The sequence below is a fragment of the Ovis canadensis genome, chromosome 13, assembly GCF_042477335.2.
Source record: "Ovis canadensis isolate MfBH-ARS-UI-01 breed Bighorn chromosome 13, ARS-UI_OviCan_v2, whole genome shotgun sequence".
In the NCBI taxonomy this organism is placed as follows: Eukaryota; Metazoa; Chordata; class Mammalia; order Artiodactyla; family Bovidae; genus Ovis; species Ovis canadensis.
The window spans coordinates 38,135,969-38,252,624 of NC_091257.1; the positions used below are offsets into that span (position 1 = coordinate 38,135,969).

A 116,656-nucleotide genomic window follows, 5' to 3' on the forward strand; every position below is an offset into this window, starting at 1 on the left:
TTGACTTTGCATTCCAGGATGTCTGACTCTAGGTGAGTGATCACACCATTGTGATTATCTGGGTCATGAAGATCTTTTTTGTACAGTTCTTCTGTGTATTCTTGCCACCTCTTCTTAATATCTTCTGCTTCTGTTAGGTCCATACCATTTCTGTCCTTTATCGAGCCCATCTTTGCATGAAATGTTCCCTTGGTATCTCTAACTTTCTTGAAGAGATCTCTAGTCTTTCTCATTCTGTTGTTTTCCTCTATTTCTTTGCATTGATCGCTGAGGAAGGCTTTCTTATCTCTCCTTGCCATTCTTTGGAACTCTGCATTCAGATGCTTATATCTTTCCTTTTCTCCTTTGTTTTTCACTTCCCTTCTTTTCACAACTATTTATAAGGCCTCCTCAGCCAGCCATTTTGCTTTTTTGCCTTTCTTTTCCATGGGGATGGTCTTGATCTCTGTCTCCTGTACAATGTCACAAACCTCCATCCATAGTTCATCAAGAACTCTGTCTATTCAATCTACTCCCTTAAATCTATTTCTCACTTCCACTGTATAGTCATAAGGGATTTTATTTAGGTCATACCTGAATGGTCTAGTGGTTTTCCCTACTTTCTTCAATTTAAGTTTGAATTTGGCAATAAGGAGTTCATGATCTGAGCCACATTCAACTCCCGGTCTTGTTTTTGCTGACTATATAGAGCTTCTCCATCTTTGTCTGCAAAGATATAACCAAAAGAAAAGCCAAAAGAAGATGAAACTATAATGAGACAAAGTAAATCAATGTTTGCCTGGAATCAGGTGTGAGGCAAGTATAATGACTGCAAAGGGGAAGATAGGAAATTGTTGGGATTATGCCAGTGTTCTGCTTATTGAGTATGGTTTGGTTTCATGACTGTGTACATTTGCTAAAACTGATTAAATTGTTCAATACCTTGGAGTCCTGAGTAGCTCAAATGGTAAAGAATCTGCCTGCATTGTGTGAGACCTGGATTCAATCCCTGGTTTGGGAATATCACCTAAAGAAGGGCATGGCAACCCACACCAGTATTCTTGCCTGGAGAATCCCCAAGGTCAGAGGAGCCTGACGGGCTACAGTCCCTGGGGTCGCAAAGAGTTGGAGATGATTGAGCGTCTCACACACACACAAACCTCAGAGTTGTAGAGTTCAAACCTCCATCCAAACTGTGTGTCCTCCATTCCATGGTAGGCAAGGGTTCTTTTTTTCTTATTGTTTTAAATTTACTTTATCTTCTCAATGCCTTAGGAAGCATGTGGCTTATGCAAAGATAGTTCAAGCAGAGCCAAAGGACAGTAACTCCCTGACAGTTGCCGTAACAACAATCAAGGTTTAGATCCTATAAACTTCAATATACTTTGAGAAGGCAGTGTAACATATATAACTTTATAGTGATCCTTACAGTTAAAATAAAAATAAATGAGAGGTGTTCCAGAGGAAAACATGAAGATGTCTTGACTTTGCTCCTGGACATTTTCTAGTGAGTTGCTAACAAAGGAAATAAATGGATCAAGAAAAACTAGGGTAAGAATCAGAGGAAAGAGAAGGAAGGCCCCATGAGGCCTTCTTAAGAGGGAGATGTTTAGAGGCTGGCTGAGCATAATGGACGCTGGCCTGGATTCTGAGATTCCTGGGAAGCCAAGAAATGAAGGGTAAGATAATTATTGTCATCAAGGTCTTTGCGGGTATCTTGACTGTTGCTATTAAAAGAGCTCTCTCAGATTCACTGTAAAGAAGTGGTAGGCAGCCCAGAAGGTTTTTATTTAATTTTCTAAGTAGGGGCTTACGTGCTTGGGGTCCTCAAATGGTTATATCATGTGCGCAACAGCTGTAAATCTGCATGGAAAAAATCTCTGTGCCAGTGAAAACAAAATTCAGAATTACAGAACTACAATGTTGGGTTATAATTGCATGCATGGAACACATGGTAAGGCTGGGCTCTGAATGCTTTGCACATACTTAAGCTCTGAACTCTTTTCAAGAGCCATATGAAAGAGATGCCATTATTCCTTCCATTATACATTTGAGAAAAATGAGACTTTGAGTGTAAGTCCAAGGTCATAGAACTAGAAGGTGGGAGAGGGATCTGAACCCAATTTCCTCTGACTCCATGCTCTATACTGCCTTCATTCATTCAATAAATATTCTTTACTATCTGTTATGTACCAGGTACTTGTCTAATAAAAGAACTCTTCTTATAAAAGGAGAGCAAAGTAAAAAATTTAAAAAGTAAAAAAGGTAAAGGTTTAAATTCCATAAGCTTCAGTATACTTTAAGAAGGCATTGTAACTTATTTATATAACCTTATAGTGATCCTTACAATTAAGATAAAAATAAAATTTTAAAGCAGAGTTATGAAAATCTCCCTATTTATCCAGAATATATCTCTGCATAAGTACTCCACAAAAGATTTTTTTAATATTCCTTTTCAATAAATCTTATTATCCTAATCAAGTATATTATTTGAAAAATTGGCATTCAACATGAAATCATGGACAAATTCTAATCCTAAATTTGCCATTTAAACTATTACATTTCCAAAATATTATTCATCTAATTATTCAGACATCCTGAAGGAAAGAAAAAAGAGTAACAATTTTTTTTTTCATTCAAAGAATGGTGCAATATTATTACACAGAGCAGCATTATCTACTCTTTGATTATTGTATTTAGCTGGAATGATCAAGTGATCACTTAAATTTTTTGCATAATGTAAAGCTATGCAGGAGATTGTGTTAACAGTTTAATGTAAAGGTTTTTTCTTTTTCCCCCTTTATCATTTTGGGAATTGTAACCAAGTCTTTCTGTTTACACAGTTTTCTAAAACTTTAATAAAATAAAGGGAAGCTAAGAGAAAAAGCTTAAAACAAACACAATTAACTTGTCTTTATACCATTTATACCAACAGACAGATAATTCAGGCATAAGTAAAGGCTTAAGTCTGTTACTTTATGACATAGGCTCCCTGCTACCTTGGATATTACTGGACAGGATGTTTGCTTGCAAAATGACTATTTTCCTACAGTCACTCTTGATTTTAATATAAGAGACTATCATTATGACTCACCTTGAAGATTAGTCACCATAGAATGTCATAGTTTCTACAAACAGTTGAATATTGATCATAGCAACTTTTAGAAACAGAACAACCAAAATGAAATATAAATGAATTAAAAAGTATTAGTTTGAAAATGCGTTTAGGTTTCTAAAAACACATTAATCATTGGTGAAAATGTCTCACAACTCTCTGTATTTTAAATTTTTATTAATATCCACCCTGTTATAAAAGTAATTTAAGGCAAACCTCAAAATTATAACATGCATAGTAAAATATTATTTTCCTTCTATTATAATTGGCATATGTAAAATCAATATTTCCACATACACTGTTAAAGAAAGAGTCCTTTGTAGAGTGAATACTCTCTATGTTCTTTATACAGAAATTTATAAAACAAAATGTGCATCTCCTTACTGATACCATTGGTCTTATAAAAAATTCTTTATTTCAATTCACAAATATTTTCATTCTATTAATATTTTAACAAAAACAAGTTTTGTTAACCCTCTGTCCATCACTTCTCACCTATATATTGTAGTTGGGCCTCATTAAAAATCTTCTATCACCTTCAGATTTTAAGAAAAGCATATGAAAATTCCGAGTTTCCTTAGGCCTCATTTGTCCATGTATTTCCATCGACATTATTATTCTTTGCCAAATTTCTCCTCATTTCTTGGTCTATAATTTATAGAACACTGTAAGTCAAATAAAACTTGCCAATTATCTGATTAATTTTGATTTAGAAAGCCGTTGCTCCAAATGATCCAGTCCTATTTACTTTAGCACAAAATAAAATGTTGAGTAATTACCCAGATACTAGTAACTCAGATCCAAGTTTCTAATAACATGGACTGAATTGACTGTACTAATACAATTCTCCCTTTTACCCTGTTGCCACTCATTATTTTCTTGATATTTTATGACATTAAAATGACTTTATAAATCTTGCTCCCCATTTATGGAAAGTTTCCATAAAACACAGGTTAGAATGCTTACACAAAGAAATGTAATTTTGAAAATAACACTTGAAAGAGTTAGGACAACTGTGGTTATGTTTTAGCCTTAGTAATCAAATGTTTAGGGAGAAAGAAATGGAAATTTTCACCTATTTCATAGGTCCTTGTTTTCACAACAGTCTATAAATTACTTTCTGAGCATTTACTATGGTGTAAAAATCAGTTATGTATCAACTCTTTAAAGTATTTTCTTACCAGAGGCAAAGAAAGAGGTTGGACAGGGATGAATGAAATTGGTGAGAGAAGAGTAAGAAGTACAACTTCCAGTTATAAAATAAATGAATCATCAGGATGTAATATATATTATAGAGAATACAGTAATCAATACTGTAATAACTTTGTATGGTATAATGACTTACCAAGATGATCATTTTATAATGTATAAAAATATCAAATCACTATGCTGTACATCTGAAACTGGTATAATATAGAAGTCAATTATACTTTAATTAAAAATAAATGAATAAAACAAAGCTTCAGAATATGCAATATATGCAAAAAACGTGAGAGAACTGAACATAATTATTCTAAGAATTTTAAAAAATATTTTTAGACTGAACTTCTTATAAACTTGTTTCAAGTCTATATTTTAGTTTGACAAGGGAAATAAAAATGTGTATTCTCTTGAAAATACCATTCAAAAAAACATAATTAAAATGTTAAATTCTTATCCAGTATTATTTAAAATAGCATATATCTTTCAAACTATTAAAACTCTTTCACTCAAGACATTTTTTTACAAAGTAATCTCTCTTAACATATTATTTTGGTTTAAGTGTTTATTTTAAATGAGTTATTAAAAGCATATTTTGTTCTTGTGTCTGCAATGTATTTAATTCGGATCACACATTCTTATATTATACACATAACTTCTGAAATAATTCATCTGATAAAAGATGGTCAGATCTTTCATTTTATAAGCAGTACAGATGATTGTTACCTGAATATAGTCTGCAAAATACTTCTTTTATTTATTGTTTCCTCTTTTTTAAAATGATACTCCTTTAAACAAAATAAGTATAATTTTTGTGTATTACTTAAATTTCAAATTTTAGTATACAAAAAGCACGATCTCAAAATACAAACTTTCCAAAAATACTGGCTTTACACAATAATATTCCTTTGAGTAAGTCCATTTGTTCCTTTTCTGTTGTTGCTGGAATTCATTGATCTGGTCAAAACTTCAGTTTCTGAGGTCTGAGAAAATACAGTGTTAGAACAGAGATTCCAAAACCAGGACCAGAAAGGAAGGGAATCTGTTAGATATTTTCTGTTGTTCTAGAGTAAGTATAAGCCATCTTAAAACTGGTTAGGTTCTGGACATGACAGATCTTTTGTTCCATTTTGAACATGACTGTGAGACTTAGTTGAATTCAGTGGAGCTAAGAGAATCTTGCTATAATGTACTGTGTCAGAGAAAAAAAGAGTAAATAAGTTTTCTGTGCCATTTCTTCTCAAGGGAAAAAAATTTCCTCCCTCCCTCCCTTTTTTCCTTTCTTCTTCCCTTCCTTCTTTTAAGAAATATTCAATCTCTCTCTCCCTCTCTCTTTAAAAGTACACTAACAATTTAAAGGACAGTCTGTATATATATGGAAGAATTAATCAGACATATTCATCAAAGTAAACTTGTTTCAACATGCCCATGCTTCACTTTCATTCAACTCTAGCTAACTCATGGGTCATTCTGGCTGATACCAGATCAATGAAGTAGGAAATCCAAGTGGTGATCTTTATAACTGAAGTTGGGAATAAAACCAACCTACTGCTGAGGGGGAAATTGTTTATTATCTAAACTATTTGACAGAGCTTATTGGATGATTGGCCAGCTTCTAATTTTCATATCACTTCACTAGTGAAGTAAATATAAATTATGTGACAAGGAGTAAACTTGCTTATTATAACCCACACAAAAAGATACTTTGTCATCATTTCAATCACTTACTGAATTTAAAAGTAAATAGTTTTTATCTGTCTGTGCACAGAAATTCTAAGACACATAATTCAACCTGCTCTTTTCTCATGAAATACACTGTGAACTATGATTGCCTTCCTTGTTTCTTATTTCCTTACCTTTAAATTAAATTTTGTCTGCATCCCTTGCCAAACAGCATTTTAAAATTTTCATTTCCTTTTAAAAACCCATTCCCCATTTCTTCTTAGCTGAAGATTTCATGATTTTAGTCAGTGAGAGTCAGATATTCCCATGTGACTTTAGTTGCTTGGCTTCAAAATAAGAGATTAAACTTCCTAACAGAAGCCCTGAAGAGTAGACATGACTTTTCCAATATGCAGAAAATCCTTTGAAACTTATAGACTGTTAAGATACAACGATTTAACATTAAGAATTATCATTTGATTATTATATACATTTCTTTAATATTATAGAATTACCTCATTCTGACTCAAGAAGCTAACAAAATCAAGGCAGGACACTCAAAGATAAGTCCCAAATTCTACTTTAGAAATTCAAGACTATTTTCCTTTTTAAACAATATCTTGACTATAGACTTTCCTATTTGCGAAGTTTAACAAAATCATAATTTCTTAATATCAAAAGAAATACTGATACTAATCTATTTAGGAAACTCAGTTTCTTAGTAGTATGATCATGTAACCCATCACAATTTAGATTTGAAATATTTAATTTTGATTACTGTTATATCACATTTTAAAGTTTGATATTTTCCTGAGGCAATTATCTGAAAAGTGAAAATTTTAAAATACCACTAAATGATTAAATTATTAAATAGAAATTGTACTAACTAGTCTAAATGTTTTGAATTACAGTTTAGGGGAGAAAATTCAAAATATTTGTACAAAACCATAAGCATGAACTTTATAAGCATTTTAGAGAATGCTGTAGCACTGATTTTCATTCCCATGGTTCCAATTTCTTTAATGTGACTAGCATTTCACTTGCCCTCAGATACTAAGGCACAAGCTCCATTGAAAGGAATTTGAGTTTTATGCTCCAGTCCTCAAATACAGGACAGGCTATATGATGTAAGGGAAGGAAAAGGTTGTATTTGCCTATATTAATTATTGTAGCAATGATCATTTATAAATTCTTAGACACTGGAATAAATATTTAATTTGAAAATTAAAGCTTTCTTGTCCCCTCTGAATGCTCGATGTGGTCTTTTGACATGTGCCACAAGACTAAATTTGAAATCACGGAACTCTGCTCTAATAAATGTGCAAAAACTTGATCATTTAAATTCCAAGACCCAATCTACACCTTGCCAAGTTAAGATATTTAATAAAAGAATGTGTGTAGATTTTATAAACTTGACTGAAATAATTTTGACTTACACTTTCATATACTATTTGCATCTCAATTAATCATTCCTCCCAAATGTCCATTTGTGGCTAAAATAACTTTAAAATAATAAATTGTTTTTATTAATATTTATCTCAAGGCTTTAAGATCACTAACCATCAAATAATCCATATGAGGGGGTAGAGACAGAAGATGGTTTCTTGTGTTTGTGTAATATTTAAGTATTTTTAACATCCTTCTTTCTGGAAAATGAGCAGATAGTCCATGGGTAGGGATAAAATAGAACCCCATTAGAACACAGTATGTATGCCAATAAAAACCTTTGGATGCATGAGGATTTAAGTATACTGGCTTTTTTTTTTTCTCCCTGTGGATGTTCAAGGAACTCTTTCATCTAACGGAATACTTTCCTTCAGTTTTCTCTGCACAAAAGCAAAAGTACTTATACAATCTAAAAATTAAATACTAGAAATTGTTTCCTGCATCTAACAAATATACCAAGGAGGCCTCTGGGAAAAGCTGACCACACAGATCCTATAAACGCCCCAACATGTTTAAATTGTACTCATGGTACAGAGGCCAACATTAAATTGGCTTCTAAAAAAAAAATTAACCAGCACAAAGGATACAATGTATTTTAAAACATTCTAAAACATTATTTAAAATGATACTTTCTAATTCTTTGTAGAGCCTCAAAAAGAAACCCAAATTTATCAGCATTGTCTATCTTAATATTTGCTGTGTAAAAGGAAAAATACATTATTAACATGATCTTTGAACATCTATTTTGCAATTTTCAGCTGCATATAATTGTTATTTTAAAAGGCTCTTTCAGGGCAAATTTAATCTATTGGCTTTAAGGCTGTAGAATTTTTTAAGTCTAGTGAAAGCTCCAATGCCATTTTCAGTGATCAAAGTAAAAATTGTAAATAGTTCCCCCCACACACACATTTTCAGAACGTGTTCATATATAGTTTTTTAACAACATAGAATATACTGATTTTATAACCACAATGAAGAGAACCTACATCTATGTAATCATGCCTTTTAATGATTATACTTCAATGTATTTCAATGGCTTCCTTGTTAAAGATACACATGTATGATCTACAAACAAATACTTAATCCTGTGCCGCCTTCAAAGGGAGTTGAAATAAATGTAGCTATAGGAGAAAAATTTTTCTAGTATCAGAAAACATTGTAGTGAAAGTTTTGGTGTGAGCTGGAAATGGACCCATCACTTAGGCCTAACACAGAAATACATATAGGCAGAGGAGGATAAATGCCTTGTAAAAAAGAAAGGGCTTACATATACACAAGAGACTAATGTGACAGTTATTACAGAAACAATTCTTGTGAATTTCCCATTTTTTATGCTCAGAAACTCACATTTAATTGTATTTACTTTCCTCTTTTTAAATAGCATTGAAAAAAATCTATGCTCAGCATTACTGCCTTTTTGACATCAAATTATGATTACAGTTATCAACTCAAATTCTTTTAGAGTATTAACAATCAATGTTACACAAGGTTATAAAATATTTGTGTAACAAACATAATGAGCTTGGGTGTTGTTAATACTGTTTAACTTTTACACAACTCTGCCCTGTAAAATATTCCTTATGCAAATCAGATATCTTGACATTTTTCAACTGATTTTTTACTACTGATGAGAAACAGGGAGTTTAGAAAGAAAAGAGAGATTGGAAGGAAAGATGAACATGATTAATAGGTGTTTGTTTCATAAAGGCTCAAGGGAGACTTTTAAATTCTTCACTGTTCCTATAGGCTGACCAAAGTGGAAAGCTAGTTCACATGCCTTTCAATGCTTTCAAAGGAGAACTGAGTAGTTACTCAATCTTCACTGATGCTAAATTATTCTATTTGCGTTCTGTTGTGAAATCAGGTGCTTTTTATCCATTGGTGCAAGGTTAAATGTTGACTGTATTCATTAGGAACTTGTTTTTCAAATAAGCACCTAAATTATGCCTTTGAAAGTGTTTCATGCTAAGTCTGTTTCAAATTATGCCTCCTGAAGACTAAAACATCTTCCTCCTTCCTTATCCCTCCTCTCCACCCAAAAGAATTTTAAATTCTTTTGATCAAAAAAACTCATAACCTACTTTGTTGTGCTTTTTTTTTTAAAAGAATCATTCTTGTTCTTCAACTTCGTAGAACTATAAAGGGGGAAGTTACTTTATACAATATTTGAAGTTTCAAAATTATGGGCATTCACTTCTAATACAGACTTTGCCATTCTTAACTGTATTGTACTAAGATAACTATCTGATATAAATATTTGAGGACTGCTTGACTAATTAAAACAGGACCCATAGATGTGAGCACAGTAGCATAAAATTTGTATCAGTTTCTTTTGGAAAGGTGTTTATTTGCAGCTGCATCTACTATTTTTTAATCATTTTGTCCAATGTGTTCGTAAATAAGGTACTATTCTCAGTCGTCGAAATACAGAACTTACACGCGCGCACTATATGAATGTATACGTGTTTACACCCACCCACCCCCACCCCGCCCCCCACGCAGAAAGGAATCAATTGCCGTATTCCAGAAATGACAATGAAAAAGGAGAAATAAGCAAGAATTATAATTAGACGTCTACAGTCTCATTCACAAAAGGGCAGTGCTGGGGGTTAAGCAGTTGAGTTTAAAAAAAAAGCTCAAAACCAAAAACCAACCAGTTGCCTTAGACTGGAGCTTCCCGCAGCTTCCGCGCTGAGCGGGGCGCGGGGAAGGAGTAGCTCTCGGGGCCGGTGGGGACCGGGATCCCGACACCGTCACCACCACCCGCGGAGTCTTTCGGGAGCGCTCCCGCGGGCCCCGAAGGAGCCGGTGACAGTCCTAGGTGAGCGCCGAGCGCGTCCACAAAGCGCTCGGGCCGCCCCTAGCGCTGAGGCGCGGCGGCGGCGGGAACAGAAGGAAGGACGAGACGGAAGCGGCGGCGGCTGGCGGGCGGCCGGGGACGCGGGCCGGGACGCGGGCGGGGAGGCCGCCGCGGAGGGCCCGGGCGGTGAGGCCCGCAGCCCGCGCCGCCGCCGCCGCCGCCGCCGCCGCCGCCGCCGCCCCAGCCGCGTGCGCGCGCGGCCGCATCAGCTGAGCGCGCGGCGCGTGTCACGTGGTGCGCGTGTCGAAGGTCACGGCGCGCTCACAATGGAGCTCTCGGAGTTTGTGCAGAAAGGCTTCCAGATGCTGGCCGATCCCGGCTCCTTCGACTCCAACACCTTCACGCTTCTCCTCCGGGCGGCTTTCCAGAGTCTGCTGGACGCCCAGGCGGACGAGGCCGTGTTAGGTAAGCCGCTCGGCTCTGAGCTGGATCGGCCTGGGTGGAGGGGCGCTCGGAGAAGAGGAGCGAGACCGAGCGAGAAGGGGAAAGCCCCGGGAAGAGGAAGTCTTCGGGCTTTGCCCTTCGCTCCGGACGGAGTGTGGGGATGTGGTTCTGCTAGAACCCACAGCGAACCCAGATCATTGTTCTCTCCTCACTTGGCACCTGCACACCGCAAGCTACACTTTCCTGGTCTGATTTTCCCCTCTCAGGCTCTTTGTTCTTTTGTAAAGCCGGTGTTCAAGTCTTGTTTGTGGCCTAAACGTCTCAGGTTTTCACCCTGGTCTTGGGCAGACTGTTTGACACTTGGACTTCATCAGGGCAGCTCCCTGCGACTCAAGCTTTCAGTACTAGGCTGGCGAAGGTTTTAAAGGGTCTGCTTCCAGAGTAATTACTCGGTCAAATAGTGTTGACATTTTCCAGCGTAGAGAATACCTCAAGTTCCTCTGATCATTCCAACACCCTAGTTCAACATGTTTTGCACAGGTTCCACGCCCAGACTCTTAAAATGTGGTATATAATGTTCTGTTCCGCATCAGTTATCAGGAAGCAAGTCTGTTTTAAATGGTCCGGTCACTGCGGAGTGCGGTGTCAGTATGGATGGAGGCATATTTAAAGATAGATCGCTTTTAAATGATTTTCTTAATTATAAATATCTCAACAATTCAAATTTTTGTGTTTTTTTCCCTATAGATTCACGAGCTAAACGTGTACAAAAAGTATGAAAGTGGAAGTTCTTTAAACGAAAATAGTAACCACCACCTGGGTTAATCTCCAAAAAAAAAAAAAAAGACTATCGAAGCTTGAAAATATTTCGAACTCTTTCCTTCTTCTCCACCTCCATGTATTAAAGTCCGTGGAACCAGTTACCTACACTAAAATTAATCTTTAGAAGGAAAGTTTATTAATTCTTAAATTTACACCATGTAAAATATTTATCTTATTTTCCTCTCAACTTACTCCATTCACTTTAGAATGACCACTGTATATTTTACAATAGGACTTTTTTTTTTTAAGTATTAAGGTAAAATAAAATGAAGGTAATTTGACCAGGTAACAGCAGGATTATTGATGTGTGCTCTTCATTGTTATGCCATTGACCATATTGCTCATCTCATTTACGTAAAATTTCTAGTCCTTATAGTTGAATTCTTGTTATCTTGTTAGAGTTCTTCACCAAATGAAAATACCTTTTTAGAAACAGGACTATAAAGAATTTATCACAGGCATCATTGGCAATTACTTTTATTATAGATCACCCAGACTTGAAACATATTGACCCAGTGGTTTTAAAACATTGTCATGCAGCAGCTGCAACTTACATACTGGAGGCTGGAAAGCAAAGAGCTGACAAATCAACTCTAAGGTACAGGATTTATTTAAATATCCATTTGTTTTAAAATAGTGCCTTTATGATTCAAATTTCAGTTTTTAAAATGGAGACTAAACTTTGGCTTTTTTTTTTTTTTTTAGCACTTATCTAGAAGACTGTAAATTTGACAGCGAGAGAATAGAATTGTTTTGGACGGAATATCAGGTTACTTAAATTTTTTAAACTTAACAATTACTATTTTCCTTCTACTCTGTTTGCAAAGACATGTTTTCTTTTTCTTTTTTTCCTACCAGAATAATAGGAATTCCCTAGAAATCCTACTGGGAAGGTAGGTACTGTATAAGGTGTCAAGCTGAGCCACTTTTCACTTGCAGGTATGAATGGAGAGTGCTGGTGTGAAACAAAATAGGACAAAAAACGGGGATCTAGACCAAAAGAAAAGGGGCCAAAGGGCAAGTGAAACAATTGAAGTTAAGCTAATGTTTTTAAAGATAAAGTTTATTGAGATAATTTTTTAAATGCTCTTTTACTATTCAGAACTTGAAATAAAGTTTAACTGTTTTAATTTCAGAATGGATTAAAATTGTGTGTGTGTGGTGCAGGTGGTAGACACCATTATTGGTAAAGAACAAATACTGAAAGTTTTTCTGTAGCTATTATGTACAAAATTATCATTATATCTTTCAGTATAGGCAGATCTCTCCCACATATAACTGATGTTTCTTGGCGGTTGGAATATCAGATAAAGGTAAAGTTTAACAGATATTCTCTAGGGTAATTTAGGGAACTTTAAAAAAAAAAGAGCTAAAGACTGAAATCTCTGTGTTGTGTTGTTTTAGACCAATCAACTTGATAAGATGTACAGACCTGCATATTTGGTGACCTTAAATGTAGAGGTATTTATACAGAAGCCCTGTCTAAAAATTTATGTGTAATGAAATTTTCAATTTCCTTGATTTAAATAAAACAGTACTTTTTTCTTCCCTAGAACACTGACTCCCGATCCCACCCAGAGATTAGTTTTAGTTGCAACATGGAACAATTACAGGTACAGTATTAGGATCTGTGAATATGCCTGTCTTCTTACAGATTTTTAATTTCGAATTATGCCCATGGAAAGTTCAAAAGAAAATTAACCATCTGTCAGTAGATAATGAAGGTTGGTTAAGGAATTGTTGGGAAGGGGGCTTCAAAAGCAATATTTTAAAATAGGCTTTTGAAATTAAGATGTTAATAGAGAACTGGTCTGGTTTGCTGTTCCCTTCAATTAAAATAAACTTGTAGTGTTGAGTGTAAATTCTATTTGTGATGTGTTTGAGCCAGTAAGACAAAGGAAAAGAAAGCTTGGCTTTGAAAAATGTCCTCTTTGCTTTCAGAAATTTAATTAAACTTTCAAAACATGATTTTTAAACAGTGGTTTTAAATAACTTTTTATAAAGGGGCAAGTTACAAAAATTCTGAAACTGTTTATATTGCCTGTGTAAGTCACTGGGGACATTCAAAATTACATTGATTAATGGACATGACAACGAATTTATTTCTTAGCATTTAAAAAAATGAAGAACATCTCTTGAAATTTTGATGAAATTGATTTTTTCCAAAGGAATCTCCTGCAGAGTCGTTTTAATGTAACCATTAATTGAACTTTAAACTTTCAAAAGATGTGAATATAGCATTATCCTTGTTAAATAACTTGAGAAATTTAATTTTGGTAAACATTGCGTGTTCAGAAGATTTAGTCAGAAACTGTATTTCACATCTGAGGGCAAGCATTTTGAAGATGAGATACTTTAGAGGAAAATTTTACTTTGATAGTGGTTTGTCAAAGGTTTAAAATCTTGAATTTTAAATTGTTTAGAAAGTGTCTCCCGACTTTTTTCTTACATCTTTCTCAAGCTTGGATACTTCTTTCTTGCGTTTTATCCTAAAAACGAGCCATGATATACATCTTTCAGGACTTAGTAGGAAAACTTAAAGATGCTTCGAAAAGCCTGGAAAGAGCAAGTCAGTTGTAACTTGGGAAAGTTAACGATCTGCCCGGATCTAGTGGAAGACCAGGAACGTCTTGCCGTCCGCTGAACTATCATTTCTGCGAGTTGGATGTCTTCCTTTTCAGAACAGATTTTTTTCTTTTGGATTTCTGTCCCTCATAAGTTTTGACACTTTATTTTTTTATACCTGTGGAAGGGTTAAGAGGGAATTTCTGCCTAAGTATTTGAATTTTTAGTATTATCCGTACATTTGATCCCATTTGATCTTTTCCACGTCTTCCAAAAGGAAGTAGACAGTATTACATTCTGAATAAATTAAGTTGTTCCCACAAAAAGAGTGGTGAGAGTTTCTGGATTTGAGTTTGTTAATTATTACTTTGAAGACATAGACACGATTGGCGTTAACTTTTAACGATCTCCTCTCCTCAGGATTAAAGTTAAACACACTGAAAAGGATGCGATCTCCGGGGTTGCTTGAAGACCCCAGCTTCGGGACGTGGGGAGCGGGCGCGGTCGCCCAGCGGCGGGAGTCCGTCCGTTCCGTTAACTGCGCCCGAAGGCTCGCCCGCTGCCCGACCCTCGCCCGCGGGGCTCCCGAGGCCCTGCAGGGCCGGCCCCGCGCAGAGCCCCTGCCCGGAGCGAGCGGCTGCCCGCGCGCGCCCCGCCTCGGCCACTGGCGGGCGGGAAAGGGGGCCGGCGCGGCCGCGGGAAGACTGGGGCGGGCGCTGTTGTTTCCGCGAGCCCAACTCGGGCGCAGGTTCCGCGACGCGGCGCCGGAGTCTGGGCCGCAGCCCGTGGGGCCGAGCGGGGGCTGTCGGCCGGCGGTCTCCTCGCGGACATGTGTGCCGCGGGCGGAGACGGACCACGGAAAGAAAGAAATAACGGGGGTTGGGGTGGGCTGAGCTGCGTGCGGGGCCGGAGCGATGCCCGCGCCGAGAGCAGGGTGGCGCGTGTGGCGCTGTGGAGAAATGTCTCCGCAGCCGCGCCAGCGCCGCCGCCGCGCCGAGCGAGGAGGAGGAGGGGGCCGGGTCGCGCTACTCCGAGGGGAGGGGGCGGCCGCGGGCCCGACTACACCGACACTAATTCCCAGGCCGCCCTTAAGGAATGAGGGGAGCACGTGACCCGGTGGGGGGGCAGCGGGGGGAGGGGGCGGGCGGACTCTGAGCCATTTTGGAGCCGGTGTCAGTTTCCACTCTGCCTTCAGCGGTGCATTTTTTTTTTCCACCCTCCCCTCCCCCGTCCTCAGCCTTCCTCCCCTCCCCCCGCCTCTCCGCACGCACACACACGGCGCCCCCCACCCGCCCTCCTCCCCCACAACGGCAACTATGAAATAATAATCGTAGTATTAAAGGCAGAGATCGGGGCGAGACAATGGGGATGTTGGCGAGGGAGCCCCGATCCGGATTAGAAACACCTCCTAGCCCCGCAGAATAATACTGATCGCGCCCCCTCCGCGCGCTCCCTCCCCCGAGTGCGGAGCGGGAGGAGGCGGCGGCGGCGGCCGAGGAGGAGGAGGAGGCCCAGGAGGAGGAGGCGTTGGAGGCCAAGGAGGAGGAGGAGGAGGCCGCGGAGGAGGAGGAGGCCGAGGCGGAGGAGGAGGAGGAGGAGGCCGGGCTCGGGAGGCAGCATGAGCCGAGCGCGGCGGCCGCCGCTCCTCTCGGCTGCGCTCGTTGCCCATTGACAGCGGCGTCTGCAGCTCGCTTCAAGATGGCCGCTTGGCTCACATTCATTTTCTGCTGAACGACTTTTAACTTTCATTGTCTTTTCCGCCCGCTTCGATCGCCTCTCGCCGGCTGCTTTTTCCGGGTACGTAGGAGGCGAGGCGCCTCCGGGACGGGGCCTGGGGGCGGCGGGGGCTGCGCGGGACTCAGGCCGGCCGCGGGTGGACGGGGAACGGCCCCCCCCCCCCACCGCGCCTCGCCCGCGCCGGCCGGGAGGGCGCTGACAGCGTGGGCGCCGAACCCCGCTCCGCCGCCCGCCGCCGCCCGCCGGCCCCGCGCGCCGCCCGGCCCCGCGCGCCGCCCGCGCCCGCGAGCGCGCGCCCGCCGCCGCCGCCCGCCGACTCCCGCGGCGCCGGGACCGACCCGCAGCCCGCGCCGCGCCGCCGCCGCCAGCCGGCCTCGGCGCCGCTCCAGCCGCCGCCCGCTCCAGCCCGGACGCGCCGCGCGCGGCCCCACGTTTTAGTTCCTTTCTCCCCCGAGCGCCCCTCTACACCCTCGCGACGCACATGGCCCCCGAGAAGAATACTTCTATTTGCAGCCTCTGCGGCTCTCCCGGCCACGGCGCCCTTTGTTGAGAGGTAGATTTTGATGAAACGGGGACGGGTGCCTGAAATCGGGAGCTGCTTGGGTCAAGTGGCTTCCCTCCTCTCCCGAAGAAAGGGCTTTGGAGGGGTTTAAACAGCCAGAGAACGCCCCCATTTTATAGGGACGGGTTGCTTGGGGGGCCGCGATCCCGCCAAGGTGGATGTTAGGCTGAAAGGAGCCCGAACAAAAATGTTATTAACTTAAGTTGGAGGGACACTTGGGTGAATTTAGATGGCTTGTAAGATGGCGGTTCCCAGTTGTTTCCAAGGTCTCCTGCGTTTGTGTTTAAAATGGTAAAGTTTTCAAGGTGTTATTTGTTGAGAGTTTCGGATAAGTTCTGCAAATATTACTTGGGAGGTGCTCAATGGGAAGTGGGCATTTCAAATTTGGAGCTTTTTTTGGAGTAATGATGGTGAGTGGACGTTAGTCTTGCAAGAGGTTTCCTCTTTTTCCTTTTTCTTTTTCCCCCCGTCTCAGAGACTACAGTTTTGTGTTGTTGTTTTTTTTTTTTCCTCTTTTTTCCACCTCTAGTATGGGATGCACTTAGAACCATGACTTAAGTCTACAACGTTTTATAGGTTTTACTAAATGTCAGCATAGGTCATGTGGTGAAGAGATGCTTTGGAGAAAGGAGCACTAAAAAGTTGATGGCATATGTTTATGCAGTCTTTTGGGTTTGACAGCCATGTAGCACGATCATTTTCCTAGAGATTTACAGTTAATAATTGGAAGTAAACAGGTATAGAGACTTTGATCATTCCCAATTGCAATAAAAGGATTTAGTGGGCTTAGTGGTCACGGTTCAGTATCTGAAATAGAAGCGTGTATTAATCCCTTCCCAGAAAGTAGGCAAAATCCTGGGCATATTTATTCAAATACAAATGCAGGTTGGTGATGCCTAGAATGTTATGTGTACTTCAACTTATGTTTTATAGGAACCTTAACCCCCATGTTCTGGAAACATAAGCCACACTATAGTCTAGAAGCTTAAGGATGCCAATTGTTAACAGCATATGCTAACTTAAGACTATATTAACATTTGAGTTTTTTTTAAGTAGATTCCTTTGAGGTTGATTTTATGAGCAAATTTATAAATTTTTAAATAATTAAGTTAATTTCCATACATCTGCACCAAAGTGCAGGTTTGAAATAACCTCCCTGTATAAGCTTACACCTAGTAACAGTATCTTTAAAGCCATTAAGCCGCTGTGTATGCGTGTGTGTGTTTGTATACACATACACACACGCTTCTGTAAGAAAATTGAGCATTTAGTTGTACTTAAGCCCATTAATGCTCTACCATTAAGTTTTTGGATGTGCATTCAGTGCCCCTAAAAGGTGAAATTCTCCCTAGGAGTCAGGTTAACCCCAACTTTACCCATACTTGTATTGGGCTGGGAGCCCCAACTGGGGTTATGGAGTTCATTTGCATTTCTTAGACTGCAATAGTCAAGCTGATTGTTAACATAAGAACTTGCTTCTGTTTTCCTTCATTTTGACATGACTGGTGTTAGGCCTCCAACTAAACTGACTGCCCCAACTAAACTGAGTGCCCCAACTAAGTATGTTATAATGGCAAGTTTTAACTATTGAGTATTTTTCCATAGTATGTTTGGTGCCTTTTTGCTTGCTTAACTGGCAGTTTCTGTGGTGGAACCTAGAAGGTTTTCCTTTCTAAGGTGCAAGAGATTGTTTCTGAAACTCTTATCAAACATGTCAGATGTTTTGGAAGTCTTTATTAGGCTGCCAGTGCTTTCAAGTGGTATAAAAAGATAAAGAACTGATTCTTACACAAGTAACAAAGTGATACTTACTAGCACTATAAATGGTTATAGGGTTGTGGCCAAATTCTTCTGAATTGAAGTAAAGGAGTTGTGTGAATTAAGACTTAAGATGAATTTGAAAGGGTTTTGGTCAAGTACGTGAGACTTAAATCTGACTGTTTTCTGTCTTAATATTTGTGTTCGTCTGGTGTTGGTTTTATATAGAGGAAAAATTAAGGCAGCTGTTTTTATTAATGCCCCTTGCTGAACTTCAGGGTTCTGTGGCATTAGCATGATGTGCTTTCACATGGAGACAGAAGTATCACCTTGCTAACTATATATCTTGGAAAGGTCCTGGTGTTTCACAAGGAGAGTTTTCTTTCAGAACCAAGAAGGCTTGTCTTTAATCACCAAGTACAATAGAATTAAATATTGCTACTCTTTAGGGACACTGCTCCATCCACAACTCCTCTGTAACCCCACTTAGATTTATAGTAACAATATGTTGACAATATTCCTCTAAACAAATCTTCCGAAGATAACTGAGGAGTCACACATGATGTTTTCTGGTTGAAGTCACTGGTTGCCACTGTGGTCACTTTTCATAAAAGAGGCTTTGTTTTATTTTTACCATTCCCCCCCGCCCCTTAGTACTCCAAAGCTTTTAATTTCAGCCATTGAGCTGTGTTGAGTAGTTTTTCCCTCTTCTGCATTGAAATTCCCTGAGAATTAAAACCTCAGATGCATCTTCAAGTTTCACCAGTTCCTAGATTTCTATTCAAGGCAGCTTTGAGAATGTGCTTCAGAGAAATCTGGAAGCTTGGTCTTATTTCAGATTCTGAAATGAATGAAGTGGGAGTAAGAAATGCATTTTTCGAGCATGCTGCACGAAGTAATTGGCTTCCCTTATTGTCCACTGGTGTATTGTTGCTGACAGTTCCCCCCGCCGCCCCCTCCCCCGTGACTTTTCTATAATATATGATATCTGTTGGGAATGTCATTTCATTGTGTGGAGGTTTGCTTGGAGGTTAGGCTGGTTTTTCTCCTATGGATGCTCAGGGCTGACAAGGTGTTGATTTAGCGTTGGGTATGGGCTGGTCACATGGTTCTTTAACTTATTGTCACCTTCGTCGATCCAAGTAGTTTCTCTTGTCTCCATCCAGCATAGTTCAGGTAAAACACAAGGCTTTGTACTCGCCTCCTCTGCGGTAAAACAGATTTCAGTTTTAAGCCTTTCCAAAACTTTCTATCGCTCGTCTCATCTGCAGAAGTACTTCCTACTAGGGAAGAAAGCATTAAAGAGGTTCATTTCAATAAACATCTCTGCAGTTTGAGCCCTGATGGTTTCGGGCTAAGTGCACAGTTGGCAATTCTCAAAAGATCCCTTCGTGAAAATTTTGACCTAGTGATTGCTAATTGGAGAGACCGAGTCAAGATCTGAAAGAGGCTCTTCGCGCCGAGTCCACATGGAAACAGGCCCCCAAGAATGTCCGAAATGGCCGAGAGTGCGGTTTGCATTTTCCTTTACCACTTCACGCTCCAGGGTCCCCCGGGCTGCCTACCGGGTCGCCCAGCTCGGGATCCTGCTCCCCAGCGTCAAGGGGCCTCGTGGGGCCGCCCCACCCCCGCGCCGCGCGCCCGCACCCCACCCCGCCCCCGCGCCGGCCCCGCCCCCCGCGCCGCGCCGGCCCCTCCCCCGTGCCCGCCGCCGCCGCCGCCCGGCAGCCCCGCACGCCCGCCGAAGCTCCGGGCTCGGCCCGGCTCCGCGAGCGGAGTTGCAGCGGTGGCCGGATGCCAAGTGTAAGTGTAAGTTGCTATGGAAACCCCGACAGAGGCAAGTTCCGAATCCGGAGCGAGACGGAGCCCCGGGCGCCGCCGGATCCGCCCCTCGCATCCCGGCCCCCGGGCGTCCGCGCGCTCAGGCCCCAGCCCGAGGCCGACTCGAGGTGCTTCTCCTGCGGCCCGAGCACCCAGCTCCGGAAATGCCAGGGATGCAGATAGAGCAGAATTTGCTTTCCCTTTGTATCACGTCAAAACGTGCCAGGTTCTGGTGGCTGGAACCGCCTAAAACAACCGGAACCCTTGGGAAGCGGGGGCATGCTCCAGGATTTTCGATCGAAGAGCCATAAGGAAGTTTTACGATAAATTTGGAGTCCTGGAACAACCCCTCGCGGTTGGTAAATATCTGCGGGGAGTGTGTGGCGTCTGCAGCAGCCGTGGGGCTGCTGGGCTGGAAGACAAATGGAAGAAAGCGACCCGAATACTCTCAGCTCCCAGCCCCCACCTCAGACCTTTTCTTCTCCCTCCTGGAATGACCTGAGGGACCAGATATTACTTTTCTTGGATTCTTTTTCACCTTTTCAGTAGAATTGATCGAGGTCTGATCTGTGAATTCCTCATGTAGAAGACGTTGGGACAATCCTCCTGTACAGTGTTAAAAATGCATTTTATGAACACCTCCAACATTTCAGAGCGTATGGTTCCTGGGAGTTGGAGATAATCTCGATTCTCTTTCTGTGAATTATAGCCAGTATTACTTTGTCTTGCAGGATCTTTTATCAAGCAGAAATGCATCGAACAACCAGAATCAAGATCACTGAGCTAAATCCCCACCTAATGTGTGTGCTTTGTGGAGGGTACTTCATTGATGCCACAACCATAATAGAATGTCTACATTCCTGTGAGTACCAAGTTTTAGACCTTTTTATGTCGTGCATATTTAACATCTTGTCCTGAAATTTGAAAACTAACAATTCTGGCTCTCCTTAAGAATGTTGGTGCAAAGTGAAGAAGTTGTTTTCTTCTCTTGTATTTAATGACTTTTTTGTTAATGCGTATAATAAAATATTATTGTGTAAGTATTCTCACGCTATCAACTGAGTTTGTTTAATTATAAATACCTTTTGGCAGTTAGCATTTTGTTACTACTAGTTCCCTGTTTCTGACACTGATTTTATTGTTTAGCATCTAATTCCTGAACTGTAAAAAATGTATGTTTTTACTTCTAGTCTGTAAAACGTGTATTGTGCGTTACCTGGAGACCAGCAAGTATTGTCCTATCTGTGATGTCCAAGTTCACAAAACCAGACCACTACTGAATATAAGGTAATAGAATGTTTAAAAATCATTGTTTGTAATTTTTATTGGAATTGTAGTACTTAATAAATTATAAATCTATACATAAATATTCAATAAATTGTTGAATTTATTGTTTATTTCTTCACACAAAATTTACTCTTCAGTCCCCATCTGATATACATGTTTTGTACAGGATAGCCCCCTTCATTTCTTGGCCATTTTAATAATGACTAAACAGATTTTGAGTTTTTTTAACCATCTTTTAGAATCGAATTCGTTTTCCATTTTTGCATTGCTTTATTGACCTTGTGACAGGCAAGAGTGAATGTGTTTAAACTGCTTCCATTCTGTCTTCTTTATTCTCTTTCATATTAGCTAGTTTGGTCATTTGAAAAGCACACTTCTCTTAGTGAAATGTGAAGAATTTATTAGTGAATATAAAATGAAATATTCTTCTACTAATTTAAGACAGTGCTACCACATAAAGAACTTTTATCCGCATAATTATGTTGATGTAGTTATAGACAGTGTCACAATCAAGTTAAATACTATAACACAAAGGAAACAAAGAATGTGTTGCAATGTATGAACATTATAGTTTTTGCTATATTGAAAATTTATTTTCTAATTTATTCTCTCAGGTCAGATAAAACTCTTCAAGATATTGTATACAAATTAGTTCCAGGGCTTTTCAAAAGTGAGTAACTTGCTTAAAAATAAACATTTTAAAAGTATTTACCAGTTTTACCTGCTATACCAAATATTTGTCTGTTTATTCTCTTTAGATGAAATGAAGAGAAGAAGGGATTTTTATGCCGCTCATCCTTCAGCTGATGGTAAACTCTTTGGAATGGGAAAGACATTTTGTTTGGAGGGAGAACTTATTCAGTAATTTATTAAAACTAAGTTTAAAGTAGAGTTCCATGCTTCTATGTATGTAATATTTCATTTAAATGTTTAATTGTTAAAAATTGAATTTTAAAATGTCTTTATAGCTGCCAATGGCTCTAATGAAGATAGAGGAGAAGTTGCTGACGAAGATAAGAGAATTATAACTGATGATGAGATAATAAGTTTATCCATTGAATTCTTTGACCAGAACAGGTAAATTCTTTAGGAAATATGTTTTATGCTAATATATTTATTAGATACATTGTTTGCTTAATAAATTATTTGTTTTTTAGATTGGATCGGAAAATAAACAAGGACAAAGAGAAATCTAAAGAGGAGGTATGTTCCATGGACAAAAACACATTGTTTCGATTCTCAACTTTATGAGAGTGTATGTTCCCCTTTCGAATATCCTGGGGTCGGATGATGCTATCAAATAGAAGAAAATCATCATAGAAGAAAATCATCATATTTGATGTTTTAGAGTTGATCTATATCTGATAGTTAATAGGTGGAATTTATATATGATTATTATGCTTACAGAATATTTTCAGTAATATTTAATACTTTGATATACTGAAGGAATCTGTTCATCTAGTATTTATAATAATTGCACATTCAAACTATAGTTGAGAACAGTCTAATCTCAGCTTTGGTGTTAGTACCTTTTATCATACTCAGACATCTATCTAATTGACTTAAAAAAAAAGTTGGGAATTTTAAAAATTAACTTTTCTTAAATATGCTTTTAGGTGAATGATAAAAGATATTTACGATGCCCAGCAGCAATGACTGTAATGCACCTAAGAAAGTTTCTCAGAAGTAAAATGGATATACCTAATACTTTCCAGGTATCTACTTTATGGTTTTCATGCATTTGATGTAAATGCTTTTTTAAAAAATTCAGTGACCTTTTTCTTTTTGCATTCTAAACCCAAAAAAGCAACATTTTTTTTTTTAACTTGGTATTTTATTTGAAACTAGCTCTTTAAATGTTTGGTATGGATCCTGTTTTATGCTATGAAAGCAAATCCCTTAATGATTTCAAGAAGTTTTTCCTCATTTGAAGTTCCAAGAGGGATTCTTGCTTTGTCCAAATGTTTGGAGAAAGTGTTTTTTAAAAGTGTTTTTGGTTTTTTTAATCATTTTTGGATTATATTTAGATGATCAGAAAATCTATATTCACCATAATTGTTTGTGATGCTTAATAATTGAAGTGTTGTTTATCAACAGATTGATGTCATGTATGAAGAGGAACCTTTAAAAGATTACTATACACTAATGGATATTGCCTACATTTATACCTGGAGAAGGGTAAGTAAGCATACCTGATGCTCATAGATTATTTTGGTAAGCTGTATATTAAGATCTAAGACTGATTTTTTTCCCCCCCTCTTAACTTTGTAGAATGGCCCACTTCCTTTGAAATACAGAGTTCGACCTACTTGTAAAAGAATGAAGATCAGTCATCAGAGAGATGGACTGACAAACACTGGAGAACTGGAAAGTGACTCTGGGAGTGACAAGGCCAACAGCCCAGCAGGAGGTATCCCCTCCACCTCTTCCTGTTTGCCCAGTCCCAGCACTCCAGTCCAGTCTCCTCATCCTCAGTTTCCTCACATTTCCAGTACTATGAATGGAACCAGCAGCAGCCCCAGCGGTAACCACCAATCTTCGTTTGCCAATAGACCTCGAAAATCATCAGTAAATGGGTCGTCAGCAACTTCATCTGGTTGATACCTGAGACTGTTGAGGGAAAAAAAATTTTAAACCCTTGATTTATATAGATATCTTCATGCCATTACAGCTTTATAGATGCTAATACATGTGACTGTCGTCCAATTTGCTTTCTTTTGTAGTGAAGTTAAATTTGACTATGAAAGATGGACTAGATGTGATATTCATATGGACGTTAATGGAAAAGAAAGATCATTTCTCGAAAGAATTAGTTTCAGAGAAAGCAGGCAAGATGTTTTTCTGTGTTAGGACCGATGTGAAATGGTTTCTGTCACCATTGTTTGGATTTGAAAATCTTCTGCAGTGGATATAAACATTGGGCCGTAGTTTGTTAATCTCAACTAACGAAACCTCCATTACATCCTCCTTGATTGTTCTTGTTATTATGCTGTTTTGTGAACCTGTAGAAAACAAGTGCTTTTTATCTTGAAATTCAACAAATGGAAAGAATATGCATAGAATAATGCATTCTATGTAGCCATGTCACTGTGAATAACAATTTCTCGCATATTTAGCCATTTTGATTCCTGTTCGATTTTTTACTTCTCTGTTGCTACGCAAAACCGATCAAAGGAAAGTAACTTCAGTTTTACAATCTGTATGCCTAAAAGCGGGTACTACCGTTTATTTTACTGACTTGTTTAAATGATTCGCTTTTGTAAGAATCAGATGGCATTATGCTTGTTGTACAATGCCACATTGGTATATGACATAACAGGAAACAGTATTGTATGATATATTTATAAATACTATAAAGAAAATATTGTGTTTCATGCATTCAGAGATGGTTGTTAAAATTCTCCCAACTGGTTCGACCTTTGCAGATACCTACGTTTGAGCCTTATCAGCATAGAATATTTTTAACGTGGATATCTAATTCTAACTTCTGTTCCATTGGAAGCAATTGGCATTATTGTCATATGGATTTTTCTCTAGTAATACCTTTTACTTTTAAATTTAATTGCTGCATTAAAGGAAAACTTTTCACTAAGGGATTTGGAAATGCTGTCGTCATTTCCTGTTGCTTACGATGGTAATTAATGTGTTTTTAACATGTATATTGATCACTGTAATTCTAAGACCGATTTTTAAATAAGCCAGGTTGCTGGAGAAAGAAAATTTTTATCTAAAATTATTTTAATATGTGGCATAGTGGAAATCTCAAATTTAAGAATTGCTTTTACAATTATAAACAGTGGAATATACCCTCTCTGTAACGTCTGGAAATAGAAGCAATTTATTGTGAGCTTCTACAGGTAGTTTTGAAATAGAGTGAGCATGTTGAATTTAAAATATGAATATGTCCCCCCAAATTTTCAGATTGTGTTTTGCTTTGGTCGAACTTGGTGTGTGTTCATCACCCATCAGTTATTTGTGAGGGTGTTTATTCTCTATGAATATTGTTTCATGTTTGTATGGGAAAATTGTAGCTAAACATTTCATTGTCCCCCGTCTGCAAAAGAAGCACAATTCTATTGCTCTGTCTTGCTTATAGTCATTAAATCATTACTTTTACATATATTGCTGTTACTTCTGCTTTCTTTAAAGATACAGTAAAGTTTTATGAAACCACAAAATACATATATTTTTATTTTGACCTAAATTTGTACAGTCCCATTGTAAGTGTTGTTTCTAATTATAGATGTAAATTTAAATTTCATTTGTAATTGGAAAAAATCCAATAAAAAGGATATTCATTTAGAAAATTGCTAAGGCTTTAATAAAAATTTGATATGAAAAGCACAATGTGCAGAAGTTTTGGAAACCCTGTTGTAGATTACACCAGGTAAAGGCTAAAGAACATCCATTGCTGTCTTAGTGATGTTGCTGAGAGTACATGCTTTGTTGTATAATTGCTTGAAAGCCCAATGGAAAGATGTATCTGTTTATTTACTTTATAATCTTTGAAGTAAAAGTTACTCATGTTTGCCAATTTTGGTGAATTTAACTTATTTTTCTAGGCTTTTCTTCTCAAGTGTTTCATGATGTTATCTAAGACGAAAAAAAGTTAATGAAAGTTTCAAGTGATGTTTTTACTTTGGATATGACCATGAATATAAAAAATGAAAAAATATTTTCAAAGGCTAAAAACTTCAAGTGCTAGTGGACTGTCATTTGACTTAACACAAAACCAAGTTGTAGGACCAACACAGAACTCAAAGACTATGTCTCAACTTTTTATGGATTTATTTTTGAATTTACTTAATAAAATATCAGATACTGCATTTATAGCTCACCTAACACTATTTTCTCATCCTTGAAACCATGTCCATTTATTTTGTTTGAAAGAGGAATTTTCCCCCAGTCAATGTGAAAATTGCTTAAGCTTTAAAGGCTATTTCAGCTAAAATTTGTCTTTAAATAGAACAGAAGAAAGATTACAATGTTTTTTATTCTCTGTAACCAGCCATCACACTTGACAATTAGGCTTTAAAACTTTTGCTAAACTACCACTTAAAATTTCAACCTTACAAAAACCCATAGCTGCTAACTTTAACTTAGTAGTCAATGCAGGAAACATGAAAAGTAGGCTGTAAGTTTGGCTGTTGGTTCTGAAAAGTATTCTGGGATTCTATACCACAAAGTTAGAGCTAAAAATATTCCACAGAAAACACCTAAATTGATTTCACAGATTTTAGCTTAAATGCAAAAAAAGAATGAGGCTGGTTCCTGTTGTGTAAATAGTGATCTATCTTGCTTTACACGTGCATACCCCTTTACAAGTACTTTTTGCTTTTAAAATTGCCGGCCGTTAATTGCTTTGAGTTGAAAAAAAAACGTTGCCCTTCAGTTGACTTCACCTACCAACCCATAGTGCTTCGTTTCCATATTTGTATGTGCAAATGTTAGGACCTCTGGAGGTACAATGCAACCGGGAGAGTAAGCTATTAGGGCTTTTCCTTCATCCTTTCCTCTTATTCTTTTCCCAGTATTAGAGTTGCAGCTCACTTGTGGTCTTTTGGTACACTCACTGTATAGGCCTATTAAAAAGTTTTGGTATGAAAAATTAATAGGAACGTAAAAAGATCCCATGTGAAGTCCTACTTGCACTGGCCAAGGAGAAATGAAAATGTTTGTTGTTTTTTTTTTTTAAATAACTTATGTTCACTAACCTTTAGAGGAGATAGGATTTTAATTTTAGAAACAATCTGCACATTGAAATCTACTCTCCTTTAGAACCCTGAGGTGAAGGAAGTGTTATTTTTGTCCATTTCTCTTTATACTTTAAAAGTTTTAAAAATACATCTTTTTCTTCTGGGTATTCCATTGCCCTGGAATGACAGTTGGAAATTCTGATTTAGTTTAGTGCTCCATGAAATGGAGGCTCCATGTTATTTTGAAATACAATGTTTCCTCCATACAATTTTCCTCCCGTGTTATCCAAAACAAAAGGTCTTGATGAAATGACATTTTAAGGGGCCATTAAGAGAAAAAAAAAAAAAAAAAAGTTTGAGTCTTGTAAGATGTAAAGAGCACAGAACGCAGCTCCAAGGTAAGGCTCTTGGGTTAGATGAAGTCATTTCTTGCGGATGGTTCTTCAAGCATAAAATGAACAGTACAACAGGTGATTATTTCTAAGGTTGCTTTAAAAAAAAATCCTGATTCATCCAAAATAAACTGGGACCACAGAATTCAGATAGATGGGTCCTTTACAAGGAAGAGAAAGTATCACATAATAGAACCTCCCAGTAGATCAGACGTGGGAAATACCCCGCGAAGCCTTTCCATCGCCTTAAAAATCTCAAGATCGCCCAGTTTTGATTATGAAAGTCTCCGAAAATGTTTACACAGTCGAGTGTTTCCTGTTTCCGCAGTTAATTTTTTTTAACGTTTTTTTCTTCATTTGGTTCTTGAAACGGATTTCCTTTATTTGCACCAGTTTCTTTTTCTGAGTGTGCAATTTCTAGAGGTCTCACATGAAGACTTCACCACCAACTTTATGTCTTCATCAAGTCGACGACATCAAAAGTCATTTATCACTGGAAAGGCTATTCCAGGATCGTTGGGAGTTTTCTCAAGAAGTTCCAGAGCATGTGGAAAACTCACGCGAAGTCTCATTTAACCCTCTAGAGGAATAGTAAGCACTCAATACAACTTCCAATGAACGAGTTAAATTACTTCCATTCTTCTGACTCTTGTCTTAAAATACCCTTTCCAGAGGCTATTAGAAGGGACTTCCTCAAAATAGCAAATGATGTTCCCTCAGACTCACCTACATTTCAATGATTTTAAAAAAGTTACTTCTTGCTCTGTTAGGTCGTCATAAACCCCAAACTTCAAAGTGATCCTGATTTCAAATTCGGTGCAGATTCGGCGCTCTCCAACCCTGTCCTTCTAAGTTAGCTGGAACCCAACTGACCCTCGGACGGCTGCGGACCAGGGTACTCCCGAGACGCGTAGAAAATTGGGATGGGCGGAATGAGAAAATTACAGAGACGGATATAGAGGTGACTGGAGTCGGCGATGTCGATCTAGGGGCTCCAGTCTTCTTAGGTCTAAGTGCCCCCAGGAGTGGAAATATTCAAAGAAAGCCGAAGAGAGGAGCGCACGAAGCGGCTTGGAACATAAAGCGGGGGCGAGGGTAATTAGGCTGGAAAGAGCAATTGCTTTAAAAAAGAAAGAAAAGGAAAGAAAAAGGATTCTTCTGTTCAGGTATCGGGTGGAAAGGGCACAGGACGCCCGCCTGGAGAAAATGACCTTCCTTTCCCGGTAAATGACCTGCCTTCCCAATTAGGGAGCATTCACCGAAAGGACGGGTTAAAGAGGAAACGACCCTTCTCCCCGCTTCATTTTTTAACTAGCAGCACTCTGAGGACTGCAGAGAGCTGCAGCCCAGCCCTCCGCCTGGGATCACGCCGTGGGGTTCGGCCCTGCTCGGCTCGCGAGCCCAGGCCGCGGGGCACAGGGAGGCCATTTTGCGCGTGCGCCGCTCGCCTCGCGCCGCCCGCAGCTCGGCGGACTCCGCTCCCGCCAATTTTGAAAGCTAGATTCTCAGGCCCTAGCAGGCTGGGGAGAAGGGGAAACGAAGTCCTTTCTCCAAGTCCGGACCCCGTGGCGAGCTGCGGCGACACCCGGGTGCGTGCGACCTCACAAGGCGGCCCCCGTCCGGCCGAAGCTTTTCCACTGAGCGGGATACCGAGGCGCGGCAACTGGCCCCCTGTCCTATGTCCCCAGGAGGCGGCGGCTTCGCGTGCAAAGCCCTCAGAAGCGCATCCTTACGGGGGCCATTCCAGATCATTGTCTCGCTTTGCCCCTCTCCCTGTGGCTGCTTCAATCCCTATCCTCTTGCCCCTTCAATAACAAGGTGTCCTTGGAGTTTGGGGTTTTGTTGGAAAAAAATTGTAAGCCAAATTATTAATCAATATAAAACTGCCATCCTGGGGGTTCCTAAAGGCTGAGCTTCATGGACTGGAAAGGCCGATGGGAGAGTCCTTAACCCTCTTAACAGGCCGAACTTGTCTAAAAGGTGGAACGGGCTTTAATACCCTGGGAAGGAAACTTGACCAGGTGATAGTGTCGAGGAAGTGAGTGGCCGCGCGACAGGAATCTCAAGATCTGTGCGAAGGACCACACTTCGGGACCCAAAGGCAACGCCTAGGTCTCCGGCCAGGGCAAAACTGGAAGGTCCGGCGGCCAGGAAACCCCCGCGGGGCAGAGGATCTGGCGGTCGGAGGTTGGGACGTCGCCTCTGACAGCCACCAGGACGCAGCGGTTTCCTGCAGAGTCCGCGCCTGCCTGATTCCCTGGGGGCAGAAACGCTTTTCTGGCCCAGGACTCCCACGTGCGCCCAAAAACCGGGAGAGAGAGGGACGGCTTGGGGAGAGGGGTATGGGTAACTGCAGAGAAGTGAAAGCGGCCTAAAATGGGCGACACCCGGCGAGTCCTCTTTATCGGCGCAGACTGCAGGGGCCGCCATTTGGTGGCGAATTTCGGTATTTCTGTAGCACGTTGTGCTTAACTTCACAACTGGCTGGTCTACGTGGCACGGTTGTTTCGGAACCGCAGTTCTTAAAGATGCAAATTTCCCCTGCCCACCTCCCGCCCCCCGCCAGTCTCCAGGGATCCACTTCCCTCCCCCACCTCTGGTGGAGGGCGCGGCGGCTCCGCTCTCCCTCGACCCCGGGCGGGGACCTTTCCTCCGGCTCCACTGGCCTCCACGAACGCCCGAGAGCTAGTGTGATGAGGGGTGGCGCCCAGCGTAGGACTAACGAGTGTTTTCCTCCCCGATTTCCCCGAGATTGCGAGCCCGAAGCTTTCTCCCCCGAGGAGAATCTCATTTCCTTGGCGGGGCGGTGATGGGCATTGTCTTTTTTGCAGGGACCGCATCCCAGCTCTGGGCTCTCCGCCTCACACCTCTCGGAAGCAAGGAAGAGAAAGGCGGGCCAGGCCTGGCGGGAAGGGACGCACCCGACGAGAGGCGGCTCCTCCCTAAGTGTCGGGTTAGCCTCCCGGACTCGCGATTCCAGCTCGGCCCGGCGCCCTCCAGAGACCCGGGGGAGGTAAACACCTCTCGGGAGTCTCAGGACCTCGGCGGGCGTCACCCTGGGCCACCCTGTCTTCGAGGGTCACCGTAAAAAGCCCCCGAACCGCGAGGTGCCTATCGAGTGGAGAACAAAGGGCCGAGGGGCGAGCGCGAGGCGAGTCCGCGCGCGGTTGCCTTTGGCTGGGTCCAGCTCGGAGGCGGGGGGCACCGGCAGTGCGGACTCCGAGGACTGAAGGGAGCCGGCGGGCGCCCTGGGAAGTCCGCGGCCCCCGCCTACCCCGGCCGACTGGAAGAGCCCCCAGTCTTCGAGCCAGAGCTGCCATGTTGCATTCGCGGAGGACACCAGTGATTTGACGCTCCCGAGGCAGAGACACCCCCGACCCAAGAGCCCTTTAGGGGAGCCCTACTAGCGTCACAGCCCGAAGGGATGGCGGGGCGCTGGAGGGAACCCGATCCCCGCGAGATGCGGAGCCGGCACGGCCGCGGCGCCGCCGCTTCCCCTTGCCACCTTCCTTCCAGGGGCTGCGGGGCTGCGCGCTCGGCAGAGGCTCGGTTGCCAGTAGCAACCACACGACGGCGATTTGCAGCCAAGGCTGCAGCCGCCAATACAGCCGCCGCCGCCTCGTACATCTCGGTGTCTAGCATTCAGAACCCTGGGGGTTGCCCTCGCTGACATCTCCCGCCCCCGCCCCGGGGTCCTCATCCTCCGGGACCCACAGCTCCGCTCGAAAGCAAGCTCCCCCGGCTCGGCCCTGCCCCCACGCAGACAATAGACAAATAGGCTCGGAGCACACTGCAGCTCGGTGCTGAGCCGGCACCTGAGCCCCCGGGATCCTGGCGCTCGGCTTGGTCCCAGCCCCAGGTGCCCTTGTCTCCAACTTGAGCCGAAATTCTGTCAGTGGCCAGTCCATTAAGAAGCTTTTCTCGACATCATCAGTAAGGATAGTGGTAAAGAAAGAAGTCAAGACAAGACGCCCACTCCCTTTTTAGTAACATCGACACAAAGAGCTAAGGGTTGTGTTTGGTCTTGGTAGCGATGGCTTCCCTCTGGGTTAGAGCCACAGGCAAACCGTACCGTCTTCCCTCTTCTTTGTCTACCACGAATATTTTGCATGTAATTCATAATATAACTTTCCAACATTACCTCCATATACTTGTCTTTTACAGAAGTGGATGGAGCACTTTTTTTCTCCTTCATTTCATTTGATGAACCACACCAGCCTTGGTAATGAGGACTGAGTGGTCTGATGCTTAAAGAAAATAATTGACATTAACCCTTAGGAATCTTTCTGCCTTTTCTAATATCTGTGGCTCTAGGACATTGATTTAATTTTTTAAAGAACTCTTGTTAATGTTTTAAAGAGGTTTTTATTGAAGAAATATCTTCAGAGTATCCAGCACAATCTCTTGATTAAGCTAGTAGGATAACCCAGGAAACAGGTGCGTTGCCAAATTTCATCGTTCTTACCAAATGTCCCAGTTTTCAAAAGCCATTAAGTTGGAGTGTTCTTCCTAGATTGACATTTAATGTAAGTCACAGATGTGCTGAAATTAAGTTTAAAGCTCCTCCAGGACAAGCACCTATCCTGTTTATCTTTGCATGCTCCAGGGTCCTTTTAACATAACTCAACAAATATTTACTGAATTTCCAGAGGATTCCTGAAGTTCAACAACCCTTATGAGAAATAAAACTTAACAGCTACTATAAAGCTTGGATGCCTTTCATGGACTCAATGAAAAAGTGAACATTTTCCAATGAAAAGGTAAACATTTTCCAAGCTAGTGGTACTAATCAGATATCCTCACTCATGCATATTTTTTACTTAATTATATTTCAAATGTGGTGATTGTATTAGAAAATATCTGACAGATATTTCCAGAATTCTAAGAATGACAAGAACTTGTAACTTTGCTATTTTCCCACCAAAGGTGTCTGGAAATTGGTTAAATAGGCATAAGAGGATATTTTAAAGTGACTTTCATATGGGACAGGCATGGCATTAACTGTCTTCACAGTTCATCAGGAACTCTTAAGGGGCTAGTATTGGATACTGCAAATCTATTAAGACAATGCACAGTGAAATAGCCTATTTAACTTAATCTTTAAAACGTACTGCAAATAGTTAATATGTTTTAATCATACCTAATGGTAAACTCAAATCTCCTAAAATGCCTCTTAGGTATGTTATCAGAGGTTCACCTTTAAGCTTCAGAAAATGTCAAGTTTATGATATCAGACAGTTTACTTCAAAGAAAGTTAACACTACTTGATTCCTAGAGGCAACATAATGACCTGTAGCTTGCCCAAACACCCCCACCACCACCTGAAAAATAGGAAAGCAAGGCTTTAGTGAAAAGTTCCTTTCTACGGTCTTTCAAGAAAGAAAAGCTCCAACAACTTGCTTTGGACCAAGTTAAAGAGATTATCTCCTTTTTTCATTATGACTGTGTCTTTCAAAGAATTGAAGGATAAGATCAAAGTGCATTCATATTCATGTGAATTATCGCTATTGACTTGAATAATGATGGATTTCATTGTTTTATTTAAACTGAAACCAGAAATGCTGCTGCTTTTGAGTCTACACCCCCTAAGGCTGTAGAATTTCTTCTGAGGACTCAAAAGCCAAGCAATTAGGTCTGACAACCACGTCATTTCCATAATGTACTTCTGTACAGAGGACTTTTTATTGGAATTGGTTACATTTCTATAGAATCCTACCATGCAATTTTTGACTCCTCTTCAGCCTTCTGAACAAAACTCCTAAGTTCAATAAACACTCATCCAAAATACTTAAGTATAAAATGGTACTGGGGAAATTGAGTGATGTTTAGAAAACATCTAGCTGTTCCTGAATCAGAAAATTAATGTTATCAGTAATTAACTCAGGAGAGTGCTTCCCTTTGAACATGATTTATTACAGTTTGTTTTCTAGTGTAACTGAAGAAGTTAGAGTAAGCTTGGGAAAATGTGTTTTCCAGCTGTTTCTTTCTAAATATGCCTCATGACAGTTATCTTAAAATATTTTCATTTGGGTTCTCTTTAAACTATCCCATCATTTTCTAATGAGAAAGAGGCTACCAGACCCAAGGGACCCCACTCCCTTTTACCAAATAATCATTCTCCTTAAGTTAGTCACCAATTAAAATGATCACTTTGGAGAACACTTCTCCAAAAGGAAATTCTAAGGAAATTCATTAGAATAAAGTAAGTTTACAACAGAATAATACAGGCAACCTTTAAAATAGGCTTAAGGAAATGCTTTTTCATGAACTTTAATACACACAATTTGTATAGGCTCTCTAAACTTAAAGACAGACCTTAGTGCAACCAATTCTATTATGATGATCTGCAGTGGGTTCTGAGAATACCCTTTCCAAGAAAGAAAATTGATATCAATTGGTACCACTGTTAAATGTTTGCCATACAGTTAAAGCAAATGCATAAGCATCACTTAAAAAAATCAGTGTTTTTTTTAATCCAGTTGTGCTACAAGAAATCTCCATCTTAATTTGTCTCCATTTGGTGTCCTTAGTATTGTAAAGCATTCTTTAAGACAAAAGTGTCTTAGTAAATTTGATTCTTTGGAATTTGACCATAAATACACGGACGTTACAAACTTTGTAAACTTCCAAGACCTTCACCCTTCACTTAAAATCAAAATGATAGGCAATTATTATTATTTCACGGCGGGGGGGGGGGAATCACTTCTTGAGTAAAGAGTCTTTCTTTACAATTCATTTCCTGTCTTACTAAGGGGAAAAGCATTACCATTTTCTTTATATAGGTAGTCATTAATTTTTTCTTATGTTGTCCATATAAGAACCTTTATTCTTCGCTTTAAAAAATAAATATGAGGTAACACTGAAATAGGAGGTAAAGTAATTCAGCTTTAGCCATATTCAGGTGTTTCCTCTGAAATGTTTTTTTTAAAAAGATGGCAGGAGTTGCATAGCTTGCTTGGACTAAGGAGGATGCAAATCATAGCGCAAGTATTTCCACTTAAAAAATGGGAAGCTGTGCCACTGAGACTTCCAAGTCTAGCCTACATTTTAGCGGAGCTACCTCTCGGCTCTGATAATATGTGGGGAAGAACCGAAGAACAGGGTGGATAGACAGCCTGTGCTATTTTGCGAAAGCAGAAACCTTGAACACCTTCTCTTTGTACTTTTGCACTATTTCTTAGGAAGCAGAGCATACAGTTATTTTTCTGAGTAATCAATGAGCAGGAAATTTTGGCTTGGGATTTGATGTAGCGAAATGACGTCAAAAATTTTTTTAAAGGCTTGCACATGCGCGGTAAGTCGCTCTTTTTTTTTTTTTTTTTAAAGTAAGCTTTGGGCTCTTCACCCCGCCTTCGGGATCCGGCCCGCGCCGCGGGGTCTAGGAAGCTGGCCGATTTAGGGCGGTGTAGGATTCCCACACTCCACTCGAGGCAAAGAGAGTCGGATCCCCACCTCTCCAGCCAACCGGGCTCTCTTTTTAAAGTCCCGGCAGGAGAAAGTCAAGGGGAAGCAGGGCAGACCTGAGCGGCCGCCAAGAGCTTTTCTGGCCGCGCAGCGCTGCGGGGCCTCTGCTCCCGGGGTTCCAGCCTCCGCCCGCACCGGGCTAGCCCCTGTGAGTTGGCTGCACCACTCCGGGGCCCACGGGTCAGCCGCGCCGTGGGGAGGCTCTGGCCGGGACCCCGCCGCGAGAGCCCGCGCAGCGCTGCGGTGCTTGCTGGATGCCTGGCCCGGGGAAGCAAAGCGAAAGGACTCGGGCCTTCATCTTGCAACCCGCCCCCAGCAGACGCCGGCGGCGGCATCTACGGCCCTTCTCCCTCCGGATCCCTCCCCAGGCCACCGGCCTGCGGGGCCCCGAGTCAGTCGGAACAGGGGACCTGCCCGCTAGCTCGCCCCCGTAGGCCCCGCGGAAGGGGCGCCGCCGGTGCGGAGCCTGCGCGGGGTTTCGCACTCGAGCCCTGGGGCCGGGCGCCCCCGCCCTTTCCACGCAAAGCTTCTCCCGGCCCTGCCGCCCCCACACCGCGTTTTCGGCCCATCCCAGCAACCCACGGCAGGGACCTGGCGGGTTTCTGATTCAGACGACGGCCTGACCCCAACCGATTCACGCGCCCCCTCCCCGGTTTAGAATCGCGCGGAGTCCGCGAAGATGCCCGTTGGGAGTTTGAGAAACTTCGGCCTAAAGGAAAAGCCGAGGACATCTGTGGAGCATCGCCGTCATCTCTTCCCCTGAGGCCCCGACACCCCACTGTCCACACTGAACGCAGTCGCCTGCCAGGGCCAGCGCCGTCGAGCCGGGCACCCCGCGCCCATTGCGCGCGGACACCCGCCAGCGCCCAGCCTTGCGGCGTCGGTCCAGAACCTTCCCCGGGCCTGACAGGACCGCACCTGAGGGATGCGTGAGCTGCGTCTCTTGGGTCTTGGCCCAGACGGGGTCTTGGTGAGGCTCCAGGGTGTTTTTTTTTTTTTTTTTTCCCCCTTTGTGGCATCTTCCATCTTTTATCTCTGGAGTCCTGTACTAATAAAAAGATGGAAAAGGAATAGTACCGACCTTGCTTGAGTGAGTCCAACAAGACCAAGATTTTCAAGGGGTAGGGGGTCTGGGGAATGCTGAAGAGTGGCCGACAGACAATAAGGAAAGGCGCCTAGAGGGTATCTGGTGGTGCCCGGCTTGGGTACAATCTTAAAGGAAAACCCACATAAGTCTTTAAAAAGAAGATATTCACATAACACACACACACATCAAGCAGCAATGATTTGTCTTTTGTGCGGTGTCTCATTGCCTTTGAAAGTGCTACGCTGTATTTCAGATTTATTAGTCATCAATTAAATCACTTTGTGCTATATGGTGATTTTGGAGGTGAACTTATTCGTGTGTGGAATTTCCTCCTAATGATGTTTACTTTGGTAGTGGAAAAGCTGAGTTCAATCTCAGCATCCACTGAATTACTAGAAAAGGAAGCCATTACAGGCATATCTTTAGAACTTTGGGGCCAGCACAATCTATCAAACATTTAAACATTTTATTGGCCTTAATACAAAGAAACGTGAAAACTTGAAAGTTTAAAATATAAGGAGTTGCCTTTAAAAGGCTTCGAAAGCAAATGATAGGAAACGAGACACCACCGCAACACCTTCATAGAAATGTTAATCTTCCCATCTTGGATGGAAGTGTCCGAGTCTCTTCTGCTTTTGCTGACCAACTTGATGGCACAACTGGTTGGTCTGCTGAAATCCAAACGTAAACCCCTGAGGTTTTTTCTCAAAAGAGGAGCAGAGCAACATTTAAGATGTCATATGTTTGCTTTCATCATTACAGATAATATTTTGAGAAAACTAACTTGGTTATGGGGTATGTAATACCTTTATTTTTCATTCAAGTATGTATATATGGAGTTATTAATTTTAGATTTTACATGGCAAAATGATTGTTGTATTCTTATAACTTGAAAAATTACATGCAGTTGCTAAATGAATGCATATTAAGTACTGCCATTGTGTTTTTAATTTCTGGGTTGTGGGGAAGGAGGAAAGGAGATTTCATACCTAAAAGTCAGCTAATTTTTTTTAAAAACAAGACACCTTTTATTAAAGTGATATTTTAGATATTCTCACCTCTTCCCCTATGTCACCCTAAATCCCTCTTGTTTCCAAAGCACTTACAGCACTGAGTGCAATTATAGTCCTAAAACGAGGCAGGCTGCAGTATATGCTTATTTAATGAATTAAACTTTCTTCAGATGTCTTTATTTCCCACTAGATTTCATGTCCTAGAAGACAGGTACATTCTGTTATCTGTAGTGTGTGGCACACACTGATATTTAATGTTTTTGGCTTGGGAGGGAAATATATATATACACTTGATTTATCTAGAAGCAGTTTACAAAATGTGGATATTATATCAAATTAACATCTAATTAGTATATATAAAGTTTAACTTTTAAAATTCATCTAGAAACTAAGAAAAGAACATGTCTGTTAAAATTAGTAAAATTTCTTCTAGCCATGTGTAGAATATATTCCCATGATAATGGGTTTTTCTGAATTCCCAAGGCAGATTTTTAAAGAGGAACAACAGGATTTTTAAACTGGCTTTAGAATGTTGTCTTTTTTGAATCTCATTTTCATAAAAAGAGAAACTACATGCAAAAATGATTTTGAAATTACATGTGATTAGCTTTATACAAAAGGGGTCAAAGTTTTCCACACAAATCTTTCATGGAAACATTTTTGCAAGTTAATTCAGATAATATGTTTCATTCTCAATCAAACATATAGTTTACTGTGTCAAGTACATTGTAGATCTGTATTTAAAGTCACCTGTTACTTTTAGAAGAGTAATCTTAATAGCACCTTTTCTTTTTTAAAAATCGAAATATCCCTTTGAATAGTTTTCTTTCTCACTACTTAACTGTTAGAAGTGTGTATGTCATCTTGGGGCATACAATTAACATTGTAAAACAATGGTATTTTATTTTAAAGTTAGTAAGTTCAAAAGTGGGTCAGAAATTATACTCCTGTCAGTAAAAGTAATCTTCCACTTTTGCCATATTTTACATTTGAATTACTAACAATTCTTTTCAGTTTTATGATTAATCTATGTTACATTTCTCCATTTAATTTTAAAGACTTCTAAAAAGAAAGCTAAAGAGCAAAGATCTAGCTTCTTTAGTTTGTCCAATTTCAGATATAAAGTAAGAATTCTATATTGTGTTTTATCAGGAACAATACAGTTTTATCAGGAACAACACAGACACTGTTAATGACAAATACTCAGAATTTATAGTTAAAAATAATTTATATTCCATTTAACTTAAGTTTTCAAACTTTGAGGTGTTCCATAAGTAGACTGTCATGTTTACAGGTTTAGACTTTTTTTTCACTATTGGGCTCTTATCTCAACGCTTTTAAAGTGGAAAATACACAGTAAAAACAATTCCTAAAAATGGCAGCTGTAGTCGCTTAGGAGTTCGAGTTGCTAAAGGACTGAAACCAAACATAGAACCTTTTAGTTTTAAGGGGAATTTTTTTTTCATAATGCAACAAGGAACTGAAAATAAAATTACAATGAAGGTTTGTTTGCCATTTTATTTGTCCAATCTGTCCCCCTCCCATCTCTAAATTAGTACACACCAAAACTTTAATTTTAAAAGATCTGTTTCCTTAGGGAAACATGAGAATCACTATTAGACTTGATATCTCAGGGTTAAGTAAAGGGATTGTGGGTATTACTGGCTTCTGAACTTCGAAGCAAAAGACATGCACCTGTTCTGAGGGTAGCAGGGATCCCGCTGAACATACTTATTCTTCTGATTGCTGGTCCATTCCACAACTGTTTGGGGCTTCAGAAAACACCAAGACTTCATCAGAGAGCTCAAGTCAGAGTGAGATTTCAAAGATTATTATATAGGACTTATCCCAAATATGAGAACCAGCTAAATTTGCATGTTTCCTTCTATTAAAGAAGACACATCAAGAAGTTTCCTGTCTTGGCACTACTCAGCAGCAGCTGTGACTATCCCCTTGACATCTGGCGAAATTGTAGTTTCTGATGGAGGAACATTTAAAGTTGACACCTGTCATTGAAACATTTGGTATACAGTTTTCAGACCAGCTAGAAACCAGTGATAGACTACCTAACTTTTGTTAAAAGAAACTGGGTAAGAAAGTTATTGCAACTAGAGAAGTCTGATTATGATAGTTTGAATCAAGACTTTCCAGGTAAAGATTCTCTCTCCTTTTGGAAACGTCCTTCAGCGACAAATGAAGTCTACATTTAAAAGACAAAAACAAATTTTTTTTTTTAAAATCTCATAAAAATAAGGAAGCAGCAAAGTTGGTCGTAATTTGGAAAAGTCATGGAAGATAAGACGTTTATGATATTGTTTCCTTGTCTGCTTTTCTCAATGAATCTTTAGGACTGCTAATTACATGCTTTCAATACATTATAATTAGGTGTATGAACAGAGGTATCCTGACCCTCTAAGAATCCTCAAACCTGAAATGACCAGTATATAAAAGCTGGACTAAAGGGGAAAATATTTGACTTGAAGGCAGCACTGACAGTAATGTATTTATCAGATAACACAGTGTTATATGTGAGATTTCTCTCGACTGTCGAATCCCAGGAGACTCCACCGCGGCAGTTTGCTTGTCTCGCCGCACTAGGCTCGAGTTCCCTTGGCTCGTGAGGCTCCCTCCCGCCCCGCCGCAGTCAAGTCTGGGTTCGGTTTGTGAAGTTCTCTGACCTCCTGGAGGACGCCTGTGCCCAGAAGGTGTGACCCTCGACGGCGCACGGCTCCCGCGGCTGCCGGGAGAGCGCCGCGAGTCCGGGGTGCCGCGCAGGCGGAGCTCCCCACCTGAGGCAGCCGACCGCGCTGGGCGCCCAGGCACCGCGCCGTGACGTCACGCAGGGGACTGCGGTTGCCGCGAGACGGCCGCGTTCCGGTTCCGGTCGGTTGCCCGGGAGACGCGGGTACATAGAGAGAGTCTCTGCCGTCGGAGGCCGAGCTGTAGCCGCGGTTGCCCGCTCCATAGACTCGCAGGCCTGGCGCTGTCGAGTCAGGCACTGAGGAGCCGGTGACGGGCGCAGAGACGAGGGCGCCATGAGTCAGAGGCAGGTGCTGCAAGGTAGGCCCGGGCGCCCCGACGGGGGAGGGAGGACGGCGGAGCCCGCGGGCCGCGCGAGGCGCTCTCCAGCCTGTGTCTCTCCCCGCAGTGTTCGAGCAGTACCAGAAAGCCCGGACCCAGTTCGTCCAGATGGTGGCGGAGCTGGCGACCAGACCCCAAAACATTGAGACGCTGCAGAACGCGGGTGAGCCCTCAGCCTGCACCCGCGTCGCTCCGCACCCCTGGCCTCGCCTCGCCCGTCGCGCGTCAACCGGGTCCTGCCTCCCTTGCAGCCCCGTTCTCTCCCCAAATCTCCATTCCTGGTTGCCCCAGGCCCTCCTCTCAGCCTCGCCCTTCACCGCATATTCCTAGGCCCTTCGTCGCCCAGTGTCCCCTGGCCTCGCCTCAAGTCCCCGTCTCCCCGCTCCCCTGCTGGCTGGGCTGTCAGGGAGCTGAGAGGTGGGGACGGAGGATGGCGTCCCTAAATTGCCCCAATCCCCCGCGGAGGCGGTAGAAGTGTTCCGTCTCTTTCGCGGCTCTTTGCGGGTCAAGTTTCCAGATGGATATGAGAGAGGCCAGGCATTCCTATTTCCATCTTTATCGCAACTAGGAAAGTGTCAGATTGAAAGTCAAGACAGTACGAATTGCCTGGAAGTCATTTTATGTGAACGTGAACCTACCCTAATCAGCCCCATTTTTCCGGATGCCCTGCGTTTGATCACCTTCGACTTGACTTTCTCACACCAAAGGAATTCCAGAGCGGTTGATACGTTATTTCTCGCCTAGTGTTGGTGAAAGAGCAAAGATATGCTTGAATACTTTTCCAAGAGATTCCAAGTAGGCAGAGACCTACCTTTGAGAAATCTCTAGTGGTGCTCTTATCCCACGTCTTGATCCGAACTTAACGTAGATTCTACAGGCAGAGGAGGAATGTGTGTGCTATGTGTGTGTGATTTTCTCCTTACCTTTTCACATAATGGTGGTCCCTTCTCTCTCTCTCTCTCTCTTTCTCTCTCTCTCTCTCTCTCTCTCTCTCAATCCTCTGTGTCTGATTAAGGATGATTCCGCCACTACCTGAAGGTAGCATTTTATTGCTGCTGTCATCAGAAACCTCCAATTTATGGGTTATGATCTTTAAAACTCATTTAAATTAACATGGAATTAGAAGAGAATTAACATATTTCCAGGGCAAGAATTTTAGACACACTGTTTACTCTGGGTTTCTTTGAGGGGAATTAGTACTACGCTAGGTGGAAATTTCTATTGCCACTGGGAGGGATTCTGTGCTTATTCATTGTATGCTTTTATTGGGGGGTGGGAAGGAGTGTAGTTAGAATAGGGAAGGTGTATTTTATAATCACTTTAAAAAGCTATTAATTTTGAGGTAAGTGTACATCCACATGCAGTGGTAAGAAACAATACAGAGAATTCAGGTGCCTCAACACTGTAGTGTGATCCAGGATATTGACATTGATAACAATCCATCATGTTTTTTTTTTTTTAATTTTCCCTAGTTTTCTTTGTACTAGTGTGTGTATGTGTGTGTTTAGGTCTATATAATTTTATACTGTGTGTATCCATCACCATTATAGTCAGAGATTATCACCACAGGATCTCTTGTCATGCCTTTTTATAATCACACCTACCTCTCTCTTTTCCCTAACTTTGGGCAACCACTCATCCCTTCTCCATTTGAAATTTTCAAAGCTGATAATCTTTTGTTCTACAGTTGTTTCACATGGATTCATTTCCTTTCTTCTGCATGTGTATGTGTGTGCTTGTGTGCATGCGCATATATTCTCAAAGTATCCAGCACAGTGCTGGGACATACAGTGTTTCATTTACACTGACTATGTTAATTTTATTAGAGCCTGGTACATTTTTTGAATGCACTTTTTTGAGGGATTGTTTTCCTTCCAGTCCTACTCTTGCTATTTACGAGTATTTGATTTTTTGGACAGTATATATACAGCTAAACAAAAGTGTGATTTCTTAAAAAGGGAAAATGATTGACATTATTTTAGAAATTTGATAGCTGAAATATAGATTGTACAGATAACTATTAAGATACAGAATATCATGTTTAATGTAAGAGTGACAGATTATCTCTTCCCCTAAGAATACACTGTAGAATATATAATGGAATTTAATCAATACAAACAGGCTAAGTCATCACCAAAGTATAAGTGACTTAGATATGACATTCTTAAATAGCCACCTTACAGTGGCTATTTCACTTACAGTCTGACTTAGAAAAGAATGGAATACAAAAGTAATATAGCATAAAGTTTGAAATTATCTCCACTTGGTGAGAGCCTGAGATGGTTAATTTTATGTCAACTTGACTGGACCTTGAGATCTCCAGACAGTTGGCTAAACAGTATTTCTAGGAGTGTCCAGGATGTCTAGGATGGAATGGTAAGATTTTTCTTTCCCCTGAGGAACTTATTTTAACATACTTCATGTTATCTAAATTCAACTTAAGCACCCCTTTAATAACTTTAAATAGAGACAGATATTGAATATTCCAATAGATTTATCCTTTTAATATTAAAAAACCCTGTAAGCTTTGTTATGAAAACTGCTCTTATTAGTCAATTAAACATTTAAGTGATTTCCTTTTCAAAAATCACTATGGATTTAAGATGCGTCTGAATGAGCCACAGTATGTGTACATAAATTACATATTTTGATCAATTTTTTTCCAGTCAAGTGTATTCATTTTGGTAACATAAGATACTAGTACATTTTATTCCTGACTTTGATATACTGTCTTTATACCTGGGAGAGTTTTGTTTTCTCACTTTTCTCCCGTAATAAACTGTTTAAATAAACATGTATCATGGGTCCAAAATAGTGGGAAAAAAGTTTCCATATAGACATCATGATAAATTACTGGTTCACTTGTTAAGAATTTTTAAATTCATTGACTATGAAAGGAACCTTAAAGGTGAAAATTATCGATGAAGTTTTATTTCATTTTAAAAAATCTCTGATCTTTTTCATTGTGTTTTTGATGTATCAGTGAGATAATTTGCTCTATTAATTATGTCCAAAGTAATTTTAAAACACAGTGTTGCAAGATATCTTCAGAGTATTTGGACAAAAATAGGTTTGACTTACTAGAAAAACTGTGTACAGTGTGTCTATAACCTGGATTTTTTTTCCTCATTGAGATTTTGTTCTTTCTAAATCAAAAGAACATACATGAAAACATTAAAAAGTTTGTTATAAAATCTCATTATGCAGCCTCAAACCCTATATGTCTGAGCCATTAAATCTTACAGGTATTTAAAAATGAATTTGAATACTTCCCCTCTTTGAATAATTAGTAATACTTGACTGCAGTGCTAGAGATAATACATAGTAACTTGGTGATGGACAGGGAGGCCTGGAGTGCTGTGATTCATGGGGTTGCAAAGAGTCAGACACGACTGAGCAACTGAACTGAACTGAACTGAACTGAACTTGTACCAATTGTAGAATTTCAGCATTTGGAAGTGGTTGTTTAATTATAAAATATAAGAAAGATGTTTTATGGTATACTGGAGTGCCAGGCCACTCTTTGGTTGTTTAGAAGGTCTTTTAGAATAAGCTAATAAAAGCCCTAAGAACTTGATTTTTAAACTGCTAAGCCATGTTAAATAAACTTTTTCTGAAGCAGCTACTTATATAAGAAAAGTAGGGGTAAAGTTTAAAATAATACTTTGTAATATTTTGCTTATAACCTATACCCAAGCAGTAAACATGGCAAATCAAAAGTTATGCATATTTTCAAAAGAGTAGGAATAGAAAAGTTTGCCTAACACTTTAAATATGCACCTGTATGAAGCGAATTTACAAATTGAGTCAGTTTATTTGGTTCATAATTCAAGAAAATAAGTAATGCATGTAGACATAAAATGCTTTTAAATTACATGTGTCTGGCACAGGGTGAAAATCTTCAGATATGATCTAGCACTTTGGTTTCCATGAGAAGGAAAAGCCTGTGGTAAGCATTTATGATGTATTGAAAACACATCCTGGGAGGTACATGAAGCATGATTCTCCTACAAAAACTACTTTTCTAAAGGAATTTAGAACTGAAAAAATAATTAATAAAGCAACTTCAAAAAACTTAATGAGTTATGCTCTTTAAATTTGATGTTTTTCCAGTATAAAAGGAATCTTATAGTTCTGAATGTATGATAATTACAGCACTTTTTTTTAGTGACGGGGGAGTGTTTTTCTATTTTTAAGGATAGAGATAGAGTTGTTTTTTTTTTTTTAGGATAGTGATAGAGGTTTTTTCTTTTTTCTTTTTACATATTACTTAAGTGGAAAATATAAAAGTTTTGAACTTGTATGCACCTAGTATGTCCTATAAACAAGATTTTTCAGAGTTTTATTGTGTGTCCCAAATCATTGTTCCTATGTGGACATTTCCTGTTTTGATATCTAAGCATTGGTACATAAGTAGAAAATAATACAACCAGGACTAGGATTTCACTGTTTTCCTAGGAAAAGCTGGATGATTAAAAAAAAAAAAATCCAAGCAGTACATGAAGCTGAAAGAGTAGGTTCTTGAAATGGCACATTGTGTGGGTTAAATTTTAATGTCACAGATTAAATGGCTTTGAAAAGTTATTTCAGTGTTTTCTAAAAAAACTTCACATTTGAATGTTTTTTCAAGGCCTTTGCTCCTCAGACTAGCACCTTTTCGTATACTTTTTTGCCCAATTAATTCCTACTCATTCTTTATAGCTCTATTTAGATGTTGATTCCTCAGGGAGATCTTCCTGGAGCCCTTTCAGTGAGTTGTCTCTTATGTTTCCCTGATTGTAACATTTCTCTTTCATAGTCCTTATCACAATTGTAATAGTTTAATTTCTCCTTTCTCTACTAACTGTAAGTTCTATGCTTAACATAATGCTTAGCATAGAGCAGATGTTCAGCATGTTTAAAGAGGATGAAGGAAGGAGTAATTATTTTTCTAAGTGTTTTCATATCTCTTAGATTAGATTCTTATAACAGCTCAGGTGAATAGAGTAGGTATCATCTTCACTGTGGTTAAATCTCAAAGAAGACTGGATAATTGCCCTCATCTCTGAGTGAGTTAGTTGCCGAACTGGAACTAGGACCTGTTTCTGTATTACTAGCTGACTTTGTGCTCTTCCTGTGTTACCTGAGATATCAGGAAACCATTCATAGATGTTCTAAGAGTTTCAAATAAACTTCAGTGTTAACTTTTTTTTTTGGCTGAGCCACGTGGCTTGTGGGATCCTAATTCCCAGACCAGGGACTGAATCCTGGTCATCAGCAGTGACTGTGTGGAGGCCTACCCACTGGACTGCCAGGGAATTTCCACTCAGGGTTAGCTTTTAAAATACGTCATCTGTTCAGGCCTTTGGACACCAACGACTGTTCAGTAATTGTGTGTAATGACTTCTGAGGTCTCCTCGAGGACCACTGTGGGGCCTTGAGTGGAGGCCCACATGCCAGAGAGTAACTTTAATTGATAAATACCTGGAGATTTGAGGAAATGGAAGTTGCATTTAGCACTTAAACTGGCCTCAGAGTTCTAGAAGACGTTTTGGCTTCCTCTTAACTTCTAATGAAAGCTTTATCAAACTAGAGGCTCTTTCAAATTACCCAGAGAAAGTGTCTAATCCCCGGGAAGTTGAGCACCAAGAGAGAGTACTTGAGAGAGTTGTTGGACTGACACCTGCCATCGTCAAGAAGAGCACCTGGGAGACCTCACCCAGAGAGGCCAGCTGCCCTCTGACTGACCGCCTGCCCTCCTGGGCTTTTTGAGAACATGTCAAGTAAAGCTCAGTGAAGAAGGAGGTCCTTGATATTTGTTGGTTGATTGATGTGAGCGAATACTTAGCACTTTCTTTTGTTCTTTATTTAATCATACTTTGTGTGAAGCACTTTTCTTCCACGTTCACGGGGAGCAAAACTTTGGGATTTCTGTTAAGTAGATGTACTGGTCCTAGGAGAAATCCAGGGCTGTACCTTGAGAAAAAAATTGTCCTTGCTTTGTAGTTGGCCTATCTGAACACAAGTCAGACTTACCTAATTTTCAAAGTGAAGTATTAGTTTTACCAGACACCCCAGGCTCATAAGGGCAGCTCAATTTAGAATTTATTTTTTAATCAAGTTCTGTTAAAAATCTAGGTGAAAACTAGTGATATTTATGCTTGAGTATGTGTGCCTGTGTTTCCAAAGGAAATTATCTCTGTTCACTTTTCTATATAGTTTAAGTTTTATCTCACTGTCGAGTTAGAATCACTGTTTAATTGTATACAAATGCTAGATTACATTAGTTTTCCATGGTCTTTGTAGATTTAGTCTAATAATATTCCCTCTTTTTTTTTTTTGAGGGCGTGTTTAAAAATAGCTACTTAGACTTTCCCATGACTTTTAAAATCTATCATTGAAGACATTGTGCATTTTGCTGTTATTTTTAAAATATAAAATTATTTTAAAAGATTTTTTTATATGGACCATTTTTAAAGTCTTTATTGAATTTATTACAATGTTGTTTCTGTTTTATGTTTTTTGGCCCTGAGGCAGGTGGGATCTTAGCTTCCAAGACAGGGATCGAACCTCCATGACGTGCAGTGGAAGGTGAAATCTTGACAGACTAGACCACCAGGGAAGTCCCCAAGTTATACTCTTTCATTCAATTGATCTTTTACTATTTATCTAAATATTATGTTCCAAGCTAGCCCTATGATTTCAGGAAAAAAATTGTTCCTGCTTCCTTTTATTTCGCAGAATGGTTCTCTTTTTACTTTTGCTGCCACGAAACTCAAGTTTTATGCCCAGAGTTCAGTTGTAGAAACTATTACCTAAACTATGTTTCTGATTTAAAAACAAAACAAAACAAAACACCCAGCCCCCCTCTCCACTCCATCACTGTTAATTATTATCTTTGTATCCATATCTTTTAGAGTGAACTATCTCAAAACAATGTAGGCAGAGTATGAGTAAAACCAAAAATTTCATCTGAAGATAGATTTTTAAAAATTAATTTATTTATTTTAATTACAATATTGTGGTGGGTTTTGCCATACATTGACAAAATTCAGCCACAGATATACATGTGAAGATAGATTTTTGAACTGATTGCCTTTCAAAAGTTTCCTTTTCAGATATTACCAATGAAACCTCTGGGAGCAGGCAGTCCTTTTAGCAATGTCTTCTCTTTTCCCTGTGCTAGCCTCATTCCAACATTCTAGACTTCTCCAGGCAGATGGGTGTAGCAGGTATATATGTAAAAGAGAAAACAACAGACTCATTATTTGCTCAGAAGAATTGAAAGCAGGGACTCAAATGGATATCTGAACATCTAAGTTTACAGCAGCATTATTCACAAACCTGAAGGTGGAAACAACCCAAGTGTTCATTAACACATGAATAGACAAACAAAATGCATGTACACACAATGGAATATTGTTGTTGTTTAGTCACTAAGTTGTTTCCAACTCTTCTGCAACCCCTGGACTGTAGCCCACCAGGCTCCTTCTATCCATGGGATTTCCAAGGCAATAATACTGGAGTGGGTTGCCATTTCCTTCTCTAGGGGATCTTCCTGATCCAGAGAGCGAACCTGTGTTGATAAGGAGGCAGGCAGATTTTTTTTTCCCTGTTTTTTTTTTGTTTTTTGGCAGGCAGATTCTTTACCACTATTATTCAGTCTTAAAAAGTAATGAAATTGTGATATGTGCTACAATATGGACAAACCTTAAAAACATTTTGCTAAGTGAAAGAAGCCAGACAAAAAAGGACAATATTGTATGATTCCATTTATATGAAGTATCTATAATAGGCAAAATCATGGATACAGAAAATAGAGTAGAAACTACCACAGGCTGAGAGTGGTGGATATGGGGAGCTATGGTTTAATTGGTATACAGTGTCGTTAGGAATGATGAATAGGTTCTGGAAATGATAGTGGTGATGGTGGCACAACATTACAACTGTGCTTAATGCCACTGAATTGTGCACTTAAAGTGGTTAAAATGGTCAATTTAATGTTAGGTATATTTTACTACAATTTTAAAAAGAAAAAACAAAGAAGATAAGTCACCAGGGCAGCCAGAAATCTTTACTGTGACTTCAGTGAATCCAAAGGCCTGGTTTGCAGAGACTTGCTTTCAATAGAACAAAGTTGAGCTGTGTTTATCCAGCACCTCAAATTGAAGTAATGTGTATAGAAATTATACACATGTAATATGAGACTGAGTTATATTTTTTGTCTTTAGAAATGTTTGACCTTTTTTTCCCTGGCTTATATATTCAATTGGCCAGCAAAATTCAAGTGATAGGCCTGCTGCTGCTGCTGCTAAGTCACTTCAGTCGTGTCTGACTCTGTGCGACCCTAGAGATGGCAGCCCACCAGGCTCCCCCGTCCCTGGGATTCTCCAGGCAAGAACATTGGAGTGGGTTGCCATTTCCTTCTCCATGCATGAAAGTGAAAAGGGAAAGTGAAGTCGCTTAGTCGTGTCCGACTCTTAGCGACCCCATGGACTTTAAAAGGAATTAAGGGAAAGGTTGGTTGAGGCTATTCTATAATTTCCTCCAATACTTTTTTGAGAGCATGAGCTGCCTTTACTCATCTGTGAGGTCCCTATTTCTTGCCACTTGGTAAGCCTTGATCTATTTTTTGAATGAATAATTGTGGGCAGGATCCATGAGGTTTTTATTTTTGTAAAACTAGATAACAATGTAAGTATTATTAATAGAAGCACTGTCTCCAGTATGGCACTGGAACAAGAAACACAGAAAAGAAACTCAAAGCTATAAAGTTGGAGGTGGGGAAGATTGTAAAGATTTAGACTATAGGTTAAATTTCATAAACATTTTCACACCATTTAACGAATTTATATAGGGAAGACAAAATTGTCTTATAGATATCAGAGTATAATATATGAATGACTTTTACTATTAGATATAATATTAGATAGTACTTGTTGGTTCCTTCAGTGGAGACCCCAGTGAGTTCATTAGCTGCTCACTGAGGACCTTGTCTTATTAGATATTATAGCAGTTATTCAGACTGCTGTAACCTATGGACTCTATATTTTCATGCATTCACTCACCAAGGATTAATCACCATGGATTCCTAATGGACAGTCAGGTAAGGAAATATTTCTTTTACGTTATATATGCTCCTCTCTTTCCTCCTCCCCTCGCTCCCTCCCTCCCTTCCTTTCCTCAGTTCCTCTTGTAGCATTATCTATATTTTTAGGACAAACCTGAAATTAGAATAACAAAGTATACTTAGCCTGTGTAGGAGATAAAAACATGTTCCTGGAGATTGAAGACTATGAAGCACTAAGAGGCAATTCAAGGACTAGAAATTTGGGCAATATTTTCTCTAGTAAAAATGACCTCATTCAGATATTTTAAATGGAAACTTTAGCTTTTACAAATTTTTTAAAATTCTCATTGTCTGAACAAGGGCATATGACAGAGCATCTGCATGAAAGCCTAACTTTGATATTGAATATAGGAATAGAAACGAAAGGAATCATGTGTCATTTTATTGACCTGATATTTGCTGGGCCAAATGAAGTGGAAAAAGGGAGGAGAAAATATATAAAGCAGCAAAATTCCTTTGAGTATGTGGACAAGTGAAATATATTTTTTGGGGTAGAACATCTTATTGCTAAAACAGCAAACTGAAGATATCCAACACTGGGAGACTTGTGGTATACTAGCTAAATATAGTAACTAATAATAGATAATTAATTGTGCTTATTGTGCTTAGTCGCTCACTCATGTACAACTCTTTGAGACCCCCATGGACTGTAGCCCGCCAGGCTTCTCTGTCCATGGGGATTCTCTAGGCAAGAAAATGGGAGTGGGTTGCCATGCCCTCCTCCAGGGGATCTTCCTAATCCAGGGGTTGAACCAGGGTCTCATGAATTTCAGACGGATTCTTTCCCAGCTGAGCTACCTGGGAAGCATAAGAAGTATAAACTCAGATAGATTAATTCATTCTTCAAATTCATAACCATGAATTTGATAAAATTTTGATAAAGTTTGGTATATAAATTACACACATGTAATATGAGAATAAATTATTTTGTCTTTAGAAATGTTTGACCTTTTTTCCTCTGGCTTATATATGCAATTGGCGTGCAAAATTCAAGTGATAGATGTATGTTGTATTAAAAGGAAATAAGGGAAAGGTTGATTGAGGCTATTCTATAATTTCTCCCACCACTTTTTATGAAAGTTGTAATAGAACTTTGTAATAGAACTTTCAGAGTTTTTGAGATTTAATTAAAACTTTTAGGTTAATAACCCAATATGGATTAATTTTCTATATATATTTCAAAAGACAGTTCTATCAAGTGAAGAAAAAAGAGAATACCAGAATCATCAGGAAAAAATAGCATAAAACAAGTTTATGATTCTTTTAAAACTATTCTAAGCATATTTTCACTTTATATTTTTTGCCTCATTAATATATTTATTATAAAACTTTAAATATATCTTAAGAAATTTAGCTTTTCTTTTTTAGAGTTTTGACCTGTTTTACTTAAAATGGTACATGTTCATTATTAAAAAAATCAAGTTATACTGAAGAACAAAACAACAAAAAACCCCAACTCAATTAAAAAATGGGCAAAGGACTTAAATAGGCACTTCAACAAAGAAGATGCACAAATGTTCAATAAATACATTCACCATCATTAGTGAGAGGGAAATAAAAATGAATCCACAAGGAGATACCACTTCATAGCTACTAGGACGGGTTATTCTAAAAAAAAAATAAAATGCAAGCATTGGTGAGGATGGGGAGAAATTTAAACCCTTATACTTTGCTGGTGGGAGTTTAAAATTATGTAGGCTCAGTGTAGTGGAAAGTGGTTTAACAGTTCCTAGATACTGGTAATGATTACACACCATTGTAAATGTGTTTCATGCCACTGAATTATACTACTGTTAAAAAACTTGAATCAAGTAATAAGCAACCACAAAGAAGAGATCAACAAATGGTTGGTTTTAGATCCAGCTTTCTAGAAGGAATCATGTTAACGTTTGGTAGTCATCCTAATACCTTATTTTGCACATTGAACTGTTTGTTGTGAGATACTTCAGAAATTATCTCTGTAAAAAGTATAGAGAATAATATAAGCAACACTTAAGGACATGGACGTGCTGAATTGTTTAACATGAGCTGTGGCCTAGGCCTGAGAAGGGGGGCTGTGTGCCTGCAAAGTTAACCAGCCCAAGCAGGATGCAAACTTGCAGCAGTGGCCTTCTGTAAAAGGATCTAACCAAGTCAAATTAGACAGAAAAAGGATCACCGAAGAAAACTGGGAACCGAGAAAAGCCAGAGGTCACATCATTAAATGTTTCTGTGATAAGCATCCTTATTCTCTGTTTATGTTATTTGATAGTACTGTTTATCTTATTTTGGTCTAATTCTAAAGGTTGTTGTGTTTTCCTTTTATTTCTATTTCACGTGTTTCTGGATATAACATTACAAAAGAATATTGGTAATATGTATCTGCTTTTATAGGTCACAGTGGTATTTTTTAACAAAAGATGTAATAACATGCAAGTTGAACAGCCCACTGTAAATTAAGTTTAAAAGTCAAGGGGCACTTTGTTCTAGTTTGAACTCCGTCATCACCTTTTTTTGTAGTATTAGACTATAACACCTTAATTAAGGGGTTGCTTCCAAGATGGCACAGGGGTAAAGAATTTGCTTGCCCATTCTAAAGAAAGTCTCCTGGAGTAGGAAATGGCAACCCACTCTGGTACTCTTGCCTGGAAAATTCCATGGACCTGGAGATCTACAGTCCATGGGGTCACAAAGCGTTGGACACAACTGAGCACACAGCACAGCAGAGTTAATGTAGAGTTGGAATATTGAATAAAATGATCCAAATGAAATAATTTACCCCACCTCGTCAATTTTCCATATTATTTCCATCCAGTTTTACGTATTCTTTAGTAAGTATGAATAAAGAATGTCTGAATTTGTAACCTGGCTCCTGCATTTTAGCTGTGTGATTTCCCTAATTTTTCTCAGCCTTCATTTCCACATCTGTAAAACAGACATGATAATAGGACCTACTTCATACATTTGTTATGAGAATTCAGTGAATTGATACAGAAAATAAGTTCTTAACAAAATAATATATAAGCTACTTTTATTATTGTGCTGTGATGATGGTATTCCTACTATGTATTCAACCCTAGAATGAATATTAATGAGAGCTAGTAATGTGACATACTTCCTTATCTTAAAGAATTTATTTATTCAGAGACAATGTCAGAAAGCTGAATTTACAGGCCTTTATGAATGGGAAGCCCTAGTCAAATGGCCCTTCTAACTCACCTGGCCCTGAAATAGATCCTCATAAAATTTCTGTAATAGACTCTAAGTTGGTTGGAATCAGAGAAAAAAACACCAGAAGACTTGAGAGGAAAGAACTGAACTGAGCCCTGAAAGAGATAGGGTTTGCAAAGGCTGTTGTGGGGAGGCGAGGGTGGGGTGGGGTGGGGGGGGCACGTGGGGTTGAGGGCAGAGGAACACAGCTCCTCAATACCTTCCCCTCCACCCTCCACCCCCCATAATCCTGCTAGGAAGGCTTTCTAGCCTCTGTGTGCTTTATAGCCTCTCTCTGCATTCCTCGTGACATCACACGGCTAGAGTTTGCCAAATCAGGGATTTAAACTCTGGTTCTCCAAAGCCGTTCTTAGTTCCATACTAGGCTGCTGCTTTGATAATTGCAGGTTATATTATTCTATACTTTGTCCAGTTGGCTGCTGCTTAATATCCTATTAGGTTTTAGTGGATGATTTTTGTTTGCTTGTTTTTAATGATATTTCCTTTTGCATTTTCCTATCTGCATATATGCTGAATGGTATGTTTGCTTTTTAATTTAAAATTTGCTGATTTCTTATTTCTTGTAACTTAGGCGTAATGGCTTTGCTGAGGCCTCTTCTTCTGGATGTGGTCCCAACAATTCAACAGACTGCTGCTTTGGCTCTGGGGAGACTGGCTAATTATAATGATGACCTGGCAGAAGCAGTCGTGAAGGGTGATATTCTTCCACAGCTTGTTTATTCACTGGCAGAACAAAATGTAAGAATTTTTTAAAACCACAGTTATATGATTTTTGTTTTGGATTTTAAAAAAATTGATAGTTTGGGTACAATTGCAAGTGTGTAGGCATAGAATTATTAGGATATTAATACAACCTTCAATTCTTTGAACTACACACAATAATACCTTTAGGGTGTTTTACTTTGGGGATAATAGACAGCTTTTCTGCATTACTGTTAGTATAGGAGAAAACATATTAAAGTTTTTAATGGAATTATACACATAGCAGTGCTTTTATATATGGTCTTATTCAAGTTATAGGATCAGTCTTCGAAAGATGTATGGCACCCTGGGCAGATAAGTTATATACAGTAGTGTTGTGTTATTTGCTCAGTCCTACTCTTTGCCACCTCATGGACTGTAGACTGCCAGGCTCCTCTGTCCATGGGATTCTCCAGGCAAGAATACTGGAGTGGGTTGCCATTTCCTCCTCTAGGGGATCTTCCCAACCCAGGGATCGAAACCAGGTCTCCTGGGTTGAAGGCAGATTCTTTACTGTCTGAATCTAGTTAATAGGCAATGGAAGAGATAGCTTTGAAGCAAGGAGGAAGAGAAGCATTTGAAAGCAAGGAGAATGCATGTAAGGGAAAGTTTGACAAAGCATTTTTTGCCAAGCATGCAAGCATGTCAGGCCTTTTAAAGGTCATCTAAGAGTGCTTCCATTTTTTCCCCATCCTGTCTGATTCCCTTTATGTTCCTAACAATAGTTAAGGATCTTCCTCTAGGTAGGGTCTTTGCCTATTTGTTCCATCCTGCTGATTTATCATAACCTAGGGATGTATCTTTCTTGACATGTCTTTAAGATTAAATTATCTTTCTTACACATGTGTAACCAGAGGACAAACAATTCAATCAAAAAACGGACAAAAGACTCACACAGACATTTATCCAAAGAAAATGTACTAAGAGCCAAGATGAAAAAGTACTCAATGGCATTAGTCATTAGGAGATGAAAATCAAAACTGTGAAGAGCCAGCATTCTACCTACCAGGATGGCCATAACAAATAAAAGAAAGAAAAAAAAAAGGAAAATAGCAAGTGTTATTGAAGATGTGGAGAAGTTGTGTACAGTGGCACAGCTGCTATGGAAAACAATTTGGCAGTTCCTCAGTAAGATAAACATAATTACTATATGACCCAGCAGGTCTACTCCTGGTTATATTTCCAAAGGAATTGAAAACAGGTGTTCAAGCAAAACCTGAACACAAATGTTCATAGCAGCATTATTTACAATAGCCAAAAGAATGACTAGATAAAGTAAATGTTATATATCCATACAATGGAGTATTATCAGTTATAAAAAGGAGTGAAGTACTGGTACATTCTACGACATGGATGAACCTTGAAAAATTTATATTAAGAGGAAGAAACCAGACAAGGCTACATATCGTATGATTCCATTTATATATATATCCAGAAAATGCAAATCCATAGAGATGGACACAGATTAATGATTGCCAGGAGCTGGGGGAAGAGGGGAGTGAGAAGTGGCTACTTAATGTAGGGGATTTCTTGTTGGAGGAATGAAAATATTCTGGAACTGGATAGGTATGGTTGCACAACATTGTGAACGCACTAAATGTCACTGAATTGTACACTTTAAAATCGCCAATTTTTTTTTTTACAAAATGAAATAAAATTCTAATTGCTTTTTTTAATGTATTTTATTTATTTTTATTTTTTTTAATTTTAGTTTTTTATTTTTTAAATTTTAAAATCTTTAATTCTTACATGCATTCCCAAACATGAACCCCCCTCCCACCTCCCTCCCCATAACATCTAATTGCTTTAAAATGTGCCTTTTTTTTTGTTTCAAGATTGGAGAGTCATTTGCTAATGACTTTTATCTCTAGGAGGAGTTAAAGAAATTGTATTTTTCTTGTAGGCGTTCTTTCTATCATCAAATGCTTGGACTCTTAGCTAGCTCCTCTGAGGGCAAGGTCTGTGTTTGATATCTCACATAGAAGGTTCTCTAAGGTTTTCTAAGTGTGAATGAGTGGCCATTAGTTAAAGCAACAGGGCACATGTGAGGAGAAAGTGAGAATGGGAAGCATCTTCACAGGCTTCTGTCTCCTTCCCCTTCCAGGCCTTTAACCCATTTCTCACATGAGATTTAATCTCTTCTCTATGTGTACAAAGTCCTCTGGTTTGGTTTTTCCTCCCTTTTCCCTCCAGGTTTTCTTTCGTTCCTTCCTTCCATCCTTTCTTCTTTCTCTTCTCTTCTTTTCTGGCAGTTCTTTTGGTGAGGCATTCCAGGAGAGAAGAGAGTTACAGATTTGGAGAAGCAGAAGTTAAGAGGAAGGGGGAGTGAGATAGAAGAGTATGAATTCTAGGCACTGTAGTTAATGCTAACTGTTGGTGCTCAGTAAAGTGTGAATTTGAAAATTCTGCAATAAACATTCAAATCAGCTTATGGTAATGACAAGAAATGTATCACTATTATTTTTCCACAATCATGAGAAAATAATCTATGGAAAGCTACTTTAAAACTCTTCTAATTTTTGTAATGATTTAGTAGATATTTGGTTACGGACTTGTAAAATTAGACTTTGTAACAAATATTTTAATGTCTATATATGTTGATATTTAAGAAACTAAAGAAATATATCAAATCAAAACATTGTTACTAACAGTAGATTCCTTGTCTTTTCAACATATCCTAATTTTAAGATATAATCTGTTAAAATATAACTTTTGTATTTTCTCTCTCATATAATTTTTTATTGATTTTTAGTATTTTAGCCTATGTAAATAGAATGCTTTCAAAACAGTTGCTGTAGTCACCTAGTTGCTTTTTTTGTATACACTGTGAAGAAATAGAAACTTTATCTGATGATTGCTAAGTGCACCTCAGAGCATAGTTGTTATTTCAGGATAACACGGGACACCAGAAAGGTTAGTTGAGGTCATGCTTAGAGACTGAGGGCAAGTAAAGGAAATGAATTTGTCAGGTGACAGTTTAGTTGCACGTGCTAACAATCTAGGAGTTCCCACAGGACAAACAATACCTTTCACTGTAATGCACAAACATAAACTCCCATTATTTTATGAGTCTGTAGGAAATACAATGCTTACATTTTATTTTATGCAGTTTCCAAATGCATGTTTCAGAGTAAAACATTTGAAATGAAATTAAAGATGTACACCGTTTCAGTTCAGTTAATGAACAAAAGCAATGGGGAAGCCTCAAAAAATCAAAATGATTTTGCAAGATGTTTTTCATCTTTTGTATTTAAAAAACTGCAGAGCTTTTTTTTTTATTTTAAATATCAGTGTCATTTTTTTATGTTTGTTGTGGTCTATTTTAACTTTTAGCTTGATTCACATTGAGTTTTGTCTATTTACCCTTGTAGCGTTTTTACAAGAAAGCAGCTGCCTTTGTGTTACGAGCCGTTGGTAAACATTCTCCCCAACTAGCTCAGGCAATAGTTGATTGTGGAGCACTGGACACACTGGTGATTTGCTTGGAAGATTTTGACCCTGGAGTCAAAGAGGCTGCAGCCTGGGCACTTGGCTATATTGCAAGACATAATGCAGGTAATGACCCTTATTATAAAATAGGATTATTAAAGTTTACATTAATTAGGTAAACCTGGTTTTGCTTACTAATAAACCATAGATATGAGGTCTTCATGATGTGTCCATACATTATGGGAGATAAGTTTTGAATGAAGGCCAAATTGTTTGGATCACAAATTCATAAAAAAAAAAACCAAAAACCCTATACATGTCAGTCTTTATCTTAGTTAGCAAAAGAGACATTTGAAGACAGAGTGTGAAGCAGGGGAACATGGGGAGAATGAGATATTGATTGATTTAAAGACCTTGGTAAATTGGTTCTGTTACAAAATTATTAGTTTGTTACTCTCCAGGGGACATTGGGTCTTCACTCTCACTTATGGTAGGGTGTTCCTAGGTAGCCGAGAGCCATGTTGTATGAGTGAATAATGTTGAAAAGATGTGGGCATGGTAGCTTTCTAGAATATATTTGTATTCAGCCCAAGATTGGCAGGAAGACGGAGAAAGAGAAGGAGCGCCTTTTCTTACAAACTGAGCTCAGTGAGGCCATCAAGAAGGGACCTGGGCCTCTTGTGTGAAGGTTGTGCCAATACACTTGATTGGTAAAAAAGACACAGTGAACAGAATTGCCCCCACCACTTTACAGAAGTTGCTAAATAATATGCAAATAACACAATAAGAGAATAACAGTTTTTTAAACATGTAAAAATGAAAACTTTGCGAGTAATCCAAGAACTGCATAATAAAACATCAGTGAAAGTAAAGCAGAAAAAAACCCAAGTGGTTAAGAGCACTGTGGCCTTAGCTAGAATCTGAGTTTGAGTCCAAGTTCCAGTCATTAGTTGCTGTGTTACCTTGGACATGGCTTTTAAACTGTCTGCAGCTTAACTTCCTCATCTGAAAGAAAGGTTGTACTACTTCCACATTTGTTGTGAGATTGATGAGATAGACCAGGACATGGTAAATATTCAATACATTTAATATTATTAAGACTGAAGATTTAAGAGGGCACGATGATGTTTCTATTGACAAAGGCACTAGAAATTGTATGAACTTGTAGAAAGCCATGCAAATTTAAGCCATAAAAGAGTTTATGGTTACTATAGAAAGCCTGCTTTGAGAATTCATCCTAAGGATAGAATCCCACAGAGTGAAGAAGCTGCATTTATGCAAATTTGTAACATCAAAGCCCCTCAAATATTTGGTAGAAATTTAGGGGTTAAATTATAGAAGTTTACTTAATGGAATCTCATTCAACAGTTATGAATCCTGCATGATAACATGAAAAAGTGATTATAATGTGAAAAATTAGAAAATTATATATTACAATTATGTGTATGTGTGAAAGTCACTCAGTCGTGTCCCACTCTTTGTGATCCCATGGACTGTACAGTCCATGGAATTCTCCAGGCCAGGATACTGGAGTGGCTAGCCTTTCCCTTCTCCAGGGGATCTTACCACCCCAGGAATCGAACCCAGGTCTGCGGCCTTGCAGACAGATTCTTTACCAGCTGAGCCATAATGATATAAAAAGAAAATAAAATCTTATATGGATATAAATTACAAGCGAGTACATATTTGTGTTACTAGGGTTATAGAATGAAGAATATTTTAAATTCATTTTCTAGATTTTTCAATGTGCATGCATGTATAAAATAATGACTACTGTTTATTGAGTAATTACTATGTGCCTGGCTCTGTGCAGTATGCATCAGGATATTATCTCATTTTGGCTGCGGGTATACTTAGGGCAGGTATTACTCTCCCTGTTAAACAGAGGAGGAGAGTGGAAATGTAGAGGATGCCTGAAGTTACGTTAATGGTTGAGCCAAAATTGAAATCTAAATCTGTCTGACTCCAAAGCCATATGTTAACCCTGTACCATACAGTTTGACTGTGTACTTCTTGAAAGAGTATTGAAGAAGAAATTCAAAACAGAAACAGGAAGTGGCTGTCCCATAGTTATGTTTAATTTGGTTTTTAAATGATGACACTGCTGGAGACAATAAAATAATGTAAAAATAAATCAAGAGAGAAAACTATTTGTCATGCTTAGAATGATTCAGAATTGGTACAATAAAATTATTTCCTTAATATCTGAATTTTGGTTTTCCAAGTAGGTTCACCTTAGGACTATTGCTTAATACATGTTGATTAGGAAAACTAAGGCAGTGTTTTAAATTAGAAGCTGGTTATCATGGGGAAACTACATGAGTATATTTAGTCTTTTTTTTTTAATGTCAGAGGACTTTACAGATTGTAACATGAGTATTTTAAAGGGTGATGCAAAAGAACTTTGAGGACAATTGTGCAGATACTCTGTCAGGCGGGTGCCCATAGATAACCTTTCCATATCTCCCTTTTGTTGAATCTGAGGCTAAATGATTATAGTTTATAAATAGGCTCTTTCTAAGGGATTCCATTCCAATTTCTTGCTATAATCTGGCTCCCACATGGAATTCCCAGTGTAATTTCAATATTTCACAGTCATTAGGGGCTTGGGACCCAGAAGCTCCCAGAAGGGATTACTGAATAGATTTCTCAGAAGGAAAGGGAATTGTTATCTAGTAAGCAGTAAGTCATAATTCACATCCTGAATATCAGTGAAAAGAGAAGATTTACCTTCAAATGACCTGATTTCTTTCTTGATGATCTCCTAAAAATGGAATATATTGAGATGGAAAGGATTCATTCAGCGTTTTCTTCTGGGAATTAGTGGTAAATTGTTTGATTAGGTAGTTTAAGAAATATAAACCTTAAAGGAGATACAAAAGAAATGACCTTTAAGGGCAATAGAAAGAAAACGTTTTGCGTGTAGGAAACAAAAATAAAGTAAACACACAATTATTAGAAGAGGAAATCAGTGGGCATCATCTGATGTTTCCTTATTTGAAAAATACAATTTCTAAAAGCTACTTGTACATATAGATTTTAAGGCATTGTACAGATAACCAAAGGTAACTGGAGGCTAACCATCAGAAATGGTGGTCGTAAACTCTATCATGGAAATTTAATGAGACGATTTGTAACTCTGAGCAAATCGGCTCATTAAATTTCCATGATAGAGTCACCAGTTACTGAATACACACCTCTTTGAAGAAAAATAAACTACCTCTTTCTGTTTGGGGTTCCTTAAGAAAGGCTCAGACTGATTGTCGCTCTTCCTCTAACGTGCTACAGTCTCCCCCTCAGCAGAGTTATTCTGGTTGCGTATTTACCTAACTAGTGTCCAATCTCTCATTATTTTCAAGAACTAGTCTTGCTTTTGGAACTACAAGGGATGAGGCCAGAGGAACGGTGGGCTCTGCTGCCTTTGTGCTCCCACTGGGAGGGCCCAGGCCTTCCTTCCTCCCCACTCTGCCTGGCGGCCTGGCTCTAGCCTTGCACCAGTGGGTGACACAGAAGCTCCGTGGAGAAGTGCTGCCGGTGACCTGGGTGGAGTGTGTGGCAGCCGTCACAGTACTAGGGGACTGAGGTGGGAGCAGTGGCCTGGCGGCAGCCTGAGGAAAAAAAAAAAACCACGTAGGTGTTTTGGAGGAATGCTCTTCCATGTTTCGGCTAACAAGAATTAAGTTTTAAGTGTTTGTTTAGGAGCTTTAGCTAAAAACACTGTCTCTTGTAAACTTTGTTTCCTATAAACCTTTGCTGTCTCTGAGTAAACCTTGGCAAGTTCTCAGTACTGGCAAAGTGGAATAGGTTGGATTAAGTGTCCTAAAACACTTTAATTATTAACACAATCACCCTATTACAGATGAGGAAGATGAGGAAACTGAAATAGAGAGGTTAAAGGATTTATTCTGGTCAGACGGCAGTTTATGGCAGAGCTGTTTGGCCATTACTCAGAAGCCTTCAGAGATTCTTCCTTTTTATAATGTGAGAAAGGCAAGTGTATGAAAGCTCATCACTCTTCTTCTTAAGCTCCTTGCAGTATCTGCAAGTCTCGCCAGATACTTCTGTTCTTAATTCCCAATGACTGGTTCCACATGTGTGACTATGCTGTCTCCCTGGGACCTGATTTATCTCCTTAGGACCTAAATCAAAAGAGAGACTTCCCTCCCTGCTTGGTAGTGGTCAGGAAAGGGGATGGCTGCAGCCCCAGATGAGCAGTGCTTAGCGGGCTCAGCTGATTAGGATTCCACAGCAACAGTGAGTCGACTGTGTCTTGTTCACCAAGTAGATAACGTAAGGGAGGAATCCAGACAGAGCTGGATGGCCTGATTCTTTTCTGTGTCATTTAGAATGATGAAATGATAAAAAGAAAAAATAATTTTAAAAATCAGAGTTTTTACATATATTCTTCTTGTGCCACTCATGCCACCCATATATAAATACCAGTAGTCTATATCGTGTGGAACAGGCTTAGGTTGCAGTAATTAATTTTTTAAAAATCTACATGTTAGTGACAAATATCTGAGATAATTAGGAATTCTGTACTGTAGGTATTAGAGTAAGGAAGGAGGGGAAGAAGGGGACAAAAGGATGGCAATTCTCTGTTAAAAGCCTTAAAGACTTTAGTGATACCTGTAGATAATAAGTTGGTTTCTGTGCCATCTTTTTATAACTTATTTTATCTTGGAGGGGTTGAGGAACACATAAGCATAGAGGAAAATGATGTATATGAGATTATATGTATTATATATTATACCAATTTTGACACTAACATTTATTTCTACCAATACTTTTCTCCTTATTTAGGTGTCGGTAAAAAAAGATGAAAGTGAAAATAAACGTCTCTTCTATGTTCTTTGGGCATAGACACCAAATGTGTTAAAGTAACATTTAAAAAAAATAAATTTATTTATTTATTTATGATTTACTTTATTTTTGGCTATGCTGGATCTTTATTGTAGCACGGGCTTTTCCCTAGTTGTGGAGAGCAGAAGCTATTCTCTAGCTGCAGTGTGTGGAGAAGGCAATGGCACCCCACTCCAGTTCTCTTGCCTGGAAAATCCCATGGAGGGAGGAGCCTGGTAGGCTGCAGTCCATGGGGTCGTGAAGAGTCAGACATGACTGAGCGACTTCACTTTGACTTTTCACTTTCATGCATTGGAGAAGGAAATGGCAACCCACTCCAGTGTTCTTGCCTGGAGAATCCCAGGGATGGGGGAGCCTGGTGGGCTGCCGTCTCTGGGGTCACACAGAGTCGGACATGACTGAAGTGACTTAGCAGCAGCAGCAGCTGCAGTGTGTGGGTGTCTCATTGTGGTGGTTTCTCTCATTGTGGAGCACAAGCTTCAGCAGTTGCAGCTCCTAGACTCCAGAGCACAGGCTCAATAGTTGTGATGCACAAGCTTAGTTGCTTGGCAGCATGTGGGATCTTCCTGTACCAGGGATTGAACCGTGTCTCCTGCTTTGGCAAGTGGATTCTTCACCATTGAGCCATCAGGGAAGCCCTAAAATAACATTTTTAATTGTAACTTTTACTCAGTGGTAACCTAATTTGTTAGTCTCTTTTAGGGTTAGTTTGTATGCTGGTAAAAAATTATATGTGAGTTTTTCTGTATTTTTATTTCTTGTGATTTTTAAAGTACAGACTTCTGATTAATAAAATCTTCCAAGCTTTCTTTGCATTTTTTTTGGAATTCAGAATATGGAACAATAAAATATAATTCTGTAATCTCAGATCCCCAAGTCACTGAGAACTACAACTTTATATAAAGGCTAGCAAGTAATTTCTTTATCTCCATCATCATCATCATTGTAATTATCAAAAAGTATTTGAGGCATTTATGTGTATGTTACCATGTCTTTTGTTACTGTACAAGGTAAAATAAGTTGGCTAACATCTCACCTCTAAGATTTTATAATCTAAGATGGAAGAATTGAAACAATGAGCATAAAAGTCATCCAGAGAGCTGACCAAATATTGAACAGAAAGGTACAATATTATCTTAAGAATATGAATAATACATTGGGTGATTTTACTTTGGCTCAAGTGAAAGACAAATTGTGAGTTATGTTTTTTTTACTGTGCTAGAAAGGGGAATCTTTACTTTGTTCTTAAAAATTTTGTTATATCCAGATAACTTCTGAACTCTGTTGGGCATAGATATAAAAGGAAAGTGACATTGATAATGATAAATACACACACCTACAATCAATTAATCTTTGACAAAGGAGGCAAGGATATACAATGAGAAAAAGTCTCTTCAGCAAATGGTGTTAGGAAAGTTGGGACAACCACATGTAAATCAGTGAAGTTAGAATATACCCTCTCACCATACACAAAAATAAACTCAAAATGGCTTAAAGACAAACATTAAGACATGACACCATGACACTCCTAGAAGAGATCATAGGCAAACATGCTCTAATATAACTTGCACCAATGTTTTCTTCACTCAGTCTCCCGAGGCAATAGAAATAAAAGCAAAAACAAACAAATGGGACCTAATCAAACTTACAGGCTTTCACACAGCAAAGGAAACCACAGACCAAATGAAAAGACAGCTTATAGAATGGAAGAAAATATTTGCAAACAATGTGACTCACAAGGGCTTAATTTCCAAAACATACAAACAGCTCATACAACTATAACTCAACAACAGCAGAAACAACCAATCAAAACATGGGCAGAAGACCTCAGTGTCTTCTTTCTGCAGAGAAGAAATACAAATGTCTAATAGGCACATAAAAAAGATGCTCAATATCACTAATTTTTAGAGAAATGCAAGACAAAATGACAATGATGTGAGGTACTACCTCACATCAGTCAGAATGGCAATTATCAAAAAGTCACAAATAACAAAATGCTTGAGAGGGTATGGAGAAGAGGGAACCCTCCTATACTGCTGGTATGAATGTAATTTGGTATAGCCACTATGGGAAACAGTATGGAGGTTCCTCAGAAAGCTAAAAATAGAGTTGCTGAATGATCCAGCAATTCTCTTCCTGGACATATATCCAGACAGAACTCTTATTCAGAATGATACATGTACCCCTCCATTCACAGCAGCATTATTCACAATAGCCAAGACATGGAAACAAATGTCCATAGACAGATGAATTGATAAAGAAGATGCAGTACATGTATATAATGGAATACTACTCAGCCATAAAAATGAATGAAATAATGCCATTTGCAATAACATGATGGACCTAGAGATTATTAAGTGAAGTAAGTTAGAAAAAGAAAGACAACTACCATAGAATATCACTTATATGTGGAATCTAAAATATGACACAAATGAAACTCTTAGATCATAGGCAAAACACCTGTCTATGAAATAGATAAATTCACCTATCTATGGAATAGAAACAGATTCAGGGACAAGGAGAACAGACTTATGGTTGCTAAGAGGGAGGAGGTTGGGAAAGGGATGGAGTGGGAATTTGGGGTTAGCAGATATAAGCTAATGTATATGGAATGGATAAACAAGTTCCTGGTAATTAGGAAAATTTTAGGCATGACTGGGACAACGTTCATATGTGAATCTACTTTTTCAACTGTAAACTTTTTGGACTCTAAATACTGTAGATCGAGCATTTCCAATAAAAATTTAGCAGCTAAATTGAGACAGGCTGTAAGTGCAAAATATACACTGGATATCCAAGACTTGATGTGAAGAAAAAAGTGTAAAGTATCTCATTAAAACTTTTAAATATTGATTACATGTTGAAATTATAGTATTTTGGATATATTGTGTTAAACAATTGATTATTTAAAATTTTTATTTTAAATTTATTTTTAAATTAGAGGATAACTGCTTTACAATGTTTTATTAGTTTCTGCTGTACAACAATGTGAATCAGCTATGAGTATACTTATATGCAGGCTTCCCAGGTGTCTCGGTGGTAAAGAATCTTCCTGCCAATGCAGGAGATGCAGATTTGATCCCTGGGTCAGGAAGATCCCGTGGAAAAGGAAATAGCAACCCACTGCAGTATTCTTGCCTGGGAAATCCCATGGACAGAGAAGCCTGGTCGGCTATACTCCATGGGGTCGCAAAGAGTTGAATAGGACTTAGCAACTATACAACAAAAACAATGCATATATCCCCTACCTCTTGAGTCTCCCTCCCATCACCCACCCATCCCACCCCTCTAGGTCATCACAGACACCAAGCTGAGCTTCCTGTTCTATACAGCAGCTTCCCACTAGCTATCTGTTTCACACATGATAGTGTATATATGTCAATGCTACACTCTCAATTAGTCCCATGTGCTCCTTCCCCCCACCCCCGCCCATGTCCACAAATCTGTTCTCTACATCTCCGTCTCTATCCCATGATTAAAATTAATCTCACCTATTTTTACTTTTTAAGTGTGGCTACTAGAAAATTTTAAATATGTGGCTCATGTTCCCATCTGACAGTACTGACTTAGAATTCCTGTGCTGTGCTATGTGTTTTTCTGTTAAAAGGCAATGAAGTGGTGATGGTGTGGCCTCAAAAAGTCACTTAATATGCTGAAATTAATCAGTATAGCTGAATGGTGATATGTAGTAAGTTAAGGAATATGGAACTAAATGTACTATTTGGAGAGAAATAAATGATGAGTCAACTTCAAGCAACCACTTACTAATGTAAGGGCTGAAATATACTCTATAAGTGGCCAAACTATCAGACTTGCACATTGTCAGTGGGGCCCCATATTGATAATCCCCTTTGGAAAACAGTATTGCAGTGCTTATTACCTTGACCTATATGAGATTACCTATATTTGATTGGTCTTGACTTAACAAAAACAGCAGTTTCTGTGGCTTAATCTAAAAATATCAAGAACCTCTGAAGCAGGGCAGCTGAAGCCTGTGCTCTGGACAACCTAGAGGGATAGGGTGGGAAGGGAGGTGGGAGGGGGCATTCAGGATTGGGGGGGACACATGTATACCTATGGCCTGTTCATGTTATGTATGGCAAAAACCATCACAATATTGTATAATAATTATCCTCCAGTTAAAATAATTAATTTGAAAAAGCCACCACTCTTCTCAGGACCACCTCCTCAGAGCATCTGTCTTAAGTAAATACACGCATGCATGCACACACATACGAATGTGTATGTTTGTCTAACGTGTGGAATATGTATGTATGAATATAGGACCCATGGTAGCTAGACTCCAAGAATCCCTCAAATGTCCCACATTCTGGCATTCTCACCCTGGTACAGTCCCTCCCATATCACACCAGGATTGATCTGTGTTACCACTAGACTGCAGCAGAAACAATGGTCTGCCACTTCTGAGCATGGGTGACCAGCTTTACAAGCCTTTACAATGATTCTGTTTTGGGGGTCTCTCATCACTTTGCTGGAGGGAAGCCACTGCTATGACATGAGGACCCTCAGGTAGCCCAAGGAAAGGCCTGTGTTGTAAGGTCTTTGACAGCCAGCAAGAAATGGAGCTTTCTAGAACTATGTGGGTGAGCTTGGAAGCAGATACTACCCCAATTGTGCCTTCAGAGATGACTGCAGCCCCCACAGACAGTGTAGTAGCAATTTCACGAGAAATTCCAAGCCTGAACCACCCAGCTAGACTGCTCATGGATTTCTGACCCACAGAAAGTATGAGAGAGAAAATGATGCTTTAAGTCGCTGAGTTTGGATCAGTTGGTACGTAGCAGTGCTTAAATGGGCTTCCCTGGTGGCTCAGCGGTTAGAGCGTCTGCCTCCAATGCTTGAGACCCAGATTTGATCCCTGGGTCGGGAAGATCCCCTGGAGAAGGAAATGGTAACCCACTCCAGTATTCTTGCCTGGAGAATCCCATGGACAGAGGAGCCTGGCCGGCTACATAATCTTAAAGCACTGTACTTAATAATGCAAAACCCCAAACCCACAAAACAATTAAGTGTCCTGAGTTGGGGGGATGGTTAAGTAAACTATAGCATATTTGCTCAGTGGGATATTATGCAATTATTAACACTGTTGGGGCAGCTCATCCTCAGGAATAAAAGTGGACAGTGGAGGCCCAAGGGTAACTTCAAGGAACCACTCAAAAGGAGTCATACCAAGAACTGCTGGCCAGGGAGCCTTTGTATGAAAACGTCCTGTACACTTTCTAACCATCTAGTATTTCGTTTCTGTTTCCTCTCTCCTTTGTGTGTTCTCATAGAGAATTCCGCTAGGGCACAGCTGACCCTTTACTGTTTAGCCTCCTCTGTTAGCCTGAGCTCCTAGGGGCCTGAAGCAAATAACAAATGCCAATGAAGTTTGAAGGTTCAAAGTTTAATAAAATCTTTTTAAAAATCTTAAAATCCACTTAAGATTGTTTTGTTTTGTTTTTGCAGATTGTAGGTAGAGTGAAACTACAGTTGTGGTTGCAATATTATATAAAGCAAGTGGAAATGTATTTTTTGTTTGGGTGTTTTTTTTGTGGGGGGTGCTGTGCCACACGGCATGTGGAATTTTAGTTCCCTGACCAGGGATTGAATCCACATCCCCTGTGTTGGAAACACGGAGTCTTAAACTTAACCTGGATTGCCAGGGAAGTCCCTAAAGCAAGTGGAAATGAATGGAAACATTTCTAGATACAAAAAGCATATTTTATAAAAAGCTGATTCCAAGTAATTTATTGTTTCATCCCAAGAGCCCTCCAGACCCTCTCTGTAGGTCTGCCTTCTTTCATTCAGCCTAGTCTCAGCTGTTGAGTAGTTATAAGTGTGAAACTGAAAGTCACTAAAATTGGGGTTTTAAAAATTGCTTTATATCTTATGCTACTGATTATCTTCCAAGGCCATACCAAAGTCTTTGTTTTTTCCCCACCTTCTCTTTTCTCTCATCTCCACTTCTTGACTTTTCCTTTCCGTATTTTGAAGCTTTTTTTTTTTTTTATGCTTGAGCCTTGTATAAGTGTGCCATCTTTCCAGCTGATTGTAATTTTTTACTAAGGCCCCATTAACTCCAGATCAATGGCTTATTTGACTCACTTGACTTTTTTTTTTTTTTTTTTTGTCTAAAAGACAATTCACTGTACACATTTTATTTACAGTTTTGTACACTGTCTCAATATGAATGGGACCGCTTTTCTACTTGAGCCAATTTTTTAACCAAAGCAAAATAACCTAAGTAATACAAAGTGTTAAAATACAGCATAAAGATACAAAAACAGACATACTAATTCTAATTAGGAATGTAATTATGATGTTACATTTTTTATAATCCACAATTAAGTTTAGGAAATCACACAAACATAGATCACTGATTTGAATGAAATGCATAAATTTGTAGCAAAGCATTGTAGTTTTAAGTTAAAAAAAAATTACCAAAGAATGCACAAAATTAATGTTTATTCCACCTTTGTGTCATATTCCTGGATCCTTCACCAATGTTACATGAGAAAGAAAAACTAAAGCAAAACAAATGAAAAACTGAAATCAGAATCACTAATGTTATCAAATAGGGAAACAAATAAATTAAAATCTAGCAGCCATCAGCAAGAAGTACAGCACAGATAATGCTGTAAAAAGAATCAAAGAAAATTGCCAGAAAACTGTATGCATCATACTCTTTCAAACCAGCAAAATATGCTCCTGCATACAATGGAACGTAAACAAAATCATTCTCTTGTAAGGTACAGAAATGCAAGTTCTTTTTTTTTAATATTGTAGATGGGTCAAATGTGTTTGTAATGGTTATTTCTATTAAGCTATTACAGACTGGGCCAGGAACACATTTATGGATTCTGGGGATGATGTGTACTGTAATTCTTTGATTGAGATAATGGACACTCTAGCCAAAAAAAAAAAAAAAGAAAATATGAACACAGAAGTACAAGACAAAGGCGAATGAGACTTCTCTTATATCTTAGCAACATTTAGATGGAAATCAAATTTAAATGCAGTCCACTCTGCTTTTGAAGAGGCTTTGGTTCAGCTCCCAAATCTCGATTGCTTGACGCAGTCTCCTATGAGAATACTCAGAAGGTGTCTTCTTAAACAACAAACCTATTTTTAGTGGTGGAGCCGCTCTTAGTAGCTGTGTCTGCATGGGACTGATAACCAATCACTATCTTTGGAGGAAGTCCTAACCTTTCCTTGTATACCCTCCCTATATGTGTAACAGCTTCTCTGTTTTCACATTCAGTAGTCCATATTGCTATTTTATCACCTTTAGCTCTAACATTAACAACAGCTCCACATACATCATCACTGTAGTCATCAAAAGATTCTCCAATAAGGCACAGCAGTGTCTCTAGCCAAAAACGATCGAGGTCACTTCGTCTCTGCTGTTTGTTCAGTGTAATTAGCCATCGTCCTCCTCGTTTGTTTTTCTCATCTTCCCACATAGGCTCAATACCATCCTTAAAAAGTGAGTAGTCACAGCCAGGCATTAAATTACTAGACAACTGGATATGGTTGTACAGAGCCCAAAAGTCTTCAACAGTATCAAACTTAGAGATCAATCGAAGGTTTGCTTGCCAAGTTTTGCTTTTATCATTTTTAAAAAACCAGAGTGCCCATCTGTTCTGTAAAGGATGTTTAATATAGTGTTCTGGGTTAGCAACCTCCTGATTAGATTCTGTTTTCTCCTCTTCTGTAGGCGGGGGATTTGGAGTAGGGGTGGTTTCCGGTTCCACAGTCGCCATCTTAGATCGATCTCTCACTTGACTTTTTAAAGGAGCTAGAATTATTTAACCTTCAAAGCATATGTATGTATTTATGTATGGATGGATGTACATTAACCTTTAATCTCTCAAACACTCAACCCATGTGTAAGGGTTAGATGGATGGTTCTGAAGATTGGGTGGAGAGAAATGGTATGGAAATGATGAGCAGGAAAAACGGCATTTGTGAGGGTGGGGGATAAATAAAAGTCATAGATTAGATTTTTTTCATAATAATATGCAAATTCCTTCTACTTTTTCACACTCCCACCTGCAATTGGAGATGTCGACTTCTCAACTCAGAATTATAGCTCTAGTTAACTGTAAACTACAGGAGAATGTTGCCTCTCTCAGATGTATTGGTGTAGATAAAGGTTTCTTGCTAGCTGGGTTCCATGTCTGCCTCCTCCTCTTTACATCCCTGTGTAATCTGCTTCCACGTTGCACCAAAGATATATAGCAGAAGTGATGGTATGTGCCTTCTGAGCTTAGATTATGAAAGACTACAGCTTTTGTCTTGGGTTCTCTCCTTTGGATCTCTCACTGTTGGGGAAGCCTCATCGGGAGCAGCCTATGGAAATACCCAGAAACAGGGAGGAACTGATGCCTTCTTCCAACATTCCCATTGCTGTGCTGGGAAAAGATGCTGTAGACCCAGTGAAGCCTGTGATACCTGCAGCCCTAGCTAATGGCTTGATTGCAACCTCGTGAGAGGTCACCGCCGGAACCTCCAGCTGAGCTGCTCCCAGATTCCTGACCTATAGAAACAATAAGACTATACATGCTTCCTGTTTTAAGCAGCTGAGTTTGGTGTGATGTTACATAGCAGTAGGTAACAACCCATTGTAAACAATGGGTTAGACCAAAAACTAGACATATTCTTCTACTTTGGATTTCACATTTCTAAAGTCAAACTGGAGTATGCTGTGCTGTGCTTAGTTGCTCAGTCACGTCTGACTCTTTGCAACGCCACGGATTGTAGCCCATCAGGTTCCTCTACTGGAGTGGGTTGCTATGCCCTCCTCCAGTGGATCTTCCCAACCCAGGGATTGAACCCAGGGCTCCTGCACTGCAGTCATTCTTTACAGTCTGAGCCACCAATGGTCAGCATATAACCAACTTTGGTGATTGCAACTCTGTATTTGTTTTGACTGTGATTTCACCAAATCATGAAAAACTTGGTTGAATGGCTTGATAATGTAAGATTAACATCATAAGTTGTAGCCAAGTCTTAAATCTTTTTTAAACCTGCTTTATTTCAAAAAGGTTTTGAAGTAATACAGTTATGTGTTTTACAGCCAGATGCAAAACCAGCCTATCTTTTAAACCGATAAATAGGGCAAACTAAATGCAAAGAAATAATGATTCATAGTTTTATTTTTAATGAAGCAAATACTGTAAAACAAAACTTTTTGTTGGGTTTAAAAACAGTGAGTTACAAGCAGTGTTTGGAAAAATATATAGCAATAAAGTTAAAAGAAATTAGAGTCCCTGAGGTGTTTGAGTTGCCTAATTACTTTTGAATTAGTGTGCTAAATGTATATACATATTTTTTCCTTTCTTTTTTCTTTGTGGAGAACCTCTTCATTTTGAGTCCTTTTTGTGGGTTCTCATAATGGATCACTTAATTTTGCTCAAATTCTTCCCTCCTACTTGCCATTGTGAGCAGGGAAATTAGCTGAGTATCATAATATATGTTTAGATTAATCCTTTTTTTATAAGCCAGTTTTTAGGTTTTTGTCAGTTTCTTGGAATTCACCTCTGAATTTTCTTATATAACCACAATAATGGTTCTTCCTTTATGACTCCACAACATGTCTTCAAGAATCAAAAGTAGAGAGAACTACACCTTTTTCACATCCAGAAAGTCCCCACAGCTCATTTCAGAAGGTTTTAAGCCTAAGATTGTAAAATGATGAACATACTTTATTTGGCCCGCACTGTGTTGTTTTAAGGGGCTTCCCAGGTGGCACTAGTGGTAAAGAACCCATCTGCCAATGCAGGAGACATAAGAGAAGTAGATTCGATCCCTGTGTTGGGAAGATCTCCTGGGGCGGGGCATGACAACCCACTCCAGTATTCTTGCCTGGAGAATCCCATGGTTAGAGGAGCCTGGCGGGCTACAGTCCATGGAGGTCGCATAAGAGTCAGACACAACTGAAGTGACTGAGCACGCATGCATGCGTGTTGTCTTACACAGTGGTTTTTTTTGTTTTGTTTTGTTTTTTAAAGCTTCCAAAACTTAAAAACAAGGCAATCATATATCTGGCTTCTCTGGAAAAATCCAAGGATCTGACTGCAGTTAGGTCTGCATTCCCACGCGGCAGCGCTGGGCTGAAGAAGCCGAGTAGTTGGTACTCCTTGTATCTGGTGTATGTGTTTTTCCAGTTTACTATGCTCGCCACTCGGTTATTGTTCCTCTGGCTTCACTTAATTTAATTACTTGCCTGGGCCCCGTCTTTACCACTGCTGATCTAACCAAACCAAGAGCTGTAACAGTTAAGAGGGGTGAAGGCCATGGTGGTTGTTTAGTCGTGTCCAACTCTTTTGTGATCCCATGGACTGTAGCCTACCAGACTCCTCTGGGGTCCATGGGTTTTCCCAGGCAAGAATACTGGAGTGGGTTGCTGTTTCCTTCTCCAGGGGATCTTCCCAACCCAGGGACTGAACCTACAGCTCCTGCCTTGGCAGGCGAATTCTTTACCACTGAGCCGCCAGAGAAGCCCTAAGGCCATGATGAGCACTGTTAAAGCAAAATCACTTTTGCCTGATGCACCTGGTTTTACCTGTACCTATTATACGCTGATGGACTTTCCTGTCTGTGTTGTTCCTGTCTAGTTAGCATAAAGTCATTTATAATATTTGATTCATCCAGCTTTAGATACTAGTAATCTTATGAATGTTGTTGATCTCAAATGTCCCCCCTTTTATCTGTGTCTCTTTTTGTTCAAAAAATTAAATCTAAAGTCATACTGAGCTTGTCACAGTTCCATAGAGATGGCTGCCTCATTTCCTTCACTCAGCAATGAGGTATTGAGGAGGCCGAAGAGAACTAGTTATTCCTTGGCTGAAAATAGCTGACCGTCAGATTTGAGGACTATATATCAGTTGTCTACATGCATGCAATCAATGGCTTCAATTATTATTTATGAATAAGGAAGGTGCTATTGGATAGCTTTATTTCCACTGACAATTTGAAGCCTAAAAAATTGTTTAAATTGAATAACACTTAGCATTTTAAAAATGTAATATTTTAACTGTAACAAAGGCATGAATAAGACAAGAAGGAAAGTGTGAAAAAGTGAATAGTATTTCTAGCATATACTTGTAATTTTCAAAGAATAATTATGCATTCTTTCCTAATTTGTTTAAAGGAGATATACATTCCCACCATTTTTAAAAATAAGAAACTTTTTTCCATATTGAGAAGTAAGCTAAAGTATTTATATTTCTTTTTCCTTTATAATAATAATGTTAGTATAGTTAGCCCCAGCAGTAGCTATGTGTATAGTCAAAGACATGTTCATATTTCTTTTATTTTTTAAAAATAACTACATTGAAGAAAATTTGGCAAATAGAGAAGAAAATATATCACCAATAGTGCCATAAACCCCACTGAAATCCTGTTAATGTGTTGGTATAACAGGAAACCTTTTTTCTCTGTTTTTTTTTTTTTTTTTGGCATAACTACTTCTAATCCTGCTGGTTACGTAACAGTATATGATTATGTCACATGTTCTTGCATAAAAGAAGATATAGTTGTTAAAAATTCACTTTTTGAAGATTCATTTAAAATTTATAAGGAGGTTAAGATATTTTCCCACACTGAAAATAAATTTCTTGGCTTGTTTTTTCCCCTGGTCAAAACTTTTATGAACATCTGTACACATCAGTCTTTGATTTCCAAAGTGTAATAATTAATTAAACAACCCAAACTCATTTCCATATTAGAGTTAAAATGAATTCTGTGAGATTTCTCCTATGGGGAGTAACTTTAAAAAATGTATTTATTTGGTTGTGTTGAGTCTTAGTTGCCTCAAGCAGGATCTTTTAGTTGCAGCTTGTGGGATTGAGTTCCCTGACCAGGGACTGAACCCGGTCCCCTGGGTTGGGAGCACAGAGTCTTAGCCACTGACCACCAGGGAAGTCCTCTCTGGGTATTAACTTTTAAGTATACCAGATTTTTGTAAGGGTTTCAGTTATTCCTGCCTTTTTTTTTTTAAGAATAGAAAAGTATAGGGAAGAAGAAAAGGGGAGATGGAAGGAAAATGGGAAGCCCTGCCTGAAATTGCACCCTGTGTATATTTCCCCAGACACTCCCCGTCCTTGACTCCCAGCCCCACTCTGCACTGCAGTCTGTTCACACATTCACCTTTAGCAAAGTCCACCAGGACAGAACAATGTTTTACTCTATTTGGCTTCTGCAAGATCTGACTAACCAAGTTTCTGGCACACAGTAAGCATGTCATGAACACTAAATGACCAGAAAAAAGAGCAAAATATGTGCATACACCAAGCCTGAGAGAGGACAGAATCATATCAGTATGGCTGGGGCTGTCAGACTATCAACCACATGGCTTAAGCCTGAGGATGTTTTTCATTTCACATGACACAAAATTCAGAGTCAGGGCCATTCCAAGGTTGGTTATGCAGCTGAACAGTGTCACGGGGGACCCAGATGTTTCTTATTTTTGTACTCAGCCATCCTCAGCATATTGGCGATTTCTCCTATTACAGTTGCAAGATGGATGTAGGAGTTCCCAGATGTCATTTGCAGGCAGATGTACCCATGTCCAGCACAGATGAGGTGGTGTTTCCTCCTGTGTATCTCTGTTTATTACAGAGGAAAATCTGTCACAGATGCTTCCAGCTGACTTCTGCCCAGGTCCCATTTGCCAGGATTGGTTCACAAGCCCATGCCCTGACTAACAAGAAGCCAAGTGCGACTGGTACAGAAATACCAGAGGAAGCAATGGTATGGAAGAGAAGAAAGGTACACCACGGGAAAAAAGAGCAGTAGAGGCAGGATGAAATAGTTAGCCTGTGGTTTGTGTAATATATGTGTAGTATGGCTTGCATTATTCTAATGTAATATGTATATGTACTCTTACCTATATATATGTCTTGTACCCAGTATATGTATGAAAGTGGTTGAACAGTATTGTTTATTAATAACAATGTGTGCCATCTAAGAGCAGAGCCAGGTTTTGAAGGACCATGTAAACTGGAGAGGTAAAGTATATGAAACTCAAGTACAGCATTGATTGCTAGGCCCCATCCAGGTCCCCAGAAGCTTCATTCCCTTCAGGAAAGCCTTTCTTTGGTTCCCTCCTCATCCTTCCCATTATTTAGCATCACTATTTCAGAAAGAATGGAAAACAGCTTTAGATGGGAATGGGTAACAAGCTAGAAAAACTGGGGAGTTCAGGGAAAGGAGGATAATGGTACTCAATTATTCAAGGAAAGAATAAAATGTATGGGAGTTACAACGATAATATTTGTTTTAAAGAACTTTGTTTTCATTAATAGTACTTTCAGTTGTTCACTGTATATTCTTTACTCTTAGAAACAGTGTGTAAAAATGAATATACATACATAGATAAAGTAATCCTTATGCTTTCTCAAAATATGTAGCCCAGTAGAGTTGACCTTGAACGATGTGGGAGTTAGAGGTGCTGACCCTCCCTGGAGTGGAAAATCTTGAGTATAATTTATAATCAGCCTTCATATTATCACTTCCTGCATGTCTGAGATTCTGAATCCAATCAACCACTGATGGTGCAGTACCGCAGAGTTTATCATTGAAAAAGCCCACCTGCAAGTGTGCCCACCTGGATCAAATCCAGTGTTGTTCAAGGGTCACCTGGATATATAGATTCCAGGCACCCTTGTATATGGCTATATAAAGTTGATGTTACCATACAACAGGGAGGTCTGGCATGCTGCAGTCCATGGGGTCACATAGAGTCAGACACAATGGGGCGACTGAACAACAGCAACAACCATACCACACCTGTATAATTTAATTGAATTAAATTAACATGCTAATTATTAAAGTAGAATATAAAAATTATATCTGGAAATTGCATGATATCACACCCTTATGTTTTCTTCCCTTTTCCCTTGGGAAGAAAGAGTGATCACCTGCTTTACCTGCTATATTGTTGGTCTTCAGGGAATGGCAGTAGAATCTCAAAGAGGTTTCCGAGGAATGTCTTCTATTGATTTGAGGTGGATATTCCAGTCAGTTGCTGCTGTTGTCTTTTTTTTTTTAATTAAAAAATTATTTTTTATTTTTACTTTTTGGGCATACTGTGCAGTAAGTGAAATCTTATTTCCCTGAACAGGGATTGAACTCATGCTCCCTGTGGTAAAAGCAGAGTCTTAACCACTGGACCACCAAGAGAGTCCCCTCCCTACCTTTTTTTTAAAAGACATATTCCTCTTATCTGCCTCTGGTTCTTGAGATTACATATTAACTTCCCATTGTATTTCATATTTCACACTGGATTTTTAAATTGAAACATATTTGCTAATCAGCGTAGTGTTAATTTGTAGAAGTGTATCATTTGCACCAGCATTGAGTGATTCTGGCACATAATAACCTTCCATTAATACTTGTTTAATGAAAGAATGAATGAATCGTTTATACAATATGGGACTTCTCAGATAATTATAATAATTGAAGGAAAACAAGTGTTGGATACTAACCTTCATTTTCTAACATTATTTCCTTTTAGAAATGTGATATTACCAGTTGTTTGAAAAATTAAAGACTCTTCTTTAAAGACTAAGTGATATGCTGAATTGATAATTTGGCTATTGACATAAATTGTCCAGGAGTGGAATTGCTGGGTCATATGATAATTCTGTTTTTAGTTTTTTGAGCCCTCTCCATACTGTTCTCCATAGTGGCTGTACCGATTTACATTCTGCTGTGTGGTGACCTAAATGGGAAAGAAATCTAAAAAAGAGGGGATATATATGTATAACTGATTCACTTTGCTGTACAGTAGAAACTAATGCAACATTGTAAAGCAACTATACTCCAATAAAATTTTTTTTAAATAACAAAAAAGATATAAATTGTCAAGCTGCTACACATCTGAGAAAATGAGAACATAATTTGAAAGGAACAGGTTGTAGAAATGGGTGTATGTGATTCAGTAAGAGAGTCCATGAACACGAGAGTAGGATCTGTAACTAGGTAGTGTATTTTATGCTTCTAAAAAGACATTTTTTACACATATATGGGTCTGCCTGTTTGCCTCACATTCTCTGTAATTTAAAAACTGTGTTATTTTTTTATAGCTGTTATTCTTGGACACCCAAGTAAATCAACATGTATATTCAAAAGATATTATTTCTGACATATCAAATGCTTATGATTAGTTTCTTTGATGTTAAAATTTATATATATTAAATCCTGTTGTTTGGTTATAGTTCTCATTTTTTAAAATGTTTTTGTATGTACAGCAAAAATGCACCTTTTGTGTACAAAGTTTTAAAAAATCTTTTAAAAGTACAATAAGATGAAAGGAATTAAAAAATCGACATTACTGGCACGAGATTCATGTTAATGTTTACTCATGTAAACAGTACAAAATACTGCCTAATTAGTGTGGTTGGTAAATTTTTGGTACTTTAATTTTCTCTGTTATTGTAAACCATGCATAAAATGCTTGCCTATTGAGAAGTGCAGAATTGTCAGAGCTTAAACAGCTGACATCTGCTTACTCTCTTAAAAAAAAAAAAAAAAAAAGAATAACAAGCCATTTCAGCCTAATCTACCTCAAATGTGTTCATGTAAATGGAGGTCCATCTATTGACCTGTATTCTTTTCAGCTTGCGATTGGCCCACATGGTTCATGAAACCAGGAAGGCTGATTTGAAATGCAGATGTCGAGACAGTGAAGTACACCCTCCCCTTTTCGCTTTGCTGTATCTGTCAGGGTGAAAAGTGGCTTGTACAAGGGTCAGTCACCCATACTCACTTAATTACTTTTCTTGGACCCACAGAGCTGTCACAAGCTGTGGTGGATGCGGGAGCTGTTCCTCTTTTAGTGCTCTGTATCCAGGAGCCAGAAATTGCTTTGAAAAGGATTGCTGTTTCAGCCCTCAGTGATATCGCGAAGCATTCTCCAGAGTTAGCACAGACAGTGGTGGATGCAGGAGTGATTGCTCACTTAGCCCAGATGATCCTGAACCCTGATGCTAAGCTGAAGGTATTTAAAAATAAAGTTGAGAAACAAACAAACCAGGATTCCAATAATCTAAGAAAATGGAAACAATATGTGTGCAGATGGATAGTATGCATTTTTAGATATTAGTAAATTATCATGCAAAACAGGTCTGGGTATATTACGTACTTGGGTCCTTTCGAAACTATGCTGTAAGGACTGGACAATCAAGATGTGACTGGGGAAAAGTACATGCAATGTTGAAAACTAGAAGTAACATCAGAATTAATAATTAAAGTAAGGAATCATGTCACAATTAAACCTCAGGGTTAGAAGGGACCTAAAGGTTTTCTAACCCACTATTATATTTATGTTTCCTATGAAAATGGCCATATTAGTCTTTCGAGCTTTCTAAAATTTAATTTTCAGTTAATAGTCACCAATTATACTTTCATATTATAATAGTTATGTTCTATAAGATATTAAGATTGTCAGTGTTAATTAGACAATGTAAAATTCTTTAAAATGATAACAGCCACATGCCCAAAGTTCTGCTTGATCATGTTTGTATTACATTACTGTACTTATCATAAACTAATGATTTAAGTAGTGCATAATTAAGAAGTAATATTCACCCAAAGATCATATTCTTTGACCAGCCTCAATAAGTAAATATTTAAATAGTCAATAGTGTGAACTAAGATGTTCAACTTGGAAATTAGGAAATTTAAGAAATTGAGTATTTAAGTATAAGAGTAGGAGGTGAATACTTCAAGACTGTTAGCTTATGTTGGATTTTTGATTATTTCTTCCTCTTTATAAAGGAATTTGAATGTGTACAAAGCTGTTTAAATTACGTCTGAACTACGCAGTGGACCCTGTGTAACGTTTGGGTTTGGTTTTTGTTGAACAGCGTCAGGTCCTTTCAGCTCTCAGTCAGATTGCGAAACATTCTGTGGATCTGGCAGAAATGGTGGTCGAAGCAGAGATTTTTCCAGTGGTACTTACGTGTCTGAAGGACAAAGATGAATACGTGAAGAAAAACGCTTCTACTTTAATTAGAGAGATTGCAAAACATACACCCGAGGTAAAACAAGGGGAAAAGAAATCAGCTTCAAAATATAACCACATGCTGTTAGTTTTAGTTATTAAGCAGAACATCAATTTGTTGACAGGGCCCCGGGTGGTGTCACGTGTTGTGAGGGTTTCTCACCCTTAGCACAGTGGACGTTTTGGATGAGATGATCCTTGTCGTGGAGGAGGGGGGGGAATGTCTGTATCCTGTAGGGTGAATGTTCAGCAGCATCTCTGGCCTCTGCCCACTAGATGCTAGTAGCACCCCTCCCCTAAGTTGTGAAAATCAAAAATGTCCCCATGTATAACCAACTATCTCCAAGGGGACAAAAGTGCCCCCACTTGAGAACCACTGGGTTGTAGCAATGGAGTTTGAGTCTGAAATCTCAATTTTTAATCATTAATCATTGTCTGCTTTCCATTTCTAAGTTGTAGGGACCGTGGCCCTTTGTTGTCCTGTCACTCTAGGTCATCTGGGTGTAGTGAGAGATAGTGCCCCTCCAGGTTGGGAGAGATCACCAACTCCCTGCTCAGCTGCTCATACATACACAGTGGTTCCTGCTCTGGGTTCTTAGATGGGAAAAAAATAGAGATGAGGCAAACTTGGGTAGATTCTGAAGTTGGTCTTTTTCTGTGCATATTTTCACGAATCAATTTCATTTCACCAAACTCTTCAGTATTTATTCTTTATTTCACCCAACATCTTTATCTGCTTGAGATTTTTCAAGATTGGAGTGCCAACAGCTAGTGATCATTGCTAGCAAAGGACAAATAATGAGGCTAGAATATTTCAAGTTTGACCTCATCTTTCAGTATTGAGTGATTAATCTGTTTCATACTCACGCATTGTGTGGAGGGGGTGGGGAACGGTTTCAGCAGTTAGCGAGTTATGAACTAGCCCTAGGTTTAGTGTTTATGTGAGGAACTTTGACATCTATTACGATAAGGATAAAAATCATGTAAGAAAAATTGAACAGCAGAGAGGCTCACAGTGAGCATATTCTGTAATTAGAAATAGCAGGATTGTTATCCTTGTATATTTCTTTGATAAATATAATACTTTGGAATGATATTTCAGATTGTGTTGTTTAGCCCTTAAGTTGTGTCCGACTCTTTTGCGACCCCATGGACTGTAGCCTGCCAGGATCCTCTGTCCATGGGATTTCCCAGGCAAAAATACTGGAGTGGGTTGCCATTTCCTTTTCCAGGGGATTTTTCTGACCCAAGGATTGAACCTGAGTCCCCTGCCTTGGCAGGTGCATTCTTTACCACTGAACCACCATTTTTTAGGTCTGAAATTTTAAAATTTGGCAATGCTAACTTAATAGTATCAGACATCCTGGAATGTGAAGTCAAGTGGGCCTTAGAAAGCATCACTACGAACAAAGCTAGTGGAAGTGATGGAATTCCAGTTGAGCTATTTCAAATCCTGAAAGATGATGCTGTGAAAGTGCTGCACTCAATATGCCAGCAAGTTTGGAAAACTCAGCAGTGGCCACAGGACTGGAAAAGGTCAGTTTTCATTCCAATCCCAAAGAAAGGCAATGCCAAAGAATGCTCAAACTACTGCACAATTGCACTCATCTCACGCGCTAGTAAAGTAATGCTTAAAATTCTCCAGGCCAGGCTTCAGCAATATGTGAACCGTGAACTTCCAGATGTTCAAGCTGGTTTTGGAAAAGGCAGAAGAACCAGAGATCAAATTGCCAACATCCGCTGGATCATCGAAAAAGCAAGAGAGTTCCAGAAAAGCATCTACTTCTGCTTTATTGACTATGCCAAAGCCTTTGACTGTGTGGATCACAATAAACTGTGGAAAATTCTGAAAGAGATGGGAATACCAAACCACCTGACCTGCCTCTTGAGAAACCTATATGCAGGTCAGGAAGCCACAGTTGGAACTGGACATGGAACAACAGACTGGCTCCAAATAGGAAAATGAGTACGTCAAGGCTGTATATTGTCAACCCGGTTGTTTAACTTATATGCAGAGTACATCATGAGAAACGCTGGTCTGGGAGAAGCACAAGCTGGAGTCAAGATTGCCGGGAGAAATATCAATAACCTCAAATATGCAGATGACACCATCCTTATGGCAGAAAGTGAAGAAGAACTAAAGAGCCTCTTGATGAAAGTGAAAGAGGAGAGTGAAAAAGTTGGCTTAAAGCTCAACATTCAATAAACTAAGATCATGGCATCTGGTCCCGTCACTTCATGGGAAATAGATGGGGAAACAGTGAAAACAGTGGCTGACTTTTATTTTTCTGGGTTCCAAAATCACTTCAGATGGTGACTGCAGCCATGAAATTAAAAGACGCTTACTCCTTGAAAGGAAAGTTATGACCAACCTAGACAGCATATTGAAAAGCAGAGACATCACCATGTCAACAAAGGTCCATCTAGTCAAGGCTATGGTTTTTCCAGTGGTCATATATGGATATGAGAGTTGGACTATAAAGAAAGCTGAGTGCTGAAGGATTGATGCTTTTGAACTGTGGTGTTGGAGAAGACTCTTGAGAGTCCCTTGGACTGCAAGCAGATCCAACCAGTCCATTCTAAAGGAGATCAGTCCTGGGTGTTCGTTGGAAGGACTGATGCTGAAGCTGAAACTCCAATACTTTGGCCACCGGATGCGAAGGGCTGACTCATTGGAAAAGACTCTGATGCTGGGAAAGATTGAGGGCAGGAGGACAAGGGGACAACAGAGGATGAGATGGTTGGATGGCATCACTGACTCAATGGACATGGATTTGGGTGAACTATAGGAGTTGGTGGTGGACAGGGAGGCCTGGTGTACTGTGGTTCATGGGGTCGCAAAGAGTCGGACACGACTCAGCGACTGAACTGAATTGAACCGAACTGAACATAATATTCAAAGGTCATCTTATACTGGACTTCCCTCGTGGTCCAGTGATTGAGAATCCACCTTTAATACAGGGGACAGAGGGTCGGTCCCTGGTGGGGAAATAGATCCCACATGCTGTTGGTCCTGCATGCTGCAGTGAAGACCCAGCACAGTCAACTAATACTGCTAATAATAAAACCAAAATATCCTCTACAAAACATTTTTTAAAAATAATAATTAAAAAAAAATAAAAATCATCTCATACTTTAGGGCCGTGATAATGTAACTCTCCCTCTTTTCTCTTAGCTTTCTCAGCTGATAGTGAACGCTGGGGGAGTTGCTGCCGTGATCGACTGCATTGGATCCTGCAAAGGGAACATAAGGCTGCCAGGCATCATGCTGCTCGGCTATGTGGCAGCTCATTCTGAGAACCTGGCAATGGCAGTCATCATTTCCAAGGTTTGTCCTTGCTTCCTTTCCCCCTGATTCTTGCAGCGAGATCCTCTAAGACAGACCAGAGATTAATACTCTCCCACAGAGTGTACAGTATAACTGATTAGAGACAAAGAATTACCAGCTTTTTTCCAGGCTTACTAGTAAGTTTGCCAGAGCAATGCTTAAAGTAAGGTTGACTTGGCAGGAAGTTTGAAGTTTTACTCAAATGTCAGCACCTCTGAGTATTAGTATTATCTGTATCTAAGTAATGTGTATTTTGTATCTTGAAGGATTGGCTTTACAAATATATAAAGCATACTTTGATTAAAGACAACTAACATACCCAGTGGTCATTTGTATCATCTTGTATGGATGGCTCTCTCTCCTTCAGCTTCCAGGAGCTAATTTCTCTTCTTAGACGTGGGCAATTCAGAGTGCATGGGCACATGTCGGATAGCAGTGTTTCTGTTTGCTTGCTCGAGGGATTTGGCCTTATCTCAGTTTACAACTCGGTATTAACCTACCAGATTGAATAACCCTGGCTCGTAGTAGGTGCTCAAAAAATATTTGTTGAATGAGTAAATATTGATCTCCTGAAGCACGCTTCAAAGGCTGTGTGCTCCCAGTGTCTCTGGCAACCCTCTAGGGTGCAGGTTTCTTATCGGCATGGAAAACCCACTGCTGTATGTTAAACAGAAGTGTGGATTTTTTTTTTTATCCTTTGCTAATCCTCAGAATAAAAAGGAGCCTCAGATCTTTATTTTCTACCTATTCCTTGATAATACTTTACTTCACTCCCTCTTTATCCTGAGCTTTTCCTTTTGTTCTTCTATTACCAAAGACTCTGATAGTGACTAGAGCAGTAGTGCTGCTTCCTGAAGGGTCACGATGGGGATATTATTGGAATTGTTGATTCTCGGTTCTTGTGTGGATTGTCAGAAAGTCCACACGTAGGAAGGACGAGGAAAGAAGCCGCGATTGCTTTTGCTTCCTGTGTTTCTGCCCCAGACTATCCAGGAGGTGCTCCCCCTCTTTGGTCTGGGGCTGCTGGCCTCTCACACCTGGTTGTCTTTCATTTAATTGAAGATCAAGGTGGGGGCAGCAGCAGTTTGAGGCTGATCACACAGCACTGTGTCATTCTTTCTGGTTCTGTGTAGTACTGTCAGGACTGACAATACCTCCCATCTAAATAATACTTTCTAACGTTCAAAGCACTGTCTCGCTTCTTGTCTCATTTGCTGTTCGTAACAGCCATGGCTAGTAAGTCATCATTTTGGGGACTGTCTTCTTTTCCTCCTGTTCTTCTTTCTTGGTATGTCTCAGATGTATGGACTTTCTGGAAAGTTGCCTCATTCTGAAGATAGAAAAGATTCTGACCTTTTTTTTTTGTTTGTATGGGCTGACACACATTTTTAGTTGTAAGAAAGAAGTCAAAGAAGTAATATGGCAGATCTCTTCTGGAAATTGGTCTTAATAGCCAAATTTAGGGACTTCCATTGTGGTCCATTGTTTCCAGTGCATGGGGATTTGGATTTGATCCCTGGTCGAGGAACTAAGATCTCACGTGCTGAGTGGTGTGACCAAAAAATAAAAAAAAAAAAAAGAAATATAAAGGTGGAGGGAAAAAAACTATAGACGATCATTTGGCCTTTGCTTGTGGTAGGATGACCATGTGATAGTGGTTTTTGTGGTACTGAATTTAAGGTGATAATTTAGTATTGGCATAAGATAATTTAGTTTAGTCTCAAGTTAGAAAGTTATGCCTATACAGAATGAATTATAATTTGATTTGGTTATTTGACTCTTCTTTGGGTATATAAGCTGTGATGCATTTGAGGCCCTTTAGTTAATTCTGTTTTATTTAGCTACAATTGAAGTACAAAATACAAGCACGTGCCATCAGTGTGATAAAAGTACTCATCCCTTCTTTGACATTCAGTCAGATTAAATTGGGCAAAACTATTGTGTAAATGTTGACCAAAAGTAATGGAAATTTATTATTTCAGGAAAGATTTTAGTGAATATATTTCACCTAAAATTTACTTAAACAGTATTGTTGCTCATATTATTCATTTGATTTTGGGTCTATAGTAGGTATTTTGTTTTTGGATCTCTTGGTGAAAAGTTAATTTTTAAAAAGATTCTAAATTAACTTTTTTAGTTTAGAAGGAAAGCAAATGATTTTATTTTATTTTATTTTAATTTTTTTTTTTTTAGCAAATGATTTTAAACTCCTATGCATTTTTAATTTGTCACAGTGGTATCTGGCTTTGCCTAAATACTAGCCTGTGGCATCTGTTTTTTGGTTAAATGCCTCTGTTTGGAGAGCAAACGCTAGTAGAGATACTTAGTTTAGTTGGATTGTTACAGATAATTAAGGTAAATTAGTTCTAGTCGTTTTATTGACTTGAAGAATGACGGCCCCTGTGAAGTGCTCATTTATTGAACAGTTTAAAGGAGAAAAAGGATCAAGACTGAAATGATTCTTCTAATGTCTGAGAGACATGGAAGACCCTTTAATCCTGCTCTAGGTTCGTAACTCTTGCTCTTTTGATCCACACTGCAGGGTGTGCCCCAGTTGTCCCTCTGCTTGTCAGAAGAACCAGAAGACCATATTAAGGCTGCTGCCGCTTGGGCCTTGGGACACATTGGGAGACACACTCCTGAGCACGCACGGGCCGTCGCTGTCACAAACACTCTGCCTGTCCTGCTCTCTTTGTACATGTCAACCGAAAGTTCTGAGGATCTTCAAGTGAAAGTAAGTGCTTAATTCTTCACCGTTTTAATGAAGATTTGTTAGATTTTTAACTCGTTCTTATAATGTGTAATTTTAAATTTTTAATTTTTATTGTGGACAGTATCTTTTTTTTTTTTTTTTTGGTACGCTTGATTGACTGACTGATTTTTGTCTGTGCTGCTCTCTGCTGCTGCTCTCAGACTTTCTTTAGTTGCTGCTGGCGGAGGCAAGCCCAGCTGTGGTGCCTGGGCTCTAGGGCACTTGGGCTTCAGCAGCTGCAGCTGATGGGCTCGCTAGTTGTGGTGCATGGGCTTAGTTGTTCCAAGGTATATGTTATCTTCCTGGACCAGGGATGGAACCTGTGTCTCCTGCACTGCAGGGCAGTTTCTTAACCACTGACTGGACCACCAGGGAAGTCCAACAATATCATTTTTCTGAGTCAAGAAATAAGTTTATCAGAAGAATTGAGGTGACTGTTTGAAAACGAATTACACTTGTCTGTAAAAATCAGTGATAAAATTTAAAGGAAGTTTTCTATGGGTACAAAGTTTTTTGTAAAACAAATGTCTGATTGTTGCCATCTACATTTCTATTGACTTTTCTTATGGAATAGAAGTTAAATAATAGGACTTTGGAGGTGAAATTGGCCAGAGAGAGCTTTAGTCCATTTTAAATTAAAAATTGAGCCTAAAAAAATGTAAAAGGAATGCCTCTCCAAAGTCATTCCTGAAGCATGAGTGACGAGTGACCTCTCCTAACTCCAAGTCTGTCTGATCTTTTAGTTATGTCTTATATTTGTTCCTTGAAAGGAAAATGACCATAAGATTCCCAAAATTAAACATTTTAAAATCTTGTATTAAAAAAATGGAGATTTCTGAAAAAAATGTTACTAAGATGGCTCATTAAACATGAATATAAAGTAGGATGGGTTTTAAAAATAATTTTAGAATTTCAAAGAAAGAAAAACATTCCCCAGCATACTCCCTATTAGGAAAACATCTAACTTCTTGAAAGCAGCTCTCAGAATTAATTTGAGTTGAGGGAAATACACAGAAAAGACAATAATTCAAAATAAAATGAACAATAAGTTAAATTACTCTTAAATTTGAAGGAAAACAATAAAGTAAGAAATAGGAAAACACATTTTACAACAACTTTAGATAGTATAATGGGACAGGAAATCTATTTGAACTGCACAGTTTGAGGGACTCTGAAAGCAATCGAGTGAGTCATTTATTTGATTTATAAATTTTACAAAAGTGAATTTATGTTGATTTGATTATGTTTACATATTTTTTCTCTACAAACTCATTGAGGGAAGTTGATTTCTAAGATTAAGATTTCTAAGATTTCCATTTTTATAAGACTTTCTAGATCAAAGCAATGATTTAATAGATATCTATTACTTGTCTCCAATGTTGAGTCTATTCCTTGGCAAAGCATGGTAGATGGTAAAATTGATAATGTGCTTAGGTCTTTTCCTGTGTAACAACTCTGTGATTCTTTGACTTTCTGGTGAGAAAACACAACTCCATTTCCAGTTTTGACTTGTCTAAATAGAGATGATTTACATATGTGTAATTTTAACCTATGAATGTCATTTTCTTTTTACCTCAAAAACCTATTATCATCATTGTCTTTCTTTCTCCCTCCTCCTCCCCCTTCCCTACTTCCTCCTCTTTCCTTCTCCCTCCTCCTCACTTCTCATCCTCCCCACCCTTACCTCTAGTGATCCAGGGAAATAAAAGAATACATCAGCTCCAGCATGAATAATTAATAGCAGAGTAGATAGTAATTATAGTTTGAGAAACCCTTACAAATAGTCTCTTAGGGAGAGCTATATACTATTTACATGCTACCAAGTTTATATAACTTAATTGTTAATGAATGTTATGATGCTATATTGTATAAATATCATTGGAGTAAAAACGGTTGATTACTTTTTGAAGTCAGGTAATTTTTACTGTATATTAGTTTAACAAAGGTGGTTTTGTTAAAACATTAAGGTTTACTAATAGAAGGTTCCTTCTACCTTTATTTGATACAATATTTATTTTCAGGAAATACAGTGGGTATTAAATTAAAAGTGATTTATTAATTATTATCCTGTCATCAATCTTTCCAAGGCTTTAAATCCATACAAATGTTTTCTGATTGTAGGGACTTAATCATTCCTTTCTTTTTTTTCTTCTCCAAGGTCTCTTGGACTCTATCAGTTGTTTTAAAGGCTTTAGAGTAAAAGTCCAAACCCTTTGATTTGACACTATCTCAAAAGGGAAAAGTATCCAAGCACTTTAGGAACTGTCTAATGGTGTTTCTCATTTGTTATTCTGTAGCAGCTTTCAAATTACAAGGCCATGTTGAAGTTACTTTTGTCCCAAAGACATATAAGCTTCTGTAAGCATTTTCTAATTGATTCTGATCCAGGAGAGCCCAGGAACAGCCCCTTGGAATTTCTTGCACATTTTCACATAGTCTTACTATCTGCCTGTACCTATGTAATTTCAAATGCCTTATGAAAACTGAAAAAAAATGTATCTTTTATATAATCATCTTACCTACATATATTTTGAAAATATTCAGGCAGTTGTAGTTTCATTTGTTTTGATTCAGAGGTATTAGATGGAATTAGTTTGGTATTTGAATGGTTATAAAGCTATTCAAATAGTTATAAGACTATCTCTAACATAATTATGTAAATATTACATTTTTATTGTCTTGGTTGTTCCCCTTTGTTTTTAGCAGCTTTATTGAAATATAGCTTATATTCCATATAATTTACCCATTTTAAACTATATAATTCAATGGTTTAGTGAAGATTCACAGGTGCTACCATTGCCACAGTCTAATTTTAGAACATTTTATTTTCCCATTAGCTGTCACTCCATGTCCTCCCTGTCTAGCCCCAGGCAACCATTATTTTACTATCTGTCTTTGAGGATTTGCCTCTTCTGGACATTTCATTTAAACAGAACCATACAATATATCCAGCCTTTTGTGCCTGGCTTCTTTCACTAAGTGTAAGTTTCAGGGTTCATCCATGTTATAGCATATATCAATATTTTGTTCCTTTTAATTACCAAATAATATTCCATTATATTGATACACCACATTTTGCTTTTCTATTCATTGCTTGGACCTTGGGTTGTTTCTACTCCTTGACCATCATGAACAATGCCACTGTGAACATAACTGTACAAGTTTTTGTGTGGATGTGTGTTTTCATTTCTCTTGGGTATATACCTAGGAATGGACTTGCGAGGTCATATGATAACTCTTTTTAACATTTTGAGGAACTGTCAAACTGTTTTCCAATGTAGTTATACCATTTTGATTCCCACCAGCAATGTATGAGGGTTCTAATTTTCAATATCATTGCCATCACTGGTTACTGTCTTTGTTTTTAATTGTAGCCATCCTAGTGGGTATGAATTCGTATCTCATTGTGGTTTTGATTTGCATTTCCCTGATGGCTAAAGATGCTGAAATTTTTTTTCTTGTGCTTATTGGCCATTTGTATATCTTCTTTGGAGAAATGTCTAATCAGACCTTTGGCCCATTTTTAAATTGGGCTATTTATGTTTCTATTATTGAGAATTTAAGGATTCTTTACATCTTCTGGATACAAGTCCTTATCAGATGTATGACTTTCAAATATTTTTTCCTATTCTGTGGGTTGTTTGATCACTTTATTGATAGTATTGTTTACAACAAGTCTCTAAAAAACTTTAATGAGATTCAGTTTATCTTTTTTTTTTTTTTGCTCCTGTGCTTATGGAGCTATATGTGAGAAGACTTTTCCTAGCACAGAGTCAAGAAGATTTACTCCTGTGTAACCCCCTCATTTAAATAACTATAGCTCTTTGGTCAGAATACTTTCAGAATAAAATTAACTTTTGAATAAAGAAGCATTTTTCATTTTAAGCAGTTTTCAAGAAAGATCATTCATTTTCAACAATGAAAGCAACAATGAATAATTTTTGGTTACCCCTTTCTTTTTCTGTGAAAAACAAAGTGGCATCAAGTGTTTGTCTATAATTGACAATTTTGTTTTGCTGATTACTATTCTTATGTGTATCGTTAATAGGAAAAAAAGGGTAGTATTGCTAATCACTTATTGTGGTTTCTGTAAGAGCTTTGATCAGTGTGGCTAGAGTCAGTTTTTAGAAATGACAGAAAAATTAATGAATGTAGAATTGTAGATGCTACACTAGTTTGTAGGAAAACCAGGCTCAAACCCAAGTTGCCCTACACTGATAGTCCATGATTCCTTCCCTAACATCATCATGTAACATTATAAGATAAACACTAACTACTAAATGCTGTGACATTTAGCAAAATTCATAACCTCTTATTCGTTATTTCGAAGTAACACGTGACTTGATTTTCTGACCTAGGTAAAGAAAAGGATTTGTTGACCCCACATAATTTCTGTACAAGTCACAGAATAAAATTATAGGAACAATTTTATTTCACTCACAGCCTGAAGTCACCAAATACAAGTCATATTTTCTAAAGGCTTATACATTTTAAACCCAACATATAACATGATCTTGTATGTAGAAAATCCTAAGAAATACACACAAACACATTCACTAATACTAGAACTAGTAAGAGTTCAACAAAATCACTGGGTAGAAGATAAATATGTAAAAACCAACTGTATTTCCATATTCTAGTAGTAATTCAAATATGAAATTAAGAAAATAGTTTCATTTATAATAGCATCAAAAGAATAAATATTTAGGAATAAATTTAACAAAAGAAGTATAAGACTTGTACACTGAAAACTATAAAACATTGCTGAAAAAAATTAAAGAAGATCTGAATAAATGAAGAGACATTCCATGTTCACAGATTGGAAGGTTTGATATTGTTAAAATGGCAATTCAATATTGTTAAAATTGATGTATATTTTCAATACAATCCCTGTCAAAATCCCAGGTGTCTTTTTTCCTCAAAACACTTGAGAAGCTGATCCTGAGATTCATATAGAAATGCAAAGGACTTGAACTTGCCAAAACAATCTTGAAAAAGAAAGACTTATACACTGCCCAATTTCAGAACTTACTCTAAAGCTACACAAACAAGACGCTTACAGAAAGACTGTATATATGTCAATGTAGTAATCGAATGAAAAATCTGAAATGGACCCTTTATCGTCAACTGATTTTTCACAAAGGTGCCAAGGCAATTTAATGTTAAAAGATAGTCTTTTCAGCAAATGGTACTAGAACAATTATTATATCTTCAGACAAAAATATTAATTTGGATCCTTATCTCATACCATACACTAGAATTAACTAAAAATGAATAATACTGATAGATCTAAATGTAAGAATTAAGATTATAAAACTCTTGGAAGAAAACATAGGAGTGAGTATTTTTAGCCTTGGAATATGCATTGATTTCTTAAAAATGACACTTAAAGCACAAGTAATAAAAGAAAACATTGATAAATTGGATTCCATCAAAATGAAAAACTTGTATGCCTCAGAAGACATTACTGAAAAAATGAAAAGACAAGCCACAGACTGAAAAATTACTTGCAAATCATATATTCAAGCAAGGACTTGTATTCAAAATATATAAAGAGCTCTTACAACTCAGTAATAAGAAGATACATAACCTCACTAAGCGATGGGCAAAAATGAATAGACATTTCAGTGACAAATGACCAATCAGCACATGGAAAGATTCTCAACATCATTAGAGAAACACAAATCAAAACCATAATGAGATATTACTTCACACCCACAAGAATGGTTATAATTAATAAGACAGAAAATAACAAGTGTTGATTATCCTATGGAGAATTGAACCTTCCTGCACTACTGGTGAGAATGTAAAATGTTGCAGTCATGTTGAAAAATCATTTGGTAGTTTCTCAAAATATTAAACATAAATTTACAATTATCACCCAATAACTCTACTCTTCAGTATTTTCCCAAGTGAAAAAATTTGCATGTGAATCTTCATAGCAGCATTATTCATATTAGCCCAAAGTGGAATTAACCCAAATGTCCATCAACTGGTGAATGGATAAACAAAATGTGATAAATCCCTGTAATGGAATACTATTTGACGATGAAAGGAGTGAAGCACTGATATGTGCTATAACATGGATGAACCTCAAAAACATTATACTTAGCAAATGAGGCCAGAACCAAAAGTTAACATATTATGATTTCATTTATATGGATGGTCCAGAAAAGTAAAATTTATAGAGACAGGAAGTAGATTAGTAATTGTCTGGGGTTGGTAGGGGTAAGTGGAGGAGGGAATATGGAATAACTATAAATGGGCATGGGTTTTTTTGGGATGATGAAAATGTTCTAAAATTAGATTGTGGTGATGGTTGCCCAACTCTGTAAATTTACTAAAAATCCATTGAACCGTGCACTTAAAATGAGTGAATTTATGGTATGTAAATTATATCTCAGTAGTGTTGTTAAATAATCTTAAGCCCAGATATTGACAACTAAACAAAATCTTAACTAATATACTAATATTTGTTTCATGCTGGATAATTCAACTGATTATGATTAATAATATACATCCTGATATAGAAGTTTATAGTCAAAAATCAAGTATATTTCTTGATGAAGGATAGTTAAGCTCAGTGGATTCCTACTGTCATTAGAGTTCTTGATTAATAACTTGACAGTCTGTCACCAACTTGGAACTGTTAGGATTGGGGTAAGGCTGTCTGGTACAGTGAATGTGATCTCCACTAGCACATTAGTAGACTTTGTCAACAACAGCTTTTAAGTTCATCATAAAGTTCTTCATTTCGTTTTCAAACTCCAGAACACAAGATGTGACTTTTTGTCAAGCTTTCATTGATTACTTACTTTGGTGTGTATTTTTCTTTGTATTTCAATAGAGTAAAAAAGCCATAAAGAATATCTTACAAAAATGCACCTATTTACCAGCTCTTGAACCATTTCTGTATGATGCTCCTCCCAATATTCTGAAGCACGTGGTTGGACAGTTCAGTAAGGTAAGACATGCTCTCTTAGCCTGGAAGTGGGGAAAGAGAATTAAAATGAGGTATTAACTTGCATTTTCTTGTTGGGTCAGTGTTTTCTTCTGTAAGATGGGGGCAGGGTTTTACTATTTGATTTTACTGATCATATCGACAGGGAGGGTAATATAGGTTAATAAAATTCACGTAAGTTAATAAAATTCACACATAACTAATTCACACTTTCTTCTTCATCATGCTTCCTCACAGCCTCTGTCCTGTCTTTTTTATGTTCCTGGAGAGTAAAAGAGTCAACACGTGAAAACCTCATAACCCTTTGGTAGTTTTCCTGGTGACTCTCATTCTCACTCAGCTGGAAACAACTGCAAAGATCCCCACAGTATTTTTTGCGAAATCCGTGCACTTACCGGAGATGCTTCCAGACAATCATTTGGAATGTATTGGCTTATTTGGTAACCACTCTTTAACCAGCATGGCTGTCACGTTTCTTAGCTCACTGCAGACTCAAGATAGTAAGGTGGAAAGGTGAAGCTGCTGGATGGGGTTCAGCCAGAGGAACTGACTCCTGACAGCTGAGGCCAAGAGAGAGAGTGTGTGTTCCCACAGCCGTGGATGGCCAGGAGGAGGACCCTAAGTCATCAAGAAGTGGTCAGGTTGTGTTCAGGTTGGATTTAAGAAAATAGGGTCTTTGAAATTAGTATTTCAGTGTGGCTGTGAGCTCAGGCTCTGGAGCTGGGTTGCCTGGGTTTCTACTAGCAGCAATACCTTTAACGACGTCTTGACCTCTCTAAACCTTAGTATAATTACCCATAGACTGGGGCTAACAAGAGAACCTATTTTATAGGGTCATTGTAAAGATTAATGAGTTGTTATATGTATAGAGTTTAGCCTAATCCCAGGCACTCGAAAAAAGAAAACCCACAAAACCCCAAAAAAGTTGTTTTTGAGAAATAAACCATAAAAGTGCTAAAGGCTGATTTTAAAAAATTAATAAAAATGAATGGGGGCCAAATTCACTTGAAGCGTCAGTTATAAGGCTGTATGAAGGAGGTACTACTGTTGTGTACTATATTTCTACAAATAATAAACAAAAACTATATGTTGTTAAAATGTTTAAGCTGGGCCTTACAGCTGAATGGGTCTAGTTTTAGGTATTCCTCTGAAAGATCATACTGTCTTTGACTCATTTCTGTGATCTCCAACATCTTGCTGCCCCTTAAGCACCATAGTCACTGGATGGTAGGTTTTACGTTGCTGAAGCCTCCTCAGAATACAGCTCTGTGTATCAAACACTTGTGCTCTGTCTTCTTCCTTCTAAGAAAATAATAAGTGGACTTCCCTGTGGTCCAGTGGCTAACACTCTGTGCTCCCAGTGCAGGGGGCCCAGGGTTAATCCATGGTTGGGGAATTAGATCCTGTATGATGCATCAAAGATCCCATGTGTTGCAACTAAGACCTGGCGCAGTCAAATAAATAACATTTTTTAAAAAAAGAATAAAAAAAAATCAACCTTTGTTTTCTGGATGCTAAGTAAGAAAGCAGCCAGCTAATTTTATCAGCTAAGAGGGAAGAAGGTGTAAGGGGACGAGTGGATCATCTACAGACAGTCATCACCTCTTGTGAGTAGCTGACATTATTTCTGAAAGTTTCGTTTCATACTCTAATCTTTTAGGCTACCAGGAGTGAGATAGTCTAGTTTTATTGAACTTGCTGTGAAAACAAACACTAGCCTGAGCTGAGTTCAAAATAAGTCACTTTTAAAGTAAGTCAGTGGGATTTGTGGAAGTTAGCTAAGATAAAAAAAAAAAAAACACCACAATACTGCATACCACATACTCTTATAAATGTGCCTTTAGGAATATTTGCTTCAGGTAGAATTTTACCTTTTCTTAATCTAAGGATCCAGAGCACTAGAAAAGAGAGAGGAAAGCAAGGCAGAAGATAAAAAGATATTAATTTAAAAGATAGGAGGTAATAAAAACTCTCCAGGCCAAACAAAATATTTAAAGCCTATAGGCATTTCCATTTTTTAGAAACATGCACACTTAGTGTCATCTTTTATTGTCCAGTTGATGTGTATTATCATTCTAATAGCAAAAGCCCTTTGTAGTTTTAGTTTTGTTACATGTCTAGATGTTAAGCATTAAGGGATAGACAAAAAATAGTTAAGACCAAGTTCTTTTTCAAGGAACTTTATAATTGAGCTGGGGGACTGGATGAAACAAGCAGAAAACACTTCAATGTGCTAGACTTCATGATAAGCTTTAAAAAATTTTATTTTTTAATAGCTTGTGGGATCTTAGTTTCCTGATCAGGGATGGAACCTGTGCCCTCTGCAATGGAAGTACGGAGTCTTAGTAATCCCTGGACCACCAGGGAAGTCCCTGATAGTTAAACTATTATGTGGCAAGTGCACTGAAAGGGGTCTAACAGAATGCTTTAAGAGAAGAAATGCACCCAGCTCAGCCTGGGAAAGAGAGTAGGGGTGTCCCAGAGAAAGTTTCTTAAAGGAAGTTACCCCCAAGTAATGGGAGAAGTGTGTGGAGGGCAGAAGGGATTTCGAAGAGGAAGAAGCAGCATAGGCAAAGCAAAACATGCTTCAGACGCAACCTTTGAGGTTATTGAAACACAATTTAGTGTAGAGGTTGGTATGGAAGGATTTCGGAGAGGTATTTAGGACCTGAGTCACAGAAGACCCTCTGCGCCTTGTTAAGGATCTTGCCTTTAACTTTGGAGAGACCTTGAATGGCTGTAAGCGGAGGACAGCCACTGTTGTATATCATACCTATACAGTTGGATCTCTATTACCTTTGCTTCTGTTCATTGGCTTTATTCCATCTCCACAGCATACCAAGTTGATATATTTCCAAAAAGGCTGCATTTTTCTTGGAATCATTTGCAAATTTAGGCTCATTATGTTCCAGGTATATTAGACATAAATTCTCTTTTTCATTTCCTCATATATTATTGCTTTTCAAGAGTAAAAATCCAGCTTGGAAAAGAAAAGCTGACACTTTTATGTGCTTCACTTTTCAAGGTGCTGCCACATGATAGCAAAGCTCGACGACTTTTTGTAACAAGTGGTGGACTTAAAAAGGTACAAGAGATAAAAGCAGAACCTGGATCTCTCCTTCAAGAATATATCAACAGCATTAACAACTGTTACCCAGAAGAAATAGTAAGGTAGGAAAAATGGACTTTGGGAAGGTCAATGTTATTCTGTTTTTCTATTCTCCAATTGAGATTTTTATATCCACTATGTGAAAATGTGGACTTTGAAATAGCACAGAAGACTGAAATATACTTCTGCTTCTCCCTCGATCTCTTTTATCCTTCAAATTAAATGATGTTCTGATTGACACATACTTTTCCAAATGAAACTAAAATGTCATTTGAGACATTTCTGTACTAATTTAATATGTGCTTTACTAAAGAGTACCCCAAAACAGAGTTCAAAGTAAATTATCAACTGTTAATAGTGTTTGATTTTCATAGTTCCCTGAATATTGTTTCTCTGCCTTATGCTCACATTCATATCAATGAGACTATTATTACAAATTACAAATTACTGCTATTACAGATAGAAAGGAGATGTTGATGGAATACTCAGTTCAGTTCAGTTACTCAGTCATGTCCTACTCTTTGCAACCCCATGGACTGCAGGATGCCAGGATTCCCTGTCCTCACCAATTTCTGGAGCTTGCTCAAACTCATGTCCATCGAGTTGGTGATGCCATCCAACCATCCTCTGTCGTCCCCTTCTCCTCCTTTCTTCGATCTTTCTCAGCATCAGGGTCTTTTTCAGTGAGTCAATTCTTTGCATCAGGTGGCCAAAGTATTGGAGTTTCAGCTTCAGCATCAGTCCTTCCAATGAATATTCAGGATTGATTTCCTTAGGATTGACTGGTTTTATCTCCTTGCAGTCCAAGGGACTCTGAAGAGTCTTCTCCAACACCACAGTTCAAAAGCATCAATTCTTCAGCATTCAGTTTTCTTTATGGTCCAACTCTCACATCCATACATGACTACTGGAAAACCATAGCTTTGACTAGATGGACCTTTGTCAGCAAAGTGATGTCTCTGCTTTTTAATATGCTGTCTAGGTTGGTATTCATAGCTTTTCTTCCAAGGAGCAAGCACCTTTTTAATTTCATGCCTGCAGTCACCATCTGCAGTGATTTTGGAGCCCAAGAAAATAAAGTCTGACACTGTTTCCATTGTCTCCCCATCTATTTGCCATGAAGTGATGGGACTGGATGCCATGATCTTCATATTTTGAATGCTGAGTTTTAAGCCAGCTTTATCACTCTCCTCTTTCACTTTCATCAAGAGGCTCTTTAGTTCCTCTTTGCTTTCTGCTATAAGGGTGGTGTCATCTGCATGTCTGAGGCTATTGATATTTCTCTCAGCAGTCTTGATTACAGCTTGTGCTTCATCCAACCTAGCATTTCACATGATGTACTCTGCATATAAGTTAAATAAGCAGGGTGACAATATACAGCCTTGAGGTACTCCTTTCCCAATTTGGAACCAGTCCATTGTTCTATGTCTGGTTGTAACTGTTGCTCCTTGACATGCATACAGATTTCTCAGGAGGCAAGTAAGGTGGTTTGGTATTTCCATCTGTTGAAGAATTTTCCACAGTTTGTTGTGATCCACACAGTCAAAGGCTTGGTGTAGTCAATAAAGCAGAAGTAGATGTTTTTCTACTCAGCCATAAAAAAGAATGAAACATTGCTGTTTGCAGCAACATGGATGCAACTAGAGATTATCATAATAAGAGAAGTAAATCAGAAAGACAAATACTATAAGATATCACTTATATATGGAATCTAAAATATGTCACAAATGAACCTATCTATAAAACAGAAATAGACTCACATTCATAGAGTACAGACTTGGGTTGCCAAGAGTGGGGAAAGACTGGGAGGTGGAATTTGCAGACATAAACTATTATATGGGATGTTTAAACAACAAGGTCCTACTGTATAGCACAGGGAAGTATATTCAATGTCCTTTGACAAACCATAATGGAAAAGAATATAAAAAGAAGAACATCTATATGTGTATAACTGAGTCACTTTGCTGTATAGCAGACAGAGGAGCCTGGCAGGCTCAAGTCTGTGGGGTTGCAAAGAGTTGGACACAACTGAGCGACTGAGCACTCACACAAGTCTTTGGTGGAGAAATATTCTTTAATGTAGCTCTTTATGTATGTATGTATGTATGTAGATGTTTATCCATGACTGCTTGTAAGCACACTATTGAGAAAACACAGCTCTTCTATCCACAGTAACTTGACAAAATGTAGAAGAAATTAATGTAACATAAATTATGAATTTTTAAGTCAAGCACCTGAGGATAGATAAAGATAATTAACAAAGGATAAAGTAAGTCTTGAAGGTTAGGATTTCTCTGGAGAAAATATCTTAGGAGGTTTAATTATTCCAAGTGTTTTAGAAAATTTTAAATTACACTTGCTAGTTTTTTTAAATCCATTTATTGTATCATATATTTATTGTTGTGATCCACACAGTCAAAGACTTTGGTGTAGTCAATAAAGCAGAAGTAGATGCTTTTCTGGAATTCTCTTTTTTGATGATCCAATGTATGTTGGCAATTTGATCTCTGGTCCCTCTGCCTTTTCTAAAGCCAGCTTGAACATCTGGAAGTTCTCAGTTGATGTACCATTGAAGCCTGGCTTGGAGAATTTTGAGCATTACTTTGCTGGCATGTGAGATGAATGCAATTGTGTGGTAGTCTGAACATTCTTTGGCATTTCCTTTCTTTGGGATTGGAATGAGAACTGACCTTTTCCAGTCCTGTGGCCACTGCTGAGTCTTCCAAATTTGCTGGCATATTGAGTACAACACTTTCACAGCATCATCTTTTAGGATTTGAGATAGCTCAACTGGAATTCCATCACTTCCACTAGCTTTGTTCATAGTGATGCTTCCTAAGGCCCTCATTTGACTTCGCATTCTAGGATGTCTGGCTCCAGGTGAATGATCACACTATTGTGGTTATCTGGGTCGTTAAGATCTTTTTTGTATAGTTCTTTTGTGTATTCTTGCCACCTCTTCTTAATTATCTTCTGCTTCTATTAGGTCCATACCGTTTCTGTCCTGTATTAGGCCCATCTTTGCATGAAATGTTCCCTTGGTATCTCTAGTTTTTTTGAAGAGATCTCTAGTCTTTCCCATTCTATTGTTTCCCTCTATTTCTTTGCATTAATCACTTAGGAAGGTTTTTGTGTCTCTCCTTGCTATTCTTTGGAAGTCTGCATTCAGATGGGTATATCTTTCCTTTTCTCCTTTGCCTTTAGCTTCTCTTCTTTTCTCAGCTATTTGTAAGCCCTCCTCAGACAACCATTTTGCCTTTTTGCATTTCTTTTTCTTGGGGATGCTTTTGATCACCGCCTCCTGTACGATGTCACGAACCTCTATACAAAGTTCTTCAGGCACTCTGTCTATCAGATCTAATCCCTTGTATCTATTTGTCACTTCCACTGTATAGTCATAAGGGATTTGATTTAGGTCATACATGAATGGTCTAGTGTTTTTCCTACTTTCTTCAATTTAAGTCTGAATTTGGCAATAAGGAGTTTATGATCTGAGCCACAGTCAGCTCCCGGTCTTGTTTTTGCTGACTGTATAGAGCTTCTTCATCTTTGGCTGCAAAGAATATAATCAATCTGATTTCGGTATTAACCATCTGGTGTTGTTCATGGGTAGAGTCATCTCTTGTGTTGTCAGAAGAGGGTGTTTTGTATGACCAGCATCTATTAACCTTTGCCCTTCTTCATTTTGTACTCCAAGGCCAAACTTGCCTGTTACTCCAAGTATTTCTTGACCTACTTACTTTTGTATTCCAGTTTCCTAAGATGAAAAGGACATCTTTTTTGGTGTTAGTTCTAGAAGGTCTTGTAGGTCATCATAGAACTCTTCAACTTCAGCTTCTTGGCATTAGTGGCTGGAGCATAGACTTGGATTACTGTGATATTGAATGGTTTGCCTTGGAAAGGAACAGAGATCATCTGTCATTTTGGAGATTGCACTCAAGTACTGCATTTCGGACTCTTTTGTTGACTATGAGGGCTACTCCATTTCATCTAAGGGTTTCTTGCCTGCAGTAGTAGACATAAGGGTCATCTGAATTAAATTCACCCATTCTGGTCCATTTTAGTTCACTGTTTCCTAAAACAGCCATCTCCTGTTTGACCACTTCCAATTTACCTTGATTCATGGACCTAACTTTGCAGTTCCTATGCAGTGTTGTTCCTTACAGCATTGAACTTTACTTCCACCACCAGTCACATCCACAACTGGACGTTGTTTTTGCTTTGGCTCCAACTCTTCTTCTTTCTGGAGTTATTTCACCACTCTTCTCCAGTAGCATATTGGGTACCTATTGACCTGGGGAGTTCATCTTTTTCAGTGTCATATCTTTTTGCCTTTTCATACTGTTCATGGGGTTCTCAAGACAAGAATAGTAAGTGCTTTGCCATTCCCTTCTCTAGTAGACTGCGTTTTGTCAGAACTCTCCACCATGACCTGTCTGTCTTGGGTGACCCTACATGGCATGGCACATAGTTTCATTGAGTTAGACAAGGCTGTGATCCATGTGCCTCCTGAGAAATCTGTATGCAGGTCAAGGAGCAACAGTTAGAGCTATACATAGAACAACAGACTGATTTCAAATTGGGAAAGGAGTACATGAAGGCTGTACATTGTCACCCTGCTTATTAACTTATATACAGAGTACATCATGCGAAATGCTGGGCTGGATGAAGCACAAGCTGTAATCAAGACTGCTGAGAGAAATATCAATAGCCTCAGACATGCAGATGACACCACCCTTATAGCAGAAGACAAAGAGGAGCTAAAGAGCCTCTTGATGAAAGTGAAAGAGGAGAGTGATAAAGCTGGCTTAAAACTCAACATTCAAAAAATGAAGATCATGGCATCCGGTCTCATCACTTCATGGCAAAAAGATGGGGAGACAATGGAAACAGTGTTAGACTTTATTTTCTTGGGCTCCAAAATTACTGCAGATGGTGACTGCAGCCATGTAATTAAAAGGTGCTTTCTCCTTGGAAGAAAAGCTATGACCAACCTAGATAGCATATTAAAAAGCAGAGACATCACTTTGCTGACAAAGGTCCATCTAGTCAAAGCTATGGTTTTCCAGTAGTCATGTATGGATGTGAGAGTTGGACCATAAAGAAAACTGAGCACTGAAGAATTGATGCTTTTGAACTGTGGTGTTGGAGAAGACTCTTGAGAGTCCCTTGGACTGCAAGGAGATGAAACCAGTCAGCCATAAGGAAATCAATCTGAATATTCATTGGAAGGACTGATGCTGAAGATCCAATACTCTGGCTACTTTGAAAATACCCTTTCTTTACCATTGCACTGATACTCCTTAAATGTTTTGCTGTGTTTCTGGTACAGTCTTATGAACTGGTATTCTCTTCCTTGATCATTTCTAACCTCATACACAGAGCATTCCTGCAGTATAATTGGTTGGTGTATTAGAGATTTCATTCAAAGAGTTATTTCAGATAAGCATCTTATATTGAATCTTTTGTGCCTAATGTGCTAAATCTTTTCACAAAGATCTAATAGAAAATTTTCTTTTTCAGGTATTATTCCCCTGGATATTCAGAAACACTTCTGCAGAGAGTGGACAGCTATCAACCACTTACTAACTGAGCAAAGTTACATTTTTATGCTCACATTGACAGCAGAGTATTTGTGAATGACATTTGTTAAAGCTCTTTTTAAGTATTTGAGCTAAATACATACTAATTTAGTCAATGTGAAATACTTTTGGATAATATTTTCTAAATTTATGTCAACACTTTAAAAAACTAGTGGTTTGAATGTATGAGGAACTAGTCATGATCCTTTGCATAGGATCTGTTGGAAAGGCAAATTTAAAAAAATAAACGGTCTTCACAAATTTACTATTGTTCCATTAAAGATCACACATGCACACACTTCTAACTAGATATAGATGAAAGATAGTGTTCAGAAACTCTTAATTAATTTGCCAGTTCCTCATGGGCACAGGCAAGGAAGACTGGTCTTGGAAAGTCTAAAGATATCCAAGGGAAGTAGTTGCAAGAGGACACAGATGACAAAGTGCAAGGCATTTGAAGATGCTGATGCTGGTTACACAAATGCATTATCTGAACACATGAACTCTATGGGTAACCTGGCAGGTTTTCCTAAAAATTTAGGAAGTTTCCTCTTCCTCCTAAGTTTTCTACCTCTCATCTTATTCTTCCCTAAACTGTTCCTGACCTTTCCTGGGACAGGACAGGGTAGAAGTCAATATTAAGCATTATACTATTGCAGACATCCCTCTCATTTTCATTGAAAGGTTTCTTCTTAGTCTAGGCCTGCGATTGAAGCAAGCAAGTAAAGTGGGTCCTCAGTATTCCCTTGTCCTAGTTTCACATTCCCAAGTTTCAAAAGTCAGATTTTCAGGGATTTAAGGAAAAATTTGAAAAGGATACCATTCGACTCAGACTTTACATGCATTTTCACAAATGGAGCTGAAAGGAAGTTAAGAGGGAGTTGTGATAAAATTTTAAATAAAAAAAGCATTAGTATTAAACACTGGGCTGGAAGAAGCACAAGCTGGAATCAAGATTGCCAGGAGAAATATAACCACCTCAGATATGCAGATGACACCATCCTTATGGCAGAAAGTGAAGAGGAATTAAAAAGCCTCTTGATGAAAGTAAAAGAGGAGAGTGAAAAGTTGGCTTAAAGCTCAACATTCAGAAAACGAAGATCATGGCATCTGGCCCCACCACTTCATGGGAAATAGATGGGGAAACAGTGGAAACAGTGTCAGACTTTATTTTTTGGGCTCCAAAATCACTTCAGATGGTGACTGCAGCCATGAAATTAAAAGACGCTTACTCCTTGGAAGGAAAGTTATGACCAACCTAGATAGCATATTAAAAAGCAGAGATATTACTTTGCCAACAAATGTCCATCTAGTCAAGGCTATGGTTTTTCCTGTGGTCATGTATGGAAGTGAGAGTTGGACTGTAAAGAAAGCTGAGCGCCTGAAGAATTGATGCGTTTGAACTGTGGTGTTGGAGAAGACTCTTGAGAGTCCCCTGGACTGCAGGGAGATCCAACCAATCCATCCTAAAGGAGATCAGTCCTGGGTGTTCACTGGAAGGACTGATGCTGCGGCTGAAACTCCAATACTTTGGCCACCTCATGCGAGATGTTGACTCATTGGAAAAGACCCTGATGCTGGGAGGGATTGTGGGCAGGAGAAAGGGACGACAGAGGATGAGATGGATGGCATCACCGACTTGGTACACATGAGTTTGAGTAAACTCTGGAACGTGGTGATGGCCAGGAGGCCTGGCATGCTGTGATTCATGGAGTCGTAGAGTTGGTCGTGACTGAGTGACTGAACTGAACTGATTGTCCTTTTTATTTTTCCTGAGTGGTGTTTCTAACCTTGGGGAATATATGATTGGGTTCAGGAGTCTTGGTTAGTTGGCATGTGTGTCTTTTTTTTTTTTTTTTCATTTAAAGGAACATTCCTGACAGTGATCTACCCTGGAGGCCTGAATAGGAAGTAAGTGATAACCAGAGAGCCCCTTGGACATAGTTTCCAATCAGGTTAGCCTTCAGGTTTCCTAATTGGACTCTTTTTTTCCCCTCTCAAAAGAAACCTATCCATTTATTTTTGATATTTTCTAGATTAATCTCTGTCATCATTTTCCAATAATATGTACCTTTGTTGTATCTTTTAAAATTTCATCATGCCTAAGACAATCCCATTTCTTTTTGCCTTGTATCAGTCTAGCAAGTGTTATGGGAATGGTGAAGTTCTCATTATGTATTTCTTGCTATTATATTTTATGTTTGAAAATTTTCACTTCTTACATCATTTCATACTTACCAAATGGTTTTAAACTAAGGAAAACAAAACATTTAATGGAGTTTGAATGGGTGCTTCAAGGTAATCATATGCAATTTGGAAAATGTATGCTATGAAATGTTTCTTGGCTTAAAGCAAAATGAAGCTTTCTTTATTCTTTGAAAAGTCTATTAAGAGATTAAAAAAAATTTTTTTCTATTTATACTAGAAGAAAAATAGCATTTGTCCTCTATTCTTTGTTATTTTCACCCCTGGTTAGAATTTTGTCAATTCCAATCCTCTGGCCTGAGCGAACCCTGTCTTACTATTTCCCCTCCCTGGCCCCTGAAGTTTATCTGAAATTTTCCTGTCCTTAGGATATCTCATTTAACTTAGATGAACAGCAATTTATTTTTAGGACTTCGGGAACAGAGTGGTTGAATCTTACTGTTGATTGAACTTTATTCATTCAGTCACCTGTTGCAGAAATAGGTGCATACGTATCAGTGATGCCTGAAAGGAGACTAACATTTGGGTTCTAGTCATGTCTGTCAATTAGTAAGACTGATAATACTTGTTCAGCTGACTCATGAGATGCTTATGAAGATAGCTTGCATTGATGCATAAAACAATTTTGTCAACTATTCCATTCTTTACAAACCAATATGTGATTTATGGACAATCTGTCAGTCAATGAGTATACCTTTTGGCCAGCAACTGGGCACACCAGGCCCCACACTCTTAGATAAGTGGAGTTAAATCAGATGATTTATGATAAAGAAAAGCTAAATTTCCTGCCCTCATGGAGTTTTCTAATATAAACACATTTGCCCAGACACAGGGATTAAAATGGATAGAAGACACTGAACACCAAACAGGCATATTTCATGCAGTATGTAAAAACAAATGACAACCTCATATTTACAACAGGAGGTTGATCTGTTTTTCTGACCTTTCCTCTCAAACTATCCCCTTAAATACAGGATTAAAGATTTGCTTGTTTCTAAACTTGATTTGAGGTCCTGCTTAACATAAACTCTGACCTTAAGTTCCTGGGTAAGGCCATCTCCAATTCAAGATGTCAAGTTTAGAAACTAACCTTGAAAGAATGAAGGATTTTTCTGTTGTGTTTTCAGATCTCCAACCCTTTCCTTAGATTCATAAACCCTGACCTTAAATTCGTGGGTAAGGCCAACTCCAGTCTAAGATGTCAAATTTAGAAACTGACCTTGAAAGCATGAAAGATTTGTTGTGTTTTCCAGTCATCTAACTTTGATTAAGTTAGGTGCTAGCAAATGGTGAGGTTTGTGTATACTATGTTTTATTTTGCTACAAAGGTCACTGTGTAGAAAAAACAGATTTGTAGCTCTTCTATTTCAGAGATTAGAAGGATTAAATGACCATCTTAATTATAACTATTGCATTTACCCATTGGTTAAGGCATTTTGGACTTTTTTTTTAGGATCAAACTGGCTTTTAATTATTTTTTTAATTGTTTAGTTGATTTGCAATGTTATAATAGCTTCAGGTGTACAACATGGTGATTCAATAATTTATACTGCATTTAAAGTTATTATAAAATACTAGCTGTATTCCCTGTGCTGTTTAATGTACCCTTTTATACATAGTAATTTGTGCCTCTTAATTCCCTACCCCTAACTTGCCCTTTCGCCTTTCCCTCTTCCCACTGGTAACCATGGTATCTGTGTCTGTTTCTGTTTTATTATATTCATTTCTGTATTTTTTATATTCCACATACAAGTGAGATCATGCAGTGTTTGTCTTTGTCTGACTTAGTTCATGTAGCATAATTCCTTCCCAAATCCATCCATGTTGTTACATCAACTATTAGTTTCTTTTACCTTGTTTTGTCACTGACAACTGTAAGGAGAGAAGAGGAGGAATTTGGATCATTAATTTGTAGCATGTCTTACTGACAGTTAAATACAGTGGTTTGTTCTGTTTTCTGAAGGTTATTTAATTAAATTCATGACCTAGGAAGCTAACTAGCCCCACATCTAAAATAATTGCTTCTCTGTTGGTGAGATGTAAAGCCAGGATTGATTTTCTCCTGGCTGATCGCTCTCCTTTCTGAGTCATGAATGTCATCTCCACTCTCCTCCCCACATAATTTGATCTCTGTATTTGATCACTATTTAGTATATACTTCACTAAACAGATGTCTGAGTAATTAAAATCCCACATGGGCACACTCATCAGTGAGCTACATCTATTTAACAGTCAGCCGAGAAACTTCTCACCCTCAGCTCTTCTCTCATCCTGGTGTCATCTGTCACTGGCCTTTAGCAGGCTTTAAATATTAGAGTTCAAACCTGGCTATGTTTGTTTTCCTGTATTCATAGAATCTCTCCTTTCATTCTCATCTTGCATTTTCCCCAGAGGTCCCTGATCTCTTTCTCCTTCAACTCAACTGGAGTTTATGTCCAGTTTTCTACCAGCATTCAAATTCTCATTGGATGAGTCATCCTATATTTCATTCATGCCAGCACCAGAAAAAAAAAAAAATCAGAACCATGGATTAAGAATGCTTTTTATTTTTTTTCCCCTGAGGCATAGCCAAATATTTCAGTCTGAACAATCCCCCCATTTTTTTTTTTTTTACACTATTTGAGATCAAATCCTGGAAACCTGTTTGGAGGCTACAGGTCACTGAAGGATTTTGATGGCCAAGAATTATAGAAGGAAAGAATGTGGGTTTGGAGCAGAAAAGGGAAGCTAGGAAGGACTTACTACATGAAATTTACTCACTTTTGAGAGAGGATTTAGAGAGAACTTTATTGATGAAAATGTTTATACTTAGGCAATATTCTTATGATAAATCTTACAATACTGATATAACATTACATACAACTTGAGGTCAATGCTATAATTTACAGAGGTAAAGGAATTCTCTTTGCAGTTGATGATGCCCATTGATTTTAGTAAAATTTTGAAATGAGTATAGAATATATATTTTCTGATACCTATCATTTGAGATTTGAACAAAATCAGATAAATGAGTGGGCAACAGTCATACAGCAAAATAATTCTTTATTTTCCTACTTTAAAATAGAATTCCAGTGCATTTAACATGGATCATTTTTATAGACATAAGTTTATCAGAACATGGGTGACTCTTGTGAGGTTCCCTTGTATTCATGACACTGGGGAATTTATAAGGTGATCGAAAGACAAGCAACAGGTTCAGAGGTTAATTAATACAATTTTAGTTCTATGACAGCAAATTCTGAAAGTATTTGTATAAACCTTATTACCATGACTGTATTTTAATACTACGTGAAACTTCTCTTTTGCTTGGAGCTTCTTGTTGGTTGTTTGGACATAACTCCTAGCCTTGTTGTCTAAACAAAGGTCAGGTAAATAAACAGAGACATAAATTAATAACAGGATTCTTGGACAAATAGTGACATGGACCAGGAGCTAGTATTTCAGGAAGGTAAACGAGTTCAACATGATGAGAACGCTTGTGGGCATGATTTCTTTCACCATTTATCATCCAGCATCACTACAGGCCCAATGGCTCCTGAGCTAGAACAATTTTCATTCTTCCAGTGCTCAGGGTAACATCCCCTTGCCTGTTCCCCAGCTCCCTTCCCCTCTATGCAACATGTGTTTCATCTATTTAAAGTTCAGGGCACTTTTTTTCTCTTATCCAAGTTTTGTAAGTCTTGTTTTCCCTCCAGTCATTCCTTATCACAGGTCGATCCATGCTCTGCTGTCAGTTTTTTTCAGATCATTAAAATAAAAGGAAAAGATGACTTAACTCCAGTAACCCATTTCTGGCTTCCCACTGCCTTAGTGTAAATCAGGGAGAATCTTTCCTGACCTTCTTACCATGTTGTGAGGGTCAGATGTGCTCTGGATACAAGGGCTTTATACATGGTTGCTTGTGGCCAAGGGGCTTGGGCTCCAGCCCCACCTGCCTGACTGAGATACAGTTTCAACCACTCCCTTGCTGTGTGAGCTTCAACAAGCTGCTTACTTCTTCTGTGCCTCAGTTTCCTAAGTGGAAAATGGAAATCATAAAAGTACGTAAGTCCTGGGGTTGTTTGCTGATGGTTACATGAGACAATTCATGCGTATTATGAAGTCAGTACATGCTCAAAACAGTCCCTGTTTTGAGCCCCCAGCAGGTGTTAGCACAAGTGCAGACATCTGTGAACTTCCTCCCAGCCTCGCCTCTGACTGTCCTTGTTCAGGTACTGCTGAAAGCTGGGCTGTATCCCTTGGGTGTGGTCTGTGAGCTAAAGATGGGGCAGGATGTAAGAATCCTGGCTAAGCACACACCTTTGTGGATTGACAGGCCTCTCTTTCTCCAAATTGTGTTCACTGGGCAGAGCTTCTCCTCTAATGACATGTTTATGTTGATACTTCACTTTGCTGCCTTTTTAAAGCCACAGAGATACATCTTTCCTAACCTGGAAAATGGAGATAGTAAGAATATCTACCCCTAGATTTGCAATGAGAGAAGTCAAGTGAACCCTGTAGGAGGAGACAGGGAAGTACAGTATTCTAGGGTTTGCTTTTGAAAAAGAACTGGAAAAAAAGTTATCATGTAATTCAAATATCATCACTTTGTACACATGAAGTAAGGTGGAAACAAATCAGAATATATCAAAAGCAAAACCTTGCATTCTAAAAATGGGACAAATGATTCTTCCAAATGAACTCTCTTCTTCAAAGTGGTTTCCTCTGAATTCATAAGACATAACCCATAATACAAGGATGCTGTTTTTGCCCCAAAGGTATTGGGATTTTTTCTTTGAAAAGGCTTTTAAGTACTGTGGTGCAAATACTAACTCTACATTTTATATTTATGACAAATATCTTTCTACTTCTCAACTTTTTATTTCTTGTTATTTTTGACTTCTTGTTGTTCAGTCACTAAGTCATGCCTGACTCCTTGTGACCCCATGGACCCCATGGGCTGCAGCACACCAGGCTCCTCTGTCCTCCACTGTCTCTCAGAGTTTCCTCAAATTCATGTCCATTTAGTGATACTATCTAACCATCTCATCCAAAAATGTCCCTCTCATTTTTGACATACAGATGTTCTAAATGTTTATGCAGATACATCTATGTATCTTCCATTATTTTGCATTTTTCCCACTCAAAATTCCTTATTTAAGGGACTCATTTATATTTTCTTTTAATATTTCATGTTTGCCTCTTTAATCCACTTGGGATTATTTCAGTAAATTGTATGAAGTGAGCATCTAATGGACTAAATTATTGGCCAGTTTTGAATACTCTATGTCCTCCTCATTGGTGATGCTTCATTTATGGACATATTAAATTTTCTTTCAGGACTTTTTCTGAAACATTCATCTGTTTGTCAAGCTTTTCTCAGTCATTCAAAATCGCTGTAATTACTTTGGCTTTATAATTTGCATTAACATCTGGTACAGTGAATCTCCTATTATTATTCTTTCTTTTCAAAAGTATTCTGGCTTTGATTCTGTTTTTTCTTCCAAATAGCAATTTTTTTTTCATTAAAAAACAATCTTACTGGAATTTGGTTAAAGTCACAAATAAAGGAACAGATACATTTACCTAGAAGCATATCAGATTTCTCAATCTATTTACATCTTTTGCTTTCATGCTTGTTTCTTTCTTTCTTTGCATCAGTCAGTCCCTTCCAGGTGCTGCCAATATATTTATATGTTAATAGAATCTTTTAAAAATATATATTTCCCAACAGGTTATTACTGGATCTGGAAAGGTTGCTGGTTTTTAATAGTCATTTTAAATAGCTTTTTAATCATGTCTCTTGAGTTTTCTAGGCAAAACATCCGCAAATAAAGGTAAATTTTCTTCTGCCTTCAGTATTTTACCTGTTATTTGTTTCTTGTCAGAATTATTTCGGCATAACTTTAAAGGATAGAGTTGATAGTGAGCATCTTTATACCTGATTTTAAGGAGAATGCCTCTCCTGTCATATCACTGGATATGGAAATTTGAAAAAACACCCCAAAGAAGATTGAATAGTAAAAAGAACTCTCATTGCCCATTACCTAGCTTCAACAATTATCAATATTTTGGCAAATGTTTAAGATTATAAATTAATCCAGAGTTTTTAGATGCTAATTTGAAAATATCTATTCAGAAATGGATCCAGCAATTACATTGCTAGGCATTAATCCTAGTACACCAGTACCAATAAGCAAAGATATGCAAGGATGCTAATGTAACTGTATAGAATTGCAGAAAACTAGAAAATATTTCCCAATAGGTGAATGAAAAATAATGGCACATTCATATATGTAAACTGTTCTATAATTCATGTATATTCAAATAATAAACTATGAAAAAATTTTGCACATCTATGTGCTGATATGGGAGGATGTCCAAGATACCATATATAATGAAAAAATCAAGTGCTGAATAATCTGTATTCTATTAATATATTTTTTCAAAAGGCAGTAGTCACATACTTAAAAAACATTTTTTTTTGGCTATCTTGTGCAGCATGTGGGATCTTAGTTCCCTACTGCTGCTGCTGCTAAGTCACTTCAGTCATGTTTGACTCTGTGCTACCCCAGAGATGGCAGCCCAATCAGGCTTCCCAATCCCTGGGATTCTCCAGGGAAGAACACTGGAGTGGGTTGCCATTTCCTTCTCCAATGCATGAAAGTGAAAAGTGAAAGTGAAGTCACTCAGTCGTGTCCAACTGTTTGCAACCCCATGGACTACAGCCTACCAGGCTCCCCCGTCCATGGGATTTTCCAGGCAAGAGTACTGGAGTGGGGTGCCAACTTGCTTCCCCTGTATTTAAAGCTCGGAGGCTTAACCACTGGACCGGCAGGGAAGTCTTAGTCATATGCTTTTATGGCAAGAATACTGGAGTTGGTTGCCATTTCCTTCTCCAGGGGATCTTCCAAACCCAGGGATTGAACCTGCGTTTCCTGCATTGGCAGGTGGGTTCTTTACCACTGAGCCACCTGAGAAGCCCCATTATTTTTATAAAACCTTATTAAAGATATTATGTTTGCTATTGGTTTAATATTTACTAAGAGATTTCTAAAAATTTAGTTGTTTTAATGAGGTTTAGGTGTTAGATTTTTATCATCTATTGAGATAAGGTTTTGTCTTATATGGCCTAAATGTATGATTTGTTATTTCAAATATTTTCCTATTATTAAAATACTCTGGCATTTCTAGGACAAAATCTTCCTGATCTTATTAAAAATTACTTGTTTCATTGAAAATAACTTGCTGATGTTTCTGGGGGGAACTCTGGCATTTGATTTCTTATGTGAGTTTATATTTTTGACTATTCTTTTTGTACTTTTGATAGGTTTTATAGTTATATTTGCTTCATAAAATGAATTACATTTTAATATATTTATATATTCAGAAAGGGAATTATATGTCTTTCAAAATTTGCAAGAATTTGCTTATAAAGTCTCTAAGATGAGCCTTTTTTGACTTCTCTGGTTTTGATCTACTTACTTTTTCTAACTTACTGATAAAATTTAGGTGACATATATTTTTTCTGAAAAAAGTATTGGAATATAGCTAACTATATACATAGCATTCTCAGATAATTTTTTTTAAAAACTCAAACTTCTCTGTATCCCCTTTATAATTTTACTTATATTTTCTTTATTTAATTAGAGTTGCCAGATATTTCTCTACTTTCTTCCTAGTTTTTCCAAATATTTACTTTTGGAATTGATCAATAATTGTGGTTTGTTTTCTCATTTATTAATTTCTGCTTCAATCTTTCCTTAATTCTTTTCTCAGAGTTTAATTTTTTTTTTTAAGTATTACTTCACTTATTTTTATTCTTTCACATTCATTGTTCTCCTGCTAATCAATGTTCCTAAACTTGGTCTGGTTTCAAATGACTCTGGGGTATTTCTAAAAATTAAATACACTCTCAAAAGAGAAAGATTTGCTATTCCTGATGATGTCGTTTAAAAGAATGTGACTCAGTGTCTTATAGAACTCTAAAGAATTCTAAAAATGTTTAGTGACAAGTGCAGCAAGCTTATGACCTATTCTGAGAGGGCCAAAATCTATAAAACCTATACATTTTCTAGAATGTTATCTGCCTTCATGTATTTGGAAAGAATCAAGGGCTAGGAGTTAAAGAGAAAGTCTCACAGTTGCCTAATGGGATGTCCTCTAATATCACATGTCTATAAATCGATATTTTAAAATGCTTTTTCTTTATGTGAAAATGCATTTAAATACATTTTGAACACAGCCTGGCTTCATGATTGCTTGTGATTGAAATTAACCCTAGATAAAACATTTTTCAAAGGCAAAGATGAAAAATTGTTCATTTGATAGGATGACAAAGTTTTCCCTGCAAAAATCAATGATACAGATAAGAGAGAACATGTTTTTAAAAATAATTTTTACATGCTATGAAACACCAGATTATACACAATAAAAATGTCTTTAGCAAAAAAAAAAAATTTGCTGATAGAAAGGTAGATTTGCAGGTGTGACCTTTGCCATCATATGTAGATCATCATCAGATCCACGTGTTTGTAGAATTATGTAACAGTGTTTAAGTGGCCAGGAAAGGGAGGGTTTTGTGGTCAAGAAAGTGGAAATGTCCTATTTAACATTTGACCCTGGCCAGTCTCATCTCAAATTACTGTTGCTCAAGTTACAGATGGTTAGCAAGCCAAGTGGGAGGCAAGAGAAAGGGCTGACAAACCTACAGTTAACAGGAGGCCACAAAGCCAGTGGCCTCAAGTCTTCCATATTTAAAGCAGTGCAAAGAAAAAAATTGTCTTGCACAGCATTCTGGACCAGAAGACGTTGCTGTAAATAGGTTTAACATATCCTTCCCTAATAATTAGGTTTTAGGAAAGATAGGACATAGTTTTATGAATGAACTGAAAAACATATAATTAGACCACCCTTCCCAACCGATAGCTTTATGATAATGATTGAAAAGCAGTTTTTTCCTTTTGCATCTCAAGTTTTTAAGCTTCCAATTGTTTAAAACATACAAGTGCCTGTGCTCTAGGAATTTACTGGAGAGAAAACACCACTAGGAACTAGTAAGTGGAAAAAAAATTTTTTAATCTCTACTAATACAAAAGCAAGTATACATAAATTTATGTATTTAGTATTGGTTTCAACCGACTGCCTCGTAAAGCAGTTCAGGGCTAACAGGAGAGTACATCAGAGTCAAAAATAATCCTAATGTTGTTTGCTATTATGGCTGTGAAAAGTTCAGTCAAGTACAGACTGAAAGCCCAAAGGATGCTAAAGGATTATCTAGAAAGCAGAGCCTCAAGCCAAGTTTAAGTGCTAAGATTTTATTAGGAGGTAAGACCCCAGGGCAGCAAGGGTGAGGGGAAAGGCAATGAAAAGCAATGCTTCACTAAGCTGAAAACAACTTGAGGAGAAAGTACAGCTTCCAGACAGCCACACTGGGACCTGCTGCCTATGGAGAAAACAGGAGAGGTACTTATTTCTTGCTCTCTGCCCTCTGTTGTAAGTTTGTCTCACAGGTCCAGGCAATTGCCAGAGACAAGAATAGGCTGAACCTCTATTTTTTTCCGCCGAGTCTGGGGCTGGTGGGAGGGGCCAGGGCCCCTCTGCACTAAGCTAGAGGCTAAGATGAGAGAGGGGGTGCAACTGAGCAGACCCGGGAGGTGCACAAGCTGGGTCTGGCACAGCGCATCCTTTTAGGACCTGAGCTATTCCTAGTGCTGGTGTTCACTGATTCATAGGGGGGGAGGAGCCACTCAATTCAGAGATCGCACAGATAGCGCTCAGATTGTGTAAATGCAATTATTTTCCATCAAACTGTCTCATGTTCCTCACTATGCTTACTCACTGCTTTAACTCTTCCCCTCCCAAGAGTTTCTGAGGTGTAATTTAAATCCGATTCTTTACCGTCTGAGCCACTAGGGAAGCCCAAGAATACTGGAGTGGGTAGCCTATCCCTCCTCCAGGACATCTTCCCGACCCCAAAATCGAACGGGGGTCTCCTGAATCGCAGGCGGATTCTTTACCAGCTGAGCTACCAGGGAAGCCCAATTTGAATATAACAAAACCCTCCCGTTTGAAGACTACAAAGCCTTAGATTTTGGCAACTGCACACATCCTGTAACATCCAGTTCTATCAAGGCGTGGAATCGTACCATCGCCCCCAAAGTTCCCTCCTGCTCCCCTGCCTCCCATCCTCTCGCCTCTTTCATCTCCCTCCAGGCAACGGCTTTCCACACCAGTTTTGCTTCTTCTAGAATTTCAGATAAATGCAATCGGATAGACTGAGGTCTTTCGGGTTTACTCCCCTATCCCTACCTGTACCAAGCAATTATTATTATTTTTTTAGATTCATCTTTGTTGCTGCCCGTATTGATAACTGGATGCATTTTTACGCTTCGCTGTTTTGGAGAACTTCCTCTGTGTGCTAAACGTCGGGCACTTTACCTGCTTTCGCCGTTTGGAACCCTCACAACTACCCTGCTTTACAGCAGAGTAACCCGAGGCTAAGGGCGCCCGGCTGGGGAGCTTGGGAAGGAGGCGCGGGGCCGACACCGGCTAGGCAGATTATTACGCTTGCCCCGGGCGGGAGCCCGATCTGCGGCACCTGCGGCTGGAGAGGGGAAGAGTGGGTCTGGCCGTGTACAGCCGCGGGCCAGACAAACGCCCCGGGACGGATGCCTTGCCGGGCCGCCCGCGAAGCCAGAGCCATGGAGGGTACTCCATCCTACCGTACCCGGGCCGCCGGCCTCCAGGGCTGCCTGCTCTGGCCAAGAGTAGGGGCGGAGCCGCGGACTGGCGGCTCGCAAGGGCGCGGAGGAGCCGCGTTTCCGCGGACGCGTCACTTTGCCGGGCGTTTCACCGCGCGCCGTTTCCCTCCGCGCGGACGGCGCTACTTCCCGCGGGGCCCGAGGACCCCAGTTGTCGGTGAGGGGAGCGTGCAGTTGGCTGCGGCGGCGTTGCCCGCTGCAGAGGAACTAGCGAGAAGAGTGGGGCCAAGTCGCTTTCACCTCCTCCGCGGCCGCCTCTCTGTGGTCGTCCGCGGAGGCCTGATTTGATGGACCCGGTGGAAACAAAGATGCCGGTGCTGTGCCCTCCGGCTAGGCGCGGCCTGGTCGCAGCTATTGTCTGGCTGCCTGACGGGAAGCAGCAGCTCTATTTTTCTTTTGCCGAACTTGGTGTTTCGCGGCTGCGGAGGGACTGACGAGGAGCCTTTGTCTGCGGGAGAAGAGCTGTGGCGAAGCGGCTCTTACTGAATGGCCACCGGGGCGCTCTCTGCGGGCTCCGCTGGCGATGTTTTCCTTGTCATTTAAACCCGGGAAAATCTGCTTTTCCTCTCCTGACGTTTTCATTCTAATTGGAGTCTTGGCGTCTGAGTCGTAGAGGACTACCCTCCATCTCCTTTAGCGAATCCGAAATTTGAGGGGCCGAGTTCTCTTCGGACCCTTAGCACATTTTTTCCTCCCTCAGAAAGAGTTGAATTGGAAAACCGTGGAGGTGGGCGAGGCTCACACAGACTCAGCCCTGAGATTTGTTTTGCTGAGTCCACGCTGATGCCTCAGACGTAGGCATGAGGAGGGGGTTTAAGGTTCTTTGGGGACCCCATTATTCTATGACTTCTTAGTGGATATCCAGAGAACCTGCCCGATCAGAGAAGGTGGAGGCTGCCAAACCTCAGAAAGGGGCTTCCAGTCCGCTGCAAAGGCGTCTGTTGGTTTGTTACACGACGGCCTCGGTGACAAAAGAGGGGAGGAGGGTGTTTTTTGAGAGCATTGCTGATCTCCTGTTTCCCTTCGTAGCATTTCTTACCACCTGCTAGATGTTGCATATTTTATATATTTATTGTTTGACTTCTCTTCCCCCACTTGATCTAACCCTGAGTGAGCAGGGAAAGGTTGTTTGTTCACTGTGGTTGCCTGGCGCCTAGCACAGTGCCTGGTGAAGTACTGGGGGCTTCGTAAATATTTACTGACTGAATGGAAAACACATGGCAAATTCTTTAAAGGAATCGTGAGAGAAGCACAAAACCGAAAGCCATGTGACACCGGGAAATTGATCTCAAACCCGCTCTTTTTATTTCAGAGCAGTGTTCAGAGCAGTGATCGGTAAGGAATGGCCAAGAGACAGTGATACTCCACATTTTGCAAAGGAGAATAGTGAAAAGAATGAGCTTTACGTCTAGGGTGCTCTCCACTTCACTCTAGGGATTAATTCTCTGAGGTGAACCCACTAAAAATCTTTGAAGAAAATTGAAACCCTTTTTCAATAGTCCTATGTGCCCCTCAGACACCTGCTCAGCCCCTTCTGGGGGTTTGGGCGGCTTGTCTGATGAGCAAGACATGGGTCTTTGGGACATTCAGAACACAAGACGGACACCAATGAGCCACAGAAATACTTTTCTGTGCTGGACCCTCTGTATCATGTATCATGTTGGAGACACATCTAGGGAGTGTTTTCACATGAAAATTAGTTTGCTAAATTCTACTACCTGAAAGCCCTTTCCTAAAGGACCCCAGGGGGTGCTGATTCATAAATGATGGATTAATTTTGAAGGAAGTGAAAGTGGGGTGCTTTGAGAGTGAACAGCCAGCTTCTCTAAAGAATTACCCTTGTAAAACATCCGTTTCTTTGAAACTTTTGTTTAGGAAACGGCCACACTTTGGCCAGGAAAGTTTATAATACCTGTCAAAGGTTGAAAAGTCCTTCACAAAAAATAAGTTTAAGATGTCATATATTAATTTCTCAGCGAACCAGTAATCATCTCATTCTGGTATGCAGAACTGGAGGTATCATGTAAGATCATTCAACAAATATACTGTATTTATTGACATTATTCCTTGTTCTAGGTGTTGCAGATAAAGCAGTGGAAAAAAAAATTCCTCTCCTATTTTATATTGTTCTACTTCTAGACCCTTTCATCTTTTCACTACCTTTTTTTTTTCTTATTTTCACCTTTCATCTGCCATCTACTTTACCACTTTTTTCAAAACATTTCTTTGTTCTGCCCCTCACTTCATCCAAAATATGAACATACAAAAATACATGATGAAATCCGTTTTAAAAATCAAGTCCTTTTAAAAACATAGCTTTTTGCCAAAAAGAATCCATTTCTAAAATGTGCATTTATGGCTATAATTTTTGCAAGTTTAAAAATGATTTTGCTGTTTCCTTCATTTCTCTGTTGTATAAGTGAAGATAATTACTGTTCAGTCAGCTTTCACCCTTCCATGAGAATATTTCCTTCACCCAGACTTTGCCTAAGGACACCAATCTTACAAGAAAACACAATGAAATATTATGTGGAGAATAGGATGCATGTGTGCTCAGTCATGTCTGACTCTTTGGACTGTAGCCTGCTGGGCTCCTCTGTCCATGGGATTCTCCAGGTAAGAATACTTCAGTGAGTTGCTATTCTAGGAGATCTTCCTGACCCAGGTATCAAGCCTGTATCTCCTGCCTCTTGGCATTGGCAGGCATATTCTTGTGCCACTGTACCAATATTAAGTTTTTTAAAGTAGAGGTGTTCCTTTTCCAGATTTTTAAAAAAGGAATAAACTGAATGTTGGCTTAGAGATTTGGAAGAGAAATGTACAAGAAGATTCTAGTGCACAACACAGTAGCAGAAGGAATTTTCTTAGTTGTACTACCTAGTCTTTCACCATTTTTCTCTAATTTTTTTCCCTTTCATTCAGTCCAAAATTGCTCACTGGCCCAAATGTTCCTTGAAGATTATGGCTTAACTACAGCACTCCCCTTTCCCCATTTAAATATGTTATGTTTCAAACTTGCTTACACATTCTTCTGAATAATCCCTATATTCCTGCTAATTCCCTTCAGCCTGAACCGAGGAAGCAGACAGCCTCTCTGTCCTCCCTCCCCTCCCCTCCTCCAGCCCTACTCCCAACCCCCAGTTGCTCAAACCTAGGAATTAGAGATGAATTTCCCAACATGCTAGTGATTCTCAACCTTGGTTGGCATATTAGAATCACCCCGGGGGGACTTTTAAAAAAATACTGGTTTCATGGGCCTACCCCTGACCTTAGAATCTGTGGATTTAGAGTTCCAGCATTGGTGTTTTTGTAAAGCTCTCAGGAGATTCTAATGAAAAGGTAGTTTGAGACACAGTGCAGTGGGCAGCTCAAGAATCTGTTTAGGGCAGTGATTCTCAAACTTCAGGGCTTCAGAATCACCTGAAAGGGCTTATTATAATACAGATTGCTAGGTTCTAGCAATCAGAGGTTCTGATTCAGTAAATTAGGGGTGGGACCAGAGAATTAGCATTTCTGACAAGTTCTCGGAGGATGGTGCTGCTGCTGGTTTAGGATTACACTTTGGGAGCCACTGTCCTAGGACACCCGGATAAATGGACACCAAGAAAAAAATGAGAGGGGTTGGGGGGAACCCAGAAAGATTCATATTTCAAACAAAGCTTCTAAGTAACTCTCATGGT

The 116,656-nt window shown here is 38.9% G+C and overlaps 4 protein-coding genes across 8 annotated transcripts; 3 read left to right on the forward strand and 1 right to left on the reverse strand.

Moving 5' to 3' along the window:
- Positions 1-10,169: 10,169 nt before the first annotated feature.
- COMMD3 (COMM domain containing 3) lies at positions 10,170-14,359 on the forward strand. 2 transcript variants are annotated; one of them, XM_069546441.1, is made up of 8 exons: positions 10,170-10,667; positions 11,955-12,066; positions 12,174-12,237; positions 12,327-12,361; positions 12,721-12,781; positions 12,873-12,929; positions 13,022-13,081; positions 13,989-14,359. In XM_069546441.1, exons 1-8 carry the CDS (start codon positions 10,529-10,531, stop codon positions 14,046-14,048), a joined length of 588 nt encoding a protein of 195 aa, XP_069402542.1. In that variant the 5' UTR covers positions 10,170-10,528; the 3' UTR covers positions 14,049-14,359. The 2 variants fall into 2 exon arrangements, with proteins under 2 accessions (XP_069402542.1, XP_069402543.1); XM_069546442.1 differs by having other exon boundaries at positions 10,277-10,667; positions 12,009-12,066.
- Positions 14,360-15,151: 792 nt separating this feature from the next.
- On the forward strand, positions 15,152-25,732 carry BMI1 (BMI1 proto-oncogene, polycomb ring finger). Of its 3 annotated transcripts, none has more exons than XM_069546439.1 (10): positions 15,152-15,830; positions 20,643-20,773; positions 21,102-21,198; positions 21,813-21,868; positions 21,957-22,007; positions 22,167-22,275; positions 22,356-22,401; positions 22,815-22,913; positions 23,296-23,376; positions 23,470-25,732. In XM_069546439.1, exons 2-10 carry the CDS (start codon positions 20,662-20,664, stop codon positions 23,797-23,799), a joined length of 981 nt encoding a protein of 326 aa, XP_069402540.1. In that variant the 5' UTR covers positions 15,152-15,830; positions 20,643-20,661; the 3' UTR covers positions 23,800-25,732. The 3 variants fall into 3 exon arrangements, with proteins under 3 accessions (XP_069402540.1, XP_069402541.1, XP_069402539.1); XM_069546440.1 differs by lacking the exon at positions 15,152-15,830 and adding an exon at positions 16,014-16,323; XM_069546438.1 differs by lacking the exon at positions 15,152-15,830 and adding an exon at positions 19,799-19,893.
- Positions 25,733-39,710: 13,978 nt separating this feature from the next.
- On the forward strand, positions 39,711-100,290 carry SPAG6 (sperm associated antigen 6). Of its 2 annotated transcripts, XM_069547414.1 has the most exons (11): positions 39,711-39,910; positions 39,999-40,094; positions 52,822-52,988; positions 56,363-56,546; positions 77,087-77,292; positions 78,161-78,334; positions 81,473-81,625; positions 84,168-84,359; positions 91,225-91,341; positions 94,364-94,509; positions 99,971-100,290. In XM_069547414.1, exons 1-11 carry the CDS (start codon positions 39,886-39,888, stop codon positions 100,038-100,040), a joined length of 1,530 nt encoding a protein of 509 aa, XP_069403515.1. In that variant the 5' UTR covers positions 39,711-39,885; the 3' UTR covers positions 100,041-100,290. The 2 variants fall into 2 exon arrangements, with proteins under 2 accessions (XP_069403515.1, XP_069403516.1); XM_069547415.1 differs by lacking the exon at positions 94,364-94,509 and having other exon boundaries at positions 99,971-100,130.
- LOC138416930 (eukaryotic translation initiation factor 4E) lies at positions 67,429-69,059 on the reverse strand. The gene has a single exon (XM_069546443.1). The coding sequence runs from the start codon at positions 69,047-69,049 to the stop codon at positions 68,396-68,398; it is 654 nt and encodes a 217-aa protein (XP_069402544.1). The 5' UTR covers positions 69,050-69,059; the 3' UTR covers positions 67,429-68,395.
- Positions 100,291-116,656: the final 16,366 nt, after the last annotated feature.

Coding starts and splice junctions, on each gene's coding strand:
- BMI1 (XM_069546439.1), top strand. CDS start 20,662: ATGCATCGAACAACCAGAATCAAGATCACTGAGCTAAATCCCCACCTA. Junction 22,402..22,814: donor AAGAGAAATCTAAAGAGGAG/GTATGTTCCATG, acceptor ATATGCTTTTAG/GTGAATGATAAAAGATATTT. Junction 22,914..23,295: donor ATATACCTAATACTTTCCAG/GTATCTACTTTA, acceptor GTTTATCAACAG/ATTGATGTCATGTATGAAGA.
- SPAG6 (XM_069547414.1), top strand. CDS start 39,886: ATGAGTCAGAGGCAGGTGCTGCAAG. Junction 52,989..56,362: donor ATTCACTGGCAGAACAAAAT/GTAAGAATTTTT, acceptor TTACCCTTGTAG/CGTTTTTACAAGAAAGCAGC. Junction 77,293..78,160: donor ACCCTGATGCTAAGCTGAAG/GTATTTAAAAAT, acceptor TTTGTTGAACAG/CGTCAGGTCCTTTCAGCTCT.
- LOC138416930 (XM_069546443.1), bottom strand. CDS start 69,049: ATGGCGACTGTGGAACCGGAAACCACCCCTACTCCAAATCCCCCGCCT.
- COMMD3 (XM_069546441.1), top strand. CDS start 10,529: ATGGAGCTCTCGGAGTTTGTGCAGAAAGGCTTCCAGATGCTGGCCGAT. Junction 10,668..11,954: donor GGCGGACGAGGCCGTGTTAG/GTAAGCCGCTCG, acceptor CTTTTATTATAG/ATCACCCAGACTTGAAACAT. Junction 12,782..12,872: donor GGTTGGAATATCAGATAAAG/GTAAAGTTTAAC, acceptor GTGTTGTTTTAG/ACCAATCAACTTGATAAGAT.